General features: G+C 49.3%; 4 protein-coding genes across 7 annotated transcripts; 3 read left to right on the top strand and 1 right to left on the bottom strand.

Annotated features, from left to right (window-relative positions):
- The first annotated feature begins 6,274 nt into the window (after positions 1–6,274).
- LOC133772385 (lysine-rich coiled-coil protein 1-like) lies at positions 6,275–6,994 on the top strand. The gene has a single exon (XM_062208863.1). It carries the CDS (start codon positions 6,275–6,277, stop codon positions 6,992–6,994), a length of 720 nt encoding a protein of 239 aa, XP_062064847.1.
- A 1,383-nt stretch (positions 6,995–8,377) lies between these two features.
- CD8B (CD8 subunit beta) lies at positions 8,378–27,581 on the top strand. Its single transcript, XM_062208862.1, has 6 exons — positions 8,378–8,420; positions 12,399–12,746; positions 16,957–17,046; positions 19,682–19,771; positions 21,413–21,449; positions 27,302–27,581. Exons 1-6 carry the CDS (start codon positions 8,378–8,380, stop codon positions 27,579–27,581), a joined length of 888 nt encoding a protein of 295 aa, XP_062064846.1.
- Positions 27,582–58,595: 31,014 nt separating this feature from the next.
- Positions 58,596–62,519, top strand: CD8A (CD8 subunit alpha). Its single transcript, XM_062208731.1, has 6 exons — positions 58,596–58,644; positions 58,720–59,082; positions 59,512–59,622; positions 59,751–59,861; positions 60,414–60,444; positions 62,443–62,519. The coding sequence occupies exons 1-6, from the start codon at positions 58,596–58,598 to the stop codon at positions 62,492–62,494; spliced, it is 717 nt and encodes a 238-aa protein (XP_062064715.1). The 3' UTR covers positions 62,495–62,519.
- Positions 62,520–65,208: 2,689 nt separating this feature from the next.
- On the bottom strand, positions 65,209–120,491 carry RMND5A (required for meiotic nuclear division 5 homolog A). 4 transcript variants are annotated; one of them, XM_062209817.1, is made up of 10 exons: positions 120,268–120,491; positions 101,290–101,432; positions 89,509–89,643; positions 87,314–87,414; positions 78,102–78,268; positions 76,961–77,126; positions 72,315–72,417; positions 70,583–70,737; positions 69,485–69,572; positions 65,209–69,005 (listed from the first exon to the last, which is right to left on the bottom strand). In XM_062209817.1, exons 1-9 carry the CDS (start codon positions 120,407–120,409, stop codon positions 69,509–69,511), a joined length of 1,176 nt encoding a protein of 391 aa, XP_062065801.1. In that variant the 5' UTR covers positions 120,410–120,491; the 3' UTR covers positions 65,209–69,005; positions 69,485–69,508. The 4 variants fall into 4 exon arrangements, with proteins under 4 accessions (XP_062065801.1, XP_062065802.1, XP_062065803.1 ...); XM_062209818.1 differs by having other exon boundaries at positions 65,209–69,001; XM_062209819.1 differs by having other exon boundaries at positions 65,209–68,950.
- Between the last annotated feature and the right edge of the window lie 20,019 nt (positions 120,492–140,510).

The following is a 140,510-nucleotide window of genomic DNA, read 5'->3' as shown; positions in this document are numbered from 1 at the left end:
TGGAAGGCAGGATGGGCATGCATGGAGCTGGGGAGCCTGCAGGGAGAGTGAGCTCCCCTTGTGGGAAGACAGCGGGTTACAGGCTCCTTGTCTGGGAAGAGCTCAAAGTAGAAAGAAACATCTAAGAGACCTTGGTCTGACCGGACTCCTAAAAATTTATTGATTTATTTATTTGCCAATTTTGCTTTCTACTCCATAGTAGAGCCTTTTGTTTTCTTTTTCTTTCTTTCTTTTTTTTTTTTTTAATTTGACAGGTAGAGTTAAAGACAGTGAGAGAGAGAGACAGAGGGAAAGGTCTTTTCCTTCCATTTGCTCACTCCCCAAATGGCCGCTATGGCCGGCGCTGTGCCGATCCGAAGCCAGGAGCCAGGTGCCTCCTCCTGGTCTCCCATGTGGGTGCAGGGGCCCAAGCACCTGGGCCATCCTCCACTGCCCTCCTGGGCCACAGCAGAGAGCTGGACTGGAAGAGGAGCAGCCGGGACTAGAACCTGGTGCCCATATGGGATACCGGCGCTGGAGGTGGAGGATTAACCAAGTGAGCCACGGCGCCGGCCCCCTCTTTTTTTTTGGTTTAAGATTTATTTATTTAAGAGGCCAAGTTACAGAGAGAGGGAAAGACAGAGAGAAAGATCTTCCATCTACTGGTTCACTCCCCAATGGGCTGCAATGGCTGGAGCTGTGCCAATGTGAAACCAGGAGCCAGGAGCTTCTTCTGGGTCTCCCATGCAGATGCAGGGGCCCAAGCATTTGGGCCATATTCCACTGCTTTCCCAGGCCATAGCAGAGAGCTGGATCGGAAGTGAAGTAGCTGGGAGTCAAACCAGTGCCTATATGGATGCTGGCACCACAGGCGGAGGCTTAATCTACTGTGCCACAGCAGCAAGCCCCTAGCTAAGACAGAACATCCCAGCTGAGAAAACAAAGCCAGGCGGGCATGAAACTGGGCTGCCAGAGGCCTGCTGGGGAATGACAACTGGCAGACCTGTAGTCAAGGGCCAGGGCTCGGGATATGGAGGATGGCCTGAGCCTGGATCCCAGAAAGGCTGACAAAGACAGAGGGCAGCAGTTGTGGGGTGGCTCACAGAGCCTGAGGAGTGGACAGAGGCTCAAGGTGGTGGCCTGAAGCTTTATTAAGGGTGTAACTTGGCCAGCGCCGTGGCTCACTTGGCTAATCCTCCGCGTGCAGCACCAGCACCCCGGGTTCTAGTCCCGGTTGGGGCGCCGGATTCTAGTCCTGATTGCTCCTCTTCCAGTCCATCTCTCTGCTGTGGCCTGAGAGTGCAGTGAAGGATGGCCCAAGTGCTTGGGCCCTGCACCCCATGGGAGACCAGGAGAAGCACCTGGCTCCTGGCTTCAGATCAGTGCAGTGCACCGGCCGCTGATTGGGGGGTGAACCAATGGCAAAGGAAGACCTTTCTCTCTGTTTCTCTCTCTCTCTCACTGTCCACTCTGCCTGTCAAAAAAAAAAAAAAAAAAAAAAAAAAAGGTGTAACTTAAACCAAGGGGAAACCTAGAAGTGTTTGGAAGAGACACAATTAGATGGATTTTGAAAATTAGATGGATTTTGAAAGGATTCATCTGGCTGTTTCCTGGAGAATGGCTCCAGGGCGGGTCAAGGGTCTAGATGGATCAACACCACCAAGGGATGATGCAAGGGGAAACTGTGGCCATGTGGAGGAGGGGCGGTAGTTCGGGCCTGGTGGAGCTCATGGTGCAACACACATTTTTTGCCAGTATTTGAGTCAGGCAGGGACAATGGTGAGGAGCGAGAGAAGCAGGTGTAGCCGCTTTGCCCAATGTCCCCTTCCTTCAGCGCATCCCAGTAAGACAGCCCAGACCCCTCTCTCCTTACCAACACTGGTCAAGGTGTTCCTGCCTGTTTGGGGTGTCAAGTTGCTTATTGTCTGGCCATCAGACAAGACAAGTAAGCTCCCCCAGGGTGAGGAACAGGTGTTTAGTTGGCCTATGTGCCCAATGCCAAGCACACAGCACCTAGCTGAGAATACACGCTCAGTGAGAATGTGTGATGTCCTGGATAGAGAAAACCATATCCTACCGAGTCAAACCTCACACCACAGGCTACGCTACACATGAGGGCATTGAGACCCTGAGAAAGTAAGACAATTTCGCAAATCAACACGTGAGCAAGTGACCAGCCTGGCTCCAAATCCACACCTTCCCAGTTGCTCGGGCCAGGATTGTGGCCCTGAAGTCGCCACACCTATGCCCTCTAGGAGAGTCCTTCCAGGGGCTGAACACCATTTCTATGTGCCCTCTTTTAGACTGGGCACCCCAGCCACTATCCCATACTTACAAGACCCTTTGCAATCCAATTTTTCATGCTTCCTTCTCCTTCCATATTGAAGAAATGACTCGAGGTAACTCTAAAATCCCATTTCACCTTGCAATAACTTAAAACCCTTCACAGAACTATACCCCTCTTCTGGCAACTTCAGGGTCACTCTAGATGCTATGAGGATGCTTAAAAAAGTTTGTTTTGTTGAGGGGTGGGCTTTAGTCTAGCTGTCAAAATGCCCACATGCCACATGAGAGTACCTGTGCTTGATATCCAACTCTGGCCCCTGATTCCAGCTCCTGGCTACTAGAGGCCCTGCGAGGCAGCAGGGATGGCTCAAGTAGTTTGGTTCCTGCCACCCACGTGGGAGATCTGGATTGAGTTCCTGGCTCCCATCTCCTGCCCCATCTGGTTCTGGATAATGCATGCATTTAGGGAGTGAAGCAGTTGATGGGAGCACTCTCTTTGTCTATATCTCAAATCACAAAGAAAAGTAAGATCATGGAAAATGGGACTAAAAAATTCATTTTGGTGCAAAACAAAAAAATTGAATCCCACGTGTATCTTTTTCATAATGAGTTCCCATGAACTAAATGTTGCGGTTAAGATGTCATTTGGGACACTCGCATCCCATGTCTGAGTGCCTGGGTTTGAGTCCCTGCTCTGCTTCTGACTCCAGCTTCCTGCCAATGGCCACCCTGAGAGGCAGCAGGTGATGGCCCAAGTGTTTGAATTCCTGCCATCTATGTGAGAGACCCTGAGTTCTGGGCTCCTGGCTTTGGCCTGGCCCATCCCCAGTTGTTGTTGTCTTTTGGAGAGTGAAGAAGCAGATGGAAGATACTTCTCTTTGTCTGTCCCTCTGTGTTGCTCAATTTTTTTTTTAAGTTAAAATCCTACCACCCATGTATGGTTGTTTTAAAAAATATTTTTGCACCAAAATAAACATCTTTTAATTAACTCAGATTTCCACAAACTTTTAGAAGGACCCTCATATTTTGGGATCAAGATCTTCCTAAGAATGAGGGTCCTGTCCCTCAGCCCCTCTCTACAGCTGACATTGTGCATGCAAAACACTGCTGCTTTGTTAGCCAGAGCTAAAAGGTAGCAAGAACCTAAATCTGCAAGCTAAACAAAGAATCGTGGCCCATAGCTGCTCCAGCACACCAAGCAGCCCTCTTAAAAATGAGGTCTATCCGTTGTGCACTGAAATAGAAAACGAATCTAAACACACTCATGCATCACTTAACAGGGACCTGTTCTGATAAATCTTAGGTGATTTCACCGTTATGCAAACACAACAGGGTGCACTCACCCACGCCAAGATGGCCGTGACCTCACCAAGTGATGTCACCTTATGGGACCACTCTATGCAGTCTGTTGTTGATCAAAACGTTGTTAGGGGATGCAAGTAGTTTGGGAAGAAAAAAAGAAGTCTGAATTGTGAGCCATGATACCAATCTGACTTCACAAGGGGTGGACTCCAGTTTAGTCTAGAGTAATCCAGTTAGCCCCGGAACGTGGCAGAAGAGAGAATTTGGGTTTATGGTGTTTATCGCTGCTGTGATCTTTTCACTCTGTTTTTAGCACAAACACATACTTATTTGACTACACGGGAAAACAAAACATTCAAGTAAGATGGAGGTACATCCTCAGAATAGACCACCAGCAACACAGTTAATGTCTGTGGCCTTCCTGGGCATCCTAATAATGAGATTGTGAACAGCTAACACTGACAGTAGCTGTGTGCCCAACACTGTCCCATGCCCTGCGTTTGCCATCACTCCTCTGCTGCTGGCCATAGCTGTAGGCTGGTACCCACAGCAGAGTGGGAAAGCATTCTGAGCTAGGGACTATGGCCGGGCAAGCAGACTCTGGACCCTCTTCTCTGCCTGGGTTCAGATCCTGCTTCCTCCACTTTTTGGCCATGACCTCAAGCAAGCTACTTACCCTCTGTGACTCAGATTTCTCATTCATGAGACAAGATTGATAGTTTCAGATTTTAACACAGCAAACAACGTGTCCCTCAGGTCATTCACCTGTCAAAAGACAAAAATTATTGAAAAACAGCCTGCAGAGCTTGATTGGCTTTTATTTGTGCTTCTGGAATTGGACAACCCCTCATTCGGTAAACAGTGAGTGTTGCACTGAACTGAGTAGGGGCGGTGGTTTCACAGAGAAGCGTTGGGGAAAGCAGACACAGAGAACAAAGAGATTGGTTGTTCCAGAGTGACTGTCCTTGCAAAGATGGGAACCCAGGGGGCTGCCTCATCATGCCAGCTAACACCAGCCTGTCTGGGAGTCTAGGTATCTGTCTCCTGATAAAGGCCTTAGTTCCCACTTGGTGGCATGGACTTCAGCCTGCTAACTCCATTTTGGTTTGACCTGTTGGGTCTAGTGCAGGAGCTCAGTCCAAACCTGTGGTCTCCTATACATTTGGTGTGACACACCCCAGCTATGACTCGAGATAGAAAGGGAGTATGTGAATGAGTGGCCGTAGAGTGACTTGGGATTATGCATATGATCTATTTTTCCTTTCTGGACATATAAGCATGGAGCTAGCCAGTTGTTTTTAGAGAACACTGCTTGATGGTCTGTTTTCCTTTCTTTAGGTGACTTGATTTTCTTAATTACACAGTTAATAGTAAGTCTAAAATAACCCATCATTTCTAAACCTAGGGTAACTACTGATAAATTTTTATATAAATGTATGTTATATTTATTATATATTTATAGGTCCTCCAGTTGACACAATTGCATTTTTATTAAAGATTTATTTATTTATTTTAAAGATTTATTTTATTTATTTGAAAGAGTTACAGAGAGAGGTAGAGACAGAGAGAGAGGTCTTCCATCTGCTGGTTCACTCCCCAGATGGCCACAAAGGCTGGAGCTGCGCTGATCTGAAGCCAGGAGCCAGGAGCTTCTTCTGGGTCTCCCATATGGGTGCAGGGGCCTAAGGACTTGGGCCATCTTCCACTGCTTCTCCAGACCATAGCAGAGAGCTGGATCAGAAGAGGAGTAGCTGGGACTAGAACCGGTGCCCATATGGGATGCTGGTGCTTCAGGCCAGGGCTTTAACAGCACCAGCTCCAGATTTATTTATTTGAAAGGTAGAGTTACAGACAGAAACACAAAGACAGTCAGAGAGAGATCTTCCATCTGCTGGTTCACTTCCCAAATGGCCAACACACCCAGAGCTGGGCTAGGTGGAAGCCAAGAGCCAGAAATTCCATCCAGGTCTCCAATGAGGGTGTCAGGGGCCCAAGCACTTGGGCCCTCTTCTGCTGCTTTCCTAGGCACATCAGCAAGGATCTGGATCAGAAGTGGAGCAGCTGGGTCTGGAACTGGCATGCACGTGGGATGCCAGCATTGCAGGCAGTGGCTTAACCCACTGCACCACAATGTTTGTTTGTTTGTTTGTGACAGGCAGAGTTAGAAAGGCAGTGAGAAAGAGAGAAAGGTCTTCCTTTTCTGTTGGTTCACCTCCCCTCCCCCCGCCAAAATGGCCACTACAGCTGCTGCGCTGCGCTGATCTGAAGCCAGGAGCCAGGTGCTTCTCCTGGTCTCCCATGGGGTGCAGGGCCCAAGCACTTGGGCCATCCTCCACTGCACTCCCAGGCCACAGCAGAGAGCTGGACTGGAAGAGGGGCAACCAGGACAGAATCCAGCGCCCCAACCGGGACTAGAACCCAGGGTGCCAGGGTCGCAGGCAGAGGATTAGCCTAGTGAGCCACCGTGCCGGCCCCAACGCTGAGTTTTAAAACTCATTTTTGTTATTCCATTATATTTCTCAATTCTCAGTCTACATCAAAAAATACATATTTTCAACATGACTACGTCGTATTCCCAGTATATGGCATAATTTAACGTCTCCTAAAAATTTCATTCTGATCTTTCTTTAGGACAAAGAAAACATCCATACAAAATAATACATTCGACAGGAGGTTCCCTCCCACCTTCCCCAGCGCAGCTTCATCCATGGACAAGGTCATGGAAGACGCCGAGACCTGCGACTCTTTCCAACACGAACTTGAGGCTTATATTAGAAAGCAGAAAGCCAGAGGCTTACAACCAAAGATCTACTTCAGAAAGGTGACGGAGCACTCGGCTCCCCGAGGAAGAGGCCGCATGGGCCCCACGCCCCCGGGCCTCTTCCCCTGGGGTCCCCCCAGGTTCCCAGCTTCCCACGAAAGGCTGAGGCCCACAGAAGGTCAGGTTCCCGCCTGGCCTGACGCTGGTCACCCCAGACAAAGACTGGGATTCCTAAACGGCTCTGGGCAGAGATGCCTGCGGCCCTTCCAAAGCACCTGGCTGCCGAGCCCACGTGGGCAGGTAGAGCCCGCGGGCCGCGCCGCCGGAGCAGGAGCAGGAGGCGCGGGGGGCACCGGACGGCCCGGCCCGGAGAGCCGCGGCCATCACGCAGGAGGCCGAAGGGCCCGGGAGGAGGCCCACGGAGAAGCCGCCGGCCGGGAGGCGAGAGCTGAACCCAAGAGGCAGCGCCAGGCGGCGGGAGGATCCCAGAAGGAGAACGCGGGCCTGGGGCGGAGGAAGGCCGAGCCGCCCGGACGCCAGCGCCGAGAGCGCGAGCGCCACACCCGGGCGGAGCGGCGGCGCGGCCGGGAGAAGCGGGCGCCCCGGAACGCCGGCTCTGAGGAGCCGGACCTGTGGGACGAGGCCATCCTCGGCGGGGGCTGCTGAGGCCGCAGCCCCGGGTGGGCGGCAGGGAGCCGCCGCGAAGAACGCGCAATCCCTGCCGCGCGTTCCGTGCCGGTGCAAACGTACGCAGATGGAAACCGCGAACGTGCAGACGCGTGAGAAGAACGCGTAGGAAAATTGCCTCAGGCGTGGACGTCGCAGCGAAACACGGCAGCCGGGGGCCTTTCCACAGCAACATTGTGTAGACAGAACTGCCGAAGCACTGGACGTAGGCGTCAAACAGCACGTTTCAATAAGCACCGTATAAACGCGCAGCCCGGCTCCGGAGACACTGCACGCTGAGCGCTGTGGGGCCGGGGGCCGCGGGGATGGGGGAGGCTGGGGCGGGGGCGGGGGTGTGAGTTAACTTCTCTTAAGTATATTTCCTTCTAGTTTGGATTTCGTACCACATGATTCTTTTTCGATAAATAAATATTTTTAAAGGGGGTCGACATATTGGAAAATCCATTCTGTGCATCACCCTATGTGACTACCTCTATAGCTCTTGGCTCCCAGCAGCTTCTTGCTCGCTTGTGAAACTGAGACTTGTCCCCGGTTTGCCAGTCGCTTTATAAATTGGTCTCTGCCACTAGAGGGCTCTGGACTCACCATGAGGTGGAAACAAGGAATTTTTCCAGGTTTTGTTCCTGTGGTAGCAGGGTGGGTGGGAAGGAGGTAGGTGAAAAGAAAAGAAGTGGGGCCCACGGTTTGGTGTAGGGGGTGGAGCCACCGGCAGCGCCGGCATCCCATAGAGGCGCCAGTTCTAGTCCTGGCTGCTCCACTTCCCATCCAGCTATGCCCTGGGAAAGCAGTAGAAGAGGGCCCAAGTGCTTGAGCCCCTGCACATGCGTGGCTCGTGGCTTCGGATTGGCCCAGCCGCAGCCATTGTGGCCACTTGGAGAGTGAACCAGCAGATGGTTCTCTCTCTGTCTCTCCTCTCTGTAACTCTGCCTTTCATATAAATAAATCTTTAAAAAGCAAAAGAAGAGCAGAGCAGAGCCCGAGGGGCAGGGTCCAGCTCCAGCCACACTCCTGTGGGACCTTGAACATCCTGACCCCTCTGAGCCTCGCTGTCACGTGCGGGCACGGCCCTGTCCTGAGCTCTCCGCGGGCAGGAGACCATCGCACGCTTGCACCTGCTGGGCGCCAGTCAGAGGCGCCACCTCCTTCCGGGAAAGCAGAGGGTCCTAAGCCCCTGCTCTTGGGAAAGGCGATTGAGAGGATGGGGGCGGAGACCCTGCGCTCCACACACCAGACTCCCGCCCCTTCCCCTCCCCGGCCCGTCCCACCCCGCCCCGGTGCCCGCTGCCGGTCCGCTCCCCGCCCACCCCAACCCTGCTGTCTCCCCGGAGCCCCGCGGGGACCAGGTGTCCCGGGCGACCCAGGATGCAGCCACGGCTCTGTCTCCTCCTGGCCGCACAGCTCGCCGGTAAGACGCCAAGACTCAGGGGCTGCGCGGGGCAGGGCCGGGTGGTCTGCGCCGGACGAATTGAGAAGCGGCTGTGGTCCCGGCGAGGCAGGCGACAGGCGAGGTCCCTAAGGTCCGGGAGCTCAGTCCCCCAGAACCTGGAGAGCCCGGGGAGGGAGAGGAGGGGCCTTTCTCTCCGCAGGAGCCTAGGGGCAGAAGAGGGGGAGGGAGAAAGGAAGACAAGAGAGGTCAGGTCGGGAAAGCAGAGGAAATGTCCTTGTCCAGGGTCCCCGGGAGGATGTGCCCCGGCAAAGTCCAGCACTCAGCCTGGCCCTCGTGCAGTGGACACATTCTCATTACCTCCCGGAAGCTGGGTGGTGCGGGGGACACGGCTGCTGCCAGGTCTCAGTGCTGGCAGGGTGGGTGTCTGTAACCCCAGTTCCCCCACAGGTCCCTATTGGTGGGTGTCCTGGGGCGGGTGACTCACTACAGGCAGCCTTGCGGCCAGAATGTTGAGCTTGGCACCCAGGCAAGGGTCTGCACTGTCCTTCTGTCTAAGCCCGTCCAGACCGCCTGTGGAAGAAGCCCCTCACCCCCCAAACTGCCCACTAACCCGTGGCTGATTTGCTGTCAGGCCCCCAAAGCCGCAAAGCAGGCATCCTGGAGAGAGAGGCCCGAGGCCTGGCGGGCCAGACTCCGACCCGCTGAGCTCAGCGATGTCATTAAGTAGAAACGGGGCCATTCAGAGCCACTCAAGCTGTGGCCAGTCCTGGAAACAGCAGGTCCCTCTTAAGAGTGGAGTGGCTACGCTAGTGACAGGGTCACATGAGGCCACATGTGTGGTGTGGCGAAGCTTGCTGTGTGTCCAGCACAGGGCCAGGGGCTCAGCCACGGCCAGGTGTACCGTCTCCAGCAGCGGAAGAGCAAGCAGACAGGAGAAGACTCAGAGAGGCCCCAGGCCATGTCCGCCAGAGGGGGACAGGCACACTCACAGCACAGGCCTGGCGCTGTCGAGGTGTCACTCTGGCCTCTGCTTGGAAGGGCTTCTTCGGGCATCTGTGTATTTGTGACTCGCTGAGTGCTTACACTTGTGAACCCATTACTTTGATCCCGCAGAGAATCACAGGGCTCCCTGCTCAGTTCCGAGGCCCCACAGCCTGGGTGTGAAGCTCCATCCCTAGGCTGTGTGAGCTTTTGCTTCCTTGTGCATAGAATGGGTGTGAAACGGTCTGTGCCCCCACAGGCCTGGTGAGGGTTAAGTAAGATGATGCTTGTTCCATGCCCAGCAGAGCTCAATAAATGTAGTCATGTCCGATCTTATTAAACACCCACAAGGAGGCAGTGACCCCCACAGTGAAGAAGCTCTGCTCCCCGCAAAAAGTCAGACTGGCATCTGGGGAGATAGAGAAGGCCCAGCAGCCGGTGGGGGCCCTGCTGCAAGCAGAAGCTTAGAGTGGTCTGGGAGAGGAATCGCGTTCAAGTGCATTTCATCAGTGATTAGGAAGGAAGTCGTGAAGGCAGGCGTCTGAGCCGCCAGCACAGGCAGGGCCATGACACAGGGCCCTGACTCGGGAAGCCAGCTCCTCCTGGCTACCCACACACCCGCCAGGTCCGTGTCCCCTCTGCCTTGCTGCTCCTGTCTTGGTCTGCAGGGTCTCTCTCTGCTCCGCAGCCAAGCTTAAAGGCTCCCCGGTCAGACTGGGTTTGTTGGAGGTTCAGTGTCCGTGGGCCTTGGGACCTGTGTTGCTCCTTCTCTTTGAGATTTCATTTCCTGCCAGGAACAACCCCTGAGATGGGAGAGGGCTTCCTTCCTTCCCCCTTTCTTTTTAAATATTTGTTTTATTTATTTGAAAGGCAGAGTTAGAGAAAGATCTTCCATCTACTAGTTCACTCCCCAAATGGCCACTGGGAGAGGCCAAAGCCAGGAGCCTGAAACTCCATCCAGGTCTCCCACGTGGGTGCAGGGATCCAACCACTTGGGCCATCTTCTACTGCTTTCCCAGGCCATAGCTGGATGGGAAGTGGAGCAGCCGGGACTTGAACCAGTGCACATATGGGATGCTGGCATCGCAAGCAGCAGCTTAACCCAACGTTGTGCCACAGCACCGTTTCTATCTTTCTAAGCCTCAGAGGCACGCAGGACAATAGCACCAAGCTACTCTTTCACAGAGAGGAGAGAGAGGCTGGGTGACCTGTGTGAGGCCCCACAGCTGGTACTGGGCAGAGGCTGGGTTCAAGGCCAAGCTGTGGGTCCTCCTCTAGTTCTTCATGAACGAGCCCATGCCTTCCAGGCGCTCTCCCTCAAAGATTAAAATAGACTTCCCCACCCCTGGGGAACAGGGACCCAGTGACTGCCGGGCTGGGCAGTGGCAGGCTGTTAATTTTGTCTACCAGGGGACAGTGAGATCCTTCTGCCGTCTGTCTGGACATGGTGGCTAGTCCTCTTCAAGGCTGACCAGACCAGCCGTGTGCGCTTCCTGTGCCCCTGAGCTTGTCCTGGGTCTCAGTCAGCAGCATAGAGTCTTTGGGAAGTCTTGACTTAGAGTGACCCCCGGGCAAGGTAAAAGGCAACCTGCATCGGCTTCATGCTTTAAATTCATGGATTTGAATCCTGGGCCACTCAGTATCTGTAAATGAGATTCTTAGCAAGTAATTTGATGCCTCAGTTTCCTCATCCACATAATGGGGACAAAAATTCTGAAGCCAAGGTCTGGCCTTGTAGCAGGTTAATCTGCCGCTTGGGACACCCTCATCCCATATCAGAGTGCTGGTTCGAGTCCCAGCTACTCTGCTACCAATCCAGATCCCTGCTAATGCACCTGGGAAGCAGCAGATGATGGCTCAGTACTTGGACCCCTGCCACCCAGATAAGACACGTACATGGGTTCCAGGCTCCTGGCACTGACCTGGCCCAGCCTTGGCTTTTGCGGCCATTTGGAGGCTGAACTGGCAGATGGAGGATCTCTCTGTCTCTGTCTTCTCTATCTCTGTGTTTGTGTGTGTGTCTCTCTTTCGTTATCGCTCGCTCTCTCTTTCTCTCTGCCTTTCAAATAAATAAATCTTCTAAAAAATTCTAATATCAGAGGCAAGGGTTTGGGCCTAGGGAGTAAGAAGCTATCTTGTAGGGTTAGGGTTTAGTCTCTGATTGAGACACTGGCATCCCTTATCAGAGCGCCAGCTAGAGTCCCACCTGCTCCGCTTCTGATCCAGCTCCCTGCTAAGGTTCCCGGGAAAGCTGTTGAAGATGGTCCAAGTACTTGGGACTCTGCCACCCATTTGGGAGACCAAGATAGAATTCCAGGGTCCTGGCTTCAGCCTGGTTCCAGCAAAGGTAGCCGTCAGTGGATGGACGATCTCTGTCTCCTCTTTCTCTGTCGCTCTGCCTTTCAAATAATTAAAATAAATCTTTAAAAAAAAAAAAAAAGGATACTGGTTGGATGCCTCTATCTCAAATTAGAGTTTCTGGGTTGGAGTCCTAGGTCCACTCCTGATTCCAGCTCCTGCACACACTGAGGCAGAAGGGGATGGATCAGATAGTTCGGTCCTGCCACCCACTTGGGAGACATGGATCGAGTTCCTGGCTCCCGGCTTTGGCCGGCCCCGCCCCAGCTGTTGCAGGCAGCTGTTGTTGGGAAGTGAACCAGCAAATGGGAACCCTCTGTCTGCCTGTGTTTCTGCCTTTCAAATAAAATAAACAAAAATATGTTTTGATCCTTAAACCAGTTTGAGAAGTGGTTGAGATAATTTTTGTGATCAACAAACGGCAACTCTCTCTGTGGTCCATTTCACAAAACTGGACTTGGCATTTGGGTCTGGTCTCCTGGCAGCTGACAGGGACGTGAGTTCTGAGTCTAGGAGCCAGCAGCTGCATTTGACACAGTCCCTGGACCCTGGCATTGGGCACGCTCTCGCGTGGTTTCTCCTGTGATACTTGATTCAGTGTGGCTCCGAGACCCGGTACCTGTGCTGATGTGGCTTCTGTCCTTTGGCTCTTCCCAGCTGTCCATGGCAGCACAACCCTGCAGCAGACCCCTGAGGCCATCGTGGTTCGGACAAATGGAACCGTGATGCTGTACTGCACCTGCCCTAGAGAGACTGTCTACTGGCTGCGACAGCGCCGGGTCCTGAGCAAGGACAGTGACCTCGAGTTCCTGGCCTCATGGCATCTTGAGAAAGGGATTACACTTGGCGAGGGGGTAGAAAAGGAGAAGCTGACTGTGTCTCGAGAGACAACCCGGTCTGTTCTCAGTCTCACAAGCGTGGAGCCTGCAGACACTGGCGTCTACTTCTGCATGACCGTCGGGTCTCCCACACTCACCTTCGGGAAGGGAACTCAGCTGAGAGTGGGTAAGAATCAGGCCTGATCCTATAACGAGCGTTGAGCACCTGCTGTGCACCGGTACCCCACTTGTTCCCAGCAAGCCCCACGCTGCTGCCGTGACCATTAGCACTGCTGCCAGCTGTATCAAAGGCTGTGTGTTGAGACTCACCCAGGCCAAGCGCCTACGGGTTGGCATGTTTATCTCACTGAAGCTGCTGCCTACCATGGCAGTGGTGTATATGATTCCCATTTTAGAAGGCAATCAGATGAGATTGAAAGATGGGTTTGAGCCAGAGATGGGCAAAGGCAGTGCTGCCCTTCAGGCCTCATCAGAGCCACCTGAGGCTGTGGCCGCACTGGGCCAAGTCCCCAGACTTGCCAGTGGTTTCAGAAATCCCTTGAGTGTGCAGACGGGGTAAGGGAGTTCTTGAGGCCCTGCCATACTCCGTGAGTGCTTTCCCAAAGCAGTGAGGAGCAGGTGCACTCCCCTTCCCCATGGAGGCCTGCAGCTTGAACCCACACCCGGAGCTACAGGGAGGGCCTTGACTTTCTCATCTGTGTCGTGAGGCTGCCGTGACCTCTGTGTGAGGCTGCAGTCCTGGGACAGGTCAGCACATCAGTGGAAATGTGTTGCAAGCCGTAAGTGCAATTTAAAATTTCCCAATAGCCGTGTTATAAAAAAGGAACAAGTGAAATGAGTTTGCACCATCTATTTTGCTTCACCTGGTTTACCAATAGGATTATCATTTCAACACGTAATCAGCGTGAGCATCACTAGACGGATTGACCTTGCTTTTTCGTACTGAGTTTGAGGTGTTTTACACGTACAGAGTGCATTCCGACCGGCCCCACTGCACGTGCTCAGCAGGGGCAGGGGTCTCACGGGCCCCAGGCTGGCTTTAGCCCCGTCTCCAGCCTAACCTCTGGCCGGGTCAGCTGCCTACAGACCTCTCCCTCTGCTCTTGCGGGGCTACTGAGAGGGACCCCCAGAAACCAGGCTGCTCAGCAAGGGGAGGTGCAGGAAGACAAAACCAGCAGAGCCGTGCCTTTCACCAGCCTGGGCCTTCACCTGGAAGGCAGCGGGCGGGGGATAGATTCTGACAAGGCACGGAGGGAGTCCGTGGTTCTCGTATTGGCTCGTGGGCTTTGGGGGGCTTGGGATTTGGGTGTGGTTCCTTGTTCTTATCCCTCTAGGCCCCATAGCTGCCCAGTGCTGTGAGCTCAGGGTCTAAGAAAAGTGGGTGGTGAGAGACCCATGGCTGATTTTTTTCAGCCACATCCCACCACCTCCTCCACCTGCATCACCACACACTCCTGGCGTCCACGTTCCCAAACCCTGCATCCTGCTCAGCACCTCCCACACTGTGCACTTCCCCCCATCCCTTCTCCTCCAGAGGTGGGGTACCTGGAGCCAGAGCCCACTTGTTGGGCCAGAAATCCCTGCATTTAAAGTGTTCATTTCTCTATTTTTTTTCTTTTGATTTTATTTATTTATTTTCAGAGGAATAGTTACAGAGAGAGAGAGATAGAGAGAAATGTGTTCCATCCACTGGTTCGCTCCCCAAATGGCAGCAACAGCCAGAGCTGAACCAATCCAAAGACAGGAGCCAGGAGCTTCCTCCAGGGCCCCCACGCAGGTCCAAGTACCTGGACCTTCCTCCACTACCCTCCCAGGCCATTAGCAGGGAGCTGATCGGAAGTGGAGCAGCTGGGACTCAAACTGGTGCCCATATGAGATGCTGGTGCCACAGGCGGAGGCCTAGCCCACTACACCACAGCACCAGTCCCTATTTTTTATTTTTTTGAAAGGGGGAGAGATAGAGAGAGAGAGAGACAGAGAGCGAGAGAGAGATTCTATGTGCTCCTTCATTCCCAAATGCCCACAACAACCAAAGCTGTACCTGGCTCTCCATCCGGGTCTCCCACTTGGGCAGCAGCAGGGACTCGAGTACTCCAGATGTGCATCAGCAGGAAGCTGGAATCAGGAGTGGAGCCAGGACTCGAGCCCCAAAACACCCTCAGGTTGGAATGCAGGTGTCCCCCGGGTGTCTTGGCCACCGCACCAACTGCCCGCCCCAGGTCAGTCATTTTAGTGGGGGAATCACATTTGGCACAGAAAGTGTTTGGAGAAAAGACAGGGCTTTTTCCAGACCCCACAGATTCACTGGGGGCTCAAAGCGCCAGTCCCTTTCAAGGAAGGCGTAGACGGGAAGGTTGAACTGGGGTGTCAGGAGGAACACAGGGGGCCTGGCTCTGGGCAAGAAGCTGTTCAGTGGACCAAGTCCCTCCCACGTCCCCAAGGCCCTGAGAGTCAGTGGAGCCGGCGCACCTCTCACCCCACTGTGAGGACTCCCTGTGTCCTTGAGTAAGAATCAGGCCAAGAGAGAGGCTTCTGGGACTGTGAGGATGAAAACGAGTGATCCACCACCCCCCTGCCACCAGCTCCTTGCTCTCAGGGCTATTTGCTTCTTGCCATACTTATCCTTAGGGCTGTGCTGCCCCAGGGCCTTGGTCCACCCAAGAAGTGTTTATGTATTCATCAGAAAACGCCTGCCCCCAAGGCAGTACAGCGTGACTGACAGCACAGCTTCTAGAACCAAAGTCGTTTGGGTCAGACCCTGGCTCTGCTGATCCATGACCATCTCCCTTGGGGCAAGTTCGCACAGCTCTCCAAGGCCAGGCTTCCTCAGGAATAAAGGGGGAACAACAGTGCCTACCCCAACAGTCGTTGGTTTCGATAAACTTATGCTGATGTGCATGGCACTGTCACCAGCACACAGGGGGAGCTCAGCACCCATCCATTCAAGTTCAGGGTTCTTTCCAGAAATGGCACGAAGCAGGCAGAGCAAGTGGTGTTCTCCCCATCTCCCAGAGGCAGCTCAGGGGTCCTCTTTGACACGGAAGAGGCCAGCCCCAATGTACCCCTCTGCTGGCTGCCAGTCCCTGTCCCCTTGACTCTCAGATTCACACCTGTCCCTGTCCCTTACAAGAATTTTGCAGAAAAATCGTTTCCAAGAGATCTGTTTCCTCCACTCAACAAAGGCTGGCTTCTGTGGCACCCGGCACCCACCCCATCCTCTACGTCTCAGAACTGCAGGTGTCTTCCTCCACCCTGTGGGCCCCTCCCACCACCCTCTGTGGAACCCAGGGGTGGCATGAGGGAGAGGAGTGGCCCACCCTGAGCCAGGAGAGGGGCCTGGCCTCTCGGCCCCCTGGGGCCAGCTCTGCTCATCTCTGGGACTCACCTTTGAAATGAAAGTTTAAAACTCAAGGTTCCTCTAGCACTCTTCTACATGATTTAAAAAAAAAAAAGATTTATTTATTTATTTGAAAGGCAGAGGCAGAGAGAGAGAGAGAGAGGTCTTCCCTCTGCTGGTTCATTCCCCAGATGGCCACAATGGTCGGAGTTGTGCCGATCCGAAGCCAGGAACCAGGAGCTTCTTCCAGGTCTCCCACATGGGTGCAGGGGCCCAAGGACTTGGGCCATCCTCCACTGCTTTCCCAGGCCAGAGCAGAGAGCTGGATCGGAAGTGGAGCAGCCGGGAAGTGGAGAACCAGCACCCATATGGGATGCCAGCACTGCAGGTGGTGGCTTCACCTGCTACACCACAGCGCCAGCCTCAGTATATGATTTTTAAAAGGTGTCTGGGAAGGAAAGCAAATCTCCACCCAGGCACCCAGTATGGTACTTTGTATGAGGAAAGGACGCCTTCTCTTTTCTGGAATCTTCTTCCACCTGCTGAGAGGTTGGCAAGGAGGGCTGAGGGGCTGGTCATGCCAAGGGCTTGGGGTCACAACTTCAACTTGGGGTCTTCAGCCAGGGGCCGCTCTGTGTGCTGCACACTTTGCTGGGCACACCGTCCCCTTTAATCCTTAGAGCTGTCCTGGGAAAGGGGGGGGCCTAATTTTTACTTCAGCAGGTGGGGAAACTGAGGCACAGAAAAGTATGATGATTTTCCCCAGCTCACACAGCAGCTAACTGGGCAGCCAGGTTCTGGTCAGGTCCAGTGGCTCCAGGGCCCCTCTCTCTAGAACACCAAGCCAACCCCCATCCTTGGGTCCTAGTTATATCAACGAGAACGCAGATCACAAATGCTCCTGCCCCGAGGCCTTCGAGCCCTGTCGGAGCCTGGGTGGGGCACGGCTGTGAGGATTCGAGGCGCGCCGTTCTGGGCTGGCCTTTGCGTCCCCTGCTCCTTACCTGACCGAGGGGTGCATTCTCCTTTCTCTCCGTAGTTCACATGTTTCCCACCACTGCCCAGCCCACCAAGAAGTCCACCCCCAAGAAGAGAGTGTGCCGGCTCCCCAACCCCGTGACCCAGAAGGGTGAGTGCTCTTGGTCCCCTGCACCTGCACCCTCAAAACCGGGCAAACAGCTTCTCCTCTCCCTCTCCCCCTCCTTCCACCAGCATTTGCCAAGTGTTGACCCTGTCGCCTGCTCTGCAGCCTGAGCTGGGGTTGGAAGGAGCACTGAGCAGGACAGTCATTCACTGATCAGGGGACGGGCTTGCAACTTCTCGCAGGACCACATGTAATGGACGGTGTGTCCACCCGAACACTCGCACTCGAATGTTCGTAGAAGCAGAATTCATAATAACCCAAGAGTAGAAACTGCCCAGATAGCCACCAGTTAATGAGTGGGCTAACAACATGAAGTATACCCATTGCAATGGAATATCACTTGGCTGTAACAAAGACTTAGATGCTGGTTCTGCCATCGCATGGATGAGCCTGAGTGAAGCCACTCACCAAAGACCAGGTGTTGTATGATCCCATTGGCCTGAAATGTCCAGAGTACACATTCTGCAGAGGCAGGAAGTAGATTAGTGGTTGCCAAAGGCTGGAGGGATGGGGAGAGGGATGGGAGTGACTCCCAGTGGGCACGGGTTTTTTTTGGCTAGGGAGGGATGGATGTGTTCTACAATTAGGCTTGGATATGCTTGCACAACTCCGTTAATATACTTAAAGTCATTAAATTGTACACTTCATTTCTTATTTTTTCCCTTTATTTGAGAGATAGGCACTCTCCAAATACCCAAGGGCTGGCAGCAAACTTGAATGAGGAGCTGGAGCCAGCACTCAAACCCAGGCACTCTGATGTAGGACACGTGGCGTGTTAACTGGTGCCTTAACCACCAAGCCACAAGTCCCCCCTCCACCAAATTGTACATTTTTAATCTGATGGAATTTATGGTATGTAAGTTATAGTTCAACAACGCTGTTACACAAGAAAAACACCATAAAGAATCGGCACATTAAATTTTTCCAGTTTTGATGCCTAACAGAGGCACCATCACAGATTAAGGACTTAATATATATTTGTTAATGAATGGACAAACTTGCCTCTGTGTGCTATAGGCACCAGACACCTCAGCCGGAGTTGGCACACACACTTTCCTTGAACCCATCAGCCCAAAAATACTGATCGCAGCCTCTAAGGGTTACTGGTGACAAACAGCAAGTGCCATCTGCTGCCACCCTCAGAACAAACCACAAGCGGTCCCACCAGGGCTGCCTCGGGCTTGGGTTGCTGTGTCTTAAGGATGCCAGGTGCAGAAATCATCTGCGGAGGGGCACCCAGCAGGTGGGGGAGGGAAGCTGCCACAAGGGGAGGGCACCAGACAGGCAACAGCAGAACCCTGGGCAGGGGGCCCAGTCTCAGGCAACAGCAAGATGGAGATACATAAGCCTGTTTGATAAAGCGCCAGGATACTTCTAGAAGCTTGTGGAAAATAGAATGAGAAGGTAAGTTTATGTTGGTGCAAAAATTTTTGGAATCCATGCATACAAGGGGTCTCTAGCAATTTCATGAAAAGTGAATGTTATAAAAAACTATCCATGGACGTGCCTTTCAAATAAATAAATAAATGGACATGGTCTATGGTTTGGTAATTCCCATTTTCAGTGTCTGCCTCAGGAAGGCACTTGGGCAAGGCAGCATGCCACCATGTGCTCAGCAGCTATTGGTGAAACACAGCAAACAACCCCTGTTCCCCGGTAGCGAAATGACCCATGGTACATCCATGCTGGCCAGTGCTACTCTTCCGGATAAAAAGAATATGTAGCCTGATTGTGCGAAGGAAAAAGAGCCAGTTGCAGAGCAATTTGGATGGCATAATTCACTGTATTAAATATAGTATTATTACTGTAAATACTGTATTAAATATTATTCTGTATAAATACAAAGAGAAAGCTAACAGGTGAACAGCGGTGGTTCCTTCCTGAAGGAGCAAGGATGTCAAAGTCCACTCTGATCCCATATCAAATCTTTCATGATGCAAATATGCTCAGCTATTGCTTGGGAAATGAAAAGATTTTTGATCAATGAAGAAAAATCCTATTATAAGGCATGAACATTGTCTACCTGCTTTGAACATAAATAGCTCCTGAATTTAATTCATGTTTAACAGGTGGATGTGATCCATGAAATTTTATATGCAAAATGGTCTCAGCGATATGTGAGGTGCATAGAGAAAACTCAGAAGGAGACACAGGAGGGCCCCGCACATCTGCTGAGCCCCCGCTTCAGAGGGAGAACGTCTGAAGCAAGCTGTGGCGTGTTGCCTGCGTGCGCGGTGCACGGTGACGTCAGCCTGCCTCGTCGCATCTGTCCTGAGCACGCACACGCTTTGTTCGTGTCCCTGTTCCCTACATACTGTAACAGCTGTTGACACAGCACTTACATTATAGCAGGTAGGATCTGCAGCCTGAAGCACCCAGGAGGATGTGCGTGGAGGTGATGCAGATGCCATGCCGGCTTACACAAGAGACTGTGCTGCCAGGGATTTGGGTATCCAAGGCGATGGGGTGCTATAACCAATCCCGAGGATGCTGACTGGTCGCCAGGATGCGGACGGTGGTGTCTCTGGGAGGGGGCCTTTCAGCTGACTCTCTCTGTTTGAATTTCTGTGCATGTCTCAAATGTTTGGAGTCGAGAACGAGTCGTGTGTGTCTCTTCCAGGCTTACCCTGTGGCCCCCTCATCCTCGGCCTGCTGGTGGCCGGCGTCCTGGTTCTGCTGTTGTCCTTGGGTGTGGCCCTCCACCGGCACTGTGAGTTGTCCCCACTTGGTGGCCCCATTGGCTGTTGGACATGTCCCTGGGGGTACTTTCTTCCCTAGGGGAGCAGAGCAGGTGGTAGCCCGCTGGAAACTTGTCCCAGAAAAACCATGTTGATCCCCAAGGTGACTCTTGGCTCACGGCCATGCAGCCCCAATCAGAAACCCTTCTGCCTCTGGAGTCAGACAAACCCAGTTACATCCAACACTGCTGCGTGACGTCACCACCTTGGGTGTGTGCCTGGCCTGAGCCTCAGCTGCCTCCCAGGTTGCTCTTTGTAAAGTCCCAGCCAGAGCGCCCAGCCTGTAGCGTGTGCCCCGCGGGAGGTAACGCATGTGAGCAGTTGACATCACAGCCCAGAGCCCAGAAGCAATTGCAGGGCTGGGGTAGGGGTAGGGAGTCTGTTCGAGGAAGCTAGAAATCCTCATGTTGATGAGGCTGCAGGGACACTGGGACAGCTGCTGCTCTCGCCCACTCAGGAGGGGATGGGCTCACAGCAAAGACGGGGCCGAAAGCTCAGAGCCCCAAGTCCATCCCTGGCTCTTCTCTCGCTGTGTGCCACCTCCAGCAAGTTGGGTGTCCTCTCCATGCTCCTATAAATGGGACGGGCAGCAAGGACCAGTGGCTCTCCCCTCGTGTAGGTCACATACCCCTTTGAATAGCTGACAGCAACTGTGAACCCCGCCCCCGGAGAAGTGCACCTGCTTGTGTACACCGTCAGCCTCATCACACAAAGGAGTCTGTACCCCCTAAGGACCCCGGTAAAGATCAGTGTTCTGCAAACCTATCTGATCAAGGACATCACCAGGAAAAAGTTGAAACACTCTGACTACCATACTTACTTAATGCATTTATATAATGATCCTAGATGTTCGAAAATGTACTCCAAAGATAAAAAGTCAACAAGGAAGAGATAGAAGTGTCAGTAGACTTGCTTGTATTTCCCTCCTATGTCCCAGCGGGCAGTCCTGCTCACCCTGTGAGTACCTGTGTTCTGCTGAGACCGCCCATCTGCTGGGCCATCAATTCTTCCCTTAAAAAAGAAAAAAAGAATTTACTTATTTATTCATACGGCAGAATGATGGAGAGAGAAGGAGGGAGGGAGGGAAAGGGAGAGAGAGAGAGAGATTTTCGATCCACTAGTTCACTCCTCAAATGGCCACAATGGCCAGGGGTGAGCCAGACCCAAGCCAGGAGCCAGGACCCCACCAGGCAGGACTGGAAGCGGAGCAGCTGGCTTAACCCACTGGCCCACAGTGCTGGCCCCTTGATCTCTCATTTCTGACCTGCTCTGAAGGGCGAGAGAGCGAGCTGAAGGACACACACTCTGGGGCAGATTAACTGAGTTTTGATTCTGGCTTCTCTGCTTACGAGCTGGGTGTCTTTGGATGAATAACTCAGGGTCTCACTCCCTCCGTGCCTCAGTTTCCCCATTTATAAAATAGAGATCGAAGTCCCGTCCAGCTCATAGGTTCCCAGTGAAAGTAAAGGAAGTTGAAATGTATGATGTGTTTAGGGCAGCACCGGGCACCAGGAAAGAGATCTGAGGTGTTGGCTGCCCTCCTCCTTGTCTCTGGGCCCTGCCGCCGCCGCCACGGCCCACGCTGACTGCCTACCCTTGCTTTCCTCCTCCAGGCCTGCAGAGGAGAGCGCGGCTGCACTTCATGAAACAGTAAGTGTGGACGGGGTGGGGGGGGTGGGCTCGGACCAGTGTGAGGCTTCCCTGGGGAGCTCTGCTCACAGCCTCCCGCCCTGCCACAGCCAGGGGCCGCCCCCCCCCCCCCCCCGACAGATTTCACCTTCAAAACAGAGACAGGGCTCTGGAAGATACAACCTCCACAGACAGACCAGCCGGTCATTTAGGTGTATTCCACACACACGGCCTTCTGCTCGCAGCTCTCCGGAGGACAGGCATGGAGCGCCTCGGGGCACCTGAGGGGCCTTCCTCCACCTCCATGGCGAGGCAGGTGCCTCCACCCCAAGGCCAGCCTTCCCCACCAGCAGTTCATTCCTTTCCCGGGAGAGCTGCCTGTGTCCCAGCTGCCACCCTCCACCCGCCTGGGTTCCCACAGGCTGAGCCTCACAGCACGGAGGCTGGAAAGCTCTCAGGAGGCCCAGTGAGCCGTGGGGGCCCAGGCCGAGGCCGTGCAAAGGCCGGTAATGATCGGGGGCTATGGCTGCTCCTGGCCTCGGGCCACAGGCTGAGTTTTTGGATTCAGTTTTTCTCCCTCAAAGCAGAGGCCTTGTCACCTCTGCCCCTTCGTGCATTGGCTCCTGAGAACAGCCATCTATTCCGTATAGAAATGCTTGGGGGCAGACGGACACAGCTTCAGCTGGAAGAAGGTCCCAGGGCCCTGAGCGCCACAGCTCCACTGTAAGCCCACCTGGGACTGAATCCGGGGCTTCTGAGACTCAGCAGAGCCGGGGAAGGGGGTCGGCGCAGGCCCTGAGCCCACCTCGCGCTCTCTGTGTTAGCAACGCTCCTACCTTCTGTCTGGGTTTGCACCTACCTGTAAGATGTCATTTGAACAAAAGGGTTTGTGGCTAAAGAAAAAAAAAGTTTGAAAACCACCTCAGGTGTGGCTCTCATGATCCAGCTGTAGATAAGGCGGCCCCGTGGGCCTCACAAGGAGCCGCTGGGGACTCGGGGTGCCTCAGGAGCGAGGTGCCACCAGCCTGTCACCGTGTCCACCAGCAGCCAGTTCCTGCTGGCCCCGGGGTGTCATTTGTGGGTGGCTCCTCTTAGCCGGTACTCAGGAAGTAACACTATTCAAAGCTAGAGTTATTTGGGCTACCCTTTTTTTTTTTTTTTTAAAGCTTTTTAAATTTTTTTTACAGAGAAAGATGGACCTTAAAAACACACTAGCACAGGCTGTTGGCTGCAGGCTACTTGGGGAGACCCCTCGCCCTCATGGGCTGTGCCTCTCTGTTACGGGAAATCTAGAATCATCTGACTGGAAATAAGTGGTTTCATGACACGCTGTTGTTTTCAGGTTTTACAGATGAGCAGTGAGTCCCTCTCTCGTGTCCTGCTGTAAAAAGACACTGACCAGTGGCTGGTGCTGTGACGTAGCGGGTAAAGCCGCTGCCTGCAGTGCCAGCATCCCATACGGGCGCCGGTTCAAATCCCAGCTGCTCCACTTCCAATCCAGCTCTCTGCTGTGGCCTGGGAAAGCAGTAGAAGATGGCCCAAGTCCTTGGGCCCCTGCAACCAAGTGGGAGACCCAGAAGAAGCTCCTGGCTCCTGGCTTCGGATCAGTTCAGCTCTGGCCATTGTGGCCTGTGGCCATTTGGGGAGTGAACCAATGGATGGAAGATCTCTCTCTCTCTCTCTCTGTGCCTCTCTGCAATTCTGCATTTCAAATAAATAAATAAATCTTTTTTTTTTTTTTTAAAAAGACACTGAGCAGTAATGAGCAAGATCGGGAAAGAGCGAGAAGGGACGCATTGCGCCGTGGGGACAGAGGGGACCCGCTGCAGCCGCCTGCTGCTCACTGCCGCCAGTTCTCGTGCATGTACACATGTTCTCAGCCGGCCTTGGAGAGTCTGAGGGAGAAGGCACTTGCCAGAGGCTGCCGGAGAACTGGGTCCCAAATGCCACCCATGACACCATTTCTGCCTCCTGTCCCGTCCCTGGGCTAGGCTCGTACCTTTGCTGGTCACTGCCCAGCCACCATCTTTGCATGTAGCCTGGCCTGGGGGAGGCATGGCAGTGGCTCCTCAGTCTCTGATGGGCCAGGCTGGGGCTGGCCATGCTCACAGAGAGGCGGCCTAAGAGGGGCTGCCCACCTCCCAGCTGCCCGGCCCTGAGGCCTCTCCTTGGAGCCAAGACCTTGTGGGACCGAGGGCAGGAGATCACTCCCTCTCCCCTTAGGAAGGTTCTTACTTTCACTTCCACTCTCTCGTGGTGTGTCAGTTTCTCCTCGCATTTTCTGATCTCTTTAGGGAGGTGTTCTTGGCTATAAAAAGCCCAGGGGTCAAACTGCACCCAGCCTCTGTGACATGAGGAAAACCCAAGTACAGCCAAGATGCCGGTGCTCAGGGGACAGACAGAGCAAGGTTGAGATGTGTCCATCCTCATTTGGCAATCTGCGGTCCTCACTGGCAGCCCTGGTTGTGGGAATGGAGAAAGCAGGGCAGCCATGGAGCTCCCAGGGCAGGCAGAGCCAGGCAGCAGGTACCACGGGCCCAGTCCTGCTGGCCGGCTCCCCAGCACCTGCACTAGCGCCCCAAAGCAGCCTTGTGTCAGAGGAGGTCAGAGTCATCGGGGCCTCTGTCCATTTGTTTTCTTGTCACCTCTCTGCCGTGGTGGTCAGGGAAGATGGTTGCAGGGAGAACAGTTGCAGAGCCGGAGTAGGGGGTGGCCAGGAGGACCTTGTGCCCCCAGCCTGGGCACGAGCGGCCTGATACACCCTGAGGCTGTGTTCCCCAGGAGCACCATGTCCAGGGCAAAGGAGAATCAAGTTCAAAGAAGGGCCCTCGCAGACAGGTTGCAGCCACAGAATGGAAAAATGTTACAGACGATGAGAGGGGAAAGAGTCTGGCAGGGAGGTAGCAGTGTGGCCAGCTCTTGGCCTCTGGCTGTGCTGGGTAGGATCTAGAAGCCCATAGATGGCTTGAGCAGAAGCGCTGCCCTCAGCCCGGCAGACCAGGAACAAGCTGCCTTCCAGGGCTGAGGGCGGGAGTGACAAAGACCCAGTGGGCTGGAGCAGCCCCCTCTGGGGTCCTTTGTTAAGGCAGCTCCCAGCCTGGCCATTCTGTGCAAGCGGAAAGAGACCAAGGGCCTCACAGCTGCTCACACCCGTCCACAGCGGAAGCAAGAACAGGCCTCAAGGCCTCTGTCCCAGGCCCTGACACTTGCCTGGTGTCCCTGCTGCTGTCTTGTTTACAAGTTTACATGAGGCTGGGTTGCGGGCAGAGGTGGCTCCTGCTCTGGGGTCTGTTATCTGTGCAGCAAGCACCTGTTGTGGCCCCCCCCCGACCGTGCTGGGGGGCCGGAGCAGTGGGAGCTGCGGTGAGGAGGTCTGCACCCAGCATCTGACTTTGGTTTTAAAGAAGAAGCTGAGCTGTTACTATTTTCTGAAGTGCCATTATGGCAAGTACACATACACACACACACATATCTATCTATAATTTAATTTAGATAGATGTATAATTTAATTTAGATTTTTTTTTTTTTTTGACAGGCAGAGTGGACAGTGAGAGAGAGACAGAGAGAAAGGTCTTCCTTTTTGCCGTTGGTTCACCCTCCAATGGCCGCCGCGGTAGCGCGCTGCGGCCAGCGCACCGTGCTGTTCCGATGGCAGGAGCCAGGTGCTTATCCTGGTCTCCCATGGGGTGCAGAGCCCAAACACTTGGGCCATCCTCCACTGCACTCCCTGGCCACAGCAGAGAGCTGGCCTGGAAGAGGGGCAACCGGGACAGGATCGGTGCCCCGACCGGGACTAGAACCCGGTGTGCCGGCGCCGCAAGGCGGAGGATTAGTTAATTTAGATATTAACTAGCAGTTCCACTCAAGCATCTATGCTAAAGGAGCACATCAAAAAATTATATTCATGGAGCCAGCGCTCTGGCATAGTAAGTTAAGAATCTGTGTGTAGTCCCAGCATCCCATATGGGTGCCAGTTGGAGTCCCAGCTGTTCCACTTCCAATCCAGCTCTCTGCTATGGCCTGGTAAGGCTATAGAAGATGGACCAAATGCTTGGGCCCCTGCATTCACATGGGAGACCCAGAGGAAGCTCCTGGCTCCTGGCTCCTGGCTTCAGATCAGATCAGCTCAGCTCCATCCATTGTGGCCATTTGGGGAGTGAATCAGCGGATGGAAGACCCCTCTCTCCCTCTGTCTCACCCACTCTCTGTCCACAACTATGCCTCTCAAGTGAATAAATACATCTTAAAATTATATTCATAAAGAAATATGCATTAACCTGTTCCATGTAGTGCTGCTTATTAGCCAAAAACTGGAAACAACACGAGTGTCCATCAAAAGAGACCAGTCAGATAAATCATGATGCTGTCTGAGTTACTGAGTTTTGAGCTAGATCCATATATACTGATGCCAAATGATGACCACTGCACATGCATGTATTTTGGTAACATCGTGTTGATTATTCCATTTTCCCCAAGTTTTTAGTTATTTTTCATTATTTGAAAAGCAGAGAGACAGACAGCTCTCATCTGTTGGTCCATGCCTAAAATATCTGCAATAGCAGGGGCTGGCAAGGCTGAAGCCAGGAGCCTGGAACCCAGTGCAGAACTCTCATGTGGGTGAAGGGACACAAATACTTAAGCCATCACCTGCTGACTCCCAGGCTGTGCACAAGCAGGAAACTGGGATTGGAATCGGAGCTAAGACTCAAACCCAAACATTCAAGAGGGGATGTAGATGTCCCAAGCAGTGTCTTAACTGCTACACCAAATGCCTATTCGCTAAATCTCATTTTAATACAACACATGATCACCGTCAAGATTCAAGGACAGATGAAAACAGGCCAAACAAATACACGCTGTCAGAAGCCAGGATACAGTCACCCTGGGGCTGGGGATCCTTAGAAGGAGCATGGGGTCATTGAGGGGAGGCGTTGACAGGTCCTGTTCCTCCATCTGAGCCAGCTGCTTGTGTGTGCTTAGTTTGCCAGAAGCCATCAAGTCGCATGTCCACTTTCATACCTAGAGATGGATATAAAGATTATATTTCAATAAAGATATTTGAAACCCCAATACAGAACATTGCAGGAACATGTAAAATCAGTATTTGGAAGCCTCTTGTTTGTCCAGATTTTTTTCTGCAGGTACTTTTTCAAACAGAAAATTCAAAGCTTATAATATAAGATGTAACACAGATGGTCTATATAAGCTAAAAAATATAGAAAATCTCATTGTTTAGCAAGCTTGATCTTTTTTTTTCTAATAATCTGCCGAGGCCTCTGGGTACTTTTGCTTGTATACGTACAAAGAAAGCTCTCTAAGGATTTGCTCCAAGCTACTAATGGCCGTGGCTATGGGGAATTTCTATGTCTGGTTTTGTACAGTTCCACATTATGTAAATGTTTGTAACAATCATATATTACTTTGGTTGTGGGGAGAAATTTAAAAGTTTGGAAAAGAAACAATTTTAAAAGGTCATTGTTATAGTACAAAATCAGAATCAATCAGAAATCCGTCCACAAACTACAAACATCATTCCATGGGAGTCAAGTGACACGTCTGAACAGCCAGACGGCATGGCCCCGCTCCCTCCTGGCTGTGCAACCTTGGACAGCGAAGCCCAGCCCCTGATTCACTGTGCAGCCTTGGGCAAGCTCTGTGTAAGCTCCATGAGCCCCGGTTCCCTCCTGTGGAACAAGCTTGCAGGGTGCCTCCCTGGTGCCTTGGCTGTGGGAAGGAGCCTGGGGAGCCCTCAGTGGGAGGCAGCCTGCAGGTGTGGCTCCCACCCAGGCCTGTTCAAAGCGGGGGCAGAGGGGGATGCAGGCTGTGACACCACCCTGCCTTTCATCCTTACTCATCCCCACCCCCGCCTGTAGGAAGTGGGCAACTTGTTTTCACAACGTGATCCCCGGCCCCCTGTGGGCTGCAGCACTGATCCGAATCTACACCCAGTCAAAGGGAAAGACAGAACGGCCCTGGCTGCCCTCGCAGGTGCGCCTCCAGGCTGGGGACAGAGGTCTCCTCTGCCGCCTCTCGGGAAACCTCCTGGCTGCGTCACTGACGCTCCCTGGGGGCCTGAGTCACATCGATGACACAAGCGAAAGGAAGCCCAGTCCCCCAGCCCCACGTGTTCGGGAGTCACAGAGACATGCGTGACACACGATTCTCCCCATGCTGAAGGCAGAGGGGCGGACAGAGGCCCCTGTGTGTGCACGGTGTGGTGTGCTCTCCTGGGTCGGGTTTCTCCCATCTGCTCACTGCCTTTCCCTCTTTCTTTTTTTTCTTAAAGATTTTATTTATTTATTTGAAAGACAAAGTTACAGAGAGAGAGAGAGAGCGAGAGAGAGAGAGAGATCTTCCATCTGCTGGTTCATTCCCTAAATGGCCACAATGTCCGGTGCTGGGCGGATCTGAAGCCAGGAGCCAGGAGCTGCTTCCAGGCCTCCCACATGGGTGCAGGGGCCCAAGTCCTTGAGGCATCTTCCACTGCCTTCACAGGCCATAACCAGGGAAATGGATCAGAAGAGGAACAGCTGGGACTTGAACTGTGGGATGCTGGTGCCGCAGGTGGCAGCTTACCCTGCTGTGCCACAGCACAGAGCCCTGGGTCTTAGTTTTTGGACGCTACTCCCAATGGACTTATTGGGGCAACTTCTATGTGCTCAGCCAGGCAAATGCTGGAACCAGGGCTGCAGCACAGCCATACCCCAGGGCTCCCTGTGGAAGCTCTCAGGCACTTACCAAGGAGGCCCATCAGCCCCAGTTCTCGCCTTATTAGCAGAGGGGCCCTGGCTCTTTCCTGTTACCTATGCATAACACTGGATTCCTAAGCCTCGAGGGCAGAATCCACGGGAACAAAGCAAAAGGCTCAGCCAGCTGGTCCTGAGGTTCTGCCCCTGATGGTGGTGAGCAGGGCAGAGCTAACCCAGGCCACGGCTCTCAGGGCCTCCCCTGCCCACTGCTCACAGCCCCTCTCTGTGCTCCTCTGTGCTGTGAGGGCTCCTCAGGGTGTCTGCTGTGCCAAGTCCATGAACAAGCCCCAGAGGGCCCCAGCTCAGCAGTTCACGTGTTAGCTGAGCACATGTGTCCCCAGCACTGCCGGTCCCTCAGCCCACGGACTTCCATGACATCACTGGGGAACAGAGCTGCAGGGCCAGCACTTACGCAACTCTGAGGGTGGGTGGCCGCAGTGCCTCGCTGCTCCCACGCTAGCACCTGCCCTGGACAGAAAATAGACAAGTGGCAGAGAAATGCCCAGGTGAGGCTAACCCAAGGCAGAAGGCATGAAGCGCTAAGTTTGCAGAAGATTTTGTGGAGGTCTCTGTGGTTGGGTGGGGATGAAGTTACAAGAGGAACATTTGAGGCGGGGAGGCCCACCTTCCCCAACACGCTTCAGCATCCTGTGGGCCCTGGCTACACCTGCTGGCTGGGCAGGGCCAGGCCAGGACGCCTCCCCTCTACCTCCCATCCTGCTCCAGGGCTCTGCCCAGCCTGCAGGACATGGGCAAGGAAGAACAATGGGCAGTAGTACAGAAGGTGGACCTGGCTTGGACTGCAGAGCTTCCAGCTGGGTCAAGGCAGGGGAAGTCGGAGCTGGGGCTGTCCCTTCCTGCTGTCCAGCCCCTACTCAGCAGCCACACTGATGCTTCTGGTTTGGGCATGGAGAGGCAGGGTGGCTTTCACAGAGCAAGCAAGCCACAGCGGAAGTCCTTTTGTGACTCCTGCTGCCTGCCGACGTGGTCCCTGGGAGACAGTAGATGATGGTTCAAATAATTGGATGCCTGCCCCCCATAGGGAAACCTGAATTGAATGCTGGCCCAGCCCCTACCATTAAGGGCATTTAGGGAGTGAACTAATGGATGAGTGTGCTCTCTGTCTCCTTGTCTCTCTGTCTCTTTCTCTCTCTCTACCCCTCAAGCAAACTAATTTTTAAAATAAATAACCAAATTTTTAATTTTTTAAAAGATGAATTTTAATTATCTGAAAGGCAGAGTAACAGAGAGAGAAAGGAAAAGAGAGAGAGATTTTCCATCCACTGGTTTACTCCTCAAATGGCCGAAATGGCTAGGGCTATGCCAGGCCGAAGTCAGGAGCCAGGAGCTTCTTCCGGGTCTCCCACATGGGAGATGGACTTGGGCCATCCTCTAGTGCTTTCCTAGGCACATTCGCAGGTAGCTGGATCTGAAGTGGAGCAGCCAGGAATCGCACTGGCACCCATATAGGGTGCAGGCATCGTAGGCAGCGGCATTACCTGTTACACCACAATGCCAGCCCCAGTAACTAAAATTTTTTCAAATGAAAAGTCACATAATTTTGATGGTAAAGAAGTAATATTTCGAGGCTGCAACTATCTAAAACATTTACACAGAACTTCACACTTACACTTGACTCTGAATATCAAGTCTCTCTCAACTCTCTCTCTCTCTCTCTCTCTCTCTCTGCTCCCCCCCTCGGCCCCCGTATTGTCAGAGAAGTCCCACTAAGAATTTGAAGTGTCTTCACATGCTGTTTAGGGACGTGAACACTCGCCCCTACTTGCCAGCCACCGTCTCCATTCATCAAGCTCTCGTTATGGGCGTGGTTCTGTGCCGTTTGCCTCACTTAACCCCCAGTGCATGTATGCACACTTGCCATTTTACAAGCTGGGCACTAAGCCCAAGCTCCGTCAAGTCGTCACCAGGCTGGACAGCGTAGGACTTCACAAAATACCACCACCACCTACTGATTCCTGGTGAGGTGTCCTCCTGCTGCTTCAATGGTGACAAGAGCCAGGGCAGTTTACCCCCAGGTCCTGCCCGAGCCTCCCCAGTCCTGTCACTCTGCGAAGCCCCAGGATTCATCATGGCCACGTATCTGTCACTTGCAGCCGCTCTCTGTACTCTAGAAGGTAAAGAAGCTGCAAACTGCAACTAAAAGGCAAACATGTTTGCAGCTGGCAAAATCTGACCCGTTAGTCCACGGCTGCAATCTTGCTAGAAAAAGGACTTAAGGTCTCCCTAACTCAACTTCCAAAATAATACTTGACCACTCTTGACAATAACCGTGTCAAGTAGTTTTCCATTGAAATATGCTCTGTGGCATGAACTTGAGCGGTGTGGCTGTAGAGGAAATATGGCCACAACCAGAGACAAAGGAAGGAAAGTGGATCCCTGACACTAACCTTGCAAAGTGACTGCTCCCAATTATCTGGTGAAGCAGCTGTGCACGGTTATCTTGTCTAGGGAGGGAAGATGTCCTAAGTTCTGCTTCTGCAACTCCAGTCATAACTCTGTCCTATAAATCTGCCCGCAGTATCTCTTTTTTTTAGACTTACTTATTTATTTGAAAGTCAGAGTTACATAGAGAGAGAAGGAGAGTCAGAGAAAGAAAGAGAGGTCTTCCATCCGACGGTTCACTCCCCAAATGGCCACAACGGCCGGAGCTGCATCGATCTGAAGCCAGCAGCCAGGAGCTTCTTCTGGGTCTCCCACGTGGGTGCAGGGGCCCAAGGACTTGAGCCATCTTCCACTGCTTTCCCAGGCCATAGCAGAGAGCTGAATAGGAAGTGGAGCAGTTGGGACTCGAACCAGCGCCCATATGGGATGCTAACACTGCAGGCGGTGGCTTTACCTACTACACGGAGGTGGCAGCAAAGAACAGGCCACGGCACACGGCACTTGGCTTTGCTCGTGTTGCTGCTGCACACTTCCGGTTCACGGGCGTCTGCCCAGAAGAGGATGGGCTGGGTTTTAAAGGCCAGGCTCCCAGGGCCCGGGTCTCTCCCTGAGCCCAGAGGTCGGCCGCCTGGCACGGTCTTTTCCCACCTGAGATGCACCTGGGTGCCTGCTGCCAGTCGTTGTCTGGCTCCAGTGTGATCACAGCTACCGCAAGCCAGCCACAGGCCTCTGTCTCTATGTGCCTGGGGTTTGCTGGGACAGTTAGGGATTCAGCTGGGGTCGGATTAATGCAGGCAAAGAATCTCCCTGGTCCCTGGACTATTTCCCGAGGAAATGAAAGGAGATGGTCCAAAGAGTCAGGGGACCCTTGAGGAGAGGTGGTCTCCCAGAAGCAGGGGGGAGCCAGGCAGAGCTGCCAGCACACCGAGCCCACCCTGTGCACCTGCCCCTTTCATGTGGGCATGTTATGTAGGGCAGCCCTTCCCCCACCTCCTGTACTGCTCGGGACGGATGGGACAAGTGCACGCACCTGTTGGCTTCCTGGCCTCCTCTGTGTGCCCAGAGTTGCCCTCACTGTGTAGCGGGAACAACAGGGCTCAAAGACACCGCTCGGGCTGGAGATGAAGCCTCGGGAACGATTCCTCTCGGTCTTGTTATCAGTCAATAGCAAGATTGGGGCATTTTAGGAATATCGAAACAATCTACTCTCTAAGGGAGAGTTTTAATAAACCGTCATCCTTTATTTAGTAGACAATTACTCAAACCTCTAACACTGCGGTCACAAAGATGTCACAGGTGATTTGGAGAATCTTCACACAAGGACAGAGACGGCCGGATGGAACACTGCAGTACGTGGGAGGGCACGCCGCGGCCTGGGCACCCTTCCATGCTCCGGGCAGACTAGAATCATTTCTGCCTCTTCTCCTCTCCCCCTCGCCCCTCCATCACAGACCTCCCCCTCTCTTCCCTGGCCCAAGCCGGACACTTTCTCAACTACAGATCCACTCTTCCTTCACTTCCTTTCTCTTCTTCCTGGTGATTCCTTGTCCCCGAGCCCCAGTTTCCACTCCTAAGAACTGGAGAGTGGTCGGCGCCGTGGCTTAACAGGCTAATCCTCCACCTTACGGCGCCGGCACACCAGGTTCTAGTCCCGGTTGGGGCACCGGATTCTATCCCGGTTGCCCCTCTTCCAGGCCAGCTCTCTGTGTGGCCCGGGAGTGCAGTGGAGGATGGCCCAAGTCTTTGGGCCCTGCACCCGCATGGGAGACCAGGAGAAGCATCTGGCTCCTGGCTTCGGATCAGCACGATGAGCCGGCGGCAGCGGCCATTGGAGGGTGAACCTACAGCAAAAAGGAAGACCTTTCTCTCTGTCTCTCTCTCTCACTATCCACTCTGCCTGTCGAAAAAAAAAAAAAAAAAAAAAGAACTGGAGAGAGCACTCACCTCCCTTCGGGGTAGCCTGACGATAGCCCTACACACACAGCCGCCAGCCGTGCTGGCTGCAGACCTGGGTGTGCCGAGTTGACTGCTGCCGGCTGGCCCTGCTGTCTGAGAACCGGGCTCCTCGTGGTCTCTGGCCCAGCAGGCCTCGCAGGTTAAGAGGTTGGCAGAGTTCGTGCCCAGCATAAAGTAGGGGTGTTTGTTCCTCTGGCCACAGTCCGCGGCGCTCCTCCCCTCCTCTCAGGAGGCTCCCACTGCACCTGGAATGCCCTGTCCCCTGCACTGCCCCTGCACATAGGCGTGAGCACTCACACACACTCACACACACTCACACACTGTACAAAGGCCTCAGGGCTCCCCCTCAGCCTTCTCCAGCCCCACTTCCCACTCTTCCTCCATCTAGAGATCCACAGGGCCAGTGGTGCTGGTCTCTGTCCCCACATCAGAGCCCTCGGCCGTTCTTCCTTCTCTATTGCTCTCTGCTGCCTCGGCTCCCTACGCTGTCGCCGTCAGGGGACGCCTTCTGAGTGTCACTTCACCCTGGCCCAGCACCCCACCGGACACATACCTGACGGGTGCACAAGTATGGCAAGTGAACAGGATGTTTAAATGAAAAGAAATCCGAGCTTTGGGTCTTATCCTCAGAGGGCTTTCCAAGATGGTTCAGGGTGGGCATTTGGCCTAGCGGGTAAGATGCTCATGTCCCCTAAGTACCTGCGTTCAACTCCTGCCTCCGGCTCCAGACCCCAGCCTCCTCATGCGCACCTTGGCAGGCAGCGCTTTGGGCTCAGGTAGTTTGAGTCCCTGCCATCCACGTGGGAGGCCTGGAGTGAGTTCCCGGCTGAGCTTTGGTCCAGCCCCGAGCTTGGCCGTGGCAGGCATTTACAGCGAACCAGCCTGTGGGAACGCTCGCTCGCTCGCTCTCTCTCTCTCTGCCTTTCAAATACATAGCTAAAATCGCCTTTAAAAATGGAAAACGGCAGTACGATGCTGCTTACAGGTGTTATCTAGAGCGGCCACGTTCACGGAAACAGAAATACAGCAGTGGCAGCCAGGGGCCGGCACGGGAGAGGCCCACTGCGTCTCTAAGGCGCACAGAGCTTCCGCTTGGGACGACGGGGCGGCCCTGCGCACGCGTGCCGGGAATGCGCTGGCTGCCACAGGGCTGTGCGCTTCAAACCGTAGAGCTTTCGCTATGGACATCTTGCCGCTTTTTTTTTTTTTTCCCATGAAGAGAAAGATTTTAAACCCCCTAAAGGACAGGACACTTCGAGACAACATAGAACAAACCGCCCAGATAATAAGGCGCTTAGATTCCGGCCCCTTAGAGGAAATGCGCCCCGCCCTGAAGGCAGCCCCTGGCTGGACGCTGCTGGGCCCAGGACGGCGGCCACGGGAGGTAACAGAGAGTAGAGGCAGGCATGGCGCAGACTTAGACACTGGGAGGAAGTGCAAGGGAAAGGCCGCTAAGTACTCTTTTCCAACGTTTTTGAAATATTTTCTATGTGGTTGTAATCATACCGAATGTATGCTTTACAAAAGATATGGCCATAATTTTCCTTGTTCCTACAGACGCCACAATTCTAATAGTTTATCATGTTAATGCTTACGATTGTGTTGAATGGATTGTCATAATCTACTTTCTTTTTTTTTTTTAAGATTTATTTATTTATTTGAGAAGTAGAGTTACAGACAGACAAAAGGAGAGACAGAGAGAAAAGTCTTCCATCAGCTGTTTCACTCCCCAAATGGCTGCAATGGCCGGAGCTAGGCTGATCTGAAGCCAGGAGCCAGGAGCTTCTTCCAGGTCTCCCGCACAGGTGCAGGGACCCAAGGACTTGGGCCATCTTCCACTGTTTCCCAGGCCATAGCAGAGAGCTGGATCAGAAATGCAGCAACAGGGACTAGAACCAGCTCCCATATGGGATGCCAGCACTGCAGGCGGAGGCTTAGTCCACTACACCAGAGCGCAGGCGCCCACAGTCTACTTTCAACATTTCTTTATTTCTGCCTGTTTCCTGTGCATTAACAGGCAATGCCTCAGTGCGCTCCATGTCTGAGATTATATCCACTGGAGAAACTCTGCAGCTTGGAGTCAACGTGTTTATTTATTTAATGTATAGTTTCGTGATTGTTGTTTGTTTTCATTGTTTGGGTTTTATTTCCTGCAAAATAGCTTTATTTATTTTTTGTTTGTTTGTTTGTTTGTTTTTGAGAGGCAGAGAGAGAAAGAGAAGCAGAAAGCTTCCACCCACTGGTTCACTCCCCCAAGTGCCCCCAACAGCCCTAGTTAGGGGCCAAAGTGGGGGGCCAGGAACTGAATCCTGATTTGGACATGGGTGGCAGGGACCCAGCTACCTAAGCCATCACCAGCTGCCTCCAGCAGGGTCTGCATTAGAGTCAGGAACTGGAGCTGGGAATCAAATCCAGGCTCTCTGATGTGGGACACAGGGTCTTAATCACTAGGCCAAGTGCCTGCTCCCTTGTAGCTTTTATCATCTGGTATTGAATTGCTTTCCGAGGCCACCACCACTTCCTCCTACAGTGGGTGCCATCTTCCACTTCCTTGCTGGGTTAGAGGTGGAAAATACTTTTGCAGCACTGATGTCATTTTGTACTGGAGAGTGGCAGCATTTTAAAACTGTACGTTTCCCAGATGGTGCCCCTGTCCTTTAGGCACACAAGCCAGCCTGCTGTTTACAGAGCTAAAGCAGAGAGTCCATGCTGCAACACGGCAGGAAATCAAGGCCCTCCACAGAGTACCTGGCTCATCTCGGCTAGGCTCCGGGGCCAGAACAGGCCAGGGCTGTTGTGGGAGTGGCCATCCAAGCTCAGAGTGGCACAGAGATGCTGAGGGAGACAGCTGGACAGAACTCTGGCTGGACACACAGACAATCCAAAATCTGAAAGTCATGCCCAAGTCTGCACTCAGCTTCCAAAATGGGGGAGTCAGGAGGAATCCCTGTAATGCAAAGGCAGGACAGACCTCACCTCTCCTCTGTGGCCCTGGGCTCTGAGTGTCCTTGCCTGTCCTTTACCAAAAGGAACCCACTGACTTGGGGGAGTAACACAGCCAACCTGATAAAGTTCGAATGGCCAGACCAGCCAGACCTAAGAAGTCATTTGCTTCTCCAGCAGGTAAAACCCTGCTGGCCAGTGTTGCCCAGAGGGCTTTGTTTAGGGGAATTCCAGGTCCAGGCTGGGGGAAACTCCTCCTCTGGGGCAGGAGGGAACTGCTACTTGCATGTAACCCTTCTCTCCCCATGCCCCCCACCCAGACCAACTGGAGCCCACATGGCCTTCATGAAAATTCCCTGAAGACCATGACATTGCCAACCAATCAAAGGAGGTCATGAGCACCACTGATCAACCAGGAACTTGGACTTGAGTTGGTCACGCACCTCAGCCCCAATTTCAGATAAGCATCTTCACCCCTAACAACTAGGGGATTAAGCAGTAGCTGCCCGGCTCCTTGCACTACACTTTGCAGTGTATAATCCCTACTTTCTTCCACCAGCCCTACGTCAGCATGTGAGGCGTGAGGACCAGGTCTGGGGGTTCCGGAGCAACATCTCCCACTAGTTTGGGGTGCTTTCCTGTAAGAGGAGCAGCAGGGATGGAAAAGGCAAGGGACCGGAGCAGGCAGCACGCGAGGCAGCCAAGGCATGAACCAGCCGATGGGAGGAGGAGGGAGCCCAGGACAGGGGGCCAGGAGCAGAGACCCGTCCCTCGGGAGAGGACCGGCGGCACGGGGCTTTCCCCAGCAGCAGCAGGGTCTTGCTAAAAGTGAAACTGTGAATTTCAGAGGGTTCTGGAGGCGTCTGTGCTGGGAGGGAGACGTTTCCCTTGGGGGTCCACGCTGCCTTCAGAACACCATCTTCTGCTCCGCCCCCCAGACCCTTGGGGTCTTCAGGGTCCCCTCTGGAGGGTTCTGAGGCGTCCCAGCCTGGCCAGCCCTGGAGGAACCCCCGGGGTGGGCGGAACTCAAGTGTGCCCGCCAGGACACGACATCTTGTACCCTCACCACAACGACTCTGGGTAACAGAGCTCCCCTTGCTGAGTGCGTCCCAGGCTCGGGCATTGCGCTGGGAGCTGCGTGTCCCCTTCCTTGCTCACGCGCCTAACAGCAGAACGCGCAGCTATTAGTAACCCCACAGCAGATGAAGGGGCAGGCTCAGAGACTCAGCGGCAAGCTCAACATCACACAGCACTTAATCAACCCCAGAGCTGGGAGTCGGCCCAGGCAGCCTGACCGCATGGCCTTCCCTTTTCTCCACATGTGCCCACAAGAGCCCGGCTGTTCTCAGCAACTGTGAGGAGTACAAACCTCTTGAGTTCGGGGGAAAGTGTGGGACAGGCCAGCATCGCCTAATGAAAAAGAGTTATTGGCTTATTTGATAAAAGACAAACAAAACAAAAATTGATCCTTTCTAGAGCATCCACAACTCAAAGCAGCCAAACCCAGCTACACAGCGAGCGAGTAGTTCAGGACAAGAGGCAGGGAGGCAGGGCAGGTGGATCAGAGCAGGCGGGACAGACGGGGTGGCTCAACAGTTAGGGAAGAAGGTGGCGCCGGGTAGACTGGAGCTGCCTGTGTGACCCTGGGCATGTGAATTAACCTCTCGGAACCTTGAATCTAACATGAGGATAACGATAATACATTCCACACACCTGAGCACTCGTCAAACAGCGCTAGAAAGACGCTTGGCACGCAGTACTCAGTCAACAGACGGGGCCAGCACTGCTCTCTTAATCAGCGCTGGTATAACTTTCTCTTCTAGCTTTTTCGATCGGTTTAACACCAACCCTCACCCAAGGCTGTGAGAAGGATGTTTCACGAACCTTGGAAACTTCAGGACTTCAAACAGTGCCTGGACCACGGCAGCTGTTCCTTATAAGTACTTATTCTATTACCCAAAAGAGGACAGAGTTTTTGTTTTAAATCACGAAAGGCGTCAACTATAAAGAAACACGTTGAAAGTAATATGAGGAGACTTCAGTAAGTTCGTGGGAAAAACTGGAATTAAACAGTAAGTTTATTTTGGTCCAACAAATTTGAAATCCATACCTCACTTCGTCATGACATGACTCTCCATGAACTTTTGGAAGATGCCCTGTATAAAGGACTGAAAGTAGCCGAGACAAGTTTGCTGAAGGCCGGGGGAACCCACTGTTCCAGATGTCGGGATTCATGAACTAGGAGTTTAAACAATCATAGGCCAGTGAAAGAAAGGAGGGGACCCAGGAAGGCTATCTGAGAAAGTGCCAGAGGTGTGTACACGCCAGTGGGAGAGGGAGCTAGTCCATGGTGCCAGGACCCTGGCCTTCCATGTAGGAAGAATGTAAAACACGAGCTCGATCGCATGGGATTCACAAAATTGGATTCCAGACAGGATAAAGGCTGAATGTGAGAGGCGGAATTTTAAAACTTTTTTGGGAGAGAAAGATGTTTCTGGGATAAAAATTTCTTTCAGGGCTGGTGCTGTGGCAGGGCCAGTGGGTAAGGCCTCCATCTGCAGTGCTGGCATCCCATATGGGCGCTGGTTCGAGTCCCAGCTGCTCCACTTCCAATCTAGCTCTCTGCTATGGCCTGGGAAAGCAGTAGAAGATGGCCCAAGTCCATGGGTTCTGCACCTTCGTGGAAGACCTGGATGAAGCTCCTGGCTCCTGGCTTCAGATCGGTGCAGCTCTGGCCATTGCAGCCATTTGGGGAGTGAACCAGAGGATGGAAGACCTTTCTCTCTCTCTCTCTCTCTCTCTGCCTCTTTGTAAATAAATAAATAATAAGTAAATCGTTTTAAAAATTTTCTTGCTCAAAACATAAAAGCATAGAGCTAAAAATCTGGTAATATGAGGGTATTTCCAAGAAATTTTTTGAAAAATAAAATCAAAAGATAAGTTGATTTTGGTGCAAAAAATTTGAAATTTATGCATCGTTTCTTTCATAATGTGCATTTTCCATGACTTTTTAGAGACCCTCTCATTCTTCCATAGGATTTTTATAATCAACTTGCCAAGAAAATCTGGTAGACTTTGTTTTTTAAAAAAAATTCATCATTTTTATTCGAAAGAGTTACAGAGAGAGTGCGGGAGAGACAGAGAGGGCGAGCAATCTGTCTGCTGGTTCACTCCCCAGATGGCTGCAACCACTGGGGCTGGGCCAGGCTGAAGCCAGGAGCCAGGAACTGCATTCAGGTTTCCCATGTGGGTGGCGGGGCCAAAGTACTTGGGCCCAGGAAACTAGATCAGTCGTGGAACGGCCAGAACTTGAACCAGCGCTCTCATCTGGGATGCGGGGGTAGCAGGAGGCAGCTTAACCCCCCGCCCCACAACACCGACCTCTGGCCAACATCTTGAAAGCACTGAATCGGCACATTCACGGGAAAAACTGGCACCCTCATCAAGTTGGCTCCTCAAGTCCACTATAATGTGCCTCCGAGGAGCAACCGCCATTGGAACACACTCCGCGCCTACGGGATGGGCTGGGCTGGCTCCCAGCAGCAGCTCCACCTCCCACTCTGCTGGATAAACGGTAAGAGTCTCTCACAGCCGCAGGCCCGTGTAGCCCTGATTCCAATTTGCAGGTCACAGGCCTTAGCTAACCGGGCAACAAAATCGAGGGGATGCCCAAGAGGAAGGGCGCATCCTGCAGTCTACTTTCCTGTCTGAGGTTAGCTCGCTTACCTTCGGGGAATAGTCGCAATGGGTGTTTCTGCATGTGTGGTTTCCTCTCTCTAAGGGGAATCAGAAGAAACAGAAACAGTTCTCTGGCTTCAAGGTCCTGAGTCAAATGAGGGTGGGTTCCATCATACCCGAAAGTCCATCAGGCAATCTACTCCCCGGGTCTTCCTGTTTAAATGGACACCAACTTCTGATTGGTCCAACTGAGTCACAGAAAAGTCAATCAGCTCATTCCGAAGAAGGAAAATATCAGGGATTGAGAGGAACGTTACATAAGGTTCAAGGCATCGATTCTCCAAGAAGACACAATCCGTAATATGTATGCACCCAGCAACAGAGCCTCAAATGTGTAAGGGAAACAGTGATGGAAATACAAGAAGGAATAGACAAATCCACTATCCTAATCAGCTATTTCAGCACTCCTCACCCAGTAGTCGATAAATCCAGCAAGCAAGAAATGAGGAATGGTTTAATTGATCTGAACAGTACCATCCCCAGTTTGATCTAACTGACACAGACTGCTCCATCTAATAACACTAGAATACATATTCTTCCCAAGTTCACATAGAAATTCACCAAGTAATCTATATTACAAAACAGAATCTAGGGGCCAGCACTGTGGCATAGCAGGTAAAGCCACTGCCTGCAGTACCGGCATCCCATAGGGGCACCAGTTTGAGTCCCAGTTGCTCCACTTCTGATCCACCTCTCTGCTATGGCCTGGGAAAGCAGTAGAAGATGGCCCAAGTCCTTGGGCCCCTGCACCCGTGTGGGAAACCCAGAGGAGGCTCCTGGCTCCTGGCTTCAGATTGGCCTAGCTCTGGCTGTTGTAGCCAACTGGGGAGTGAACCATCGGATGGAAGACCTCTCTCTTTCTCTGCCTTGCCTTCTCTCTCTGTGTAACTCCGACTTTAAAATAAATATATCTTAAAAAAAAAAAACAGAATCTAACAAAATTAAATGAACAGAGATAATAAAAAATAAGTTCCCAGACCACACAGTAAACAAGAAATTTATTAGTATGAGGAAACCTTCAAGTTTTTTAAGGTTAAACAGCATACTTCTAATTAACACGTGAGTCAAAGAAGTCTCAAGAGAAATGTTAAAATATTTTGAAAATGAAAAATATAATTTATCAAAATTCATGGGATACACCAAAAGCAGTATTAAACGCATTAGTGTGCATATATTTATTAAATGAATATATTTAAAAAACAGAAGATCTAAAACCAACCACTTAATTTTCCATCTTGGGAAAGAAGAAAAAGAGTAAGCAGCAAGGGGCCGGTACGGCAGCCCAGTAGGTTAATCCTCCACCTGCTGCACCGGCATCCCATATGGGCGCCGGTTCTAGTCCAGGCTGCTCATCTTCCAGGCTGCTCTCGGCTGTGGCCTGGGATAGCTGTGGAAGATGGCCCAGGTCCCTGAGCCCCTGCACCCGCGTGGGAGACGAGGAGGAAGCTCCTGGCTCCTGGCTTCAGATCGGCATAACTCCAGCTATTGCGGCCATTTGGGGAGTGAACCATCAGAAGGAAGACCTTTCTCTCTGTTTCTCTCTTTCTCACTGTAACTCTGTCAAATAAATAAAATCTTAAAAAAAAAAAAAAGAGTAAGCAGCAGGAGAAAAATAATAATAATCAGAACAGAAATTAACAGAAAGTTAAAACAGGAAAATAGAGAAAAATGAAGAAAACAAAAAGCTGGCTATTTGGCAAGATCACTACAATGAATAAACCTCTAGCCAAGCTAATCAAAGAGAAGACGGGAGCAGACACAAATTGCTGGTATCAGAAAGGAACCATGAGAGGAACCTCAGAACGGGCTGGGCGCCTGTGCAGGGCCATGGGCCGTTCCTCCTCCTCCTGGGTCCCAAAGAAAGACAAAGGCTTCCGACTCCTCACACTCCCTTCGCTCTTGTCCAACTCAATTCCTTTCTCTGAAGGCCAAACATGAATCCTTCAATCCCAGGAAGCTTGTGTCATCCCACTAGGCATCACTTTTTTCTATACTGCAGGCAAAATACCTAAAACTTCACCCAATAAACACACACACACACACACACCACAGCCCCTACATCATATAAGCTCTAGCCTGCTGTGTGCCCAGACAGGAAAACAGCAGAAGGAGTTGGTCGGGGTGAACTTGAGGCATCTGCTTGGAGGGGTTGGAGTTTGTTTGTTTGTTTGTTTTTCCCAATAAGATGTTTGCCTTAGAAGAAATAGAAACATAACCCCTACAAGGTAAGCGCTGGAAAAGATTAACAGAGTTAAAAGGTAGCCAACAGAAGCCCAAAGGGACAGAACAGAGCACGCACATACACAGAAGAAAACCCAGCACCTGTCAGAGCAAGGCGGGGCAGGGAAGCCAAATACAACCAAAACAAAGGGAAAATGTAGGGGGAAGGAGGGAGGAAGGGACCATCATTATGTGCTTAGAATTGTATCTACACAGCACACTGAATCTGTTAAGGACTAGTTAATTTAAAATTCAGCCCAATTCTTGAATCTCTCAAAACAAGACTGATCAACTTCTCACAAAACTCTGTGAGCTGCCAACCATGCACATTTAACAAATCCTGAAAAGCCCAATCCTTAAAACGGCTTGAAAGGCCATTTCTTTCTGAAAACCCAGACCAAGAAAATAATTCAAAATGCATAAAAGACGTATGTGCCAATATGTTTCTTTGTGCGCCTTCCAGACAGACACGTCGTTTTTACACTTCGTAGTATCTCTGTAAATTATCTCTGGGTTCGGCGTTTAATCTAGAGGTTACGTTGTCATTTGGGACACCTGCATCCCATGTCAGAGTGCCCGGGTTTGAATTCGGGGTGGGGCTCCCCATTCCAGCTTCCTGCTGAGGCACACCCTGGGAGGCAGTGGGGAAGGCTCAGCATCTGAGTCCCTGCCAGCCACGTGGGAGACCCAGAGCGAGTCCCCAGCTCCTGGCTGTTGCAGACATTTGAGGAGGAAACCAGCAGATGAGAGACCTTTGTCTCTTCCTCCATCTCTCTCTCTGTGTCTCTGCCTTTTAAATAAGTAAGATAATGAAAAAAAAATTGAGTGCATAAACTGTTAGTACATAAAGAGGAAACAGTCAGCCCACAAACGAATCTGGGAAATGTACAGCCCTTTTGGAAATTAATAGACCGAGTGGATAAAAATAAAGAATATGGCCGAAACAGGTAAGATATTTGAATGAAGCTTGTCCTAATACCCAGAATTTCGTACTCAATCCCTCATACAAAATTGTGCCTAAAGCTAAGTATATTAATCAATCACCGATCAAAATGTCAAATTCCAAAAAGCATAAAAGCAGCCACATCCTTAGACTACAGAGTGATAAAATTACAAACCAAAGAAGGGGGGGGGGGGAATCTATCCACAGGAGAAATTGTAAACAGCTTTTAAGAACTCTTAGGTTGCCTAAGAAATAAAAATGGAAATCACATGCCCATTTAGAAATCGTCGTATCACAGTGAAAAAACAGGCGCGAACTGAATGTCCAACGCACTGGACAAAATATGAATGGGGTACCTGTTCACATATCAGGCAAGACTGACGAAGATGTGTTGAGACTGCTGAAATATGAGATCAGAATTGTAAAAGTAGAAGGAAATCTGCTTTATATTAAATAGGAAAATGATGGGTTCACATATAGGTATGGTATATAGATATAGATCATGTATAGGGTCAGCACAATAACAAAATACAAACTAAATATACCAAAACGTTAAATGATCCGACTACTAAAGTGGCCCTAGGAGACTTTTCTTTCCTTTTCTATTTTCCAAGATATGATTAACTTTAAAAAGAAGGCAAAACTTTTTTTAAGGTAACTATTAATTGCCTACAGAGGAGGCAGAGAGGGATTGCGGGGGTTTGCTAAAACATTACAAAATCTGTGCAGGGCCCGGCCGAACGAACTCTGTGGATAAACCAAGAGGAGCTCAGAGAGACCGGGCTCGGGGACGCTCCCCGGCGGGGCTCCGAGGCGTCCCCCGTCCCCTGCGCCCGGGACCCTCCTCTGCACGGAGACCTTCGCTCTCCCTAGCCCGGAGCTCACCTCATCCTCCTCCCGGCCGAGGGCGCGCTGGCGCGGCTGCAGCGAGCGAGGGACCCCGGCCCGCTAGGCCCCTCAGCGCCCCTGCGGAGCCGTCGGGGTGCGGGAGAGGCCGCCCGCTGTCCGCCGCCCGCTCAGCCCCGGGCGCTCGGGACCAGCCAGCACCAGCCAGCACCCACACCCCAGCCCCTGGTCGTTTTTGACAACAGCGGGAAGGAGGGTTGGGCGAGCTCCTAGCCTGACCCGAACCAGAGACGCTTTCAGATTGCGGGGAGCGGCGGGGATGCGGTGCACCGCTCCGACGTCTGCATCGGAGCCCGGACGACCGACGCAGGCGTGGTCTCCCCGGTGGACACGGAGCGCTGCGGCAGGTCACCGGGGTCTCCCCCACCGGGCCAGAAATTCCATCGCGGACCAGCCGAGGGCTCCTTCGCACAACCTGACAGGTCGCCCCAGAAAGAGGGACCCTCAGGGGCCTGCCACGGGCCGGGGAGCTGATGGTGGCGGGGATGGGGTCGGGGGAAGGGCGAGGGCTGCAGGAGACGCGCGACCACGAAGGCGGCGGGCGGGAACGCGCACCTGCCGCCTGTCGCCGGGTTCCGGCTCCACGGCCTGTCCAGGCTGCGTGGACATCGCCCCCTGCAGGACTGAACTGGGCACTTCACGAGACGCGGGCCACGGCCACCGCACAGCGCCTGGGCGGCGGGCCCAGGGTCCGCCAACGCCCTGCCTCCCCCCCAACACCCCCCACCCCGCCGCCGCCACCGCGCCTCCGTTTTCTTCCTCGGTAAAATAACTGTGTTGGGCCAGACTTTTTCTGAGCCCACTTCTAACTCCGTTTTCCAGATCCTTCTCGCCTTCCCTGCCTACCGCCCCCCCAAGAGATGTTAGGCAGCCCCCTCCACCCACCAACCCACTCGGAACCCCGGGTGTCTGAACTGTGTCCCACCAGGCCCGGACCTGCCTGGTGGCCGCTGTTTCCCAGGGTGACAGTGGGATGCGCTCTGGGGCTTGCTGTGGTCAGAAAAGTGAATGGGGTAGGGGGCGGCAGAGGGGGGAGTCCAGGCCCGCGGTCACCGAGGTGGATACCTCGGACTCTTGCCCGGGCTGGCCCAGAGAGCTGTGCAGGAGGGGCTGTGCTGCGGTGGGCGGCCGTGCCTGGGTCCACCTGCTGTCCCCCCAGGCCTGCGCCCTACTCCTGACTGCCCAGCTCCTGCTCTGGCCACACTGCCTCCAGGCCCCTTCGTGGCTGTTTCAGGCACAGTGGGCTCCAGGCGCCCTGATCTATCCACCCCCGCCAGGGCACTTCTCTGTCTCTTCTCAGGGTGGAGCCCTGGGCTGTGCTCCCCACAACCTGGCGCCTGCAGTGTGGACTCCGTGTAGTTCCCTCTCTGTCCCCACTGCCGCGAGCTGCTGGGACCTGCAGAACAGGTGAGCAGCAGGCCCCGATGCAGAGCATCCACTGGAAACCCCAGCCACGCTGAGCTGCAGGTGGCTCCATGCCACTGCCCAGGGCGCACCTGCACCGGGAAGCGCCCCTCTCTGCCCTCCCACTGAAAGACCGACTCTGGGGCACAGGGCATATCCGCTGTCAGGCTCTGCCTCTGAGCGGGAGCAGGAACCTTCCAGAGGAACCACTGACCTCCGTGACTGGGGCGTGGCGGGAGCAGTCCTTCCTGTCTTCCTGATAAACAGGGACGTTTTCTGAGAAGTCCACCGCCTTCCACCCCCGCGGAAAGAGAAGGAGGCAAGAGGCAGAAAGGGCGAGCGCGCAGGGAGGAAGGCGTGGAGAGCCTGATGGCCACTTTCCCGGCCATGGCCGGCCATGTCCGCCTTCCTCTCTCTGGTGCCCCCGCCCTCCCACCTCCTCCTCTTCCCAGAGAAGTAAAGTCCTGCCCCGCGCAGCTGCAGAAGGAGCCCCCGCACCCTAGGCCCCGGTGGGTAGCGGGGGAAGCAGTCGGCCTCCCCTGGCACCATTTCCATTGCGGCAGCCTCCAGCCTCTGCCGCTGGCCCCGCCGCGAGGGACGAGAGGGGCTCAGGTCCCATCAGAAAGAAAGTCGTGAGCCAGGTCACTACGGGAGGGCGACGCTTTGTGACCCAGGGCAGGTGACTTGGTGCATCCTCCCCAGTGGAGAATTAACCATCTTGTGTAAAAAAAGAAAACTTTCCACTGACTTTTTTAAAGTTTCTATTTTGGGTAAACCAGAGATAAATTCTGCCCCCCCCCCCACACACACACACACGAATGGTTGGAGGGAGAGGAGGAGAGAGGGAGGTGAAGAGGGAGGGAAGAAGGGGAGGAGGGAGGGAGGGAGGGAGCCAAGGCTTCAGTTTCTTTGGCTGCACAGTGATTTCTACCAGAGCCTTAACTGACAGGACTCAGCCTTCAAACACACACACTTGGCTCCATGGGAACATGGACAAGGATGTTCACTGCAGTGTGTGTATAACGGCAAAAATCAGAAACAACCCAAGTTCCATTAACAGAAGACCCGATAAACCCTGGCAGTCGTCATCAAACCCCACGGCTCCTGGGTCCCTCCTCAGATAGCAAAGGTTGTTGATTTTTATTTATTTGGAAGGCAACAAGAGACACACAGAGAGAGGTCTTCCATGCACTGATTCACTCCCCAAATGCCCACAACAGCCAGCCTAGGGCCAAGCTGAAGCCAAGAGCCAGGGACTCCATTCCGTTCTCCCAAGTGGCTGGCAAGGACCCAAGTACGGTTTCCCAGGGTGAGCGTTGGCAGGAAGCTGGATGGCACTCAACCCCTGGCCCTCTGGTAGAGAGTGCGGCCATCCCAGTGGCTTCACCCAGGCCCAGCAGCGCCCAGACCAGCCTTCGTGCATTTCTTCAGAGTTGTTTTTCACTGTGCTAAGTATCCAGTTGAGTGGCCCTGAAGACATCCACACGCCTGTGCAACCAGCACTACCCTCCGTTTCCAGATCTTTCATCTTGCAAAACTGAAACTCTACCCTCACACGATAACTCTCCATTCCCCAGCCCCTCCCCTCCCCCAAAAAACCATTCTGCCTCTGTCTCTGTGCTTCTGACTACCTCAAGCGCCTGGCTTGTGGGAGCACACAGGATTTGTCGTGCTGTGACTCTCAGCACCGTGTCCTCTCGGCTCCCCAACATCACAGCAGGTGTCGGGATCTCCTTCCTTTTTCCTTTTGTCGGTGGCCACTGTGGTTGCTTTCGTGTTTTAACTACTTTTTAAAAATATTTTATTAATGTATTTGAGAGGTAGAGTTACAGTGAGAGAGAGAGACAGAGAGAGGTCTTCCGTCCGTTGGTTCACTCCCCAGATGGCCGACATGGCCGGCGCTGTGCCGATCTGAAGCCAGGAGCCAGGAGCCTCTGCTGGGTCTCCCGTGTTTGTGAATGATGCTGCTCTGAAACGGGTACACGCCTTCACTCATTTCTGCCTTAGCTGCCAGTCTTCATCCTTGTAAATGATACAATTTCCAATTTAAATATTGGGATTGTCTTTCCTAAAATGTCTGTTTTCTTCTATTTAAAAGGCAAAGCGAGAAAGAGAGAGAGGAGAGAGAGAGAAAGAAAGAGAGAGAGAGAGAGGTCTTCCATCCACTAGTTTGTTCTCCAAACAGCCATAACAGCCAGGGTTAGGTCAGGCAGAAGCCAGGAACCAGGAACTCCATCCAGGTCTCCCACGTGGACGGCAGGGGCCCCAGCGCTTGAGTCATCATCTGCTGCTCCCCAGGTGCATCAGCAGGGAGCTGGATTGGAAGCAGAGGAGCCGGAACTTGAACCAGGACTCCATTATGGGATCAGGTTTCCCAAGTGATAGCTTAACCTGATGCACCATAAAACCCACCCTTCAATATTGATTTTTTAAAATAAAACCATTACATCACCCTTTTGAATTGTTTCTAACAGACTATCATTGATACATCCATTTTATTTCAACCACACCCATTTTTTAAATAGAAGGACAAATTCCTTCCTCTACTGGTTTCCTACCCAAATGACAGCAACAGTCAAGACATGGTCAGGTGGAAGCCAGCAGACCAGAACCCCTTCCAGGCCTCCCACCTTGGTGGCAGTGGCCCAAACATTTGGGTTACCATCTGCTGCCTTCTCTCTTTAGTAGGAAGCTGGACCCACAGTGAAGAAACCAGGATGCAAAGGGCACTGTGATATGGGATGCTGACCCCAAGACAAATTCTTTAACTCCTGGAAATTTTATGTTACTCTTTTTATGTTCTTAAACTTCTAAGTTGTACCCCATCTTCTCCATAGAAGTTTATTTTAATGTGATATGTCCATATGTTTGAGGATTGTTTTAATCAATCAATATATCATACTGGTTTTGCCCAAAAAAGCATATAAATTGAAATTTTAATTTCCTATGGTTATAAATTCTAAGTATGACAAGCAAATTTAGATTATGCAAACGTTGCAACCACTAGCACTGCACAAGTGCTCAAAATAACATACACTTTAAATCTTAAAAATTAATTATTAAACATAAATAATAACCCATGGTGATATTGTTACAGGTATGTAAGATGCTATCCTTGGGAGAAACTAGATGCAGGGTGGAAGATGTCTCTGTTATTTCTTATAACTTCAGGTTAATTTGCAAGGATTTCAAAATAAAAAGTTTTATTAAAAAGCCATTTTGGGGAGAAATGCGGCTCTTACTGAAATGGATAAGGTCCAATTTATTAATGAGCCCCTAGGATAATACTAATTATTGCTAGGATGAGATGGCGTTCGCACCGACCTGCCTCTTTCTGTTTACTGGTCATACAATGTGATGCACTGAGAACTCCTGTCCTCCCGTCACAGCACAGCACAGCCACTGACCTTTTAACTTTTTCCAACATTGTTTGGCAAAAGGAAAGAGAACAAACACAATAGCGATCTATCACCGGGACTTGATTTAAGCGACCGATGAGCTGCTGCGTGAACCTGCGGAGGCCGCTGGAACCAAGCACCACAAGCCAGGAGCTTACACAACAGCAATGTGCTGTCTCAGGGTTCTGGAAGCCAGAAAACAAGATGAAGAGGTCGGCTGCATCCGGTCCTCTGGGTGCTCTGAGGAAGAGCCTCTGCCTCTGGCCTCGCTTCTGGTGGGCTGCTGCCAATGGCTGGCATTCCCTGGCCTGTGGAAACACCACGGCTGTGTCTGGCTTTCTCACCAGGCAGGGTCCTCCTGCCTGTGTGTGTCTGTGTCCAGATTCACCTGTTGGTAAGGACAAAGTCATGGTGAGTTCTGACCCACCCTTCTTTGAACTTGCTTGTTTCTGTAAAGATCTTATCTCCAAATAAGGTGACAGAAGTCTGAGGTGCTGGGGTGTAGAACTTCAGCAAATTCAACCCCCAACAGTTGCCAACTGAAACAGGTCTTTCAATTTCATTGAAAGCAAAAACTTGGGCATCACTGACCTCAACGTGGGCTTGTTACCCACTGTAGAGTTACTTCCTCAGTTTCCGGAGTCTCACTAGACAAGGCTTTGCCAAAAGCCTACCAGGCAGCTATCATGTAAAAGCAGCTGCCTAAACTGATAAACTCAGAAAGGGTCACGGGGGTAGAAATAGTTTTCATGTAATTTCAATACAAGGAATATGTGCATAAAATGTTTCCATCTTACCATAGTGTTTGATCTTTATTTGCATCAAAACTTTGCAGCTCAAGATCTCACTCATACGGTTGTTGAAAAATAAAAATGCCCCCACAACCTCGGGGGTAAAACTGGTCTTCCAGGTCAACCCCATCAGCAAATCACACTTACCTCCTGTTTCAACAGTCTGGTTCCTTTTGGAATCCTAATGGCTGGAAAGCACCTGCCACCAGCATTTCTCCCAGATGCCTCTTTGCCTGAATCCTGGGACCCCTCCTCAGGAGAAATGGACCCTTTGGCAATTCCTAAGAGACAGATGCTAATGTTAAATGAAAAATAGTAGGATTTATCCCTTTGAATTATCCTCCAATCAAAACCCAAACTCAAAGAAGGCTTTTTACCACCAGGGCATTGGGTCATAGTAAGGTTCAAGAAGAGAATAGAAGAGTTTGCCTGTTTTTTTTTTCCTTTTATTTGAGAGACAGAACAGACAAAGCTGGCAGCCTCTGGTTCACTCTCCAAATGGTTTGAGCCAGGCTGGAGCTAGAGCCTGGAGCTAGGAATTCCATCCAAATCTCCCAGATGGGTGGAAGGAACCCTATTACTTGAGCCATCCCCACTGCCTCCCAGGGTCTGCATTGACAGGAAGCTGGAATCAGGAGCCAGGAGTCCAGTGCAAGCACACTGATGTGGATGATGGTGTCTCAATCCCCAGGCCAAATGCTCACTTCTGCCTTTCTGTTTTAAAGTGGGAAAAGAACCATCACCAAAGGGGTACAACAAAGGGAACCACAGGAAACACAGGCACTTGCTCTGCAGCAGCTCTGTCTTAGGAAAAGGACCCGGGGAACTGAGGATACGGAAAACAATTCCCTAAGGACAGTATCTGTGTACCTTCTAGGGTATGAGCGAGCACTCTGGTTTGAGAACCACAAAGTCGTGGTTACACTGCTGCACAGCATTGAAAATAAACCTAGATGCATTATCAGAGCTCAGACTCGAAGACATGGCAATAGCATGGCCTCTTGTACATCAAAACACAAAATATTATATGACATTAATACATATGAGGATATTTCGAAGGGTTTGGGGGAAATGGACTCAAAAGTTAAGTTTGTTTTGGTGCAAAATATTTTTGAAAGCCATGCATAGGAGGAGGGTCTTCAAAAAGTTCACGGAAGGGGCCAGCGTTGTGGCGTAGCGGGCAAAGCCAATGCCAGCATTCCATTTGGGCACAGTTCATATTCCAGCTGCTCCACTTCCAATTCAGCTCCTTGCCAATGGCCTGGGAAAAGCAACGGTAAGTAGCCCAAGTGCTTGGGCACCTGCTACCCACATGGGAGACCTGGAAGAAGCTCCTGGCTCCTGGCTTCAAACTGGCTCAACCCCAGCCACTGCAGCCATCTGGGAAGCAAACGAGCTAATGGAAGATATATCTCTGTGTGTGTGTGTCTCTCTCTCTAATTTTGACTTTTAAATAAATCAATCTGTTTTTTAAAAAACAGTTCAAGGACAGTATGTATGATGAAAACACTAGGCATGGGTTTCAATTTTTTCACCAAAACAAACTTATCTTTTAATTCCATTTTCTCCAAACTTTTTGAAATTCCACCTAACACATATAAAGTATTAAAACAGAGAGGGGTACGCTGAAGGGAATGATAGGAAAAGATGTGTCATGCAAACAGAGAAGAAAGATGAGGAAGCCATCTGAATATTAAAGTAGACTCCAAAATTAAATATCAGGGCTGGCTCTGTGGTGCAGCGGGTTAATGCCCCAGCCTGAAGTGCCAGCATCCCATATGGGGACAGGTATGAGACCCGGCAGCTCCACTTCTGATCTAGCTCTCTGCTATGGCCTGGGAAAGCAGTAGAAGATGGCCCAAGTCCTTGGGACCCTGCACCTACATGGGCGACCTGGGAGAAGCTCCTGGCTCCTAGCTTGGGATCAGTGCAGCTCTGGCCATTGTGGCCAATTGGAGAGCAGATGGAAGACCTCTCTTTCTTTCTCTCTTGCTCTCTCTGCCTCTCCTCTCTCTGCGTAACTCTGACTTTCACATAAATAAAATAAATCTTCAAAAAAAATTAAATATCATCAGAGACAAAGAAGGACATGTCATAACGGCTGAAGAGCCAGTTCATCCAGAAGACAGAACAATCCTGTGTATGAAGCTAACAGCAAAGCTTCTATATATATGAGGCCAAAATCACAGGGAATAAAAGGGAGAAACAGACAGATCTGCAATCATGGTTGGAAATTTATTGTCCTTCACTTGAAGTTGACAGACAAACCCCCAAATTTTGCTTCTCGTAAGGAGGCAGGGGTGGGAGTTGGGACATTGCATCTTTAATGTCCATTTGGATCTATGACAAAATGGCTAACACTGTAGGCAGCCTTTGGACAAATCAAGGCCAATCTTGGCTTGTGGAGTTCTTGGGATAAGAAAGTCACATACTCCCATCCTGAAGGAGGATGTTAATCAAGAACGCTCTGTTAAAATTATCTGTGTTACCAGAGGCCCCGATAAGTTGCTTACGTATGTAGTTATCTTTTGTGCTTCTTTGTTCTGCAGCTGGTGATGTATAAATACTGCTGGGACTTTAGAATAAACGAGCCTTGATCAGCCTTGCTGTCTTGGCTCCATTCTCTGCAATCGCTTGTCTCTCTTTTAGGTCCCTCTCCCTCCCTTAGGTTCTGTTCGACTGGTGCGGCTGGCCTGCACATAACACAACATTAGGAGCGGGTCCAGGGGTGTTTTATATAATTTGTTATGCATTTCTTGGATCAAATGTTTTAAAAAGTTAAAAAGAGCATATAGCCGAGACATTTAGAGTAGGGAGCATTGAAGGAGGTCCAGAAGTCAGCATCATTTCACCCAACACGATCCTCCACATGTGTCCGCCCATGCTCCCCACGCTCTCTACTGGAGTCCTCCTCATCTTAGCATCATCAGCTAACACGTAAGGCAGTGAGTGTCCTAGAGTGGGCCAGGGCCGACGCGGGCACAGACACATAGTCCTCCTACCTCAGGCTTGCACTCCCACATCCAGGCCCCCTTGCAGTTCAAACCTGCAGCACTGCTTCCCCCGTGAGGTTTCTGCACCTTCTCAGGCTCTGTGCTGAATTCCCTACGTGACCCGATTCATGAGCCTCCCCTGAAGCTTCCTCAGCCTCCCTGTTCCTCTCTCCCTGCCACCTCCCTTAGTAGCAGTTCCACTCCCGCAGCTTACTTTCTCACCTCCTCCCCAAGGTTGCATCTGCAGCCCTGGCTGCTCCACAGAACTCAAATCCCAGATCTCCTGCTGCATTTGGGACACTTCGGTTTCAGTGTTCTTGAGATGAAAGACCTGCATCAATCTGACCCAACTTCACAGCAAGCACAGGCCAGCAGGGGGCTAGGGGGACGACACAGTCATTGTCAACACAAAGTCCGACCACACCATGTGGGTTCTCCCTCATGGCTCAGCCTCTTACTCCCTCTCTTATTCTCCTCTCAAAAATCCTATTACATATTTCCAGTGCTATTTCATTTTAATTTCACTTTCATGCTCTGTCTTTATCTCCCTGCATTGAATTCTCTGTGAATTCTTCGATGCTAGCTTCCGATTCACTAATTATTCCTTCAACTGTGTCCAACACACAGCTTTTATAGAGAGCACTCATTTCCTGCATGCTCAGAATTCATCATCTTCAACTGTTCTTGTTTAACTTTTTCATTTTCCACACATCCTGGTCCTTTTGTTAAAATCTCTTTTCAGGGCCGGCGCCGTGGCTTAACAGGCTAATCCTCCACCTGCGGCGCTGGCACACCGAGTTCTAGTCCCGGTCGGGGCGCCAGATTCTGTCCCGGATGCCCCTCTTCCAGGCCAGCTCTCTGCTGTGGCCAGGGAGTGCAGTGGAGGATGGCCCAAAGTGTTTGGGCCCTGCACCCCATGGAAGACCAGGAAAAGCACCTGGCTCCTGGCTTCGGATCAGCGCGATGCGCCGGCCGCAGCGGCCATTGGAGGGTGAACCAACGGCAAAAAGGAAGACCTTTCTCTCTGTCTCTCTCTCTCTCTCTCACTATCCACTCTGCCTGTCAAAAAAAAATCTCTTTTCATAAGTTCTATTTTTTACATCTCTTTGGGAGTAGAATCGCATTCTCATTGTTGAGTCTTTCTTATATGTACTTTGAATTTTGAGTTTGTACACAGGGTCATCTTGAACACTAGTTATTATTATTATTTTTTTACATTTTATTTGAAAGGCAGAAACACATAGAGACTGAAACAGAGAGGGAGGGGATGGGGGGGACAGAGGAAGAAAGAGAGAGAGAGATGCTTCATTTACTGGTTCACTCCCCGTATGATGCAGCAGCTATAGCTGGGCTAGTCAAAAGCCAGGAGCCCAGGACTCAACCTGAATCTGCACATGTGGGTTGCAGAGACCCAAATACTCAAGCCATCATCCTCTGCTTCCCAGTGTGTGCATCAGTAGGACACTGGAATCAGAAGTGGAGCCAAGACTCAAATCCAGGCATTCCAACATGGGGTGTGGGCACCCCCAGAATCATCTTAGCTACTGTACAAAATATCCCCCCTCTCTTTTAAAATAAAAGTGGGGGGAGGTGTAAAAGAATCTCTTCCTCCCTTCACTTTTTTTTTTTTTTTTTGACAGGCAGAGTGGATAGTAAAAGAGAGAGAGACAGAGAGAAAGGTCTTCCTTTTTGCCGTTGGTTCACCCTCCAATGGCCGCTGCCGCCGGCACATCGCGCTGATCCGAAGCCAGGAGCCAGGTGCTTCTCCTGGTCTCCCATGCGGGTGCAGGGCCCAAGGACTTGGGCCATCCTCCACTGCCTTCCCGGGCCACAGCAGAGAGCTGGCCTGGAAGAGGGGCCACCGGGATAGAATCCGGTGCCCCAACCGGGACTAGAACCCGGTGTGCTGGTGCCACAAGGTGGAGGATTAGCCTGTTAAGCCACGGCGCCAGCCCCTCCCTTCACTTTCACTCTTCCTGGGGTTTTGGTCGCCTCTGCTTTTCCAGGCCTTTTCTAAGGGTTCTGGCCTCCAGCCTTTCAACCAAGAGAAATCCAGATCCAAAGTCCTGTTTCCAGCAGAGAGCCTGGGAGCCTGGCTCCAGCTTCCCTCTGTTGGTGAAGCACTTTGGTACCTCATCAGCTGAGTCACATCTTTGGTACTTCTGCTTCAAGAATGGGCCCTCGAGACCCAACCCCAGAAAGGTTGCTCTAAAGCAGACCCCAGGAAGCCAGCCCCTCATTCCAGCTTGGTCCCAGCCTACACCCGTGAACACATCTAACTTGCTTCTGAGTGCGTCTGTCTTCCCCTCTCCCACCTTCCCCTTGTTTATTCTTAGTGGTACTATCCATGCACCAGCGCTGTCTTGACAAGAAATTGCCTCATTCTAACCAACATCTCTCCTAATTCTCATCTTCAAACTCAACCGCTGTAAACCTTTTTCTAACCACTCTTACCTGAAATGAACTCTGTCTCCTCTGACTTCTGACTTACTCCTCTTACTTCTGCCTTCTCTTAGCTTTTGTTTCTTGAAGACCCAGTGTGTGCCAAGCCCTCTGCTTGGTGCCCTGATGGAAATCTCAGTGTGACCAAGTCTCTTCCTCCAGGGACAAAGGGTGTGAGTCAAGGAGGAAACCATTGTGCTCAGCCCAGGAATACCTGAGGCCAAGATGATACGGAGAAGAATGTGGTCTATGCTGCTGGGGTTAGGAGCCACACCCACGGGGAGAAGATGTTTGAGTGGCTCTTGGGGAAGAAGTGTTTGCGAGGTAGACAGCTGTGGGCATTCTGGGCGGAGGGAACAGCTTCCAAGGTGGACAGCAGCAGGCCCCTTTGAGAAATGGGGAGATCCTGAGCTTCGGAGGAGTGAGGAAGCTGAGCAGGACAGAGGATGGGGGAGGATGTAGATGGTGCTGTGGGGCCAAGGGCACGGGGCCTCCCCGGTGATGTTGGGAAGCACCCGACCTTCTCACAGGGGCTGGGCCAGGCCCTTGTGGGTTGAGGCAGGGGTTGGCGTGACAAGCTTTTCACTGGAAATAGAAGTGGTGTGACCAGTGAGGAAAGCCCTGCCAAAGTTCAGACAGGACATGACAGCGCCTAGATGAACCTGGGGGTCCCAGGGAAGGAAGGATGGCAGCAAAGAGGTGGACCTGTGGTAGAGATAAAGCAAGGTGGCCTCTCTAGCCCCAGACAAGTTAGCAGCACCCAACGAGACCAGTAACACCACCATAGACCTGAGTTGGCCAGGGACCCAGCAAGAACCTCACAGCCACGCTTCCAGGCTGTCCCTATAGTAAATATGTCTTCAGTGTAGTAAACTATGATGGTTTCAGTCCATGTTCTAAGGACAAACACTTTGAGAAAAACAAAATCTGTTTTAATTCACCATAGAAACTGTTTACTCTCTGACACTTTCTCTCTCCGGGTATTTTTTAAGCTGAGGGCTTGCTTGATGAAGTGCAGTCATCCAGATTTCTTCCCACCACCCCATGTGGGTGCCGCCGTGCGGGGCGGGGAAGCTCACCTGGCTGTGACGGGCAAGCCTCACCCAGCCCTCTGCACACCTGGTCCGCAGAGAGCAAGCATCTCGGAGCGCGCTGCAGGCGCATCTGCTCCCCTCTGCTGCAGGGCGGATGTCGCTGTGGTTACATTGAAAATCCACTGGGTTCTGTGAAAAATATCATTGGGGTCACAAAGCCTCCTTGGTGGGTTTGACATTGTTGTCTTGGTACACCCCACCCCCCTATGGTGCACTGTACAAAGGGGCTGCCACCCCCATGGCTGATGCTTTTCTCTGCTGCAAGGCTGGAAGGCCCCCGAGCCAGCTACAGCTCATTTCCGGGGTGCTGAGATAGATCTATGCTATTTCCAGGCAGTCCACCCCCAAATCCAGCCATCTTTATACTCGGGCTCAATTCCCAAGATCCAAATATGTAGATGTTGGCTCTGGCCCCTTCCAATGCTTCCTCCGAAGCCAGACAAGGCATACCTCTTTAGCATTGTTTCTGTTTGCTTCTTTTTAATATTGACTTATTTGAAAGGCAGTTATGGAGGTGGGGGTAGAGATCTTCTTCCATCTGCTGTTGGTTCACTCCCCAGATGGCTGCAATGGCCAGGGCTTGGCCAAGCCGAAGCTGAATATAGGAAACTGGAACTCAGTCCAGGTCTTGCCATGTGGGTGTCAGTGGACCAAGCAGGCCATCTTTCCCTGCCTTTCCAGGTGCATTAGCAGGGAGCTGGATCGGAAGTGGAGCAGCCAGGACATGAACCAGTGCTCACATGGGATGCCAGTATTACCGATGGCAACTGAACTTGGTGTACCACAGTGCAGGCCCCACCTCTTTAGCATCCTTCAGATTGTATACTTTGGACAACAGGCCATTAGAAGCCACCAAGCAAAATGGGAACCTGTCATCTCAAGTAAGGTTTGCTGAGTCAGCATCCTCTCTGAATTTGGCTATGTCCTTGTCTCTGCCACTCATGTGAGTTAAGAAATAGCAGTGTAACTACAAAACCAAGGACACACCACACACACACACACACACATATATCTGTATGTTAGTCATAGCCATCATTGCAAAGGTTTTTGCCCTTCCAACTCCCTCATCCTCCATTTGAAAATGCTCCATGTTCAGGTGCGAGCCCTTGGTGCCACAGGTGCACTGCAGCTACCACAGCCTTGCTGCAATCACAAGAAATGAGAAACTGCCGAAATGCCCGTTAGTAAGAGAACACCCATCTAAATACACTCATATGAAAAAACGTGCACATCTGCAGACATGAAAAGGTTTCTTGCTTCTACTGTTAAACAAGAGATATATTACAAAATGTATATACGGAGTACAATGTCCTGTGTTTCGAAACATCTGTTTGTGTGTAGATACTATCTGAGGGACACACTCAGCTGCAGCACTGGTTTTCTCCAGAGTAGAGAACAGTGAGACTTGAGACAGAGGATTTCTCTGCATTCAGTTTCAAGAACATATGACTTTCATAACTGAAAAGAACACTTTTGCAAACATTTCTAAATGTTAACTGTTCCATGTTAGCATAGGCATCTTGGGGGCATTGAAATTTAAGTAAATTTTGTAAGTCTACCCAATGCTTGTTCAGACCCCAAGAGAGACAGGCAACTCAGTGAGCACAGCTCAGCCCATGCTGTGCTGTGACATCGGGGGTTACAGGGCACACCAAGAAGTCTGGGACATGGCCCTCACCCGGCACTACTCCAGGGGAGTCAGTTCAAGTCCCCGCTGCTCCACTTCCCATCCAGCTCCCTGCTAACGCACTGGAAAAGCAGTGGAGGATGGCCCACATCCTTGGGCCCCTGTACCCATGTGGAAGACCCAGCTCCTGGCTCCTGGCTCCTGCCGGGCTCAGTCCTGGCCATTGCAGCCATCTGGGAAGTGAACCAGCAGATTGAATCTGCCTTTCAAATAAACAATTAAAAAGGAAGTGCAGGTGACTTGGCTCTCAGTGAAGTGGCAGCAACTCAAGAGGCACCCACTGTGGGATTCAAAGGGGGGAGATCAGGAAGCCCTGAAGGAACAGGAGGGCACATCTCCGAGGCTGGACAGCATCAAGCAAAAGAGAAGGGGGACATAGGAGGGATCTTCAAAACGCTCATGGAATGTTCCCATTGTCCTTTAGTTCGATTTTCCAGGAATTATCTGAGGCCCCTACATACGTGTGCCAGGGAAAACTGCCTCCAGGCTCCTTGTGGAGCACACGGAGCCAGGAGAGGGAGAAAGGAGAACCCAAGCTAGCCCCAGGGGTGAAACACAATGCTGTTCCTGGCACAGGGAACAGCAAATGCAAGGGCTTGAAAGCATGGAGGAGCAGAGTTTGGGTAACTTCAAGTCTGCAAGGCTACTGCCGCAGGTGCATGGGAGACGCAGAGGCAGGGGCCTTGGGCAGAGCTGGGGCACGGAGGGTGGCACAGAACGTAAGAGCTGGAAAAGCCAGGCAGGGAGTTGAGCTCTGCCCAGCAGTGCAGGTGGTGGGAAGCTACGGAATGACTTGGCAGCCAGATCCCTTGGAGGAGAATAATTTTCCTGGCGGGGTGACCGGAGGACTGCACAGGAGAGAGGCTGATGTGAAGGCTGCTGCCCGCTGGGTGAGGTAAGGCTGGGAGAAAGCCCTGGCTGTGGTCAGCAGAGGGCGGCCAGCCTGCACAGGGCTTTGGCTGCCTGCGAACTCCACGGAGGCCTCCCGGGTGGCAGGCTGCCCTGACCCAGCTCTGGAAGTGGGCAGATCCCCATCTCTTCTTCTCAGTCCTCAGTGCCTACTGGGCAGACAAAATGGCCCAAGGAGAAGGCCCAAGGGAAACTGGAGTGAGTGCTGCTCTCCCTGCGGCTGCCCTGACCCTCGCTTCCTGAAATCTTTTCTCTCTCATTATCCTCTGTGTCTGTCACTCCCACCAGAGTGCCACTTCCAGGCAACACCCGGTCCTCACCCCCATTCCTGCAGTTTTCAGTCCTACCCTGCTCCCTCGACAGTTCTCGGTTCCCAGGCCCCTTGCCACGCTGGAAGGTGACAACCGCGAAAAGGAGGGCGACTCTCTCCTCGGCCGGGGCTTCGGGTGACATCACATCCTCCAAATGCGACATCGGGTCTGCGGCCGGCCCAGGGGCTCAGCTCTGCGTCTAGGTGCCGAGCGTCCTCCCGCGCGCCTGCTCTCCGGTCGCAGCCCGCACGCAGCTGAGCCGCGACCCGCCGGGCGCGCCATGGCCTCGTCGGCGACAGCCCTGCTCCTGCCGCTGACCCTGCTGCTGCGTGAGTCTGAGACCCCCGGGGAGGCAGAGGTGGGGGCAGGGGCGCGGGACTCAGCCTAGCCCTTGCCTCCCGCAGACTTCGCCGCGGCCATCGGGCAAAGCCAGTTCCGGATGAAGCCACTCGAGGTGACAGCGAGCCTAGGCAACCCCGTGACGCTGCGCTGTGAGGTGCTGCTGTCTAGCTCGGGGGAGAGCTGCTCCTGGGTGTTCCAGCGGAACGCCAAGGCCAGCCCCACCTTCCTGCTGTACCTCAGCAAATCACGCAACTTGCTGGCCAGCGGGCTGGACCCCACGCTCGTCTCGGGCGAGCGAGTCCAGGACAAAGTCTTCAGCCTCACCCTGCACCGCTTCCACGAGGAGAACCAGGGCTACTACTTCTGCGTGGTCGTGGGCTCCCCCAACCTGCACTTCAGCCCCTCTGTGCCCGTCTTCCTGCCAGGTCTGGCGCGGGGCGCCACACCTCTTCACCCAGGGTCGGGGGGCGCTCCTCTGAACCCGTCTTTCATAGTGAACGCCCCTGGGTGCTTAGAAATCGCCCCCATTTCGCAGCCAGGAAAACTGAGGCTAAGGCGCTGTTGGGCAGGGACTGCAGGTGGCTTTTCCTGTCTGGCCGACTAGGGCTCCAGTTCGGATGCCTGTGCGGTCCTGGGCAGGCCGCCCCCGTGCCTGACACCTGTTCACTGGGGTGCAGGAGAGAGGTCGGGGGCGCATATCCGAGGTTCCTAACCCTTCCTCCCCACCAGCCGGGGAAAGACCAGGAGGAAGCTCCCCTTTAAATAAGGTGCCTGGGGGGAGGGGGCTCCCTGGCTGGAGCGCAGGTTTATCCGCACCCTGGCCGAGCCCCAACCACGCTCCATTGTTCCTGCAGCCCAGCCCACCACGATGCCGGCGCCGCGGCGACCCGCGGCGGCACCCACCACCGCGCCGCAGCCCAGGAGCCTGCGCCCAGAGGTCTGCCGGCCCTCGGGGGGCGCCGCAGGTGAGGCGCGCACGGCGGAGCCGAGGGCTGCCCACGTGGTAGGGAAACGGGGAGACGTGCCCGGGATGGCGGGTGGGACGGGGTTGGTCCCCGGGCCCGCTCCTAAGTGGCATCTTCCGTCTGGTCAGTGGACTCGAGGGGGCTGGACCTCACCTGTGACATCTACATCTGGGCGCCCCTGGCCGGGGCCTGCACGGTCCTTCTCCTGTCACTGGTCATCACCGTCATCTGCAACCACAGTAAGTCCTGGGGTGCGGAGGCGTCTGCCCGGCCCCTTCCCTCCCCGCCTCGCTCCAGGCGGCGCCTGCCGCGAGCTAGGGTGGAGATTTGGGGACGCTTCCCCGAGCTGCCTGGCGGGCCCAAGGGCGGCCCGGTTTGCACCCCTCTTCCCACGCTCCGGGAGGGTTTTGGAAGCCGGAGCCCCGGGTCGTGAACCGCGGCAGCAGGAGGACTCCGCGGGTGTAGCTCGCGGCGCGCGCCCGAGGCCCGGCTCGAGGGGAGTAGTGGGGGTCGCCGGGGCCCTGGGCTGGGCCAGGCCGAAGCCAGGGGCCAAGAACTCCATCTTGATCCCCGACAAGGGCGCACGCGCCCAGGCACTTGAGCCATTCTGCTCTGCTTTCCACCCCGTGGGTGTTTGTCGTGTTTATAACTGACGCTTGAGGCGAGGACTGGAGCAGCAACTCTCATCTAAAAAGAAGTAGGAGAAGGGAAGGAGGGGTTGGGAACGCGAGGGGTTAGGAACGCTTGGTGTCGGGGAACACTCACTTCCGCCCTTCCTCTTCCTTATCCAGGGACCCGCAGACGCGTCTGCAAATGTGCCAGGTGAGTCTCCCCCCCACCCCCCGCCGTGGGCAGGGATCCCGGCTCCCTCCGGAGAGCAGCTTGTGGGGAGAGAGGCCAGGGCAGTGGAGTCCTGGGAGCAGACTCAGCTGAACAGAGAGGCAGGGGGCGCCAAGGTCTGCCCTGGGGGCCCAGGGTGGGGGCTGGGGCCGGCTCGGTGACTTCAGCAAATCTCCATCTTCCTTGGTCATAGCCCCACAAACTCACCCCGAGGGCTTTGCCCAGTGTATCCCAGATCTTTGAAGGACCTGAGGTCTGCTTTTTCTGATTGATTGATTTCCCCTGGGTTTTTGTTTCTTATGAAAACTTTCCATTTCTTGTCTACTTTGCCCAATTTTTTCTTTTTTTTTTTTTTTTTGAGGAAGAGCCACACATTATGACCCACATAAATCATGGCCTGGGTGCCTAATTTTTCTGTGATTATCACCCCAAGATTGAAATGGGGGTACAGGGGACATGAGGCCAGGGGGCATGAGCCACTGGCAGCTCCAGTGGCTTCCGCAGTCCACAGGAGCCCATGCGCATTCAGAAAGTATCCTAGGAAAACAGAGCAAAAGCCAGAGCCTGTGAGAGAGGCCTCCGTCTCCTGTCCCCTCCGCCGTGGCTGGGCAGCCCTGCAACCCATCACAGGTGCCCGTCTTAGCCCGCACCGGGATAGGGAATCTATTCAGGATCTCTATGAACCTCACAGCAACCTGGGGTGGCACACAGCATGGTTCCAGCTCACAGCTTACTAGGTGGCAGGAGGAGGGTGACATCAGGTGACCGGTAGCTGCCTGCCTTACAAGTCAGCTGGCTGTGTCCATGGGTTCTGCACCTGCGGATTCAGCCACTTTTGAGTTGAAAATACTCAACACAACAGCACCACACAGGCTTTTTACGTTGCCATCCTTCCCTAAACAGGACAATGTAAGCTATTTTATACAGCTATACAGCATATTAGGTGTCGTAAGTAATCTACAGATGATTTCAGGTCTCTGGGAACCAATCCCCAACAGATACCTGGCGGGGGGGGGGCTCTATTTTTAAAATTTCAAATATTTAAAGTAGTTACTAGGATTTCCATTTTACAGATGGGGAAACTGAGGCTGGGGCACTTGCTGTCAGCAAATAGCAGAGCTGCAACTTCCACCCAAAGCTCAGGCTGCTTCCTGTGGTTGGGGGACTTGAAACAGGGGCGAGGCTGGGGTGATGACGCAAACCAAGTACATACACCTGTTCCTCTCAACAGGTGAAAATACTTCAGATTTCCTACCTGGGCTTTGCATTCTGCCCTGTTTCTCTGTAGGAATCCAACATCTTACACATCCTTATTTTAACAATGGAAATGTAATACCGGTCCCCTGAGTATGTTACAGGAGATGCACCAAGGCATAAAGACCCTAACACAGAGGGTTTGAAGCACTTTGATCACTTGGGAGCTTTTGCAAGACTCCTTTCTCATTTTGACACAGATAACTGAGAATAAACACCTGCCCTGAAGTCCAAGGCTATGCAGATGGAGCCCACCTGCGTTCGCACACCTGCGCCAAGACACTCGGTGATGGTGGCGGGCAGCTTGGCTCCAGCAGAGCCTTTTTGGGGGTAGTGGGTGTGTAGATGTGACGCTGATGACAGAGGAGCCCGTTCAGGGGACGTTAGCCCAGTGCCGAGTTAGCGAGCATTTCACTGTGACACCCGCCTTGAGTCGACAAAGCTTGATAAAGTAGTGCTCTCGGGCTGATGGGGGTGCCTTCCTCACCTCCTCCTCCATCCCTGTGACCCTCCAGGGCCCACCCCCTGTTGGCTGGTGAGTGTGGTCATCAGTCTCTCTCATACTCCCCTGGGAACCTTGACAGACTCCCAGAAGGTGGACTTGCCCCAGGGGACAAGTTCTCTGCCCCTTCCAAGGCTGAGGGGTTGAAGAGCAACGTGGCCGGACATGGACGCTGCCTGGGCAGGGCTCTTGCCGGGATGACAGTCCACCTGCTTCTGTTTCAGGCCAGTAGTGAGACCAGGAGGCAAGCCAAGTGCTTCAGAGAGAACCATCTAACGTGTGACAGCCACTTCATAACTTCAGACAGATGGCTCCTTATGAGAAGAGCAAGTCCCCCCCCCCCCCCCCACCCACCCACCCAGCCCCAGCCCCAGCCCCAGCCCCAGCCCCAGCCCGGTATACCTTCCTATGTAGTGGTCCTCATTAGCTTAGTGGGGTGGGGGTGGGGAGGGTTACTTTGTGAATTTACTTTCACAGACCCATAGTGCACACATACTGGGGTGCAGGCCAGGAAGAGGCGGGTCGGGACTACCCAGAACTGCGAGCTCAGAGTCACACTGACAGGGCTGAAGGTGGCCTCAGTGCCCTAGGGGTGGAAGCCTCTTCCCTGCCTGCTTCGGGTGGTGCGGGTGTCGCGATGAGTCACAGCACAGGGCTGGAGCAGGAGCTGGGGCCCACTCATCTCCCAGCTCAGCGCTCTTTTCCTTCACGGTTCCATGATGTCGCTGAATAGTTATGAGACCTGTGTATACCAGACCTGTGAAACCTTACAGACAGCACAAATCCCTAGAGTCGAGTCGAAGGGGTGAATGGAATCCCAGAAAACAAATCTAAAAATCTCCGAGAAACCAGCACGGGGGACCACACTGCTGCCCTTGCCCCTGTCTGCAGAGGCACCTGTTCCCAAGTCCACTGGACTGTCAGTACCGCCAGTCTCTCCACTGGAGACCACACTCCTGGCGTCACTGGTGACTAATTGTGTTCTGTGAAGCTGGGATGGCTGGAGGGCTCCTTCTCCAACAGCGGATGCCCGCATGGTGCAGAACAGGCTGTGATGAGGTGGCCAAGAGCCAAAGCTGCTGCCCAATGCACATCTCCTCTCTTATGACCTTGGACCAGCAATGTGTGCTCATCCCGAGGGAAGACTCACCCCTAATTATTTACCTTGGGAGCAACCCACTGTTAATATTCAGTGTTTTCTTCCAATTGTCTATGCACATATATAAGATACCTTGTTTTTTTTTTTTTCATTTATAAGTGGCTGTTAATAAACATTAATGGTATCTTGTTCAATGCCAAATAGTATTCCTCTTTGTTGTGTTACCACTTATACACTTATACCTGGCATTGTTTCCAGTTTTCACTTCTATGATGCTAACAACACTTGGCACATGTTTGCTTAAGATCAGTGTCCCACTGTCACCCTCGAGTCCCCACTTCCATGTCAACCAGCGGACCAGTGCCCACCTGCATCACCTTCCCTCCTTTCGCTCATTCTGGGTAATGGAGGAGACGCTGCTCCTCCCATATCACATCTTCACCTCAATGCTGCCAGCCACAAGCCCAACCAACTCGTTACTTCATTTGCCAGTGGCTGGCCTCAAATGTTGATTCTACATATCTCTACAGAAGATGCCCACGTTCTTGGGGCCTTGAAACAGAAAAGGCAAGAAAGGACTCTTTTCTTAAGCTATAAACTTAGTATCAGCTGGCTGGAATTTGGCCTTGATGTGGTTCATTTTATCAGCCACTCATTTAACAAAAACACATGCTGTTTGTGGAAGGGGGGGGTAAAAAAAAAAAAAAAAACAGAAAAATGTCTCGTTTTTTCCCTCTAGCTGGTCAGGGAGGTCCCCATTTCTGCCAGCTGCTCCTCCCTCCGGCACATGGCACCGTGCGTGCATCATTCCCTGCAGTTTCTATGGACAACTGGGTAGCACTTCTCCACAGAGGAACTACGGGAGGCAAAGCGGTGAGATGCAGGAGCCACGGAAACAGCTCCTGGCCTCCACTACTTGCTGTGGGGGTTCTCTGGCGAGTGACTGTCTTGGCAATTAGATCCTCCCATATGTAAAATGGGAGCGTTAAGTCTCTATCTTTAAATCGATTTTGGAGTTGCCTAGAACACAGCAAGCAACTACTACATGCTGATTAATTTCTGAATGCAGGCTCCTCCCACTTCCTGGCTCAAAGGCACCACCTTAACCCTTCCTGCTGGATACACACTAGATCCGCCCCAGGGCCTCATTCTCCAGCAAGAGCCAGCCTCAGGACAGGTGCCCACTCCCAGGCCTCTCTCTCACCCCCTGCCACTAGCTCCAAGTGTGACCAGGTTCCCCCAGATGGGAACATTGGAAAATCGCAGAGAAATGTGCAAAAGGAGCATGTGTTTTTAGTCTGCATTCCCTTAGCTCTTCACCGAGTAGGAAAGAAGCTGGCCTTTCCTTCCCTGTTTGTGCTGCCTGTGCAGCCCTGTCCGGCTGACTTGGCCGGCGTGGCCAGGGTGCAGGGCAGAGTCCTGGCTGCAAACAGGATGGACATGAGGGGGCAGCAGAGTGGAAATACTGACGTCATCCCTTAGAAGCTCAGAGCAGTGCCCAGCCACCTCCTCTTCTCACATTGCTGGTGTCTCGGAGGCGGCGATGAGATGGTGACAAAGATATTCTAAGTCCCTCAACAAATGCAGGCAGCTGCATGCTCCCTTCCGCCTGTCCCTGGGCACAGGCGTACAGACCGGCTCCACGAGAACACTTTTTAAATGTGCATTGCTTTTTAATTTTTAAAAAATATACAGAGGAGAGGCCATGTGTTTTACAAAGGAATATACATCAACAAAGCATTTCTTATAGTTTTCCAAAACTCTTCTTAGATCAATCCAAAATTTATAAATTAAATATATCAGAATTTTTTAAAGTTAAAATGAAATCCCTGAAACCATGGGATATGCCAGATTTTTTCCAAAGCCAAATGAACAGAAAATATGAACACGGTCTGTGTTAAATAAGGTTTATTGTTAGCTTTATTGCCTATAGTCTATAAGATGCAACTTTATTGTGCCTTTGCAAACAGGATACATTTCTTAAAAAACTGATCAAAATTTTCCATACATATAGCTCTATATGATAGATTACAGTGCAACACTATTCTTATTACATAATTATAGAAATATTATCGAACCCAAGAGCACAGGGTAAGCCAAAGAAATACAATCCTGAGCCATCTGAACAAGATGATTGGATGAATCCTTTTAGTGTGAGTGTAAAAAACACGGAGGAGGAAAAAAATACATGCACACGCAGTCATGGCAAAATATACTCAACCCCTGTGCTGGGCGCGACACAAGTGGGGGTCACGGTGAACTTCAGACACAGGCACACTCACTCACGCTCCCAGTTTCTTCTGCTTCCCTCCCATCCCGGATACATTCACTCCCACCCCTTCCCAAAAGAAAAGATCAGGCACTAACTCTTAGTGAACCCCACATTGGCCTTGCTGGAGGTGGTCAGGTGATGGCTGGAAAACAGACAGACAGACAGAGTGCAGGTCCTCACCCACACCGTGAGACACAGCGTGCGGCAGAAGCCAATGCCAGCTGCCTGTGCCTCTTAGGAAGTCAGTGAAGCATGTGCCCACGACAGTCTAGAACCGCAGTGGGAAAATGTCTCAAAAAAACAAAACTTTCTCTTGCTTATGTCTTGAAGTAAAATCAACAGTGGGAAATTCACCCTAAGACTAACTGCCTCTCCTGCTATTAAAATACGCTTGTCATTCTATTTTTGGTATCTATTCAATTCGAGTTCAGTAAGAAAAGTTCATGGAGCTTGTACCTGCTCATGGTAAACACTAGCGTACCACTTGAAGCCCGCCAGGCGGGAGAGGCTTGGGGAACACCAGCCCTGCCGGGTGTTCCTCGCTAGAACAGCCTCCCGAGACCACGGCACTCTAGTGTCACCAAGGATCATGTACACAGAGCTACGCAATGAAAGGTATTTGGTTTGTGTCTTTACCTTACACGTCCTAGTGATGAAACTAACCAAACCATGCCTCCATACCTTCCCTGAAAATAACCTGAGTTGGCTGACCGCACAGCGGGGCCAGCGTGGCTGTCAGTCCACTTTATCAGAGGTTGAGCTGGAAAACCCGAGGGCTAACGTAGTCGACCAGCAGCTTGTCTTGTGCGGATAACCAAGAGTTCTTGGTTTTTGCAATACCCACGGTCCCAAAGGCTGTCGCCACTGAGGTGGAAGGAGCTCACAGCATAAAGAACACTGAACTCAACTGCGGAGCCCGCGGGGCCACTGGAGAGAAAACAAGGATCCTCATTGCCCACAGAACCTGGTGTGGGTTTTAGTGTCTCCGTATACACGAGCTGCTACAGAAAAAAAGATCAGAACAGATTTACTTCCTAACTCTCGTAGTTTCAGCTAAATGCGCGCATACACACAAAATACATATCCTATGCATAAGAGGCGGCTCTTCTCTTTGAAAAGTTTCTCCGTGAAGAGGCACCAATACCCGTTCGCTGATGTAACTAGGAGTCTCAGATGATCACACAGAGGAGAAAGAAAGATGGCGGGACAACCTTGGGACTGTAAACACCGTCCCTGAAGACACAGGCGCTCTGGCTGGGTCAGAGCCCGAAGATCTGCTCGTGAGCTTCACGGGTGGAGCACAGTTCCCCGTGGCCTTTGTCCAGGACTGGTCAGTGGGAAATGGCTCCCGAAGAAACCGCCCTGCAGTGTCTCTTGATGCGTCTTTCCTGTTAGTAATCTGTGATAAACCTCGTGTCCGTCCTCACCTTCCACATGTGGAGGCAGAGCGAGGGGGACCGTGTCCTCCTGTGCTGACCCGCCTGTCGGCCGCTGTGCAACCAGGTGGCACGCGAGTGGGGAGGGCAGGGTGCTGTGCCGCGGCATCTTTGGTTAAGGTGCGGCCCCTTCAAACGCACCTCTCCTGCGCCAGCAGTCTCTGGCAAACTCCGTGTCCACGCACTTGAAGGTCGCACAATGTCATCTGCACGTTACGCGGTCAGATCAAGAGGGTCCCATTCGCTGGCCCTCTCCCTGCCCACTGGGCTGGCAGGAGCTTACGCAGGAAGCTGAGAAGTCACACGCTCCGGTTACAGCACATCCCTCTCCAAGTTTTGGGCGTTGCACAGAAAACCGTCGACTCCCAGCCCTGGGAGAGGGACAAAGCAGAGCTCTGGCTTTTGTCCTCACAAGTGGCCCGAGCCAACTGGGACAGGTGTCTGCCTGCTGCGAACCAAAGCCCCGGCCTCCTTGCACGTCTGCTTCGTTCAGACCTCCCTTAGACACCTGACAGTCGCAGGCATCCGAGGGGGAAATGGGGGAATAAGCTGCAAAGATAGCCAAATCTGACCTAGGCAGGAAGAGGGCTTGTTTTGCTTTAAAAAGGTAAAGTTTTAATGAAAAGGAATAAAAATTTATATAAGAAGCCATTTTCCACTGTGAGCAGAGTGCTGCCTGGAACTCTCTCAGCAGTCCGGGGGCGTGTCTAGCTTTAGTGGAGACAGGAGACCTTTCCAGAGGGTTCCAACTGGGAAGAAACACACGGCAGAGGCCACCGGCTATGGGGCCAGACCGGCGCTGGGACAAAGCAGGCCCTCTGGGTCGGGCCAGTGGGGACGGTGGGCTGCCCTACACAGCACACGGCCCCAGGCAGCGCTCTCCAGAAGTCCCCGCTCTCCCAGGGAAGCTGCAGGCTGCACCACCCAGGCTCGGGGACCACCGCAAATGCCGCCGCCCGGCTGCCAGCCGAGCCCCGCATCTGTTCGCTCTCCCTCAGAGTCAGCCCCTCTGTGGTCCAGAGTGGGAAGCACCACATTTCTCTTTGTTCTGTGTTTTCTTCCGGCTTCGTTTTCTCCGTGTCTTGATGGTCAGCTCCGTGGCAGGTGAAGTCAAGCTGCAACACACTTGGTGATTCCCATGTAACATTCTTTCACAACGAAGCAGTTTCGCGAGTTCGAGTCAGAATTAAGTCCACAGAAGTCTTCTCCGTGCAGTTTATCGTACAGAGAAGGATTCGTACACACGGCTATTTCTGGACAGTGCATTAAATGAGCATCCCTCGCAAGAGGAAAAAGTTCATTATCTGAACCCACGAGAATACTACACAGATTCACAGTCAATGAGATGATACGCTAGGCAGGAGAGACGCATCGGACAGGAAGCTATTCAGATACAAAAGTGGCAATAAACAGATAAGCCCTACTGACAATCTGCAAGCCGCTAAACTTGAGGGACGCAGAGCGATGGCTCTGCTAACTGCACGTCAGGCCCGAACACACTGCTTCCCTTCCAGATGCACGATGCTCGATGCTGGTGCACACACGTGTATCCACACACGCACAACACTGTGTCTGCAACGACAGACAAGATGGCCACAGCCAGCCACGTCCCGGAGGCAGATTTCAGCGAGCAGGGCGACCAAGACCAAGAGAGCGTGTATCAACTGAAGAACACTTCTAACTCGAGAATTTCATTTTATTGAACACACTTTTAAAACAAGCACCTCTTGGCAATAAAAGCAAAAAAAAAAAAATACACCAAAAAAAAAAAAAAAAAACAAAAAAACAAACCCATAATACTCCTTCCACTGTGTTCTAGTGGAAGACTTCTCACACCAGCCTGCCAAATCCATGATGGAACTGTAAACAGGCAGCCTGCGGGGCTGCAGAGCTCAACTGCAGGTGTGCGGACTTCGTGGTGAGAGCTGGAGCAGAGGAAAACATCAAAAAGCAAATTTGGAATCTATCACAGCTTTCTTCCTTAAGCAAAAAAAAATGCAAATTAGTTTTATATCCACAATTCCATTGATCAAACTTTTTCAGAATAATTTTCATTTAGTTACATATACATATCAGGAAATAAAGTGTTTCCACAAACTCTCTCAAGGCTTACAATTATCAAGAAAATGACCAAAGTGAAAGCAAGGGAAATATTCCACACATGGTGGGAAGGTCAATTTCTGTTTCTGCTCTTAAAAAGTAAAAAAATCACCATATAATTAAGTACAAAAACCTGCCTTGAATGACAACTGCTGGTGTATTTACTTGATCAGAAATGAAGACCAAGAATATAATAAAGCCCTATGCTAGCATCCACCGGGAGCACTGCCCCGGTGTGCACACACTAAGTGTTGGCAACGACTCTGGAGCTTTAGCTTATATCAACATGGAGTCCTTGGTTAGCTGCGATAAATGGAACGTTCTCTTCTGAAATGCACCCACAACTCAGTTTCACTTACAAATTGCAAATTAAAATTACTTCTTCAGAAAAATATCTGTTTGGCATCTCCCGGACTTTGCTCCATTGGACAATATGGACATTTTAACCTACAGAGAAAAAAGACAACACTGAGTCAGGGGCCAGCATCAGCACTGCACGCTGTTCTCATTCCGCTACCATTACCCAGACACACGGGCGCGCATACAGACGCACCACGTGTCTCTGCGCCTACTCGGAGCAAGACGCTGCCCAAACACCACCACCAAGCTTCCAAGGGTCACAAGCACAACCTAAGGCATACTCTGAACTAAAAGCCTCTTCTTCAGCAGTGATCACTGGACACTGTTTTATAAACAAAACAAAGACAATTTTTCTGAAAACTGCTTTTGAGATGTCAGAGGTAAATCCAATTTCTCTTCTCCAAAGGTTTCAGTTGTACCTATCTCTAAAGGAATTTCCAAAATGTTAGTCACACAATCTACTCAAGGGCACCAGGTCAGGTGCCAGCCACCGAATCCACACCAGGAACAGCTCACACACGCCTCTAGGGGACACACGTGCCCCCTCATGATCTGCGACCTATCTGGCTTCTAGCCTCCACCAACCTGCAGGAGTAAGTTACACAGGTGTCCACCCTCGGATTCCACAACTACAGCTGCACGGACTTGTACAGCACATGTGGATAAGGCACATCACTTTAGCACTGTTTACAGTAACAACCTCAAGGTTCATCCCTAGGGAACTGGCTACGTAGTCACACTTCCATACGGCCCACTTGCAGCAGCTTAAACAAAAAAGAGAGCTTTCCCAGAAGTAACATAAGCGGGAAAACAGAAAGCAGAGAGGAGAAAGCATACAGAAGGCCACTACGATGGAACAGGAGGACATGTGTCACATCCCCAAAAAGTTAAGAGCTAAAGATTTATGCTTCGAACTCTTATCACCACATCCATGGGCAAGTCAGAGACTGACAGAGATCAGATGCCACTTGTTCTGCTAAGTGATTAGGAAATCTCTCTCTAAATCTAGCTCGATATTACTTATTCTCTTTACTTCCTCTCCCACCAAGGACCAAAAGAAAATTGATTTACTAACATTTAAAAAGTCAGACACTTACTTGCTACCATTAAACATTTTATTCAGGGCATCTCTTGATATAATGTGACCACAGACCAGTTTCATGGGTGGATTGTTATCTGTTGTTTGCTGACGAAGAATGGGACAGGCAAAAATAGAGTGATACCAGCACTTTTTACCAAGGTCCACTTCAATCTGTTTCAAAAAAAAAAAGGAAACATGAAAAAGGCTTGAGTTATAGTTCAGGAAATGTTCCGTGCGGCAGAGAGCACTGGCTGGATGCACACACCTCAACAGAACTTTCTACAGCACTCTCCTCACTCATGCAAAGTGAGGAATCAATCTTCATAACTACATGCAACATTACTGCTCAAACCAAAGTCTCATGTCTCCGTGTTTGTCAAAGGCAAGATGGTATTCCAGAAAACATTGCCAGGAAGCACCCAGGAACAAAACCCCCCAGAGCCCATTTCGGAAGCACGCCTGGCTAGGTGATAGTATTCAGGGCAGTGCCTCCTTCATGGATGGACTAACCATGGTTTACTGCTGTGCGAACTTCAGATGGGAGTTGCCTACGTCTTGCGTGGCCATCCAGAGAAACCACCTGACACAGGGCTGGGAGCCAAGGCTCAGCGGGACCTTGCACAACCTGTGCATCGGAGTCCACAGCCTCGGACCAGCTGCCTCTCCTCACACATCATCTGCCACGAAACCTAGCAGGGTGGGCATCTTGGCTCCACAAACAGTAGTTCTGTTTTCTGTCCCTCTCAATCCAAAGTGGCTACTGGCATAAAAATCCATGACCCAGGCTCTTTCAAGAAGGTGGACAAAGTGTCCAGGACAATCCTGACACAGACGGCCTAAGGACCACCACCGACAGCTTCACCAGCCCCAACACAGGATCTCTGCAAATCCAGATTCCAGCCGGCTCTGCTCAGGGACCCAAGTGGCTACGATTCTTCCCAGGTAACTAGGAAGCTGCCAGAGGCCGGGCACCTGCCTCAGCCGAGCGAGTGAAGGCTGGAGTTCCTTTCACTTGAGGAGGCTGGCAGCAGGGAGCAGGGGGGCCGCGTGTGCCCTGACCACACTCCGGACTGGGAATGCACCTGGGCCTCTAATCACAAAAGGATCTCTGAGTGGCTGGGACGACCAACTGACAGGGCGACCAGCCGGAAGAACAAGGTCACTGCAGATAAACCTGTGCACAGGTGTGGCAGAAGAGAAGCCACAAGCCAGATGCGTCTTTCAGTCCCTCACAGTCTGTGACACACCTGTGACAGGCGGGAGCATACATACGATGACCTCGGCACGTCACACTGTGTGAGTACCTTCTTTGTGCCCCAGTATTCTGAGCATGCCCAGTCATCTTGTGAGTAGCCGCAGAAAAGGGAAGGTGGTGCCCCGTTTAGAGATGAGCAGACCGCTGCTTGCAGAAGCAGGTGGCTGGAGCTGGGGTTCAAGGCCACGGTAGCAGCAGCCACACAGCACTGGAGGCCCACGGATGGCTGGGGTGTCAGACACGGCCTGCGTTTTAACAGCCGTGTACTTAATTCCACGTCAAAATTTTAAGAACACTTCTCCAGTGTGTACACAGTTCCACTCCTCATTTCTGTTATTGAATCATGCCTACATAAAGGACTCCTATCAAACGGCTACACTAGTGCTTCCTGGGCAAAGGGCAAAACGGGGAGTTTTAAACCCTTTACAACCCTGGTTTTTTGTTTGTTTTTAATGACAGGAAAAAGAAACAGGCAATCAAAAATGGAACTCACAGGTAATTCGTCCTTCTGGTTCCAAACTCCAGTGCACTGCCTCTGTTCGATCACGGCTTTGATGTTAATTAGAGCTGGCAGCGCCACACAACCTGCTGAGAAACTGGGAGAGCAGCAGAGCAAGCGTCAGTAGCAGGCCAGGTGTCAGGCAGCCTGGGCCAAGGAGACGTCAGCTCCTCCGGACTCCGTGCACAGCAGGCCCTGACCATGGGACAGGGCACGGAGCCTTCTGCTTGGCTATAACCAAACCAAGCCGTTTCTACTAGAGAAGTAACTTGTTTTCCCTCCCCTCTTGCCAGGCCCATGAATATACTTCCTGTAGGTAACTGATAAAGCAAACCCTGTTTAAACAACAATAACAAGAACCCCCAAGTACTAAATAAACCTCACCAATGTGGGGGAAATGCAGCTTTGAAAACACAAATGTTGAGGCCGCCATTGTGGCACAGTGGGCTGAGTAAGCCTCCAGCTGTGGCACCGGCATCCCATACGGGCGCTGGTTTATACACCAGCTGCTCCTCTTCAGATCCAGCTCTCTGCTACGGCCTGGGAAAGCTGCAGAAGATGGCCCACATGCTTGGGCCCCTGCACCCGCGTGGGAGACCCGGGGAAGCTCCTGGCTCCTGATCAGCCCAGCTCTGCCCACTGTAACCATTTGGGGAGTGAACTAGTAGATGGAAAAGCTTGCTCTCAGCCTTTCCCTCTGTAACTCTACCGCCCAAATAAATATTTTTAAAAATACAGAGATTTACTAAAAAAAAGAAACAGTCTAATATATTTTATATAAAAATGGAAGCTCTGGCATTCAGTGTTGAGAGAGAATCACGCATGAACAGAAAGGTGCCCATGCACAAGGAGAGCAGAGCAGGGAACAAGAACACTGCTCTGCCAAACCCGGTGGTTTCAGCACAGAGCCCACAAAGGAGAAAGACATTTTCACTGATTTATCCACTCAACAACACCTAACACTTCTCCCTTTACTGAGCACAGAGCGGCACGCCTGCTGTTTTCCTTCTAAAATGTGCTGCACGCATACGCTTCCTAGGGCGCGAGACGTGACGTGTGGTCTGCAGACGGGTGCTACTGGTTTACACAGCATTCTTAGTTCAAAAGGAGGACAAAAAAAGTCGCTCAGGAGTCGAGAAGCTTTTAGAGAATTTCATGACCATCTGAAATTAGTGCAAAAGTATTTATGGTTTACAAACCAACCAGATTTGATGGGCTCTTCTTGTCAGTCACATGACATCCTTGCCCCTCAAACTTCCGGCATTGGCTCCTCTTAGACCTGGATCACCCCTTCCGGAGTGGAAGCACCCATTTCTCAGAACCCAACTGCAGGCGCCCGGTGCTGTGGCACAGCAGGCTAAGCCATTGCCTGCGATGCTGCCATCCCGTATGTGTGCCAGGTGGTGTCCTGGCTGCCTGCTAATGTACCTGGGGAAAGTGGTGGAAGATGGGCCAAGTGTTTGGGTCCCTGCCACCCACATGGAGATCTGGAGGAAGCTCCTGGTTTCAGCCTGGCTCAGCCCTGGCCATCGTGGCCATCTGGGGAGTGAACCAGCGGGTGGAAGATCTCTTTCTTTCTCTGTCTCTCCCTCCCTATCTGTAACTCTTTCAAATAAAGGAATCTTTTAAGAAGGAGCCCGAGTATTGTAATCAAAGCTCAGCTGAGTCTTTCTTCAGGACTGTCTCACGCAGCGAGGGCCACCTGTCCGGTCACTGCTTCACAGGACACCAAAGTCCTGTCCCAGTGCCCCAGTCTGGGACAACTCCAGGCCCACGGCAGCTCCAGGACAGCACTGGCAGAGGCTTTCACCACAGGTGCATCACGACCGACTTTTCTCTCCGCCCAGTCTTCTGCTTTCATTCCCCCATAACTGCTGACCCCAGTATGTGTCCTGGACCTCCACCCCCACTTCCGAGTCTGTTCCCCAGCCGGCGTCTGACGGCAACAGTGCCTGGCATTACAGGAGATGTGGAGTCTGTCTCCTAGGTAGGATGGAGAATCGTGGGGCGTGCACACTGCACCCAACCCATCTTAGTATCACACACGTGCCCAGTAGACAGCAGGGATTCCAAACACTTGTGGAACTAAATGGGAAGAGCTTAAAAAAAAAAAAAGGTTTATTTTCTTAAAACAACTGCTTAAATGTCAGGAGCTAGCGCTGTGTTGTAGCTGGTAAAGCTGTCGCCTGCAACGCCGGCATTCTATGTGGATGCCGGTTTGAGTCCCAGCTACTCCACTTCTGATCTAGCTCCCTACTAATGCTCCTGGGAAAGCTGCACAAGATGGCCCAAGCGCTTGGGCCCCTGCACCCATGTAGGAAACCCGGAAGAAACCCTTGGCTCCTGACTTTGGCCTGGCTCAAGCCTGGCTGTTATGGCCATTTTTCAACCAAAGGATGGAAAATCTCTAACTCTGCCTTTCAAATAAATAAAATAAATCTAAAAACACACACACATAGACACACAGACACAAAAAATGTATCTGTGAGAAGAGTGGTATTGTTTTATATTTCAAAAAATCTCTCTAATGGAAGAAAGCTGGATTCTGATGGCTTCCCTTGTGGTCAATGCAGTATTCATTTCTGCTGGTTGCAGTAAATGAAGGAAAAAAAAACCTAGCTTCACCCCCATACATAGTACATTGATTGCCTTCTCAGATTATTGTGGATAGCTTTAAGACCACACCAAAACTCAATATAGAGCGGTTTCTAAAAGTTAATTGCTAGGGGCCAGTGCCGTGGTGCACTAGGTTAATCCTCCGCCTGTGGCACCAGCATCTCATATGGGCGCCAGTTCTAGTCCCGGCTGCTCCTCTTCCAGTCCAGCTCTCTGCTGTGGCCCGGGAGAGCAGTGGAAGATGGCCCAAGTGCTTGGGCCTCTGCACCTGCATGGGAGACCAGGAGGAAGTACCCGGCTCCTGGCTTTGGATCGGCGCAGCGCCGGCCATAGCAGCCATTTAAGGAGTGAACCAATGGAAGGAAGACCTTTCTCTCTGTTTCTCTCTCTGTCTGTAACTACCTGTCAAATAAATAAACAAAAATCTTAAAAAAAAAAAAAAAAGTTAATTGCTAAACAAAATCTCAAACCTCATCATTCAACTTTTTTGTACCCTGGTACTTTAGATTCAACTGGTCTATCTCATACTTTGAATAACTTTTACTTGTGCATGTTTTCCTAAGATCATACTGAATTAAGACCTTGCAAATGTCTCATTTAAGACATCATAAAGGGCTGGCACTGTGGTGTAGCCAGTTCAAGTACCGACTGCTCCACTTCCAATCCATCTCCCTAATAATGTACTGGGAAAGCAGCAGAAGGTGGCCCAAGTCCTTGGGCCCCTGCACCCATGTAGGAGACCTGGAAGAAGCTCCTGGCTCCTAGCTTCAGTCTGGCCCATCACCAGCCAATTGTGGCTATTTGGAGAGTGAACCTGCAGATGGAAGATCTCTATGTCTCTCCCTCTCCCTTCCTCCCTCTCTATAACTCTGCCATTCAAATAAATAAATCTTAAAAAAAAAAAAAAAAGGTCAAGTCTGTTAATACAATCACCAAGCTCATCAGAGAAGTCTCTACTATTGGGAAGCTTACAGGCTCTCAGCGGAGGGTCTGAGTGCTGCCACATTCCAATGCTGGCTTAAAATCTTGAACTCTATCATCGTTGTCAGAAGACAATGACAGGCTCACTTCACTTAGTTTTTTTAAAAAGTCTGGGAGTGGGCCGGCGCCGTGGCTTACCAGGCTAATCCTCCACCTTGCAGTGCCGGCACACCGGGTTCTAGTCCCAGTTGGGGTGCTGGATTCTATCCCGGTTGCCCCTCTTCCAGGCCAACTCTCTGCTATGGCCCGGGAAGGCAGTGGAGGATGGCCCAGGTGCTTGGGCCCTGCACCCGCATGGGAGACCAGGAGAAGCACCTGGCTCCTGGCTTCGGATCAGCGCGATGCGCCAGCTGCAGCGGCCATTGGAGGGTGAACCAACGGCAAAAAAGGAAGACCTTTCTCTCTGTCTCTCTCTCTCTCTCTCACTATCCACTCTGCCTGTCAAAAAAAAAAAAAAAAAAGAAATTAAAAAAAAAGTCTGGGAGTGTGTAGCACTGTAGTTTGTTAGTGATTCTTTCAAGTAAAAACTGAAGAGAGAGACACTAGTTTATTAGCTCATAACTCAAGTGCTGTTTCTTGAGACAATCGGGGTATTCTGGCATGAAGCGGAGGTGCTCGGTACAAGCTTCCTGTTCCAGTACACGGAGCATTAGAAAGATATGGACTCGAAGGTGGAGGTTTAACAAAGTTAGCGATCTTTAATGTTTTATCGAGAACACTGTTTGAAAAGCTAGCATTTCTTAAAACTGCAGGTACGTGGCTATGAGGAATGTGGGCTCACTGCCCGTGTTGTGCCAGCTAAGGTGCTGGAGTTAACTCACCACTGTCCTGGCACCATATGCACGAACGTCAACATGGTGGGAAAAGTTCTCGGGACCCCAGGGTCACAGATCGTACTAGGCAAACACCGCCCTAAAACCACGCCACTGCTGACTTCTCCAGAAATACCACCACCGTTTGTCTTTGCAAAGACAAACAGAGCAGTCCCGAGGAGCCGACTGAGCAGTGTGTGTTCCAGTGACTGACGGGGCTCACTGCCATACCTGACACTGAGAGGGGACTCCACGGAGAGCCCCAGGAGGGCACAGGCATCCCGTGTGAAGATGTCACAGATGTCAGCCCACTGGTTTGCATCAAGCAGATGAACGTACGGCGAGTTCTCGATCCCTTGTCTCAGGTACACAAGGCTTCCCATCAAAACCTGAATGTCTGAACAAAAAGCACCAGCCATTTGGAGGCGAGAACAACTGCACATGACATGAGTCTGCCTGTAGGTAACAGGCTGAGAAAGGCAATACCCCCACCTCCACTGAGACAGCCTCAAATAACGCAACAACGTCTACTGAAATTCTGCTCTGTGACACAGGTGCTGGACACAGTGGCTAAGATGCCACTTGCACACAGGTAGACCCTATCAGAGTTGGATTCTGGCTGCCTGCTAACAGAGGCAGCAGGTAGCTCAAGTAGTTGGGATCCTGCCACCCAAGCAGGAGACCTGGATTGAGTTTCCAGGTTCTGGTTTGTGTCTGGCCCAGCCCCAACTGTTACGGGTATTGGAAGAGCAAACTAACAACTGGACGATCTCTTCGTCTCTCTCTGCCTATCAAATTAACTAAATAAAAACTTTAAAAATAATTCTGGCCCTTAACTCAGTTTAAGCTTAACATTTCTTTCTTCATCCTTAAATTTAGAAGTACAGCATGAAGAGAAAGGGGAAGAAAAAGAAAACACAGAACAAACTGAACTTACAATTTCTGAATGCTTATATACAACATAGTATAATTATCATTATCTAGAGCTACAACAGTTGTGCCATAAATGAGACCATCACCTACAACTGGCTGCAGAACGAGCCAGTGCTCTCACACTGCCACTGGCCCGGTCAACAGCAGCAGAAGGCAAGACACGGGTGGGCACAGGGCAAGGGCACCTTTGCTGTTCCTTAGCCTCCCCTGAGCTTCATACGGACCAAAGAATCTGCACTGGTTGCTTCTGACTGTATGTTCTGCTTTCATATCTGACTTTCCTCTGGGGCAGTCGGAGTTCCGGGAGTGATTTTCGTCTACAATCGTTTTAATTCAATGGCAAATATACATGCAGCTTTAATTAAGATAAAATGTTAAATTCCAGTGGTGCCTGTTTAGCCCTATTCCAAACATTAAAATCAGTTGACTCCAGACTTACCTTTTTGATGATTTAGGGCAAATGGCTGGAAATTCTTGGCATACTGCAATGCCTCTCGCTGATTGGTAGTTCCACCCATTAATAAGCTAATGAAGTACAGTCGGTGCAGCTTAAACTCCAAGGAGCTGTTTTGGGCTATGAGCATTTCACGGTTTGATACTGCCCACCTACGGAAAACGCAGAAAAAGAATTTAACAATAATCAAGAGAATAAGAAAGGTGCACTCAAAATGGTTTGAAATCTAGCGACATGAAGAAGCTTGGTCTGCCACCTTGTGGAAGTCTGTGGTAGCATCAACCCCTAGGGGAGACACCACAATTCCACCTGAAGAAATGCTACAGCTGGCGAAGGAGAAAAACACGCAATTAGAAGACAGTCACACCTTGGCAAGGTTTCACAGCACAAGAGGAGCGACTGGCATGTCACGCCGTGGGCTGGGACCTGTACAAGGATGCATCTGAAGTGACATGAGACATGACAGTCACAGTTGCATTGCTTAGATCCCCTGCTTGTTTCCTGTTCAACTAGAAACTTAACTCAATCAAAAATGCCAAAGGAGAACCATTGTTTTTTAAAAGATTTATTTATTTATTTGAAAGGCAGAGTTACAGAGAGGCGCAGAGAGAGAGACAGAGACAGAGAGAGAGAGAGACTCTTCCATTCCTTGGTTCACTCCCCAATGGCCACAATGGCTGGAGCTGTGCCAATCTGAATCCAGTAGCCAGGAGCTTCTCCTGGTCTCCCACATGGGTGCAGGGGCCCAAGGACTTGGGCCATCTTCCACTGCTTTCCCAGGCCATAGCAGAGAGCTGGACAGGAAGTGGAGCAGCCTGGTCTCGAACCGACACCCACATGGGATGCCGACACTGCAGATGGCAGCTTTACCTGCTATGCCACAGCATCACCCGGGAATCATTTATTCTTAAACTATTAATAGCTGCCAGATTCTGTGCTACTCCCTCTGGGATTGAAAACAATAAGCATAGGTGTGTTTCCTCTCATGGTGCTTTTGGTCTAATCAGGAAGATTATACAAATATTACACAGTGGTATCTCATTGTGCCCAAGAGATCTTTACACACCTAACACTGATGAGGGAAAGAACAACATTCAGGTTTGTAGAATCCAAACTGTAGTGACCTGGCCCAATGCACCAGTTTAGAGCTGGGACTACTTGGTTAGGTAAGCCCTAAGGCAGAAAGTACACCTGTGCCAGCATTACAATCCAAATATTCCACTTTTTAAAAAAATGATTTATTTACTTTAAAGTCAGAGTTACACAGAGAGAGAAGGAGAGGCAGAGACAGAGAGGGGCCTTCCATCTGCTGGTTCACTCCCCAATTGGCTGCAATGGCCAGAGCTGTGCCGATCTGAAGCCAGGAGCTTCTTCTGGGTCTCCCATGTGGATGCATGGGCCCGAGGACTTGGACCAGTGCCCACATGGGATGCCGGCACTGCAGGTGGTGGCTTTATCCACTACGCCACAGTGCCAGCCCCAAAATATTCTACTTCTAACCCAACTCACCAAGGGTTACTGGAATCTGAACTGGGTGTGAACATAAAATCTCAGGGACCCCACAAACAACAGGAGTATAACATTTCAAGTTATTCACAATAGCTCAGTTGCTGGGGGGAGCTGTACTTCCCAAAGCTGCCCATCTAATGGATCCTACCTTTCCCCAAAAGGCTGCGCTTGCAAAAAAATATTCTAATAACTTGCTGATAGATCCACAGCTTAAGAATCAAATCCTGGCCGGCGCCGCGGCTCAACAGGCTAATCCTCCGCCTTGTGGCGCCGGCACACCGGGTTCTAGTCCCGGTCAGGGCACCAATTCTGTCCCGGTTGCCCCTCTTCCAGGCCAGCTCTCTGCTGTGGCCAGGGAGTGCAGTGGAGGATGGTCCAAGTACTTGGGCCCTGCACCCCATGAGAGACCAGGAGAAGCACCTGGCTCCTGCCATCAGATCAGCGCGGTGCGCTGGCCGCAGCGCACCAGCTGCGGCGGCCATTGGAGGGTGAACCAACGGCAAAAAGGAAGACCTTTCTCTCTGTCTCTTTCACTGTCCACTCTGCCTGTAAGAAAAAAAAAAAAAATTCTTCTCCCAAATCTCTAACATGGGCCACAAGACCACTGTCACCTTTGGAACTATCCCCTACTTAGAGAAACACTGCAGAGAGGAGGGGGCAGGGACAGCAGGTCACCAATGTCAGCTACCTCAATTCACTACCACCACAAGCTCCTATTAAAGAGAATTCCCCAAACAAGACTACTGACTAAGTCAGATACAACGCACACCTACACAATTACCCAACAGAAACATTTATTATCCTAATTGTCAGGCCTCTGGAAAGACTTGGTACACTGTTTGCTCCATATTCAGAATTTCCCTATCATTGCAAAAATGATGACAAGATTTCACCCGCAGCCAGCTGTTCTCCCCCAGTGACCTGACAACAGTGGCCTGTCTCTCTCTCTCTCCTACAATCTGGGCATCTATCTCTGGGAATACTTAAAGAAAATGCCTCTTTGCATGTCCCACAGCACACTACGCTACCACTCCTGACAGTATTTTTAAAGGCATAAGTACTGTTTTAAAATAGCCTCCTTTAGGGACTTCCTTCAGTCTCCTTTTTTAGCCTCTTGGGATAAGAGCCGAAGTTCAGGAGCAATGAGTCATGTTGACTTATTGCACAGGTATGGACGTGGTAGGGCATTATTAACATGAATCAAATGTTATACACACTCAGAGGATGGCAAACATTACAAAAATCAAAGTTCAAACAAAGTTAAGCCATTAGTTTGGAATAGCTACCATTTCATTCATAAGATATTTTTCTTACTTTTTAAGATTTATTTAGTTCAAAGGCAGAGTTACAAAAAAGAAGGAAAGGCAGATCTTCCATCTGCTGGTTCACTCCCCAAATACCACAACACCCAGGGCTAGACCAGGCTGAAGCCAGGAGCCTGGACCTTCATCCAGGTGTCCCTCGTGGGTGGCAGGGGCCCCAAGTACTTGGGCCATCAGCAGGAATCTGGATCAGAAGTGGAACAGCTGGGACTTGAATTGGCACTCCTTCATATGAGACACCAGCATAGCAGGTGGCGGCTGAACCTGTAGCACCACCACGCCAACCCCCTATGAGGTATTTTCAAGTGATAATTTCTCAGATGTGGGTTGGGTCCATCGCTGGAACTGTCACCCGACTCATCACACAGCTGGCGAGTCTTTGTCCTCATATGCTATTTAAGATGGGGTGGACATGAAGGAAACTGAAAACAGATCTGTGTAGATGGGGCAGGTGTCTAGCACAGCAGTTAGGAGAGCAGGTGACAGCCTAAGAACTAGGTGTCTGCCACACAGGTGGGAGAGTCCTGGGTTGAGTCTGGGCCCCTGACTTCAGCCTGGCCCAGCCCCAGCTGTTGCAGGCGCCGTATTCTGACAACAGCTATTCTGTCTCCCAACAAACATGCACACGCGTTGGAACTTGATAGAACTTTCACCTTAGCCAGTGTAAGAGACGATGAAAAATGGTGTTGTCATCCCAATGTCTTCTCTTCGCTGGCCTTTCTGTTCCGCTATGCCATCGTCCTTTCTGCACCCTTCTCACTGGCACCTTTTGCAGTTAGCTTCTTTTAATGATGGTACATCCTCCCCAACTGACTGCATACAGGAAGTTAACCTAGCAACTCTCTCCTCTCCCACCTTCCCAGAATTAGGGCGAAGGAAGGGGAGGGAGGAGAAAAACCCGCCGTGTTCCAGCCCTGAATGCCCTCCCCATTGCTTCTTCTGCGGTTCTGGGCGCTCAGCAAGAAGCACCTCGCTCGGGGAGAGCACCCACAACCAAGAACAAGCACACACACACACCAGAGCACACACACTCCAGAGTGCGCAAACACACACACATACACACACACCAGAAACCGCTTCATCACCGCTACCCTCATCTGCAGTGACAGCCGAGGCCCCTCTCCTTGCTTCCTCTTGTTATTTTCTAGAACCATGTTCTGCTTGTAACGTGTAGAACAACTTCTTGAGCCTGACAGGAGTAGGGCTAAGGACTACTGATCACACACACCACTGACAAACTCCAATGGCAGCTGCTGTGGGGGTTGCTTCTATCCCCAGGGGAACCCTCTTGTAGTTCAGCTAGATACCGTTCACGGCCTGTCCAAACCAAAACTCTCTGTGGCCTAAGCTGAGAAAACCCATTTTCACTCTTCTGTGCCCTCGCGCCATTCTACTTGAGAACAGTGGAACGGCTGAAGAAGGAGTGACGAGGTGTCCCAGACACAGTGGTGAGCTACTCACAGGCCCTCGGAAACAATGCTGTGCAACAAGGTGACCACATCTCAGCACGTGTGGTCCTCTGTGCCTGTCAGCCAGGGCTGCAAGCTAGGACTTCAGCCAGAATAAAGGTGTGAGCCTATCTAAATTAAGGCGTGGCTCAACTTCACTCCCAAGATAAAAGCAAACTGTCCTTCTTCCCCTTTCATAACATACCTTCTATCAGACTTGCAAAATTCAGGGGAAAAAAAAGTAGAAAAAAAACTGTAACAAGGGTGTGAAACACCCTTGCTCTTTGTGGCAGGACTATCATTATGGGGCAACATTTACAGACATTTGACAAGATCAAATGTACTGGGGCCAGCACTGTGGCCTAAAAGGTTAAGCAACCGCCTGTGACGCTGGCATCCCACATGGCAGCTGGTTTGAGTCCCAGCTGCTCCACTTTTAATCCAAATCCCTGCTAATGTACCTGGGAAAGCAGAAAATGGCCCAAGTCCTTGGGTCCCTGCACCTGCGTGGGAGACCTAGAAGAAGCTCCTGGCTCCTGGCTTTGGATCGGCGCAGCTCCAGCCGTTTTGGCCATTCAGAGTGAACCATGGATGGAAGACCTTTCTCTCTGCCTCTCCTTCTCTCTTATCTGTAAGTTCCACCTCTCAAATAAAATATCTTTAAAAAGTAATTATATAAATATTAAAAAAGAGAAAGAGATCAAGTGTACTGTGACCCAACATTCTAGGAATGTATACTACCAAGCTGGGCACTGGATACTCACAGCTGCACCACTTATAAAGCAGCAGACTGTGAACTACCAAGCATCCATCAATAGAGGCTAATTAAAACTAGAATATATTAAGATTAAGCAGCCACCAGAAAAAAATGAGATGGTTCCATATGTTCTGATACAAGTAAAAATTCAAAACTTGTCAGGTAAAAAACAACTGTGTGTACAGCAGACAATTTGTGCATGCAAACACAAACATACTTAATACCATAAACTTGCTCACATATGCCATCTCGGGAAGCGAAAGGCCACGGTGGCTATCCATGGGGACAGAACGTGGATACTGGGAGGGAAGGGAGAGGACATTCACTTCTGACTGCATTTTGAGTCTGTTAAAGGAAGCCTTAGAAAGAACTTACCCAAGGACTATTTGGGGGGGGGGAAGCCAACGAACTCTGCCCTACCCAACAGCCTTCTGTAAGGCTGCACCTGCTGTCCAGACAACAGCATCATGGTATTTCCGCACGAGAACATTAAGCGCTTTCTAGAGCAACCTCCTCTCATGCCAACTACATGTTCAGCAAGCTCATATTAAACTGTGCTTTCCACATGGATCTGCCCAGCACAAGCTAGTCTCAGAGCCACTAGTAATCCAAACTGCATGTGCAATTTAGCAATTCCAGCAGTCTTTAAAGGCCCAGGCCTGCTGCACGTACACACACACACACACCCAGGGTTCTGGGTCTGAATGGCTGAAAGCCAGATCCTGGGCTAAGGCGAATCCAGTAAGGGAATATCACTCTTTGAGACGCCTCTAGGAAGGCAACCAGCTGGCTGGCTTCCACTTCTGTGGGAAGGTCAGGAAGCGGCACAGCTGCTGGCACTGTTGAGGCTCTCCTCCCCGCCACGTGGAGGAGGACATGTTCACCAGAATCCTCTTCCAGACAATCCCATCGTTGCATTTACTGAACACCCACCAGGAAGTAACTACCACTCTAAGGCTCCAGAGAGGAATTAGAAAGGGGCGGGGCGGGCCATCTACACGAGGAGAGCAACCTGCAGGCACTCACGGTACCCAGGGGCAGTCCCGGTCCTGGCCAGCTCCGGACCCGGAACCCGTCCTTGTTCTGCCGTGACTCTTCTCTTGCGCCTTCTTTCCACGGCTGGACCTGAACAGCCAACATTACATTCTCCAGGCGTCTTTCTCGGCGAGCCCTTGCCGGCTGGTCAGCGCCGCTGGCCGGCCTTGGCCTCCGCCTCCGCGGATACCGCAGCTGCCTGTGGGAGCTGCTGCAGGCCCTCTCCCTCCGCTTTGCCCTTGCAGGAGGCGACATGAGTCTTCTTCCCAGCGTGGGCTTGCGAGAGGAACCAGAATCCCCCAAACCGGCATTCCCTTTCAACTTTGCTGTAAGTGGAACAAAACGAGTTTTCTCTACGTAGCCCATTAAACATTAGCTCGCATCCACCAGTAGTGGGCAAGAACTGGAAAAGTGTTTGAGTCGTTGAAAGGCGACTTCCACTGAACATTTTCCAAACTTACGTTCTGAAGAACTTCAATTTTGCTTTAATAGTGTGAATGGTGGGGGCGGGGCAGGGCGGGGGAAGATGACACAAGGACTCCCTTGTTGTACAAACAGGAAGCACGGGGTTACACACAGCTGAATTTTCACCGTGGGATTACCGAGCTGAGTCAACAGTCTCTCACGTCATCTTCTGGCTCCACATCCTTTTCTCAGGCTCCAATCCCTCCTCCGTAAAGTGAGTTCTGACCTTGTGGGGCCATTATGAGGACTGAGCCGGTGTGGCGTGTAAGACCCTCCAGAGGCCCCGGCTGGAATCACCACTACACTCCCCATGCTGACACTGAACATGGGAATACACCCAGGAAAGTGAAATGGGAGCACTGTACTGTATAAGAATTCCCACTGTTGCCGTGAAGTACATGCGATGACCCCTCCCGCTGCCCAACAGACTGTCTTGAGGTTACAAATGATAGAAAACACAGGAATAGTTGATATTTATGCTGTGATTATCAACAAGAAACTTCTACCATACAGAAAAATCACAAGGTTTAAAGGGTCCTAATCTCCCCCACACACACCCTAACACAGGGCCAGTGTTGTGGCAAAGCATGTTAAGCTGCTGCCTGGGACACCCGCATCCCACACTGGGGTGCCAGTTCAAGTCCCAGTGACTCCACCCTTGATCCAGCTTCCTGCTAATGCACCTGGCAGTCAGCAGATGGCGCTGTAAGCACTACAATTCCTGTCACCCACGTGGGAGACCTGGATGGAGTTCCTGAGTCCTGACTTCAGCCTGGCCCACTTGAAACATGAACCAGGGGGTGGAAGATCTCTTTCAAATAAATAAATGAATCTTTAAAAATTATTTTCTTCATTCCAAAAGGAAAGTTTTGAGTACTTTGATGGCTGAGGCAGCTCAGATACACAAGCACAGTTACTGTACTGTGATGCAAGATGCAGTAAAAGTTTGATGAAAAACCCAAGAAATGAATGAGTCAGTGAACATTACCTTGAAAAACAGCCCAAATATTATTTCCTTTCATCACTACAGGACAACTAAGAAACCAGCTACACTTTAATATTTAGGCAACCTCACTCTCTATAAATATATCATATTTTAAGAGATGTTGGAAAGTACTTGGCTCATCTTTTTTTTTTTTTTTTTTTGACAGGCAGAGTTAGTGAGAGAGAGAGAGAGAGAGAGAAAAAGGTCTTCCTTCCATTGGTTCACACCCCAAATGGCCGCAATGGCCGGCGCGCTGCGCTGATCTGAAGCCAGAAGCCAGGTGCTTCCTCCTTGGTCTCCCATGCGGGTGCAGGGCCCAAGGACTTGGGCCATCCTCCACTGCCTTCCCAGGTCACAGCAGAGAACTGGACTGGAAGAGGAGCAACTGGGACAGAATCCAGCGCCCCAACCGGGACTAGAGCCTGGTGTGCCGGCGCCGCAGGCAGAGGATTAGCCTAGTGAGCCTCGGTGCCGGCCTCGCTCAATTTATCTTTCAGGTGTGTCACAATCTAAAATCTGCTTAAAAAACAAAACCCATAAACTATACACAAAAGTAACACACATAAGGGCATAAGGGCACAGTTTCATTGAAAACTAGCTGTAAATACAAAGTACCCACCACATATTTATAATTCATGCAGGAATTTAATGTTTTACAAATTTACACAGGCATTTCCCTCTACCTGTTCACTGGGCTGACCAGTGAACTACACAAATGAACAGAGGAATGGTCAGAAACAAAAAACTACCTATGGAGAACTACACAGGTCAAGGAAAAACTGTGCATCTTATAAAAACCAACATAAATAGTCTCAATTTTTTTTTCCTGGTAATAATTATCTCAAATCCTTCCAGTTTAAAAAATATCAGGATCTTAAAAGCCACGACCTCACGTACCATTGCTTCTATCCTCCAGTTTCTTGCCTTATTTTACGAGCTATTTATTACAAATACAACTGGGTCGGCACACCACGGTACAGGCCAAATGCAGCTTGCTGCCAGTTTTGCACAACAGATGGCCAAGAGTGGTTTTTTCACTTTTTGAAAAGATCATAAAGTAAAACAAGGCAGAATGTGTGACAAAGACTTTATGTCGCCTACAAAGGCTAACACATTTACCATTTGGCCCTTTAGGACAACGTGCCGACCCTGCCTGCTCTAGGGGAGTATTTCTGCGCGCTTAGTTCATGGATGGCAGTGACAAGCTCACAGGGAATCAAGACGCACAGTAATTAAGGACAGAGCACCTTCCTGATAGTACTCACTCTCTTCCCGGACACCACTTAGTCCCAGGAAGTACTGAAGTCGTCTCTAGGAAGGCTGGCGCAGACCAGCGCCCTGTAGAAGCTCCACTGTCGAGCAGGGACCGCCTGGACAGCAGTGCTTCGGCTCCAAGGCGGCTGGGCCCACACAGAGAGCGGTGGGAAAGCCTGGGTGCAGGAAACCCTTTTCTCTCATGGGGATTCGGACCAAACGAAGGGAAATGAGCTCCATTTTCTCCCACCGCACACACCCCCCAAACCGTTCACTACGCTAAGTGAGGATACATTTCTCCCTCGACTGCTGTAAGTCTACCCTAGGTGAGATAAACCTAAAACTCTCTAATGTGTTTTCAGTTCAGTTCTCTCACACAGTTTCCTCGCAGTCCCCACAAGAAAACAAACTCAGTGACTCACTCCAGAGCAGGCCTCAGCACTCTGACTTTTAATGCTTCTAATATTCGATTTAACTCCACAAATGGTTCTTTCTGACTTGGGTCTACAGAAAGACCAGATTCCTGGAAAACAAAACAAAGCAGGACTTTTGTTAGTAGATATCAGGGTAAAGACACAGTGAGCAAAGTATATTCTTTTTTTAAAAAAAAGATTTATTTAATTTATTTGAAAGAGTTACAGAGAAAGCTAGAGACAGAGAGAGAGGTCTTCCATCCACTGGTTCAATCCCCAGATGGCCGCAACGGCTGGAGCTGCGCCGATCTGAAGCCAGGAGCCAGGAGCCTCTTCTAGGTCTTCCATGCAGGTGCAGGGGCCCAAGCATTTGGGCCGTCTTCTACTGCTTTCCCAGGCTGTAGCAGAGTGGGATCGGAAGAGGAGCAGCCGGGACTAGAACCGGTGCCGATACGGGATGCCGGTGCTTCAGGCCAGGGCTTTAACCCACTGCGCCACAGCACTAGCCCCCACAAAGTATATTCTTAATTGTAAACTATAGGGCAGAACATTAAGACAGCTTCCATCCAACATGTTCTGCCGTGGCAGAGACAAGACTGACCCACAGTGATAGGACTCCCACCTTTCAGCTGGGCACATGACCACATGGAATAAAACTGGGTATGTAAGGCCAATGAGATACAAACATGTGATTGTTGGCCCTGCCTGGGATACAAAGGTGTGGCTGGAGCTCTGACTGCTCTTCTGGACCATGAGGACAGGGGTCCCTAAGACAGAGCAGTATCATAAGCAGTGTAGGTTCCTAACAGCTTCACAGAGCACAGCTGCCATATGTGCTACAGACATCCTACTACCTACTTCTATGCAAGAAAAAGTAGTTTCATTTTTAAGCCCCTGTTATCGTAATTCTCTAAATTAGGAAAGACTGGGGCAGGCCACTAGCCTAGCAGAGTAGACCTGGGTTTGAATCCCAGTCCAATGATTGGGTTCTTGCCACCCACAGGGGAAACCTCAATTGAGTCCCAGCTCCCAGCTGGATGGGAGCTCTCTCCCTGTATCTGTGGTCTCTCTGCCTCTCAAATAAATAAATACTTTTAAAAATAAAATGGGAAGGCTTAGATTAGAGGTTCAGCTTATAGACTGGCCTTACATCATTCAATCCTTTTAGTCCTTCATTTTCCTAAACTGAAGAAGCAACAGCACATAGTGGCTTAGCATAGAGGTTAGAGACCCACGGATCAGAGAACCTCTGTGGCGTTGGGCAAGTTACTGCTGCAACTCTTAGACGTCCCACCCGTGCAGGAGGAATGGTAACCTCTGCTGCAGGAGGCTTCGTGACAAATACGGGCTTACGGTAAACGCCGAGTACACAGCCGCTGCTACTGTCTACTGCATGGCGCTGGGAAGCGGTGAGACCCCGCAGCTCAGGGCTAGTCGGAATGACAGCCGTACGCTGCTCACCTGAAGTGAACGTTAAGTCTGTACTTGATTGACAAAATTCTTTGAGCTGGGCTAGATCAGAAGAAAAGATGCTAACGTTTCTGTCCCTCTCCTCTGCTACACCAACCTTCCCTATCCAAAGAGATGGAGAAGGCAGGACCACTTCTGATGCTCCCGATTCATGAACTGGGACCGACTTTGTCAGCCAGAAACAAGGAAACAATTCAGGTAACAAGTTCCAGGACTACAATTTTCACTTTAAAAAAAAAAAAAAAAGAAAAGAAAAGATCTCCTAATAAACTGAGGTCATCCCTGGTAATTAAAATACTCTCTCTGTAGGGGCCGGTGCTGTGGCATGGCAGGTAAAGCTGCCGCCTGCAGTGCCAGCACCCCATATGGGTGCCAGTTCAAGTCTGAGCTGCTCCACTTCGGATCCAGCTCTCTACTACGGCCTGGGAAAGCAGTAGAAGATGGCCCAAATGCTTGGGCCCCTGCACTCATGTGGGAGACCTGGAAGAAGCACCTGGTTCCTGGCTTCAAATAGGCCAGCTCTGGCCGTTGTGGCCATCTGGAGAGTGAACCAGATGAAGACCTCCCCAACCCCTGCCTATGCCTCTGCAACTCTGCCTTTCAAATAAATAAATCTTAACAACAACAACAACAAACTATCTGTAGCTGGCAGACATAAAAATCCCACTCCGCAAATAATGCACACTGCAAGGAGGTGTGTTCCTGCCCCATATCCTCCCAGGAGCCACACTTACCTGGCAGAGCTCCTCCGCTACGTCCAGCATCCCCTGGCGGAAGAAGTGCTCCACCATCACCTCATTGAGAAGCCTTTGGCTGTCTGCCTGCCAGCAGCCATCTATTCCCACACTGCTAATGTCAGAATCAAAATTCTGGGGAAAGAAAGAAAAGGAGTCATGAATGGATGCTTTTCACCCCACCCAACAGAAAGCATGCGCCTCATTTCACTCTCAGGTGTTCCTGGTAAGCACCTCATTCCCTTCTGTCTGTAGACTCATGGGACGGAACCTTCGCACTGTCCACTTCTAAAACTTGTCACCCTTTCTGAAGAGGAAACATACTGATTCAGTAAGCATCTCTGTGATTCCACTGAACCAGTGAACAGACTGAGCTCTAGACACAGGACGTCGACAGTCTCAGAAGAATGCAGTCTGACTGTGCAAGCATACTCCCCGCGCCACGGTCTGCAACAGGGAGAACACACACGCCCGTAAATAATCCATGGTCCATTCAAACAACTGTAGCAGTGAGGTCAGGACCGCAGGGACGGCCAGGCACTCACGGGGGTATACTACAGACTGAGCTGGGGACAGACCCAGTTCCCAGGCCCCAGAATGGCTACAAACACAGGACAAATTTGCATAGCTACAATGGTTTTGAAAATGAAACTTAACATTGAACCTCAACCCAGGGAAGACTGATCAGAGCAGGCGGCCTGAGCCTACCCAGGTAGAATCTGTGAAAACAAAAGTATCAGCTTTCTCCGCAGAATTTAAGCAAGACCCACAGTGTTGTAATATTCAGTATGTCCCGGATACGACACAAAGTTATTCTGCATACAAAGTAACAAGAAAAATCTTAACTGGGGGCAAAAATCATTGACACCAAGATGACGCCAATACTGTAATCAAAGATTACAAAAGATTTAGTGTAATCAAAAGATTTAGAGTAATTCTTATAAAAATGTTCCAAGAATAAGGGTAAGCACCTTTGAAAGATAGAAAGATTCAGCAAAGAAATAGAAGATACACAAGCCAAAAATTCTTAAATTATTATATAGACAGACAACAGAATGCAGGTATTAGAAGAAAAACAATCAGTGAAGATAAATAAAAATTTGAACACAAAAGATTTAATGACAGCCTCTGGGACTGTGAGAAAGTAACAAAAGACCTAATATTTGTATCAGAGCAGAGGATACAGACTGTGGTACAGAAAAATAATTTGAAAAGCATTTCCCAAATTTGGCAAAAAATATAAACTTGAGATTCAAGAAGTTCAGTGAACTACAAACAAACAAAAAAAATGCATGACCTCAAAGAACACCTCAAAAGCAAACTGCTAAAAGCCAAAGAAAAAAAGTTTTGCAAGCAGCCAAGGTGCTACTTTTATGGGAACTATTATTCAAATGATTGTAGAGGCCAGAAAGGAGTGACAAAGCCTCCATCAAGTCCCCAAAGAAATTCTGCACTCAGGGAAAGTACCCTTCAGGAAGGCAGAGGAAATACAGACGCTCCCAGAGGAGGGAAGGCTGCACTTGCGGCTGGCTGTCCCGCTCTGCACAACTGCCAGGTTCTTCAGACAGAGGAAAACAACAAAGGAAACCTGAAACATCAAGGGCAACCTACTCCACGGTCTGAAAACCGTCTCCTACCCAGTTCTCCTTCCACTCCCCCTCATCCTTCAAGGCCACTGCCCTCCGACAAGCCTCCTGTACCTTTCCTGAAAGCACACACACTTAGGCAGGGTGTTTAGATTGAACCGAAACCACAACTGGATTGCTCTACAGTGTGCACCAAGAACGGGTGGCACGTGACCACAACAGCAAGTGCACACGACCACTCCTGACAGTCAGCACAGGGCAGAACACCACGCTGCCCCGGAAAGAGCTATCTCCTCTGTTTGCAAACATGAAGCCGTAGCCGATAGCTGAACGCACACAATAAAATCTGGAATCACTTGGACAAAACAAAACACCAAGATTACTGTCATTCTTAAGACATCTTTCATGTATTTAGTATTTAGTATTTAGTACTTAGTATTTAGCCTAGAGAATGGAAATGATACAAAGCACCTAGAGGCTACAGCACCCATGCACATATGCAACAGACAGACAGATCCCTGGCCCGGAAGAACCACAACTGCTTGCATGAGGTTCTGCCTGCTGCGAGTTAATTTTCTAACAGCTCATCAATGCTTTTAAGCAAGCTTTTCCATCCTTATGCTGTCTGTGACAACTCAAACATGGAGAGTGGGGCTATATTTTTCCTCTCTGGACTTGAGCAGAGGTAAGAGCAACTGATGTTATTACGTTCTCCCATATTTTAAACCCCAAAAGCCATTCAAAAGAATAAAGGTGGGGGTATCTGCAGATCCCAGAATTGATTACAAACCCTGCGACCTGCCCATAACTATCAGCCAGAATCACCGTGAGTAATTAAGACAACCCCTCACTAACCTAATTCAATCCAAATGAAACCTTCAGGTTTCTAACATGCGCTTGAATATTTATTCCCAAACCTTATCAAATTCCAACAAATGTATCAGGCATAGTCCTCAGCAAAGAAATGAAACAAATCTGGATGACACGAGGGTCAGCTCCAAGGACAGCCCACACTAAAACAGACTCAGCAGTGTATCTTCAATCAGAATTTTAATGGTTACCATACCAGACAGTACCTGCTCACACAAAAGAATTTCCTGAATTCTTTCCTTTATATAACAAAGCGAACGTTGATCGCCTAGAAAGCTTTAAAAATAGTCCACCATTTAAACAATTTCCACTGGGTCTGTTACAAAGTTCTGTAATGATGTCTTTCCCTTAGCCTTGTTTCCTTAAGGCATATGAAGGTCACCATCATATGAGTCAAGAAAACCTAACACCCTTAAGGTCAGAATCTCTGTATTCAAACTTGACAACTTATGTGCTATTCTCAGAGAATCAGCATCAATGAGAAATGCATCAGATGAAATTTTCTGAGTTTCCTTACATCATTCTAACTTGCCAGTTTAAACTCACTGAGAAAGATAAGTAAACGACTTTCACCCACAGTATGTTTTCAAGTCACAAGTAATGAAAATTAAAACTGAGATTATAGGGTCCCACTCCTCCGGCTAAAACTGCAGGTTCTTACTCAATGTTGCATCAGAGCTGGCATCAGTTCTAGCTTCTGTTGCTAGGCAACCAACTCATTTGCATGGCCGCCCAAAAAATCCGCAGCACTGTGAGGACGGGGTGAAGAGGGGTGAAGAGAAATACCTGTCTATAATTAGCGTCTTGTGTTACTGTACTTCGTCCTTTCACGTTTTTAAGGCAAAGCCTGGCCCAGCGCTTTGAGACGGGAAGGAAGGACCCAGACAAGAACCAAAAGCAAAAAAAGCACACGTTCAAGGCATTCAAGGGTGTGTCTGTCTGGAGAGGATGTTCTGGTTTGGAAGGAACAAGCTGGAAAACACTAAATTTGGAAGCTGAGGCAGAGAAGTCAATAACTTCAACACAATTTCATTTTGAAACGGAGACCTACATGGCCCACCCTAACTGGATCAAGAACAGGCTCTCAAGTCAGCCAAACTTGCAGGACTGGCTTTCGCTATTCACCACCAAAACTCAACCCACTTCTCAAACAGATTTTATGAAATTTCAATTACTGAGCAGACAGTGGTAACAACGTGGTAAAAAAAAACTCTCTTTTATTTCTAAGGTGCCAATTCTCTAGTATTAACCTTTTTTTTTTTTTTTCCAAACTTTCCCTCTACTTTGAAGGAAAATTGGTGCATGAACCTAACAATGCATTACTGTTGCATCTACTGGGAACAAATCTCCCTGGTAAGCGTGCAGTAAATCTGGTTTAACAGTGAGGCAGACTGCAAAGGAAACCTAACAGGGTAAGATGACGTGGATCCTGGTTCCCATCAGATGGTAGAATAGAGCTACTCACATACAACCACAAAAGCTTAGTATTCAGGTCTGAAAACAAACAAAAATCTCCTCTCAATAAGACAACTGAATAGAAAAAAAATGACAGAAGAGCATAGAATTCACAAAGGGGGAAATCCTTGTGGTCAAACACAAAAAGATGTTTAATCTCAGACATGATCAAAGGAACACAAAATTGGGAGCAAGGATTTAGTCTAGCAGTTAAGATGCCATGTCTCATATTGGCATGCCTGGTTTTCATTCCTGGTTCCAGCTCCTGACTCCAGCCTCCAACGCAGGACCTGGTGGGGGAGGTGGGAGTGATGGCTCAAGTTACTGGGCTCCTGCCATCCATGTAGGAGACCTGGACTACATCCCTGGGTCCTGGCCCAGCCCCAGCCATTGTGGGGATTTGGGGAGTGAATCAGTGAATGACAGCTCTCCTTCTGCCACTCAAATAATAAAAAATGATTGTAAAGGCAAAATTAATACAATTAGATACTATTCCACATCCATTTGATTAACTTTTCAAGAATTTAATGTCTGTCAATACCTGCGCTATAGGTTGAGAAATGAGGAAACAGGAAGTGCTGAACGTGTCTGGTAGGACTGTAACTTAGTCTAAACCCTTTAGGGAAGAACCTGGTAATACTGGTAAAGCTGCTGATGAGGCGTGTGTCCTGCGAGGAAACGATCCCTATTTACGCAGATTCCAGACAGCCTCGCAAACTGTGGGCTGGCAACACATTCAGCACTCCGGAGGTGCATTTTTACATACTGGGGCTACCTTTTTAGATATTCCATATCCTCTACTGTACAACATTTGCACCTCTACTTTGGTTTTCCAAGATAAGGGGAAGGTAGGTTCACAGTGATGGCCCTTACTTTATAAACAAAGGAAAGGAACATGCCCAGCTACTCTGCTGGACCTGAAGATCCGGAAGATGCTCCACACTCCGGCCATCTGTCATTCGCCTTCCTCACTATCACTTCACCCAGTTTGGCTGTGGTTGGTCTGCTGCCTGTGATGCCGCCTTATCAGAACAGATCACAGAAGTTTGCATGACTGGTTTTTTTTTTTTTTGTTTTTTTTTAATCAACTCCCAAAGATGATAAACATCTCTGTTGTGATTCTAGATACAAAGGAGCGATTCGTATGTGGTGGGTGCCCTGAGGGTACAAGAGATCAATTCTTTCCAGAAACTTCAATACAGGAGGGTTCCTCTGAGTCTTCAAGTCTGAGGCTGCTGCTGCTGTTCCGAGATAGACAGACAGACAGTGAGCGAGCTTTCACCCAAATGCCCACAACAGTATCTGGCAGGAGCCAGGAGCCAGGATCTCGCCTCCCATATGGGTGGCAGGACCCAACTACTCAAACCATCTCCCACTGCCTCCCAGGTTGTGCCTTAGCAGGAAGCTGGAGCCACTCAGATATGGACCACGGGCATCCAACGAGCAGCCTAAACTGCTTAACACCCGCCCCAAATCTGGGTTTTCATCCCAGCTCTTCCACTTGTTTTCTAGCTCTGTGACTTAACCTCAGCTTTCACATGTGTATCTGCCTCCCAAAGTGAAAACCCCTACCGGTACCTATCCGACAGCAAACCTTCCCAATAGCTCAGCAGAAGACCAGGTCGTGCCACCAGTCTTCTCATATTTAAAAGAATCATTGGAAAATATAAATATGAAAAAGCATATTAGAGATATTGGTGATAAGCGCATTAACTTAAAAGCATTTAAATACAATCACAGACCGGGCTGGCCAGCAAGGCTTAATGCGTATAATGCCCTTTTGTTCCTCTTAATCCAACCTGCCTGAGCTGCTAGACCAAGCACAATACTTCCACTTCCAGACCCAGGCAAATGGGGTCTGTACCACATTCACGTGCAGCGAGACCGTGCAATCTACCACGGACACCAGACTGCAAAGGCCCCAGGCTTTCCTGTGGCCCAGATTGTAACTCATCAAATCACTACCTGCAGCAGCTAAACGATGTAGCTGCATTCTGCTCAGAACACAAGAAAGAAGAAGAACGTAGGTCTGTAACTTAGAATGAACGATGCAATGTGACAGATGGCCGGGAAGGCAGAGTCTAACTTCTTTTGTTTGTAAATGATCTCCAGCCTGAAAGGGCAGAAGCAATACCGCCTCACAGGGGCTGAGGCCCAGAGAGTGAAGCCACAGAGCATCCAGCTGTTTATGAGCCAAGGCTCTTGTTCTAGCAATAGAAACCTTTATTATTATTTTTTTTAAGATTTATTTATTTGAAAGACAGAGTTACAGAGAGAGGTAGAGACAGAGAGAGAGGTCTTCCATCCACTGGCTCACTCCCCAGATGGCCGTAAAGGCCGGAGCTGCGCCGATCCAAAAGCAGGAGCCAGGAGCTTCTTCTGGGTCTCCGATGTGGGTACAGAGGCCATCTTCCACTGCTTTCCCAGGCCATAGCAGAGAGCTGGATCATAAGAGGAGCAGCCAGGACTAGAATCGGCGCCCAAGGCCAGGGCTTTAACCCACTGCACCACAGCGCCAGCCCCAGAAACTTTTCTTGCCCAAGCAAGTAGGACTCGGAGAAAGGGGCAGGCAGGAGGGTAACTGGGCCTCTCTCAGCACCTGTTTCCCACGCCAAAGCACGCTTCCAAGGTTACGAATTGCTCTCAGGCTCACATATTCCCAGCCCCTCCTTCCTTGAGAGTGCTGACAAGAAAGGTCCCGGGGAGGCCTTCGGGACACCTACCCTGCAGTAAACCACTGAGGCCAAGCCCAGCTGGGTGAGGTGAGTCAGGTCCACCCCAGCGCACTCAGGCAAAGCAGCGGATGGCAGCTCCTCTTCAAACCCCATCACTTACAGAGCAACATCCTCCATCCCCACCTCAGCAATGTATTTCACTAAACACCTTGCACAAGTTCAGACACACTGCCTCCTGCATTTTCTTGATCTGTTCTCCAGTAACTGGGGCAGCGAGCGAGGCACAGCTTTTGAACTATTTTATTTTTAGAAAATACATTACTCTTGGCATATTATCAATATTTTCTTTACAAATGTATCAATTGTTCCATTTTGTTAATTCCAGAAATTCTACCTATGGTATGTATCAAATTATGCTTATATTTCAGACCTCAGCTTACTTTTTATTCTTAATCAGAGTGAATTTTCTAGTCTTTTAAATTCTCCTTCTTCCTTAATGCTTATATAATGCTATAAGATGCTATCTATTACACAATGATAGAATTTTAGAGCTAGTACATACTTTACCCACTACTATTTAAGGCTAAACATAAGAACTCACCTCCCACTGCTATTTTTATCTTCTCCTACATCCCAGTCATACCTACATAAAAGGCAGTTCCAGACTGTCCACCTACTATCTTAAAATACTCTGCATTTCCTGGTTTATACCATTATTCCATTCACTCTGATAGTCAGCATTTCTCCCTGGCAATGTAGATGCTCCATCTAGTGGCAGAAAATCATTTCAGACAAAGTAGTTTAAAATCAATGTTAACCCCCCCTCCCCCAACATCACCAGACGTACACCACACTCACTGATTCCCTAGTAGAGCACAGAGCACACCCTTGGGTGAAAACTTTTCCCCAACCCTGACCCATCACTTCCAGGTATATACCTGTGGACATTACTGAATATCTTTGAGTCTTCGTTTCCTCATCTGGAATGTAAGAACAATACATCTGTATTATGGGATACAAGTACATGAAGCATTTGGTTCAGTATCTGGAACATGGCCAACTCTCAGTAAGTGACAGCTATTATCTCCCTACTCCAGACCACTCATGGTCAAGCCATTTTCAGCTCTTTCATGATTCACTCCACTTCCTGTAGACCTTCCATCATTTGCCTCCTCCCAACTCCATCTTTCCCTCCTCCCAGCAGGGCCAGGCACTCTAACCAAGTCAATCCCTTGTGAGTGTTTAACACGAGTCAAGCACATTCCCAGGGGCTATTTTGCAGCCTCTTTTCCTAGCCCTGTAGAGAATCACAGCAGACTGCTCTGCCACGCTGAACCTTACCCATATTCGAAGTCAAATCTAGGGCATCACTCTACAAACCTTAGGTTAATGAAGAGCGCAGCAACTGTTCCTTTATGATGAGCAGCAGTTACCCTACACAAGCTTATTTTATGCTGTGGAATCTTCCCAGGTATATGTGTACAATAAGCACTTTGTATGATCAAACAAGACTGCAATCGTAAACACCATAAACTGTGTTTTTATATTTTAACTGTACCATGGCAGATTTTAGACACTTCACAATCTTAGTACTAGTTATTTCAACACATATATACACAACTCTGAAAGTAAAGCAGTGATTATTTTTATCGATTTTTCCTATAAATTAAAAAAAAGCCAAAGAAAATGTAAAACATTGAATAAAACATCCTAAATCAGAATTCCAGATTTTCTAAAAATGGGGCAGGAAATTAAAAGCAGCCCAACACAGAATTTCTTTAACTAACAAAATTTTTCTACAGAATCCAATGGCTGGTATTACTTATTTTCAATAAGAATCATACTATGAGTATTTGAAAATGCCAACTTATTAAAGCAGATTTCTTCAACTTTTTATATTCACAGTAATTAAAAGCCAGAAAACGCCTTGGTTACTACCAGCAGAAACCTCTTTTCTGTGTACATTTTTAGAGAAGTCATAGCTAGAGAACTTGAAAACACATGAAGATTAAATGAATTAAAGGAATAATTATCATTTAGCATGTCAAAAATTTACCCAAATTTCTTAACTCAAAACCAGCCTGCTAATGAAGGTGTCTTTGATTGTCCCCATCTTGTGAGGGAGGGAGCACATGTCCCTAACATGCTGCTCACAGGCTGCTAGATGGCATTCCAGGTTCCCAGGCAGGTCTGTCTGGTGTGGTGCTTAAAAGCCTGGGCCACAATAGCTTCAGCTTCACCCTGCTTGCTCACCACTCACTCACAAGAGTCCACTCGGCTTTTACAACAGGCTGCCCAGAGCCTGCACAAGTTTATCCAAGTCACATGACAACAGTTGGGGACTTGACAAGTCAATGGAGTCTCAGGTGACAAAGCCCAACAACAACACAGGAATCTATTCACAACATCCAGGTGGTTCTAGTGGGGAAAGAGCTGCCTCTTCAGATGAGACCAAGTAGATGCCAAAACTCTCAGGAGGAAATATGTGGAAAGGTACAAGAGAACCAGACTGGAAGACCCGGGCTTTCCTCTGTGGCTCTGGAGTACAGTCTAACAAATACTCATTGGGATGGTATGTGAGAAGAATCCAGAATCCAGGTCACATAGAACATAAACTACTTTCATAGGAACATAAAACAATTCTTGAAAGAAATTGTAAAAGAATTATTTGAATATGCTCATGAAAAACAAAATGCCTTCAAAAGAGGAAGGAGCTAATTAAAATATGTAATCAGGAACATCCACCTCAAACACACCCTCCCCAATAAAAAAGCCAAAACGCAAATCATTCAGCAAAAAATGTATCCCTGGATATCTATTCTGAAAGAGCTATTTCCATTTTTCGGCACCAAGTACATCAAAATGGTTCGCCTCAAAGGAAGTCAAAACACCTACCACCCTTCTGAGTGGATGTATCTGCAAAGACCTGCCGGGCCTGCAGGAGACCTGCACAGCAGCGACAGGACACAGACCCACCAGGTGACGGGAACACACAGCTTCTCTACCTGTGACAGAACGCAGAGCTGGTGGATCACGTGCCTAGCTCTTCTCCATCCTGGAACACACTGAGCTACGGCTGAGCCGGTTCCCACTTAGTGCAGGCATCCGCCATCTCTTCCCCGGCACTCTTCTCTGACTACCTTGGAAGCGTTAGCTTCCCCACCGGCACGGCACCCTAGGTTCTGCCACTCAGAGGCTGTCAGAATTGCGGACGGCAACTTCATGGTCTGGTGGGTAGCCCCAGGAACCCACTAGGGTTCTCTCTGGGTTTTGAGCGTGAGGATCACCAGAACACCTGCATTCACTTTCAACAACGGAAATCTGAAGCCTCCTCAACACCACTATTTACGGCCCTAGGCAAACTGAGACATCCTTACCCAGCGTCAAGGCCATCTCCATAGCCCTGGTTCTTAAGTGAACACACAGCAACAGCTACTTCAGGTAACAACTGAAGACTTCCAATGCAATAACCCCAGATAGCCTGAGGCCATGCCCACTTCTGAAGTTGTGTCCACTCCCCGGGAGTTACCAAACAGGCTTTATGACATCAAAGCTACTTCAGAGAACACTCACTGTCTTCCCAGCCTTTGCTGGCGACTGCCATCACTGATCCAACAAGGAGGCCGGCACGCTGCAGCTGCCAACACCTCCCGACCTCTTTTGCGGAGTCGAAGTCCTGCCACCATCCCACTGAGAGCTCAGTCAAGGGCCACTGGCTTCTGTAAGCCACTGGCTACCAACCCAAGTCCGCAGACCCCTGCCACTCAGAGTCCAATCATACAGCACCTACCAGAGAACGCTGTGTTCTTAGACGCACAGAGTTCTGAATTCCACAGCCTCAAGCCTAACCTTGCAATGCTGCTCATTAAGATCATTTCTCAGGGCGGGCACTGTGGCGCAGCCGGTTAATCGGCATCCCACGAGTGCAGGTTCAAATCCCAGATGCTCTACTTCCCATCCAGCTCCCTGCTAATAGGCCTGGGAAAGCAGATGATGGCCCAGGTGGGAGACCCAGATGCCCCAGACTCCTGGCTTCAGCCTGGCCCAGTCCCCCACTGTTGTGGCCATTTGGGGGGTGAACCAGATATTTCTCTCTGTCCCTTCCTCTAACTTTGCTTTTCAAATAAATAATTAAAAAAAAAAAAGATAATTTCTAACAGGCCTACCCTGAGTTACATGGGCCCACTCCCTAGAGTCAGTGAGGTTCCATTTTCCACATTATAGCTATCACTCTTGTGCATAAAGACTAAGCAATTCATGGGACCATTTAGGAGATGCCTTTGCTACAAAGAACTTGCCCTGAGAATTCTTCCTATCCTCCTGGAAGCTTACAACACGGGGACAGAAAAGTTCTGATCAGACTTAACCTGAATGGCTCAAGCAGTCAGATCTATCACACAGTATCCTTGGGCTAACTCCTCTTAGACAATGAACTCCACAGGTAAGCCTGCCCAGTGCTAAAAATGATAACTACTTACTAGGTCAAAGACTGCTTATTCAGGAAATGTCACAAGGGAAAAAAAAAAAAAATCACCCACCAGAAGTGACTGGCATGGCTAGCTAGCAACCAAGCCACCCACACATGAACTCACACACAGAAGGCAGCACTGAAGAAAAGCAACCAGTGTGCCCACAGGAAGCCAGGAGCCAGGATGCTGCAGGGGAGCCAGATGCAAGGGTGTTATTCTAACACTCTATAACAGACACAGCAACAGCCAGGGACTTACCCAGGAAGCAGGAAAAGTTACTCCTGAAAAACAGACTCCCACAGACACAGTTAAAAGGTCTCTGGAACCCTACCCTGGCCCTAAGAGCTCTAGTCACAGAAGCAAACGGATAAACGAAGCTATAAAAGGAGGGGCTTTTTTTGTTTGGTTTATTTTTGTTTTGTACATAAGAGCAACAAAGAACTTTAATAAGAGTAACTTAGTAGGGGCGGTGTTGTGGTGCAGCAGGGCTAGGCTGCAGCCTGCAACACCAGCATTCACATTCGCATTTGCATTCATTCTCTCTCTCTCCTCCCCGCCCCCAATAACTCTACTTTCAAATAAATAAAACAAACCTTTAAAAAAAACAAAAAGAGTAACATAGTAAAACCAGACCTATAAAATTTATCAAATGCAAAGAAGAAAGGAATAGCAAAAAAATAACAATGTGGCAAAGTACTGTCAGAAGTACTTCCTTCAATACCATACCTTATCGATGGCTTTTCCAACCCGAGAAACACTGCTGTGGATGTCTTTGTGGTCCGAGGCCAGCTTTTGAACAGTATCCTTTATTCTCTTACAGCACTGCGTCAAAACAAGTGAAAGTGTCCCTGATAATTCAGCATCTTGGCCTACGAAAGAAGAAAGGTTAGTTAGTCACCAAAGCAAACCCAGAGATGGCAAGTTTCAAACAGAAGAAAAATCAGTATCTGCTTTGAAGCAGATGGTCATAGATGTTTTTTTCCAAGTGAATACTGAGAATGATAACTAAAACAAGAAAATTAAGAAGTAAGCCATTTTTATAATTGCAAAGATAAGCACAGACTGTGACTAAAACTGTAAAGAGATTATTATCTTTCAGAAAATATGTCTAAATGAGTAAATTATCCAACTCAGTTAAACTGTTCAAGACATTTGGAGTGGGGGAAAGCTATTTATTTATTTGAAAGGCAGAGTTACAGAGAGGCAGAGGCAGAGAGAAAGACAGAGAGGTCTTCCATCTGCTGGTTCACTCCCCAGATGGCCACAATGGCTGGAGCTGGGCTGATCCAAAGCCAGAAGCCTGGAGCTTCTTCTGGGTCTTCCACACAGGTGCAGGGGAAATCCTCTACTGCTTTCCCAGGACATAGCAGAGAGCTGGATCAGAAGAGGAACAGCCTGGATTTGAACCAGTGCCCATATGGGATGCTGGAACTGCAGGTGGCAACTTAACCCACTACACCACAGTGCTGGCCCCATCAAGGCATTTTTTTTTTTTTAAATTACTTTGATGTGACAGATTTAGTTTTTTAAAAAGATTATTTTCATTTTATTTTAAAGGCAGGGAAAGATCCTCTATCCACTCTCCCTCCCCCCAATCCAGGTACCCACAACAACCCAGGGGTTGGCCAGGCTGAACCCAGGAACCTAGAACTCAAAGTCTCCCACATAGGAGGGCAGGGACACTAGTACCTGAGCCATCACCTGCTGCCTCCCAAAGTACACATAAGCAGGAAGCTGGATGGGAAGTGGAACCAGGCACAGCTCAATGGGATGGGGACATCTTACACATTAGGCCAAATGCCCAACCAAGCCAGTCTCTAAACATTTTGATTGTTACCAAATTTCCAAAAGAAAGATGATTTAGTTTAAATGTTTCATATCCCATATAAAGAAGAAAAAGCAAACTGCTTTGGCTGCCAGGCCTAACACTGCTATCCTTAGAACGTCTTGGTTGCAAAGATGGCCCTTGGCTAGCAACTGGGAATTTGGAGTTCAAGAAGGTTCCCAGCATTCCATAACTCATAAAAATGGCTCACCATACCCAAACTGTTGTACAGTGGGTGCTTATGGTGAATATTTGCTTTGATTGAAGGAATTTAGAATTCTGGTCCACACTAGTCAGAGGACCCCTCCTTGAATGGCCCAAATAAAAATCTGGGAGACTGAGCTTCTCCGACAATTTAACACTTGTCCTAATTTGTTATTGGAGGAACTGAGTGTATTCTATGTAACTCTACTGGGAGAGAACTCTTGTATGTGTTCTCTTGGCTTTCTGGACTCCACCCTTTGAGCCTTTTTCCCTTTGCAGATGTTTCTTTGCTATAATAATCTCAGCAGCTCAACCAGATACTGAGTCCTGTGAGTACTCTCAGTGAACCACTGGACCCCAGGGGTGTCTTGACGACCCCTAACATGCCTGATAAATCAACTGAGAGTCACTATACTTTGAATCCTCCTAGCTGTGCTACCTCCTTCCAAACTTTGTTCCTCTAGCAGCAAAAAGGGAGGAAGCAAAGGGGGAGAACAAATCCAGTACAGTATTTCTCAATTACTACTACAGCTACATATCCTCTCCTGAAAGTAACAGGCTGGACTTCTGACATCTATCATATAGCAGTGGTTCTTTTTTATTTATTTATTCATTTACTTGAGAAGCAGAGTTACAGAGGGAGAAACACAGAAAGAAGTCATCCATCCACTGGTTCACTCCCCAAATGGCCCCATCAGCCAGAGCTGAGCTGATGCAAAGCCAGGAGCCAAGAGCTTCTTCCAGATCTCCCATGTGGGTGCAGGGGCAATTGAGCCATCTTCTCCTGCTTTCCCAGGCCACGACAGAGAGCTGGATCAGAAAAGGAGCAGCAGGGACCCAAACCAGCACCCATATGGGATGCCAGTGTCACAGGTAGAGGCCTAACCTATACTATGCCAAAGTGCCGATCCCCCAGCAGTGGTTCTTAAACTTTAATGTACACCAGAGTCACCTGGAGACCTTGTTAAAGTAGCTGGGCTCCATCCTCAGAGCTTCTGATTCAATAGGTCTGGAACAGGACCCAAGAATAAGAACAAGAACAAGGCTGAGAGTACAGAAGTACAGAGGTTGGGAGCAGAGTGAAACTGACATAATGCCTTTTATTTATTTATTTATCTGAAAGACAGAGTTACAGAAAGAAGGAGAGCAGAGAGGTCTTCCATCCGCTGGTTCACTCCCCAAATGGCTACAATGTCGAGAGCCGAGCCGATCCAAAGTCAGGAGCCAGAAGCTTTTTCAGGGTCTCCCATGTGGGTGCAGGGGCCCAAGGACTTGGGCCATCTTCCACTACTTTCCCATGTGCATTAGCAGGGAGCTGGATCGGAAGTGGAGCAGCCAGAACTCTGACCCATATGGGATGCTGGCGCTTCAGGCTGGGGCTTTAACCCACTGAGCCACAGTGCCAGTCCCCATAACGTCTTAACATGGTCCCTCCGGTGGACTGACAGGAGCAGAACAGAAGCAAAGACACCAGGAGGCTGTGGTAGCACTCTTCACAAGGGAGACGGCAGCAGCAAGCCTCAGGGTTTCCTGACTGGATAGGAGGGAAGAAAAGGACCTGCAGATGTCTCTAAGGTGTTTGCCTCTAGCCAGCTAGGAGAAAGGTGGGGGAAGGCTCAGCAGGCATCAGAGGGCTGGGAGAGATCAGAAAGTCCAGTTTGGGGCTTGTTAAATTTGAGACACTGAGTGGGCACCCAGCACACATGTGGAGGGGTCAGCTGTGTGTTTTTTTTGTTTTTTTTTTTTTGTTGTTGTTGTTTTTGACAGGCAGAGTGGATAGTGAGAGAGAGAGAGAGAGAGAGAGAGAGAAGTCTTCCTTTTTGCTGTTGGTTCACCCTCCAATGGCCGCTGCAGCCGGCGCATCTCGCTGATCCAAAGCCAGGAGCCAGGCGCTTCTCCTGGTCTCCCATGCAGGTGCAGGGCCCAAGCACTTGGGCCATCCTCCACTGCCTTCCCGGGCCATAGCAGAGAGCTGGCCTGGAAGAGGGGCAACGGGGACTAGAGAGCCCCAACCGGGACTAGAATCCGGTGTGCCAGCGCCGCAAGGCGGAGGATTAGCCTGTTAAGCCACAGCACTGGCCAAGGGGTCAGCTGGTTTTACAAACCTGAAGTCCAAGAGCAGAGTCAGGCCTAGAGACGGAAACTGCTGAGTCATCGGCATCCAGAGGACACTTCAATCATGAGACTAAATGAAATCACCCAGGGAGTCAGAGCAGACAGACAGGAAGAAAAGGGCGAGATGAAGTGACCCAGAAAGGAGACCAAGACAAATGACAGAGGAAAACCAAGACAGTATGGTGTTAGCAAATCCAAGTGAAGAAAACCTGTCGGCGAGGAGGGAGCAACCAACTGAGTTCAATGTGCTGCTGGGCCAAGAAAGATGGGACTGAGACCTGGCCACCGAACCACAACGTGGAAATCATCAGTGACCATGACAAGAACAGCTTCGCCAGATTTAAACAAAAAACAAACAAACAAACCCACCAGGAGGCTGCAGGAAATGTGAACAGAGGATAGTAAGTCTGGCTCAATGACAACCACTGGGGGAAGGCAGTGCCTTTAGGGCACTCAGTGCCACAAGGGTGGCCAGAATAGAAACTGCCCTTATCTCTAAATACAAGTACCCAAAGTGTCCAGGCACCTCCAACTTCTGATCACCTCATTTCCAGGAATGGCGAATGAACATCCTGCCTGCAGGCTGAGGCCTGCAGAATCCCGGCTGGACCACAGGCCCACAGGCAGGACTCAAAATTCAATCAACTCTAGAGCAGGCTCATTTCTAAGCTTGGTAACTTTGGATGGTCCACGTATAATCATAGAAATCTCCAAATGGAGGCCGGCGCCGTGGCTTAACAGGCTAATCCTCCGCCTTGCGGCGCTGGCACACCGGGTTCTAGTCCCGGTCGGGGCGCTGGATTCTGTCCGGTTGCCCCTCTTCCAGGCCAGCTCTCTGCTGTGGCCAGGGAGTGCAGTGGAGGATGGCCCAAGTCCTTGGGCCCTGCACCTGCATGGGAGACCAGGAGAAGCACCTGGCTCCTGGCTTCGGATCAGCGAGATGCACCGGCCGCAGCGGCCATTGGAGGGTGAACCAACGGCAAAAAGGAGGACCTTTCTCTCTGTTTCTCTCACTATCCACTCTGTAAAAAAAAAAAAAAAAAAAAGAAGATCTAATTCTGCCTTTCAAATAGAGAAAATAAAATTTAAAAAACACTAATTTAAAAGAAAGCCCTAACTTCTATTCATCCATACCCATTTGCTTCCACAACCAGATAATAGCAAAGCACACAGGTTAAAGAACAAAAATGCAGACGCCAACAAAAGGAGTCATCCATAATTTCCCAACTAAAGTTTCATCATCATCCTTGAAATTCACCAACATTTCCATATTTCAGCAACTTAGATACTGAAGGTTGGAGCAGCCGTCATCTCCTTTTCTTTACCATCTACAAAATACTTTTTTATTTCAATGTTGTAAACCATAAATACTAGGAGTAAATGGTCAATTAACCAACACTGACAGTTTCTGTTATCTTCCAAGGAAAAAAATGATGTCTACAAGGTACAGTCCTGTGTCACATCAGGAAGTTTCAAGGATGGACCACACCCTCCACCACGCATGGAATATGGCGTGGGTGTGTACGAGGCTACCAGCTAGATTTGTTTAAGTTTACTCAGTGACAATCACACAGCACGGACCCCACCTAAGAACACAATTTCAGAATACATCCTTGTGTTACTCAACACATGTCTGTATTTGGAAGCTCAAGAAAAGTCTAACAAAAGAATCTGAAAGAGAACCCTGGGAAGGCCTTGTTTAGAGAAGATTCCACAAATGCATTTTCGAATGGATTCAGTGGAAAGCAGCCAAAGGTAAAAACGGGTTTGAAAAAAACCACTATGATGATCAGGCTGAGACTCCATCAAGCTTCTAAGTCCTGAAGGGAGAGTGTCAAAGTGCTTTTGCTCTCTCTCTATGAAAACACAGTCTGCTTCCAGGAGAACCTTTCTGTGAGAAAAATCTAATTGGGTTCAGTTCCTGGAAGGAAAGCTGGGGAATGACTCCAACATCTTCACCGTGACTAACCCAGGATGGCTCCCATGGCAGTCACCTGTCACCCAGGTCAAAGTCCCATGCAAACCGTGTGTTTCATTTACACAGACACACCAGGCCTCCTAGATAAGCATAAAAAAAACAGCCCTGGGCTGACGCTCACCATGAGAACTTTTAAAAACCATTCTTCCCAGCTTGACTCAACAAGAATCAGCACATTAAATCCAAGCGAAGAGCCTACGTGTGGTTGGTCTCAGTTAAAAACCATTTCCTTTCAATGTAAGGGACTAGCACCTTCTATCTGATGAACAGATTGTAAGCGTGATATTCTCAGAAATTAGAATAGCTGTGGGCTCCTCCAGAATCCGACATTTGCTAAAATAAATTAAACATAATTGACTTAACTCCTTTTTTTGGAGAGCCTAGCTAAGACTTTAAGCTCTGCCTTTGGACTTGACTTCACACAGAAACAAACTGGGACAACGTTTGTGTCTGCGCATCCTGTCCTTCTCTAGCAGGGTTTCACACTTAACGCAGTCACTTGTCCAACACTCCCAAGAAATTAACTGAAGACAGGAAATGTGACATTTCATAACTGCCCCCAGTAGGCACTCCGTAACTATCTGCCAGAAGAACACAGATAAAAATATTATGGGTTACACATCCTCAATTTCAAGCCCCACAGAGGAAACTCCCTAGTACTACCACCACCTCTGAAATCAGCAGACTGATGAGCCCCACCCTCACGTAGAATGCTTAGTGTCTGCTACACAATACCACTGCGTCCTGCATTTCCCAAACAGGAAGCAAATCAGGAAATAATCGCGTCCCTATTTGCCAATGACATTATTATCTAAGGAGAAAATCCCAAGGAATCCATACACACACCACACAATCCTAGAACCGGGGAGTTCAGACAAGGCCACAGGAGGCCAAGATCAACACACATACTTAATTTCAAGTAAGACATGCTCACAAAGTCAAGTCTCCCCAATAATTATAAATTCCTTCTCTCTTCCTCCCAAGAATTCCCAGGCTTGTGCTCTTGACTCAATTCATTTGTGAGCCAGTTTCTCTGTAAAAGAAAATTATCTTAAGGCTTATCAAAAATGCAATGAAATACATCTTAACTTCAGTATGTGTGTTCTAATAGCATTTGGCCTCACAGTTAAGGCACCAGTTGGGACGCCTGCATGCCATATCAGAGTGCCTGGTCCAGGCTCCACACCCAATTCCAGTCTCCTGCGAATGCTTACTTTGGAGGACAGCAAGTGATGGCTCAAGTAGTTGGGTCCTGTCAGCCACATGGGAGACCTAGGCTGAGTTCCTGGCTCCCACTTCAGCCTGGCCCGGGTCTAGCCATTGTGGACATTTGGGGAGTGAGCCAACAGAGGAGAGTACTCTCTCTCTCTCTCTACTTCTCAAATAAAAATAATGTGTAAGAGTATATAAAAAGTCAGAACGTAGGAAGGTACAACAAACTTGGTGTCTGGTTTCCACAAAGCTAAAAATGGTAAAAATCCTGGTTTTCCCTTGTTTTTGATAAGCAACCTTCAATACAGTTTCAAGCATTTGGTACATACATTTGTTTTATTTTCTTCCTTACTGATCCCAAGGCTTAAGACGACACAGGTCCGATGGTGTGACAAGATGTACTCACTTCTGTGGCCCATCTCATACAACCAGGACAAAGACAGCATGACGGTTGACAACTATGTTTCTCAACTGTACTCAGTATTCCCACTTTCAATTTTCTGTCACTTTTACAGTTTCAGGGAAGAGTGAGGGGCTCAAAAAAGTGTGTGTGCCCATATCCGTGTATGTGTACACACACACACACACACACAAGAAGATGGCAGTATTAGAACTGCACAGGCTGGCAGGCAGCACCATGGCGCCATTCAGCAGCTGACAACCAGAAGTTCTAATCTGGCCGACGGAAGATGCCAGTTACACCAGAAGTATACACTGTCGAGAGGCAAACACGAGAGATGGGACCCCCCCGCCCACGACTGAGAGCAGTCAAACTGTGAGAGGACTGCCATGACTGTGGCCACATTCAGATTTTCAGAGAGGCTGAAAATTTCACCACTTAAAACTAGAATGTTCTGGCAGGAATAAATAGTAGGATCCCCCAGAAATCACTAAGACCCGGCAACATTTTTATGAATATCCTGGAGGCAGAAAAATTTTAACGTATCCAAGTCTATAAATATTACACATATTGCACTGGAGCGCTTCTGGGTCATTAAAAGTTAACTTCCCTGTCACAAAAAAAAAAGAGAAATTTTAACAGAATTAAACAGAAAGCAAAATGGAACATGAACTTTGATGCAGATAAACACAAAGAGATCTGCTTGAGAAACATAACCCTAACTACCTAAATGAAGCCATACATAGAATTCACAGAGCCATACTTAGAATTCGTTCTAGATTAGCTCCCTCAAATAAAATTAGAATAAAAAAAAGGCATCACTAAAAGGCTTGAAGAGGGGGGAAAAATCTGTTACCCCCAATTTTCATACCTTAAAACAAACCAAATGAAACCAAGATGGAACATCAAAGTCAAAAACGAGGGACAAGTATGACATTTCCATTAAAGTGGCACGTGCTGAGCGCGAAGGGCGGTGTTGGCAGTGTTCCAGGTACTTTCCCAGGTACTTTCCTGTGTGTAACAGCCCAGGCTCACAGTGGCCCTGGAGCAGAGAACAGGACCTGCGACTGTCATAAAGAAAGGGAAAAAAGCTTCTGAGGCTGGGGCCAGCACTGTGGGCCTGCAGGTAAAGCCACCGCCTGCGAGGCTGACATCCCATACAGGTACCAGTTCAAGCCCCAGCTGCTCCACTTCCAACCCAGCTCTCAGCTAATGTGCCTCTGGGAAATGCAGAGGAAAATGGCCCAAGCACTCGGGCCCCTGGCACCCACATGAGAGACTCAGATGAAGCTCCTGGTTTCTGGTTTTCCAGGCTTCAGCCTGGTCTAGTACAGGCCATTGTGGTCATCTGGGTAGTGAATCAGTAGACTGAAGCTCACTTGCTCGCTCTCTGATTTTCAAATAAATAAATAAATCTTAAAAACAACAACAAAGGGGGTTGGCACTGTGATGTAGCGGGTAAAGCTGCCCTCTGCAGTGCTGGCATCCCATATGGGCGCCAGTTCGAGTCCTGGCTGCTCCACCTTTGATCCAGCTCTCTGCTATAGCCTGGGAAAACAGTAAAAAATATGGCTCAAGTCATTGGGCCTCCGCACCCACGTGGGAGACCCGAAAGCAGCTCCTAGCTCCTGGCTCTGGATAGGCCCAGCGCTGGCCATTGAGGCCATTTGAGGAATGAACAAGCAAATGGAAGACAGAATCAATCAATAAATTCTCTCTCTCACTCCACCTTTCAGATAAATAAATATTTTTTTAAAAACCAACCACAAAGTATATGAAGGGAAAACTGCAGACAGAAGAAAAAAGGGATGTAGGTACATGGGTTACTTTTATTTAATTATTGGAGATGCAGAGAGAGAGAGAGAGAGAGAGAGAGAGAGAGAGGCAGAATACCCTTGTCTACTGATTCACATCCCTGTGTCCCCACTGGCTGGGGGTAGGCCAGGCCAAAGCCAGGAGATGGGAACTCATGCCAGGTCTCTCAGATGGGCAGCAGGCACCTAACCACTGAAGCCACCACTTGCTGCTTCCTAGGGCCTGCATCAGCAGGACGTTGGAATGGAAGACAGAGTCAGGACTTGAACCCAGATCCTCTGTCAGGAGATGCAGGTGTCTTAACTGATACCTTAACTGCTAGGCCAAACGCCCACTGTAGCCCCATATTTAGAGAGCTTACTCACTGCTTTAAATTCAGCAGGGAGAGAATTCATCTCTAGCCATCATTAGTATCTCTCAAACCTCGTAACATTTCTTGTAGCATTTAAATCTAAAATTCACATTTTAAAATCCAACTCAAGAGCTGTGCCTTCCCCTCTCCTGAACTTTCCACGTTCCTCCTAGTTCTATAATTATCCACCTGTCACTCATGCTCAAAGCCTTAGATCAACTTTGCATGCTCCAGCCCGTCTCTCCCACTCTGCCAGAACCCACCCATGCACCAAACCCTGCTAACCCCTTCCCTCAGAGGCTCCCTTGCCTGGGTCCCCTCGGATCTCCGCCCCTGCTCCCTGACCACAGGCCCCACTTCACCAGACCTAGGCTGACACTCAGCCTGCTTGCATCCGAGCAAACCTCACTCCCGACTCCAATCAACCCCGATACTGCTGGCACGTCACGTGTCTCCGTCACATCCCTTTACCCCCTACTCAAAACACCCCCACCTTGATGTCTCTCAGTATCTTCCCAGTTCATTATTTCACCTGGTATCCAGTCGGTACCCATCTCATTTTAATGTTTTTATCCCATTTTCCTCCCCACTAGTCCTTCACCAGCTCGCTGCTCTGTAGCTTTGTTCCTGCCTTCCCCTGCTGGTACTCAGCCTGCCCTACTGGCCACATTCCAGCCCCCCTCCAACTCTCCCCGCAGGTCAGGAGAGCCCCTTCCTGCCTCAGACACGACCCTTCTCGTCTGCACCACTCACTCATTCACATTTGGCCAAAATACGTGGCCTTGCACTACAGGGCAATGCCTTTGTTTCTTTAAAACTTCTACCAGTCTCATCTCCCTAATTAGAACTAAAGTTCCTGGAGGATGGGATCACTTGTCCTTTGTGACGCATACAGATTCAGCCTAGTTCCACATGGAATTGCTGCTCGGTAACCCTGACTAAGCGACATGTCCCGCTGAGATAACACCCACCCCCTCCCATGCAGCTCTTTCTGAAGATTTCTTCTCTTCCAGTTTCTCTGAATAGTATTTGTACCAAGCAGAAGAAACGCTACATACTGGGCCATGGCCTAGGTGTTTTTCCCCTTGCAAATGTTAAGTCTGGTCCCCTCAACTCAAGCTCCTTCAAGAGTGCTTTCTACACCTTGTCAGGATTCCTTGCATTATAAAGCAAAACGCTGGGCACAACACTATTTAACATACACCAGTAATAAAGACACCTAAATATTAGTCAACACGTTTCAATTAAAACTACCTAAAAGCAAAGGCCTTATAAATACCACGTACAGGGGTCCAGTGCTGTGACGCAACAGGTAAGGTCACCACAGCCTGTGGTGCCAGAACTGCACGTGGGAACCGGTTCAAGTCCTGGCTGTTCCACTTCTGATCCAGCTCCCTGCTAATGGCCTGGGAAAAGCAGCAGCACATGCACAAGTCCCCTGACCCGTGAACCACAAGCGAGATCTGGAAGAAGCTCCTGGCTCCTGGCTCTGGCCTGGCATAGGCCTGGTCATTGAGGCCATTTGGGAAGTAAACCAACAGATGGAAGATATCTCTCTCACTCTCTCTCCTTCTCTAACTCAACCTTTCAAATAAATAAATAAATCTTTAGGAAAAAAAACACCAAGTATACCATTCTACAGATTTCAAAGCCAGCTCACATCTATTATTTATTTCATCCCTCTAACTCTGTGAGATGAGTTCTCTATCAGTTTACTGGGAGAAAAAAACAAAAAACAAAAAAACAGGAACCAGTGCAAAGCAGGGATCAAATCCAGACCTCCTGGCTGAGGACAACCTGGTATCCATGGAGAAACAGTTCCAGGATGCTGCCTCCCTCAGACACCAAAGCCCATGCATGCCAAGTCCCTTTCACAAATAGAAAATGGTACAGTTCGCACAAGGCCTATGTACATCCTCCCACATATTTGAAATCCCTTGATCAATGCTTAATACAGTGTAAATGCTATGTCACTAGGTGTTGCCCTGCACCATTTCAGGAATAAGGAAAAAAGTCTATGCGCATTCAGGTGACACAACTTTTTTTTCAAATATTTTGGCTCCAAGGTTGGGTGAATCCACAGGAGTGGCGCCCGCAGACACAGAGTGCCGACTGTCCTAATCCTTACCTCTTAAACCAGCCTCCGTGCTCCTGTGTTCACAGGTTTCTTCTAACATCAGTGAGATGTCATTAAATCTATACAGACACTGCAGAAACAGCGCATTCATCAGAGATAACACACAGCCGAACTCGCCCAAGCCCCAGTAAGAGAAGAAATCACTCTCCAGACCTGAGGCCTGTGTGGAGAAAGGCTCCCCCCAAACAACCATTTCTAAAATCCTCAAGTCCTGCAGGATACTCCAGTCTCTACTGTTTTTTATATTGATTTATTTCTCTAAGAGACAGGGATACAGACACAGGTGTCCCACCCAATGGCATACTTCCCAAATGCCCACAAGAGCTAGGGCTGGGCCAGTGCAGAATCCAGGAGCCCAGAACTCAATTCAGATCTTCCATGTGGGTGGCAGGGACCCAACCACTTGATCCATCACCATTGTTTCCCTGGGCAAGTGTTAGCAGGAAGCTGGAGTCCAGAGACAGAGCCGGGTATCAAACCTAGGTACTCCAGTGTGAGACATAAACATCCTAACTGATGGCTAAATGCCCAGCCCCTCTGTCCTTGGAGGTGTTGAGTTAAATCTAAGAAGTTCCTGCCACCCTTATACAAACTCTTGGATCTTTCAAAGAAATGCCCAGTTAGAGAGCAACATCTCCCTGGTATCCATTAACTTTAGCAAGGGCCCTTGGGTTCCAAATACATCGAGCTGGGCCAGGGCCCTCCATTCTCCCCAAAGTCTTAAAGAGGAAGAAGGCCCTAAATAAAAACAATCAGGTGTTTGTTTGTTTTTTTTTTCTTTTCCTCAAACATTTCAGAAGAGTTTTAAATTTACAAAACAATCAGCTTAATATCCCAAGGGAACAGTGTGCTCAAACCTCTTTTAACCATCCTAACAATAGACAAAGACATGAACACAATGGAAATTTCTCCATTAGCTCTTCTATGATAGTATCACAGTGTTGGCAAGTTTCTCCTTCACTAATGTTATTATACAGAATCAGAAACTATTTCAGGGATAAAATACTCTTAGGAAAATGATTTTATTATGCCAAGCATTAAAGCAATTTCAAGTAACTTCCCAAAGTAACAGGACCCAAGCTGCTTTCACCACTCCACAGATAAACTCAGATTAAGAACTCAGTTTTTTTAATTGTATGAACATAGAGTTAGGATGCAAGACACAAGCTGAGAAAAGTCTGAGCTAGGCACAAAAATACATCAGAGTACATTGTTGATGATGTAGTGTATAGCTGTTCATCATAACAGATACGTATTGTTTCTGGGAGCAAATGTCCCTTTTCTAGAACTGTCTCTCCGCTACCTGATGAAGGGTGAATGGATCATATGGTCATCTCTGTCCTGGCACGGGGTCAGCATAGCTCAAAGTGCTCAGAAGACCCCATACCCTAGCCTCAGCCACTGAGTGAGCTAAAGGCACAGGACCGACCCAAAACAGGACAACTGAGATATTCCTTAGGAGTCTTGGAAATGCAGAAAAGAGCCCACACACTCATTTTTGAGCTCCACTGGCCATCTTCACTTCCATTCTTTGAGAATGAAGCTAACCATGTAAAGAACTGCCAGTCCTAATGACATCCCTTCTGTCCCTGGAGCTAGCCTGGCAGAACCTCAGCCTATTTAGTCACTGTCAACAAATCCCACTCCAATGAAAACTACTGTGTCTCTCTTCCTGCAGGACCCTGGAGGGCCCCCTCCCACCGGGCTGTCTGCAGGCTCCCACTCAGCAGAGCCAGGATGGTAGGAGGTGGGCCCTTCGTGTTGGGCTGGACTGTATGTATGTATGCTAACAGCATAAACCCAATGCTACACTTTCGTGATTAAACTTTATTGTAAAAAATTTTGCCGGTGCCGCGGCTCACTAGGCTAATCCTCCGCCTTGCGGCGCCGGCACACCGGGTTCTAGTCCCGGTTGGGGCGCCGGATTGCCCCGGTTGCCCCTCTTCCAGGCCAGCTCTCTGCTGTGGCCCAGGAGTGCAGTGGAGGATGGCCCAAGTGCTTGGGCCCTGTACCCCATGGGAGACCAGGAGAAGCACCTGGCTCCTGCCATCGGATCAGCGCGGTGCGCCGGCCGCAGCACGCCGGCCGCGGTGGCCATTGGAGGGTGAACCAACGGCAAAGGAAGACCTTTCTCTGTCTCTCCCTCTCACTGTCCAATCTGCCTGTCAAAAAATACAAAAAAAAATTTTAAAAAAATAAACGTTATTGTAAAAAATAAAAAAATAAAGCTACTGTGTCACCTGCAACCAAAAGAATACTGAATAATACAACGGTCTAAACATAGAAAGGCCAAATTACAAAGAATTCCTTCCTAAATGAGCTGGAAAGAAATGGCTACCAAAGTTAGATCTGCTTCTAAACCCACCTGGAAACATTCTACCACCTAAAATAGCCCAGTCCATTCTCCTTTGAGAATTCTCAACAATGGCTACTGTCCTCCACCCAAATTTATTTATGACCTACTTATTTTCTACCTTCCAGACTTGATGTTAAATGTAGATATCAAGTTGTATTCAAAACTCAAAGTCATTATTCTCTCAAGAGTGTATTGTTGGGGCCTGGTGGGCACTGTGGCAGGCGAAAGCCCCAATCTGAAGCAATGGTTCGAATCCCAGCTGCTCCACTTCCCATCCAGCTCTCTGCTGTGGCCTGGGAAAGCAGCAGAAGATGGCCCAAGTCCTTGGACCCCGGCACCCACATGGAAGACCAGGAAGAAGCTGATGTCATAAATAAGAGTGTCAATTGTTAAATCAACAACAGGAGTCACTGTGCACTTGCTCCCCATGTAAGACTTCTGTCCTTAATGAGTTGTACTGAGAATTAATGGTAAAATTTGTCTTCAAACAGTACTTTATACTTTGTGTGTCTATGTAGGTGCAAACTGTTGAAATCTTTACTTAGTATAGAGGTGGTCTTCTGTATATAAAGCTAATTAAAAATGAATCTCAATGAAGAATGGGATGAGAGAGGGAGTAGGAGGTGGGACGGGAGAGGGGGTGGGAGGGTGGGTAAGGGGGGAAGAATTGCTATGTTCCAAAAGCTGTACCTATGAATTTTACCTTTATTAAATAAAAGCTTTTTTAAATAAAAAAGAAGCGGTTTTACAACCAGTGGGCACATTTCCATCAGTTTCTTTGACTCACCAAAGACAGACAGGTAGAAGTCAGGGTTTAAATGAGCTTTACTACACACACCAGGAGTTTTGGATGCTCATCTATGTATTGATCACATCACAGATTAAAGCTGGCCAACTTGCAAAGTGATGTAACACTATGCTTCAATCAAAGTTAAGTGGAACTATTCCCCTAACACCTTCAAGAAAAAAGGGAGTGATGAGAAATTATCGTTTCTCTGAATGCTTTTTAAAAACCATTCTGGAAACTGGCATCTTTGGGCGATGGGCAATGTGATGGTCCAGGAACAAGAGTGGGAGGGAGACTTCACTAATGAACTTCATCTTCTGAATGAGCCATTCATTCAAAAAAAGATACATTTTAAACTTAGGAAATTCCTTGAGAGTCACTTTCAGAAACTGCTTTGGAACTACCTTTAATGTCTAAAATGATATTGCAAATTTTTCACCGTATTTTCCAAAGCATACTTCAAGCATGTTCTGAAACCACTATTAAATTGTTTCAGCCTAACCTTTTACCAAGTATCAATTCAGCAATACATAATATACAATTCATTTGTTACCCCTGCCAGAACCCCTAGTGGGAACCAAAAAGGAAACATTTTCTTATAGAAAGAAAATGCTAAAAAGCATACAAATAAGTCAAATCACCAAACCATCATCACACAAAGTGTGGTTCCCATATCACTGCTGTGAACCATGATCACATCTGGTAAATGAACTATCATTTTAATAGTTATTTAGCTACGAGGTTACTACTAGTTTATTGTAACTAAGCAAACCAAATTTATAACCCTACAAAGGTCCTTTCCAGAGAGAGAATAAATCTACTTAAATAAAGCCATTAATCCATCTGTGTGAGTGGCGCTTGAGAAGCACCAGTGCATTATCCAAATTAAATCAGGGGCACACTAGGAACCATCACACCCAGCCTCAACCCTATTGAATCTTAAATTAAACCAGACTTCATGCTCAAAAGGAAACTCTCCTTGGAAGACTGACACAACTAAATGACAAAAGTATTCTCTCCCCTCAGAGCTGGAGACATTAAAAGAACCCAAAGTTCAATAAAAACAATTAAGACTCAAAGCTCAATACAATTCCAGAATGCAAGTCAGGTTTTAAAATGGCACACTGGGAATGGGATTTGGTGCAGTGTTGAGACACTGTCTGGGATGCCCGCATCCCACAGCGGAGTGCTGGGTGCTGGTCCCAGTTCTGTGTCCAGCTGCAGCTTCCTGCAAGTCACACCCTGGGAGGCAGCAGGTGATGGCTCAAGTACTTGGGTCCCTGGCATCAGTCTGATTCTGCCCTGGCTGTTGTAGGCAATTCTGGGGAAAGAATCAGTGGGTGGAAGATCAATCCCTGTGTCTGTAAGCCTTTCAAACAAATAAGTGTAAAAATGTCTACTGCACTGCTGTCCCACAGCACCATCTCAGCAGACCCTCCACGGGCCACGAACAGCTCTCTGTCCCTGCTACCACGGCAAGGCTCTGGATCAGTCCCGTCCTCCCAAGGCAGCCACAAGGCGAGGGTTCCAGGAAGAGGAGCAATCAGGCCCCAGCAGGACTCCTCTTCGCTCTTCTCTGGAGCTCAGTATCGCTTTACTGCCTTTTCCTGCTTCTCAGACTTCTGTTGCCCCTACTGCAAATACCCTGGAAACCAACGCTCCCTCCCCAAAGCCTGCCCTTCCCTCTCAGAGCCCTATACTCCAGTATTACTCCTCTGCCGCAGGCCTTACCCCATGGAGCACAAACCAGCCCACCAGGTGTTAAGTAGCCACCCTACATCCTCATTCCCCAAGGGGTTTGGAGCAATTTTACATGAAAGGATTCCTGGCTGCAGAGAGATGATTTAGAGCGACTGATAAGTGTTGGGGTTCACTGCAGGACTGTCTCCAGGCCAGTTGGCCCCCAATGGCCAACAGGGAATAAGAGCGGAAGATAATGTTCCCACCCCACCTCCAAACTATCCTAACATGCTTATCACAGTGCTCACAACTTTAGAGGGGAAAACATTTAAACAGAAGAATGCACAATTCATTCTCTCAGAAAGGGAAGCGATCCCCTCGGGCCCCCACCAAAGGATCTTTCTGAAACCCACAGCCCCTCAGCAGGATGAGGTCCTAGAGAGGATCCTGGGGGATCTGGGATCTGCAAAACCCCCGGGTTCTGCTTGATTTACATCACAATTCCTGCAAGGAGGGTCCCAACCTGGGGCCCTTCCTCAGGTTAGGAGCCCACCGACCACCTGCCCAGATGAGGTGTTCGGACACCCTGGAACTGTCCTTTTAAACTTGAACATGGAACTCCAAAATCGGTCTTCAGCACAGACACCTCTGAGGGGGGGTATACACAAGACTGGATGTGGTAGCCACCACCTTTGCCTGCAGAGGACTTTAATGCAGAAATGATCTGCTTTGAAAAATACCATAACCCAGACACCAAAGCATGCTGTCCTCTCACAAAAGAACACCAGAAGTTAGATTTTATTTTAGAAACTAGACCTTGAATCTTGCTAGGAATGGAAGGGGAGAGGGGGGGGGGAGCCATTGTAATCCATAAGCTGTACTTTGGAAATTATATTCAAAAAAAAAAAAAAAAAGAAGAAGAAGAAGAAAGAAAAGAAACCAGACCTAGTATCTGAGGCATTTGTTTTAACATTTTAGAATGACCTTTAGTCAATCCTATTCTTACAAAATTAAAGGAAATCAGAGATACCAACGTAAGACGAGCAATTTGGACGACAAGAGAGTTAAAAAAAAGGCTGACCATGGAAAGAAACAGAACTCAACAGCATGGCATGCAAGCAGCTCACACCCCACACCCCAACAACTCTCAGGTCCCCGGGAGCAAGCCGAATTTCTCATCATCATTTTATCCACCTGGGACTGACCTGCGATCACCTAAAACCAAGTTCACAGTCACTTCTGCTTCCACTAACAGCTCGCTCTTCCCGGAACCCAGGGTCTTCGTCTCCCACCATTTCCGGTCTAACACTTCATCCCCCACCCGGCCCCTCTGAGTCTAGGCGCTTCATTCATTCTCTTCCTCCGCTGGTTCCTCCCTTTCAGCCTGTAACAAGAACCGCACTTCCTCTGGGAGGGACCTCGCGCCAGCCGGGCAGGAGGAGCAAGAGCTCCCGAACACTTCAGTGTACACATGCTTCCCTTCTGAACCTCCACGGATCCGGCTCTACCAAACTCCACGCACGGAGGCCCACTGACCCCCAGTGCCCAAACCCACTGCAGGCTCTGCCTTGACCCTCCACTCTCCAAGGAGAGTCCAAGGTGAGGCTCAGACCCCAACCACCTTCCTCCCTCCTCTTCGGGACATCAGGAGAGTCTTGGACCTGCACATCTCCCAAGCCCTCGGGACCCCCTGATTGCCACGCCACGCCGCCTGGCTTCCCCATTCCTGCCAACTCGACCATCACCACCAAGGCCTGCTTGGGTTTCCACAGCAGAACGGGAACTCTTGCTACGGTCTTTTCCATATTAATATTTTAATCACTACGGTTGCAGGGCTGCTTCTTTCCTGGACTTCAAAAATGACTGCTGTGTCCACAGTGAGAAGCCGAGGGCTCACCCTCCGCTGAAACTCAAGGCTGGGAAAGGGAGGCGTAGAAGAACGCAGAGGAGGGAAGCCGGGGCTCCCTCACCGCCCTCGTCTCACCGGCCACAAATACCTGCCCTTCCGCCGGCTCCCGGCCCTGCCCGCGGCAGAGGGCCGCTCCCCAGCCTCCCCAGCAAGCCCATTCAATAGCCCGCCCTTCCCTTCTCCATCAGAAAGAATCAGCCCTACGACTCTCAGCGGCGAAGGACACCAGGCCGTTAACGCTCCTGGTAAAACCAAAACCCCAAGCCCCTTTCCAGACCAGCTTCCAAAAGTTAGCTCTGGCAAACCAGGCGTCCCCGCGGGGCCTGGGGGTCACAGTGCAATCAATCATCTAGACACAGCGCGGAGCCGAACTGCACAAACCCGAGCCGGCAACGCGAGCGGCTCCCCACTCCACCGTGCGCCGCCTGCTCCCTGGGCCTCGGGAGAGGCTGCCCCGGAGGGCGGCAGACTCGGAAGTCGCCGGAGCGGCTGTCCCGGTAACCCACGGCCAAGAATAACGCTCGGCTCCCCTGCTCCCACCCCCGCCCCCAAAAAAAGGCCAGGAAAGAAAAGTGCCGCGGCCAAAGATCTGGGTCCGGGAGACCAAGGGGCTTCCCACGCCGAACCCTCCAGTCCCTCGGACTCTGGGGGCCAGCCCGCGCGGCCACGTGAGCCCCCCGGGGCCGGGGCCGGGGAAGGCCGGCAGTTCGCAGGTGCGGCGGCGGCCGCCCACCCACGCTTCCAGCCCGCCCGAGCCGGCGCTCGTTCCGACCTAACAGCGGGGTGAACCGAGAAACAAGAGCAGCAAAGTCCCGGCGCTGGGGGTCCCTGCGCCCGCCCGCAGCCGGGCAGGGCCTGAGCCTGAGGGTGGGTGAGGGGCTCCGCCGCGGGGCTGGCCGGGCCCTGCCCCGCGCGCCCACCCGCGCCGCCCTACCGTGGCTCTGCAGGATCTCGTGCTTGAGGCCACCCGTGTAGTCGATGAGCTCCTCCAGGCCGCGCTCGCACAGCTGCCCGTAGCCGGAGAACTTGTGCAGCACCTTCTCCAGCTCGCGCTCCACCGTCACGCACTGATCCATGCCGGAGGCGGCGGCGCTCGGCTCGCCGGCGCCTGGCTGTCCGCAGCCGTCCGGCCCGGGCCCCGCCGAGGCCGCGTCCCGCTCCTCGTCCCCCAGGCAGGCGGCCGAGACGGCGGGGCGCGCTAGCCGCGGCGCCGGGGGAGCCCCGCGCAGCCCGCGCCCGCCTGCCCCATGGCCCCCGGGTCCCCCCGGCGCGTCGCCGCCGCCGCTGCCGCCCCGCTCGCCCGATCGGACCGCCCGGCTCGGCGTCCCCTGACCGCCGCTCGCCGCGTTCGGCTGCCCGCGGCGGCGCCGCCGATTGTTTTTGTTTTCACGGGAACCGACCGCTGACCTGGTTCTACCGGGCGACACCAAGCGCCGCCGACTGGGGGGGGGATCAGCCACCCCAGCCAGGGAGAGAGGCGGCGCGGGCCGTACCAAGCGCACCCTCGGGGGAGGGGGAACAAGCCTGGAGAGCGTGGGCGGAGGAGCGCGACGAGGGTCCGCTCACGCCGCGGCTAATAAAGGTGTGGGCCGGACCACGCAGACCAGCGTGCGAGGGCGAGGGCGAGGCGAGAACCCAATTGGTCTGAGGAGCTAAATAGGGAACTTTGGACACAGCCCCTGCGCGCAGGGAGCGCTACAACTACGCGCTCCGTAAACAAGGGGGTGGAAACCGTCCCTAACCACCCCGCCCAGAAACGAGGAAAACCAGCCAATGGGGCTCGGGGACTATGTAAGAAGCCAGCGTCCTCCAATCTCTGACCGGGGCGTAAGCCTTCAGCCAATCCAGAACGGGGGTCGAAACCAATAGGCTCGCTGTTGGAGGGGGAGACTTGGAGACCGGAGCGAGTGAGGCCAGTCGCTTCCGGAAAGCCATAGGGACTTTTGGGGGGGCGGAAGGTGAACAGGACGAAAATGAAAACGGTCGTTTTCCGTAGGGCGTTGTCCCAGCCACAGTTCTTGTTATAGCCTTGAACGGAAAAGTGGGTCCGTCGCTCCGAAGTTCTGGGTAGACGGGCCCATCTCCCCGGAAGGAAAGCCGAGTCGGGCCGCCTGGGCGGAGAGCGGCGGCGGGCGGGGGCGGCTCTCCCGGCGCGTGGCCGCCGGCGCGCTCCCCACACCCCGCGGGGCGGCGACCTCTGGCCCGTGTCCTCTCGTGACCCGTGGGCCGAGAGCACGCCGCGGGGCGCTGGACTGCCGGCCGGAAGGGCGGCCTCGTGGCCGCACGCCCCTGCCCGCTGCGCGCCGAGGCTCCCCGGGGCCCCTGGGCGCCGCCGGCCTCGGCCTCGGCCTGTCTCTGGCGCCCCGAGCTGCGGCCTCGGGCGAGCGCAGCCGGCCGCGTCCCGCCGCCTCGGGCTGAGGGCTCCGGCGCCCGGCTCGTCTTCCCGGTCTCCCGTGACCGCGCGAAGCCCCGCAGCCTGTGGCTTCCCGCGCGGCTCTGTCCTGTCACGACTTTGTGGTGTTCGCGCCACTTAGCAACGTCGGCTTTGACTTTGTTGTCTGCACCGCTTCAGAAAAACCGTGACGGCTTTTTTTTTAGTAGCCTTTTGAGCTTCAGTGCCCTTTATTTATTTTTTTTTTTAAATAATTGGAGTTGGTAGCACGTCATTGGTAGGTAGACTAGATGAGATAATATGCGTAAATGCTTGCAATGGGCCGGTGACGGTGGCCGGCGGCCTTAGGGTAATCCAGCCGCTGCTATTCTCGTCTCTTCCTCCCCACCCACCCCGTTTCTGCCTTCTGCCCTCTTTTCTTGACAGATGGCCCTGGTGCCTGTTTAACAGAAAAACACCCAACGCCAGGAATCTCCGTCACTCAGTATTTCTGTCTCCCGTGGCTGTTGGGAACCTCAAACGCCCAAAGGAGCAAAAGTGCTCCCTCCCCGAGACGACCCCTGGAGCCTGCGGGCTTCCTCGGACCCAGGGCCAGACGCCCAGGTCTTACCCCCCACCCAGGTTCTTCCTTTACAAGGGCCGAGAGGGGAGCTGCGTTCCCCCCTCGATGTGTCTCTCTTCCTCCGTTCTTCCACACTTGTTCCTCCCTTTGCTCCAGGGATCTTTGCTCAGCTCACTCACTTTGTTTTTGTTTTTTGTCTTCAAGGAGTTGTAATCACTGAATGAAGTAGCTACCCTGTAAGGTACTGAACATAATGCCGGGCACAGGTAAGAGCCATTGTTTCCTATCCACTGATCGGTGTCTGACTGGTTACCTACAGATCCTAACCCAGCCGGGCGCTTTGCCCCGTGTAGTGTTCCCGCACCACCTGCCATCTCCGTGCCAAGCTCTTTGTCATTCCCCCTGGGGACTGAGGACAGCTCCTTTGCCTGTGTGCTCCTGAAATGCTTTTGGTTACTCTGGGCTTTTCAGATCCTCTCTCTGTTCCCACGGTATGAGTCTTTAACTATCGACATTTTTCTGTAACCTAGGCCTACCTATGCAGGATGTGCCTTGTATACCCAAGTTGATTGTTAGCTCCCAGATCCGGGCCGGCTTCTTTTTCTTTGCCATGATTTAATCAGTCTAGGAAAAAATGTGTTCTGAGTATTTGCTAAAGGAATGAAAATAAACAAATTAGGGGAGAAGAGGCTTCAGCTTTAGCCAAGAGGGGAAAAAATAGTACTTGGAAGAAACTCTGATGTTCTGTTGACTTTGTGCAGTGTGTGGTTGTTTTAAGCCTAAACCTTTCATTCTCAGAGAAGAATCTCTAGATTCAAGGGAGGGGGGATGCCATTTTTAGGGCAACTGCAAATTGTTTTTTTCTGCTTGTATTTTCACTATGCAGCTAAAGTAAGAGTTCACATACACACACCGGTATCAAATGAACTCTCGTCCCCACATTCTGCTGATTCTGGAGAGTCTAATTTGCCATTCCGAACATTGTTCTTTTCTCTCCTCCATTCTAAATTTGATTGTCTTTAGCATTTAAGTAAATGTTAATGAAAAAGAAAGGAAAAGAATACCTTTTATCCTTTTGCCAAAATTCATATTTACTGTAGGAAAATTAGAGAATGCAAATAAATAGAAAAAAAGCTCCATGAAACCCCAAAACTCAGTTAAAAAAACTGTTTCAACACTTGGGGTGAATTTCCAGAACTTTTCCTGTGCACACAAATATAGTCATTGTGCATTATTACCAAGTATAGCTCTCATTATATTTATTGTGTGAATATGTAGTCCACTCTTTTCCCTAACCCTCTGCCAAAAAAATTGCTTTTAAAACTGCTTTGGGCCGGCGCCACGGCTCAATAGGCTAATCCTCTGCCTGCGGTGCTGGCACACCAGGTTCTAGTCCCGGTCAGGGCACCGGATTCTGCCCCGGGTTCTCCTCTTCCAGTACAGCTCTCTGCTGTGGCCCGGGAAGGCAGTGGAGGATGACCCAAGTGCTTGGGCCCTGCACCTGCATGGGAGACCAGGCACCTGGCTCCTGGCTTCGGATCAGCGCGGTGCGCCAGCCACAGCACGCCGCCCACAGCACGCCGGCCGCAGCGGCCATTGGAGGGTGAACCAACAGTAAAGGAAGACCTTTCTCTCTCTCTCACTGTCCACTCTGTCAAAAAATAAAAAATAAAAAAGCTGCTTTGATTCATTCTTCAAAGCCTGAAACCAGACAGGCAAGGCAGGAAAAACAAAATTTCATTTGTCAGATTAGAGGAGATAGAAAAAATACTGCATCAAAAATATTTTTATGCAAAATACACTCAGATTAGGATCAGAAAGACCACACTAATAATTATTGGAAAAATAAATCAGCAAGAATTGTAAAGACCTTGTGAAAAAACTGCTAGTGATTTCCTGGTTTTAAACTGTTTTTTAGTATTTATGTATGTATGTATTTATATATTTATATATTTGAAGAGGGGAAAGAAAGAGATCTTTCACGCACTGGTTCATTCCCCAAATGCCCACTTCAGCTAAGGCTGGGCCAGGCTGAAACCAGGAACCAAGAACTCCATGAGTCTCCGTGGGTCTCACATGAGTGGCAGCCGCCCAAGTGCTTGGGCCAACATCTCTCCCAGGCACATTAGCAGGGAGCTGTGGAAGCAGAGCATCCAGGGCTTGAACCTGCACTGATATGGGATGCCAGCGCTGCAGGCAGTACCTTAGCTTGCTGTGCCCCAACATCAGCCCCCAACCCCCAACCCAGTTTTATTCTAACTCAGGCCTAATATAAAAGTAAGGATAAACTAATAAGATATGTTATTAAGAAATGTTAAATTGTGAAAAAATATTCTCATTTTAAAAAAATTTCATTATTTTCCATTCAAAAACAAACCAACCCTTGGATATTGCTTCTTCTATGTTTAAGAAATAGGTTAAGGCATGGCCATCACCAAAATCTATTGCTCTGAGTGTGTTTTACCGTTGTACCTCCTGTGTGCTGTTTTGGAGCACATTGCCATTTAAATGCCTGTTTGCTGGCTGGATGGAGGGTACTTGCTCACCATTATGACCTACTCTTAGGGACGGGACAGGCAGAGTTAACAACAGTGCGTTTCTTCTGTGTGCGTCACCCTTCTTGCAGCCCCACTGATGTCTGCAGAAGATAGTGTCTCCTGGGCAGCAAAGCTCTCCCCGTTGTAGCTGTCGCTACTTCGGGAAACCAGGGCCATTCTGATCTAATTCCCAGCATTTAGCTCCTGGTAGACCTCTGAGAGGGTGCTACACAGGCATGGCCCTAGCACCAGGTTCTCAGCCTATAGACGTAGTTCTACCTTTGGAACCTCCCCGTCAGGTTTTACTGTCTGCATCTCTCTCTTGCTGCAGGCAGGATGTCTTTCTGTATTTTGCTTCCTGCTTCACCAGGTGTAGCAGGAAGGGTGCTAAGCACTGTAACCTTGGAGTAACTCATTCAGCCCCTGCCAGCCTCAGTTTCCTTATCTATACAATGAGAAACAGGGAATAGATGACCCTTAAGTTCCTTCCAGTTCTGAAATTACAGGGATGCCAGTGCTTATTAAGTAACATGTGAGGTGCTATGCTACCAAACAGAACTGGACCATGCCACCTCCCTAGTCCTGAAATCTTTGTGTCTGAATCATGACTTCCTCATTATGGAAAAACAATGACTTTTTTATACTTTATTTAGCCTTAATTGCTATTTATTGAGCACTTACTATGTGTTAGGTATGCTTCTTTAAATATGTGATTATCTCAGTCCTCAAACTTTTTTTTTTTTAAAAATTTATCTTTAATTAGTTTTTTTAACAGATTCAATATGGTATGTAGACACTATTTTAGGTTTTTAAATTTTTAAAAAATTTTTCTAAGGTGAACAAATATCATATATTTCATATATACAGATTTAGGAGCATAGTGATATTTCCCACTCTACCCTCCCTCCCACCCACATTTCTATCCTCCCTCCTCTTTCCTTTCCCATTTCTTCCTTTAATTTTTATAGTGATCTACTCTCAGTCTATTTTAAACTCATAAGATTAACCCTTCACTAAGTAAATAATTCAACAAATAATAATAAGAAAGAAACACTGTTCCTCAGCAATAGAGACAAGGACTGTAAAAAATCATTGGATCTCAAAATGTCAATTTCACTCCTATACATTACATTCTTTGGTACTCTAATAGAGTACACATGTCAGGGAAAACATATGATATTTGTCTTATTTCACTAAAAATATACTAAATTTACTGAAGAAAATAGTATTTTTATTATTTCTCCACTTTATAGATGAAGAAGTTGAGGCACAAAGGGGATAAGCAATTTATGCAAGGTTACACAGCTGCCAAGTGGCAGAGCTGCAGTTTTGTTGTTGTTGTTGTTGTTTGTTTGTTTGTTTGTTTTGACAGGCAGAGTGGACAGTGAGAGAGAGAGAGACAGAGGGAAAGGTCTTCCTTTGCCGTTGGTTCACCCTCCAATGGCCACTGCGGCCGGTGCGCTGCGGCCGGTGCACCACGCTGATCCGAAGACAGGAGCCAGGTGCTTCTCCTGGTCTCCCATGGGGTGCAGGGCCCAAGCACCTGGGCCATCCTCCGCTGCACTCCCGGGCCATAGCAGAGAGCTGGCCTGGAAGAGGGGCAACCGGGACAGAATCCGGCGCCCCAACCGGGACTAGAACCTGGGGTGCCGGTGCCGCAGGTGGAGGATTAGCCTATTGAGCTGCAGCGCCGGCCAGAGCTGCAATTTTAAGCCAGATCTTTCCAGCTCCAAAACCTGTGAGTCACTGGACCTCAAAAAGGCAAAGTTAGGCTTTATGTTTAGTTGGGTTTTTTAAAAAAATATTTATTTATTTATTTGAAAGTCAGAGTTACACAGAGAGAGAAGGGAGAGGCAGAGAGAGGTCTTCCATCTGCTGGTTCACTCCCCAAATGGCTGCAGTGGCCAGAGCTGGGTTGATCTGAAGCCAAGAGCCAGGAGCTACTTCTGGGTCTCCCACGTGGGTGCAGGGTCCCAAGACTTGGGCCATCTTGTACTGCCTTCCCAGGCCACAGCAGAGAACTGGATCAGAAGTGGAGCAGCTGGGTCTCAAACCGGTGCCCATATGGGATGCTGGCACTGCAGGCGGCAGCCTCACCCACTACGCCACAGCACCATCCCTGATGATTAGTTGCTAAATGTGTGATTCCCCCATTGAGGACAGAATAATTTATTTTGGGTAGTGTGGTTTGGTAATAGGAGCAAAGGACCAAAATTCACAAAAGTTGTATCACTTTCCCTCTAGTTCTTCAAACTTGGGCAAAATCTTAGCCAAACTAAGCCTTTATTTATTTATTTTTTTTAAGTAAGGCTATACCATGTAACTTGTAACATTATTGAGAGCAAGAGAGAGGAAATAACTCTTAAAGTGTTCTAAACAGTGAAGCCCCACAGAACTGCAAGGTGCAATTATTTCCTGTTGTTATTTCATATTCTCTCTCTCCTTTCTAGGCCTATCAATTATATATATATATATATATATATATCCATATATTTAACTTTTTTTAGTAGTTGCCCTATAGTTTGCAATATACATTAACAACTAATGTAAGTCCATTTTATTTTATTTTTTTATAAGGCCATTTTAAAATAGCACTTTACCACTTCATGGGTCATGGGTAGTTCAAATACAGGGGTCGGGACCCTTTTTTTTTCTGCCAAAGGCCATTTAGATATTTGTAACATCATTCGAGGACCATGCAGAATTATCAACTTAAAAATTAGCCTGCTATAGATTTGTTGAATTTTGAGTCCTACCTTTGGTTGCCTTGGCAGGATCAGACCAAATGATGCTGGATATTCCCCACACTTGCTTGAAAATAAAATTTTTCTAATTCTTCCCTCTTGTCCTTTATATCATTGTTGTCATTTTGTTTATATGTAAACTATAGTCATTGAATACTTTGTTACTGTTATTTAAAAAAACTCACATTTCAGATCAATTAAGAATAACAATATTAAAGTTTTGAACATTCTTGTGAGGTAGTTCTTACTGGCAACAAATAACTTGACTGACTTATTTTCTTTCTTTTTAAGAAGTAAATATTTTTATTTATTAATTTTCTTAAGTACAACTTTAGGAATATAGTGATTCTTACCACGATACCTGCCCTCCCACCCACATTCCCACCCCTCCTCCTCCTCCCTCTCCCAATCCCAGTCCCATTTGCCACTAAGATCCATTTTCAATTATACAAAGAAGACATACTCTATACTAACTAAGGAGTTCAACAATTTGCACACACACAAAAAAACTGTTCTTCAACAGTTGAGACAGGTTATTCAAAGTCATTGCATCTTGAAGTTAATTTCACTTCTTCTTTTTTTTTTTTTTAGAAACTTAATTTTAAAGTAGCACCCAAGAATGATATATCTTTTGTGAGCACTTAGACATAATTATAAGTCTTTGAGGACAGAGGTTCTGCAGTGGAAGTTAGTGCACAATGACTCTTGTTGTTAATTTAACAATTAACACTCTAATGTATGATGTCAGTGATCACCCGAGGCTCTTGACATGAGCTGCCTAAGCTATGGAAGCCTTTTGAATCCACAATCTCCGTCAGTATTTAGACAAGGCCATAAGCAGAGTGGAAGTTCTCCCCTCCCTTCAGAGAAAAATGCCTTTTTTTTTTTTGATGACAACTTCTTTCCACTGGGGTCTTACCCACTAAGGTCCTTCATGTAGGACATTTCTTGCCATAGTGTCTTGGCTTTCCACTCTTGAAATGCTCTCACAGGCTTTTCAGCCAGACCAGGAGGCCTTAAGGGCTGATTCTGAGGTCAGAGTGTTACTTAAAGTGATTGTCATTCTGTGAGTCTGCTGTGTGGACTGCTTCCCATGTTGGAACATTCTCTCCTCTTAAATTCTATCTATTATTATTACCAGACACTTGATCACAACATGCATGAGAAACACAATCAACAGAAGTCAAATAAAAGATTAATCAGATCTTGGAATTATCTAAAAATAATATCAAAGTAGCTATCTTAAAAATGTTTTCATAATCATTAAAAAATTCTCTCAAAGCAAATTAAAATTTCAGCAAAGAAATAGAAATTGTAAGTAGAGCTAAATGATAATTATTGAACTAAAACCTGAGTAGTACAATAACTAAAATTTAAAACTTACTATATGGTCTCAATATAGAGTCAAGATAAGAGAGGATAGAATCAATGAATCTGAGGACAAATCAATAGAACTTGCTCAGTCTGAAAAACAGATAAAATAGTCTGGAAAAAAAATAACTGAATCTTAGATCTGTGGCACATTTAGAAAGAAATAGTAGCTGAAAAATTCCCCCAAACTGGCAAAACTTGAGAACCTACAGATTGAAAAAGCTGCAAAAACTCTGAGATGAACCCAAATAAACCCATGCCAAAATACCTGATGATTAATTAAAATTCAGGAAACTAGAGATAAAACAGTCAAAAAGAAATGTTACCCATCTACAAGGAAAAGCCAATTGGAATGACAGCAGATTTTTTACCTGAAACCATGAAGACCAAGAGGTGGCACAATGTGTTTCAACTACTGAAAGAAAGGAAATGTCAACCCAGAATCCCATGTCCAGTGAAAATATCCTTCAATAATGAAAGGGAAACCAAGACATGTCAGACAAAATTTGTCTCCAGGAGGCCTACCAAAAGGAATGGCTAAAGAAGGTTTCTAAGCAGAAAGGAAATGATAAAAAGAAGAAACATGGAACATCAGTAAAGGAAGAAAGAATAGAAAACATATGAGTACATATAATAGAATTTTCCTCTTTTGCATTTTTGAATTATTAAACTGGTAACCAAAAATTATGACAACTTATGTGGTTAAAAATATGTAATTTTTGCCGGCGCTGTGGCTTAACAGGCTAATCCTCCGCCTTGCAGCGCCGGCACACCGGGTTCTAGTCCCGGTCGGGGCACCGATCCTGTCCCGGTTGCCCCTCTTCCAGGCCAGCTCTCTGCTGTGGCCAGGGAGTGCAGTGGAGGATGGCCCAAGTCCTTGGGCCCTGCACCCCATGGGAGACCAGGAGAAGCACCTGGCTCCTGCCATCGGATCAGCGCGGTGCGCCGGCCGCAGCGCGCTACCGCGGCGGCCATTGGAGGGTGAACCAACGGCAAAAGGAAGACCTTTCTGTCTGTCTCTCTCTCACTGTCCACTCTGCCTGTCAAAAATTAAAAAAAAAAAAATATGTAATTTTTGAGACAGTTACAAACAAGAAGAACAAGAATGTGAAGGGAAGTAAGATTTCTATACTGGTCTTGAACAGGTAAAATAATGACACTCTTTGGATGTGATAAATATATATACTTTAAAATCTAAAGCAGCTTCTGGGCCGGCGCCGCAGCTCAATAGGCTAATCCTCCACCTTGCGGCGCCGGCACACTGGGTTCTAGTCCCGGTCGGGGCACCAATCCTGTCCCGGTTGCCCCTCTTCCAGGCCAGCTCTCTGCTGTGGCCCGGGAAGGCAGTGGAGGATGGCCCAAGTGCTTGGGTCCCTGCACTCACATGGAAGACCAGGAAGAAGCACCCGGCTCCTGGCTTTGGATTGGCGCAGCACCAGCCGTGGCGGCCATTAGGGGAGTGAACCAACAGAAGGAAGACTTTTCTCTCTGTCTATCTCTCACTGTCTATAACTAACTCTCTCTCTCTCTCTCTCTCTCTTACTGTCTAACTCTGCCTGTCAAAAAAAATATGGATAAAGGTGTAGTGAGGCCTTATTGTTTAGTAAATATAGAGTTATTATTTGGAGTAATGAAAAAGATCTGGAAGTGGTGGTGATGACTGCAGAAGTAACCCATGGGATGGCAGGGAAAAAAGAAACTAGATACATGGAAAAAGAATACACAAAAACAAAAAATGAAATACTTAAGCCCTAACACATCAATAAATATGTTAAATATAAATGTACATTTACAGCATTTGTAAATATACCAAATATAAGATGAAATTAGAGATTTAAAAACATGACCCAAATATGTGATGTCTACAAAAAGTTCATTTCAAATGTAATGATATGGGCAAGTTAAATGTAAAAGAATATATTAAAATATTTCATATGAAAAGTAACCAAAAGAAAGGAGGAGTGGCAATATTAATAACAAAGACGGGGGCCGGTGCCTTGGCTCAATAGGCTAATCCTCCACCTTGTGGCGCCAGCACACCGGGTTCTAGTCCCGGTCGGGGCACCGGATTCTGTCCCGGTTGCCCCTCTTCCAGGCCAGGTCTCTGCTGTGGCCCGGGAAGGCAGTGGAGGATGGCCCAAGTGCTTGGGCCCTGCACCCCATGGGAGACGAGGAGAAGCACCTGGCTCCTGCCGTCGGATCAGCGTGGTGCGCTGGCCGCAGCACACCGGCCGCGGCAGCCATTGGAGGGTGAACCAACAGCAAAAGGAAGACCTTTCTCTCTGTCTCTCTTTTTCTCACTGTCTACTCTGCCTGTCAAAAATAAATAAATAAATAACAAAGATGGGGCCAGCACTGTGGTGTAGAGCCAGTAAAGCTGCTGTCTGCAGTGCCATCATCCCATTTGGCACCAGTTTGAGTCCTGGCTGCTCCACTTCCAATCTAGCTCTCTGCTTTGGCTTGAGAAGGCAGTAGAAGACAGCCCAAGTCCTTGAGTCCCTGCACCCGCATGAGAGACCTGGTGGAAGCTCCTGGCTTTAGATCAGCACAGCTCCAGCTGTTGCAGCCAGTTGGGGAGTGAACCAGCGGATGGAGGATCGATCTCTCTCTCTCTCTCTTTCTCTGACTTTCAAATAAATAAATAAATAAATCTTAAAAAAAAAAAAAAAAAAGGACTTCAGAGCAAGGAAACTTCCCAGAGACACAGGTAGACATAATATCATGATAAAGGAATCAACCCACCAAGATATAGCAGTTCAAAATATGTATTCACTAGACAACAAAGTTGCAAAATATGTGAGGAAAAAGAACAATTCAAAATTACACTTGGGAAGTTCAGCATTTGATAGAACAATTAGAAAGAAAATCAGTAAGGATACTGAAGAATTCAACATCATCACCAAACAGCATGATCTAAGAATACTCCACTTGGAGCCAACAGCTGGCCACCACAGGCTGTCCCAGCAAAGCGGATCCAGAGGAATTGACTGACAGAGAGGGCTGCTCCTGCCCATTGCTCCATAGTGAGCAATGATTTGTTCCACAGGCAGGCCACCATCATGGGCCTTCCTTACCAAGGAGGGGTTTTCTTCCTGACCATCCACTTTCTTACTGATGACCCTTCAAGCCCCCAAAGGTTGCTCTCACAACCGAAATGCATCATTACAATGTCATCTGCAATGACAGCATCTGCCTCCACATCCTACAGTCACAATGGTCCCCAGAGCTGTGTCCAGAGTCCTCTTGTCCATCTGCTGCTTGCTCTTCAACCCCAATCCTGATGACTTTCTGGTGTCAGGGATAGCCCACATCTACAAGTCTGTCAGAGAGATGTACAGCAGACTAGCAAGAGAGTAGACACAGAAATATGCTATCATGTTAATACCACTCTAAGCTGTTGTGATGCTTTTGACAATGTCATGTCTCTGATGCCAACATAGCAATCATTGTTAGGATCTGCAGCCTTTTTGGATACACTAGAATCCATCCGTCTGCCCCACTCATCTGCTTGTCTCTGGGGATTGGTCCCTACACAGAGGGTGTTGCTGCTCACCATGGTGCCATGTGTGCGCCCAGCCTGACCCCTCATCACATATCCTTTGCCTTTTAAAACCGGTGCCATCCTGGGTTCCCAGGCAGAGCAGGCTTTCCTCACCACATCTTCCCTACCCCTGTCTATCACGGAGCCACAGCCCGAGGAGTCTAATATTCTGGAGGCTTCCAGGAATGGGGAACAGAGTCACTGGGAAACAGAGGCCTTGTGCTGTGACTTCCACCAGTCTTCCTTTGCAGTGCCACAGGCTGACATTTCTCCCCCACCCCAAAAAGCAGCAAGTGGAAAATGTCAGAATGAAAAGCACATAACACCCCATGACAGATGAGTGTCTTTTTAGAAGCAAGAACAAAATGATGGAACCTGGAGAGACTTTGGGTTATGTTTTTCTGTGTGATGAGGTTTCTCACCACCCCCACTTCCTCCCACCAGGAAGCCTATGCGAAGCCCATGTGCAAGCCACTCACAGACTACAACACAAAGGGAGAGACTTAAATGTCAAAAAAAGTCACTCATTTAAAAAAAATATCCATAACAGAATACACATTCTTTTTAAGTGCACATGGAACATATATCAGGATAGATCATATTTTGGGCCATAAAACCTCAAGAATTTAAAGGAATTGGAGTGAGCATTTGGTGCAGTAGTTAGGACAGCCTATATTCCAGGCCTGGCTGTTCTCCTGAATCCAGTTTCCTGCTAAATGTGCATTCTGGGAGTAGGAGATGATAGCTCAATTAGTTGGGTCTCTGTTATTCATGTGGGAAATGAGGAGTAAACCAGTGAATAGGATCGATTCTCTCTCAATCTTTCTCTTCCACCCCCCAACTCACAAATGGAATAAATAGATATTTTTTATTTAAAGAACTAAAATCATAACAAACATGTTCTCTGAGCACAGTGAAAACAAACTAGAACTGCACAGCAGAAAGATGATAGGAAAATGCCCAAGCACTTGGGAACTAAACAGCATGCCACTAAAGAAGCATGGGCCAAAGAGAAAGTCACCTCATGAAACAGAAGAAGAAAAAAAAAATAAACCCAAAGCAAACAGAAGGAAATAACAAAAGAGAAAACCCTGATGACATTGAAAACTAAGAAATAATAGAGAAAATAAAACTAGCACACCTCCAGCAAGACTGACAATGAATACTTTTGTGCTGCTCTGCTCTCAGCAGGCTATGGGCTTCTGGTGTGATCTAGCATTATAGAGTTGCTGGCCACAAGACAGAGTGCCTGGGCCTATCTATCCCCTGGAAGACATAGTAGATGCTAAGAATAGGCCTTGGGAAAAGGACAGGCATTTTTAAAAAAGATTTTATTTATTTGAGAGGTAGAGTTACAGAGAGAGGGAGAGACAGAAAGGTCTTCCATCCACTGATTCACTCCCCAAATGGCCACAGATGACCACAATGCTGATCAGAAGCCAGGAGCCAGGTGCTTCTTCCGGGTCTCCTGCATGGCCCTAAGTACTTGGAACATCTTCCATTGCTGTCTCAGGCCGTAAGCAGAGAGTTGAATCAGAAGAGGAGCAGCCAAGACATGAACTGGTGCCCATGCAGGAGAAGCTTAGCCATGCAGGAGAAGCTTAGCCTACTACAGCACAGAAAACCGCCCCAAGGACAGGCTTTTCAATAAATGGTGTTAGGAAAACTGGATATTCAGATGCATAAGGATGAAATAGACCTTCCCTTCGCCTATCACCATGTACAAAAAGCAATTCAAAATGATCTAAAGACTGAAATATAAAACCTGAGGCTCTGAAACTGCTAGAAGAAAACATAGGGGAGGTGTTTCAGGACATAGGTATGAGCAAGGATTTTTTAAATCAGACCCCAAAACCACAGGAGAGAAAAGCAAAAATACAGAAATGGAATTTTGTCAAACTAAAGACCTTGTACCCAGCAAATGAAGCATAAACAGAGCAAAGATATAACCTACAAGCTGGGAGAAAATATTTGGAAGTTAAATATTTGACATAGGGTTAATAACCAGAATATATAAATAGCTCAATGGCAATAAAACCAAATAATCCAATCAAAAAATGAGCAATAGATATAAACATATTTCTTGAAGGAATACATACAAATGGCCAACAGGTACATGAAAAAAATGCTCAATAACATTTATCATTAAGGAAGTGCAGATGAAAACCACAATAAGGTATCACCTCACTCCAGTTGGATTGGCCATTATCAAAGACAAAAGATGAAGTGCTGGTGAGGATGTAGAGAAAAGGGAACTCCAGCACCCTGCTGATAGCAATGTAAATTAGCATAGCCATTGTGGAAAACAGTATGGACATCCTTCAAAGAACTAACATATGATATGGTAATCTCACCACTGGGTTATGTATCCAAGAGAAATGAAATCATTCTGTCAAGGAGACACCTGCATTCTCGTGTTTATTGAAGCATTATTTACAAGAGCCAAGAAGTGGAAACAACCCAAGTGTCCATCAACTGATAAACAAAGAAAATATGGCATGCATATAATCAATAGAATACTACTCAGCCATGAAAAAGGATGAAATTTTTGTCATTTAATACAACATGGATAGAACTGGAGATCATTATGTTAAGTGAAATAAGGCAAGAACAGAAAGTGCTGCATGATTGCACTCATATATGCAATCTAAAAAAGTTGATCTCATAGAAGTTTAGTGTATAATGGTGGCTAACAGATACTGGGGAGAGTAAGGAAGAGGGAGGGATAAGGAAAGGTTGATTAATGGGTACTAGGTTGTAGTGATATAAGAGTAAGAAGTTCTAGTGTTCTATTGCATAGTAGGGAGACTGTAGATAATGATAATGTACTGTATATTTTTTAAAAAACTAGAAGAAAAGATTTCAAGTGTTTTCCCTACAAATAAGTGTTTGAGGAAATAGGTATGTTTACCCTCATTGGATATTCCACAGTGTATAAATATATCAAAACATCATGTGGTACCCCATAAATATGTACAAATTTTTGCATTAGTTACAAATAATTTTCTTTATGAAAACACAGTTCATAAAATGAAAAATTGATAAACTGAGCCTCATCAAAATTAAAAACTTCTACTCTGCAAAATATCCTGTGAGGATGATGGTATGAACAAGCTACAGATTGAGAGACTATCTTTGCAAACCAGCTGTAAAAACAAAGAGTTTTTATCTAGAGTATATAAAGAACTCTCAAAACTCAGGATTAGGGATAGACATTGTGGCAAAGCAGGTTAAGCCCCCATTTGGGACACCCATATCCCCTGTTGGAGTGTCTTATTTGAGTCCTGGCTACTCCACTTCCCATCCAGCTTCCTGATAATGTGCACCTTGGGATGCAGCAAATGATGGCCCAAGTAGTTGGATGCCATGCTAATCCATGGGAGGCCTGGATGGATAATGACTGCTGGTTTTGGCCTGGCCCAGCCTTGGCTCTTGTAGTCATTTTGAGGGACTGAACCAGTGATTTAAAGGTCTCTCCTTTTTTTGTTCTCTCTCTCTTCCTTTTTCTTATTCTGCCTTTAAAATAAATTCTAAAACAATTTATTTTATTTTATTTTATTATTTTTTTTTTGACAGGCAGAGTGGACAGTGAGAGAGAGAGAGAGAAAGGTCTTCCTTTTCTGTTGGTTCACCTTCCAATGGCCGCTTGCGGCTGGTGCACTGCACTGATCTGAAGCCAGGAGCCAGGTGCTGGCTCCTGGTCTCCTATGCGGGTGCAGGGTCCAAGGACTTGGGCCATCCTCCACTGCCCTCCCAGGCAACAGCAGAGAGCTGGACTGGAAGAGGAGCAACCGGGACAGAATCTGGCACCCCGACCAGGACTAGAACCTGGGGTGCCGGCGCCGTAGGCGGAGGATTAGCCTATTGAGCCGCAGCGCTGGCCGTAAAACAATTTAAAAATGCAAAAGTAAAAAAAATTGCATTCAGAAAAAGGCAAAGAATGCAAACATACATTTCCTTAAAGAGGGTGTACAGATAGCCAGCAGTTAGGTATTACCAAAATACAAATCTAAATATTAACAAAATACAAATTTAAACCACAGTAACTATTACTACACACCTGTCAGGATGCGTGAAATAAAATATAGTGATAAACCAATGATGCAGAAGTTAGGAGCACTCACTCATACATTGCTCATGGGAATGTAAAATGATAGTCACTCTGGAATAGAGTATGGCAGTTTTTTGCAAAACTGAACATGAGCATACTGTGCAACCCAGGAGTTAGACTCTTGGGCATTTATTCCAGAGAAATAAAATGTTATGTTCTCACAAAAACCTGTACACAAATGAAAATATAAGCTTTATTTACAATAACCACCAAACAGGAAATGATCCAAACGCTTATCAGTAGGTGAATGGTTGAACCAACTGTGAAACACCCAGACTGTGTAATACTACTTAGCAATAAAGAAGAATGAGCTATTAATACACAAAACAGCATGAATGAATCTCAGAGGAATTACACTGAGTAAAAAAAAAAAAAAAGCTGATCTCCAAAGGTTCCTATTGAACCTTGAAATTAAAAAACTATAGAGATAGATTGTCGCTAGGGATTAGAGGCAAAGGAAAGGCAGAAATAGTGTGACTACAAAAGCGTAACAGGAAGGATCCTTGTGATGGAACCATTCTGTGTCTTGACTGTGGCGGCCACATGATTCTATACACATGTAGCTGCATGGAATTCAAGACACACACATGCACAATGCATGTAAAGCTGAAGAGGACTGGGTAAACTTTATGGACTGTCAATATTAATATGTTGGTTGGGATATTGTGCTGTAGTTATACAAGATGATATCTCTGTGGGAAACTGGGTGAAGGATTTGTAGGATCTCTACAGTTTCATACAACTGCATGTGAATCTATAGTTATCTGAAAACCACTTTTAATGGCCTTTTGAGGATAATTATGACAATGAATAAGGAGTCTTTTTACATCCCTAATTATTGTATCCGCAGCCTCTTCTCCCTGATTTTAGTGTTCCCTGGTGTAATTTCTCCAGTGATTTAATGTTACACTTAAATATGGAGATTTTATGGTGGTTTTCAAACTTCTGACTGATCTTCCCCATAGTCGAGACAGCAGGAAGCAGCACTGTTGTTGCTGGATGCTCTGAGAAGACACCACACGGTCAGGGTGTAAACAGTGAGCCGCTGTTGTGTCATGAGACAAATGCCTCCAGTACCAATCTTCTCAGTTACTTCAGGTGTTAAGACAAGCAAGATGATTTTTCTGCTTAACTCCTTCTGGGCCTCTGTCATTGCCATGGGTGAAGAATCAGATATTACACTTTTCTGAAAAATAGCAATAGCTTGCTAGAATTCAGAGACAGTAGTGTTTGCAATAGAAATGAAAGATGATGGTAAGTGATTAACAGCATTCCAAAGGAATAATAACAAATTTCCTTGGAACTTACCATCCCGGTCATGCCTCATGCCTTTGCATATGCCATTCCACCTGCCTGGAATGTCTTCCCTCCATCTTCTTGCAAATCCTGCCTAGCTGTTGGTCAGTCCTGACCCTTCGTCCTACAGATACAGTCATTCCCTGTGCTGTCTACATCCACAAAGCATGCATACTATTATTGTGAAATGTAAAAGGGAAAGAGGCCGCAATCTTGATCACAATAAACTGATCAAGAACTTGACTTCCAGTACCACACTGAGTTTGACTCTAGCTGAGTAGCTATAAGCAAGCTGATTAACCTTTTGTTGCCTCAAGTTCCTCATCTACAAAATGGCAATAATAATAATACTTAACCTCACAGAGTTGTAGAGGTTAATCAGTAAATGTAAAATGCTTAGAGAAGTACCTGATATATCTCTATTTATACAGAGAAGTAGTTGGCATAGACAGTACAATATATATTAGCCATTATTTTTATTTAAGTACTTATTTCGCTTAATTAGACCATAGGCAATTGGAAGTCAATGTAATTTACATTGCTCAAGATTATATTTAAATGCCTTGATGGATATCATCTCAGTTTCTGTGGGTCAGGAATCTGGAAGCATTTACTTGGATCACTCACAGACTACCTTCCAGCTGGGGCTGGGCCTGCTGTCATCTGAGGGCCATCCGAGGGGGAGAATTTGTGGCTGTCAGTAGGATTCAAGTTCTCTTGAGATGTTGGGCTGGACTTGCAGTGCCTCAGTAGCCATTGGCCAGAAGGACTCTTTCTAGAGTCCTTACAAGAAGGATGTTGGTGTCCCTCAGGAAGAACAAGCAAGAGAAGTGAGCAAGGCAGAAGTCACCCTATTTTTACAATCTAATCGCAGAAGTCACTCACCAGGGTGGGCACTGTGGCTTAGCAGGTAAAGCTGCCACCTGCAATGCTGGCATCCCATATGGGCACCAGTTCCTGTACCAGCTGCTCCACTTCCGATCAAAGGCAGCAGAAGATGGCCCTAGTCCTTGGGCCCCTGCTACCCATTTGGGAGAACCGGATGAAACTCCTGGCTCCTGGCTTTGGCCTGGCCCAACACTAACCAAGGAGTGAACCATCGGATGGAAGATCTCTCTGTCTGTCTGTCTCTATAACACTGACTTTCAAATAAATAAATAAATATTTTTTAAAGATTTATTTATTTATTTGAAAAGCATAGCTATAGAGAGGAAGAGAGAGAGAGAGAGAGAGAGAGAGAGAGAGAGAGAGATCTTCCATTCTCTGGTTCACTCTCCAAATGGCTACAATGGCCAGGGCTGGGCCAGGCCAAAGCCCAGAGCTAGGAGCTTCTTCTGGGTCTTCCACATGGGTATAGGGGCCTAAGCACTGGAGTCATCCTCTGCTGCTTTCCCAGGGAGCAGCCAGGACTTGAACCAGTGCCCATGTGAGATGTAGCACTGTAAGTAGCAGCTTTACCCGCTATGCCACAGCACTGACCCCAATACATAAATCTTTAAAAAAAAAAAAAAAGTAACTTCCCTGCCTGTCATAGTATTTGTAAAAGGTGAAAGATTTATGCAATCTGAAGAGAAACCAGAGTATCTGGCATAGTATTTGTTTAGCATAAGTCACTAGATCTAGACCAGAATCAAGGTGAGGGAATTACACAAGAGCAAGAATCAGAGGTAGCAGGGATCACTGGGAACCATCCAATGATGGCTGCCTGTCACAGTCTACATTCTGGTCCCAAGGAATCACATTCCACCCAGGCAGAACTCCAAAGCCTTAGCCCACTATAGAAGGGTAACTGTGTCTTACTCATCTTTCTGTCTTTCTTTCTTTTTTTTTCAAAGATTTATTTATTTGAAAGTCAGAGTTACACAGAGAGAGAAGGAGAGGCAGAGAGAGAGAGAGATCTTCCATCCACTGGTCCACTCCCCAATTGGCTGCAATGGCTGGAACTGTGCTGATCCAAAGCCAGGAGCCAGGAGCTTTTTCCAGGTCTCCCATGCGGGTGCAGGGGCCCAAGGCCTGGGCCATCTTCTACTGCCTTTCCGGGCCACAGCAGAGAGCTGGATCAGAAGTATAGCAGCCCGGACTCGAACTGGCACCCATATGGGATGCCGGCACCATAGGCGGCAGCTTTACACGTTATGCCACAGCGCCAGCCTCCTTTACTCATCTTTCTAACTATAGCTACCTTTTCTCATTGCTTTAAACAAAATGAAAGGGTAACACCCTTTTCTCTGAAAGTATAGAGATGAAATTTTATAAATCAAAATAAAGAAGAAGATTTTCCATAGCTGTTATTTTGAATACCCTGATATTTTAAACAGTCATTTTATTTCATGTCCATGTTTAACTATAAAGATATCTCAAGAGATCAGAAGGCAAAACCTAATTGTACATTTTAAATTTCAGTCAGTTCATCCATGTAATTCTGTTTATGTTGAGTTTGTGCTACCAAGGAATATGCATAATTTATAGTCCTTTCTCCAAATCAACTCCTGATCATGGTTGTCCAATAAGATACAACCAACTAAAGCAAACCGTTGCACTGCAATAGAACTCATCCAACCAACTCCAGGGCATTTCTGCAGTCTAGACACAGGTACATTCAGCCATATGGTCTACACCCTGT

Source organism: Lepus europaeus, chromosome 13 (genome assembly GCF_033115175.1).
Source record: "Lepus europaeus isolate LE1 chromosome 13, mLepTim1.pri, whole genome shotgun sequence".
In the NCBI taxonomy this organism is placed as follows: Eukaryota; Metazoa; Chordata; class Mammalia; order Lagomorpha; family Leporidae; genus Lepus; species Lepus europaeus.
This window is presented reverse-complemented; position numbering and strand designations above follow the sequence as displayed.

What these genes read in the sequence shown, in the direction of transcription:
- RMND5A (XM_062209816.1), bottom strand. Translation starts at nt 120,409, where the DNA reads ATGGATCAGTGCGTGACGGTGGAGCGCGAGCTGGAGAAGGTGCTGCAC. An exon ending in GAGTCCCCTCTCAGTGTCAG is followed by an intron (nt 72,418 to 76,960) that starts GTATGGCAGTGA and finishes CTGCTCTCCCAG; the next exon opens with TTTCTCAGCAGGTTGTGTGG. An exon ending in ACCAGAAGGACGAATTACCT is followed by an intron (nt 70,738 to 72,314) that starts GTGAGTTCCATT and finishes TTTTTGAAACAG; the next exon opens with ATTGAAGTGGACCTTGGTAA.
- CD8B (XM_062208862.1), top strand. Translation starts at nt 8,378, where the DNA reads ATGCAGCCACGGCTCTGTCTCCTCCTGGCCGCACAGCTCGCCG. An exon ending in CCTGGCCGCACAGCTCGCCG is followed by an intron (nt 8,421 to 12,398) that starts GTAAGACGCCAA and finishes GGCTCTTCCCAG; the next exon opens with CTGTCCATGGCAGCACAACC. An exon ending in GGGAACTCAGCTGAGAGTGG is followed by an intron (nt 12,747 to 16,956) that starts GTAAGAATCAGG and finishes TTCTCTCCGTAG; the next exon opens with TTCACATGTTTCCCACCACT.
- CD8A (XM_062208731.1), top strand. Translation starts at nt 58,596, where the DNA reads ATGGCCTCGTCGGCGACAGCCCTGCTCCTGCCGCTGACCCTGCTGCTG. An exon ending in GCCGCTGACCCTGCTGCTGC is followed by an intron (nt 58,645 to 58,719) that starts GTGAGTCTGAGA and finishes TGCCTCCCGCAG; the next exon opens with ACTTCGCCGCGGCCATCGGG. An exon ending in CGCGTCTGCAAATGTGCCAG is followed by an intron (nt 60,445 to 62,442) that starts GTGAGTCTCCCC and finishes CTTCTGTTTCAG; the next exon opens with GCCAGTAGTGAGACCAGGAG.
- LOC133772385 (XM_062208863.1), top strand. Translation starts at nt 6,275, where the DNA reads ATGGACAAGGTCATGGAAGACGCCGAGACCTGCGACTCTTTCCAACAC.